General features: G+C 34.0%; 10 protein-coding genes, 5 non-coding genes and 2 pseudogenes across 20 annotated transcripts in view; 11 read left to right on the top strand and 6 right to left on the bottom strand.

Annotated features, from left to right (window-relative positions):
- LOC145563427 (zinc-finger homeodomain protein 2 pseudogene) overlaps positions 1-1147 on the top strand; it is a 1302-nt pseudogene extending 155 nt beyond the window's left edge.
- A 7504-nt stretch (positions 1148-8651) lies between these two features.
- On the bottom strand, positions 8652-12262 carry LOC145564726 (uncharacterized). The gene is made up of 11 exons (XM_081624944.1): positions 12178-12262; positions 11971-12047; positions 11666-11865; positions 10795-11093; positions 10394-10690; positions 9888-10126; positions 9535-9742; positions 9446-9453; positions 9244-9352; positions 8992-9111; positions 8652-8902 (listed from the first exon to the last, which is right to left on the bottom strand). The coding sequence occupies exons 1-11, from the start codon at positions 12260-12262 to the stop codon at positions 8652-8654; spliced, it is 1893 nt and encodes a 630-aa protein (XP_081481070.1).
- Positions 12263-26141: 13879 nt separating this feature from the next.
- Positions 26142-36826, top strand: LOC145562158 (ATP-dependent 6-phosphofructokinase 5, chloroplastic-like). Its single transcript, XM_081622349.1, has 13 exons — positions 26142-26596; positions 29518-29608; positions 29683-29756; positions 30331-30442; positions 31630-31725; positions 31888-31989; positions 32106-32180; positions 32869-33009; positions 33165-33281; positions 33374-33478; positions 33997-34077; positions 34923-35051; positions 36328-36826. Exons 1-13 carry the CDS (start codon positions 26271-26273, stop codon positions 36493-36495), a joined length of 1617 nt encoding a protein of 538 aa, XP_081478475.1. The 5' UTR covers positions 26142-26270; the 3' UTR covers positions 36496-36826.
- A 17407-nt stretch (positions 36827-54233) lies between these two features.
- Positions 54234-57395, bottom strand: LOC145563426 (cyclin-D4-1-like). Its single transcript, XM_081623876.1, has 6 exons — positions 56787-57395; positions 56521-56607; positions 56253-56351; positions 55935-56154; positions 55656-55777; positions 54234-55328 (listed from the first exon to the last, which is right to left on the bottom strand). Exons 1-6 carry the CDS (start codon positions 57111-57113, stop codon positions 55065-55067), a joined length of 1119 nt encoding a protein of 372 aa, XP_081480002.1. The 5' UTR covers positions 57114-57395; the 3' UTR covers positions 54234-55064.
- Positions 57396-74569: 17174 nt separating this feature from the next.
- On the bottom strand, positions 74570-83150 carry LOC145562157 (14-3-3-like protein D). The gene is made up of 4 exons (XM_081622348.1): positions 82546-83150; positions 80222-80344; positions 75604-75720; positions 74570-74888 (listed from the first exon to the last, which is right to left on the bottom strand). Exons 1-4 carry the CDS (start codon positions 83053-83055, stop codon positions 74868-74870), a joined length of 771 nt encoding a protein of 256 aa, XP_081478474.1. The 5' UTR covers positions 83056-83150; the 3' UTR covers positions 74570-74867.
- Positions 83151-85089: 1939 nt separating this feature from the next.
- Positions 85090-89851, top strand: LOC145563425 (protein CURVATURE THYLAKOID 1A, chloroplastic-like). 2 transcript variants are annotated; one of them, XM_081623874.1, is made up of 6 exons: positions 85090-85318; positions 85902-85970; positions 86115-86170; positions 89180-89284; positions 89379-89450; positions 89572-89851. In XM_081623874.1, the coding sequence occupies exons 1-6, from the start codon at positions 85198-85200 to the stop codon at positions 89641-89643; spliced, it is 495 nt and encodes a 164-aa protein (XP_081480000.1). In that variant the 5' UTR covers positions 85090-85197; the 3' UTR covers positions 89644-89851. The 2 variants fall into 2 exon arrangements, with proteins under 2 accessions (XP_081480000.1, XP_081479999.1); XM_081623873.1 differs by having other exon boundaries at positions 85902-86170.
- On the top strand, positions 87289-87379 carry LOC145565960 (small nucleolar RNA snoR128). The gene has a single exon (XR_014095309.1). It is a non-coding gene; the product is annotated as a small nucleolar RNA snoR128 (small nucleolar RNA).
- On the top strand, positions 87642-87734 carry LOC145565959 (small nucleolar RNA snoR128). Its single transcript, XR_014095308.1, has one exon. It is a non-coding gene; the product is annotated as a small nucleolar RNA snoR128 (small nucleolar RNA).
- Positions 88109-88200, top strand: LOC145565961 (small nucleolar RNA snoR128). Its single transcript, XR_014095310.1, has one exon. It is a non-coding gene; the product is annotated as a small nucleolar RNA snoR128 (small nucleolar RNA).
- Positions 88444-88535, top strand: LOC145565964 (small nucleolar RNA snoR128). Its single transcript, XR_014095312.1, has one exon. It is a non-coding gene; the product is annotated as a small nucleolar RNA snoR128 (small nucleolar RNA).
- A 3094-nt stretch (positions 89852-92945) lies between the features above and the next one.
- Positions 92946-104458, top strand: LOC145563424 (uncharacterized). Of its 4 annotated transcripts, none has more exons than XM_081623870.1 (23): positions 92946-93090; positions 93226-93325; positions 93443-93667; positions 93926-94056; positions 94145-94216; positions 94339-94473; positions 94993-95111; positions 95197-95490; positions 96800-96887; positions 96965-97070; positions 97141-97254; positions 98891-99054; positions 99137-99251; positions 99704-99928; positions 100012-100199; positions 100699-100866; positions 100949-101054; positions 101271-101408; positions 102017-102172; positions 102295-102495; positions 103278-103472; positions 103562-103633; positions 103745-104458. In XM_081623870.1, exons 2-23 carry the CDS (start codon positions 93284-93286, stop codon positions 103856-103858), a joined length of 3168 nt encoding a protein of 1055 aa, XP_081479996.1. In that variant the 5' UTR covers positions 92946-93090; positions 93226-93283; the 3' UTR covers positions 103859-104458. The 4 variants fall into 4 exon arrangements, with proteins under 4 accessions (XP_081479996.1, XP_081479995.1, XP_081479997.1 ...); XM_081623869.1 differs by having other exon boundaries at positions 101265-101408; XM_081623871.1 differs by lacking the exon at positions 93443-93667 and having other exon boundaries at positions 101265-101408.
- Positions 104459-110649: 6191 nt separating this feature from the next.
- On the bottom strand, positions 110650-112289 carry LOC145562156 (mitochondrial uncoupling protein 4-like). Its single transcript, XM_081622347.1, has one exon. It carries the CDS (start codon positions 112013-112015, stop codon positions 111050-111052), a length of 966 nt encoding a protein of 321 aa, XP_081478473.1. The 5' UTR covers positions 112016-112289; the 3' UTR covers positions 110650-111049.
- Positions 112290-114591: 2302 nt separating this feature from the next.
- TRNAS-GCU (transfer RNA serine (anticodon GCU)) lies at positions 114592-114673 on the bottom strand. The gene has a single exon. It is a non-coding gene; the product is annotated as a tRNA-Ser (tRNA).
- A 1934-nt stretch (positions 114674-116607) lies between these two features.
- Positions 116608-123368, top strand: LOC145563423 (ubiquitin carboxyl-terminal hydrolase 17-like). 2 transcript variants are annotated; one of them, XR_014094538.1, is made up of 11 exons: positions 116608-117169; positions 118937-119726; positions 119814-119902; positions 120347-120432; positions 120546-120696; positions 120780-120894; positions 121010-121167; positions 121283-121367; positions 121465-121677; positions 121842-121916; positions 122697-122715. XR_014094538.1 is itself a non-coding variant. In XM_081623868.1 (11 exons), the coding sequence occupies exons 1-11, from the start codon at positions 116895-116897 to the stop codon at positions 123061-123063; spliced, it is 2391 nt and encodes a 796-aa protein (XP_081479994.1). In that variant the 5' UTR covers positions 116608-116894; the 3' UTR covers positions 123064-123368. The 2 variants fall into 2 exon arrangements, 1 of the variants encoding a protein (XP_081479994.1); XM_081623868.1 differs by having other exon boundaries at positions 121855-121916; positions 122697-123368.
- Positions 123369-130620: 7252 nt separating this feature from the next.
- Positions 130621-132605, top strand: LOC145564725 (nicotinamide/nicotinic acid mononucleotide adenylyltransferase-like; annotated as a pseudogene).
- A 1711-nt stretch (positions 132606-134316) lies between these two features.
- LOC145563422 (S-adenosylmethionine carrier 1, chloroplastic/mitochondrial-like) lies at positions 134317-142350 on the bottom strand. Its single transcript, XM_081623867.1, has 13 exons — positions 142212-142350; positions 141861-141934; positions 140963-141070; positions 140453-140539; positions 140213-140285; positions 139663-139753; positions 138167-138220; positions 137992-138087; positions 137654-137743; positions 136481-136532; positions 135550-135611; positions 135355-135435; positions 134317-134599 (listed from the first exon to the last, which is right to left on the bottom strand). Exons 2-13 carry the CDS (start codon positions 141913-141915, stop codon positions 134468-134470), a joined length of 981 nt encoding a protein of 326 aa, XP_081479993.1. The 5' UTR covers positions 141916-141934; positions 142212-142350; the 3' UTR covers positions 134317-134467.
- Positions 142351-143414: 1064 nt separating this feature from the next.
- The window catches only part of LOC145563420 (glucan endo-1,3-beta-glucosidase 8-like), a 1845-nt gene continuing 1080 nt past the window's right edge, over positions 143415-144179 (top strand). The window contains exons 1-2 of the mRNA XM_081623864.1: positions 143415-143758; positions 143852-144179. The exon at positions 143852-144179 is cut by the window's right edge and continues 249 nt beyond it. Of these exons, the coding sequence (XP_081479990.1) occupies positions 143415-143758; positions 143852-144179 (672 nt within the window). The remainder of the gene's footprint in view (positions 143759-143851) is intronic.

Genomic DNA, 144179 nt, shown 5'->3' with positions numbered 1-144179 from the left:
GAAGAAGAGGAGGAGGAAGAGGAAGAATCAGAAATGGCGATAACTCCAACTTTCAAGAAACAACACCACCCAACAGCCGCCGTAAGATACAGAGAATGCTTGAAAAATCACGCAATTGGAATCGGCGGTCACGCCGTAGACGGTTGTGGTGAGTTTCTCCCTGCCGGCGCTGAGGGCAGCATCGATGCGTTCCGGTGCGCAGCCTGTAGCTGCCACCGGAACTTCCACCGTAAAGAATACAACAACTCAATCGTACCTCCGCAGCTTGCCATGTACGCTCCTCGGCCTCATCATCATCAGCATCCTCAACAACAGCATCCTCATCAGGTATACCAAATTTATCCTTATAGTCGTAACAACACAGCAGGTGGGTACCTCCACGTGTCGGGTGGACAACGGCCGTTGGCGTTGCCATCTCCGACATCGGGTGGTACCCACAACCACCACCACCAGGAGGAGAGTGGTGGTGGTGGTGGTGGAGATCAAGGGATGGGTGGTGGTGGGAATGGGAATGTAACAACACGTGTCGGCGGAGGGGGTACAATGATGGATATAAGTGGAGGTAGTACGATGTTGTCGGGAGGAAGTAATACTACTAGTTCGGGGAAGAAGAGGTTTAGGACTAAGTTTACACCTGAACAAAAGGATAAGATGTTGGAATTAGCTGAGCGACTTGGTTGGAGAATTCAAAAGCAAGATGAAGAATTAGTGCATCAATTTTGCAATGAAACTGGGATTAAACGTCATGTTCTTAAGGTTTGGATGCATAATAACAAACTTACTCTTGGTAAGAAAACCCTAATTACTACTCCCCCTCCCCCTTAAACTTAACAACTCTTATTATCTTTGCTATCTTCCTTGTTGCTGTTCTTCTTGTTAAATTACTCGAGCCAGGCGAGGCCGGGTTTTGTATGTGCCCGGCCTCGCTAACTTGCTCTTGTTCTAGTGGTTTATGATTTTATGATCACTCATTTCCTGAAAAAAAGGGATTGGAGTAGGAATTTAAGTAATTAGTTGTTCTAGGTGCTAGCTAGTTGGTAATGTAGCTAGGTTTGTATTGTGTAATATGTTGTTGTGTGTTTTTTTTTTTTTTTAATGAAGTAGTAGTGATCTAATCTTTGTTCTTAAACATTAAGGTTCGCAATTTAATTAGTGTATGTGATGGTTGATCATTATCTTGTACTTGAATTCTTCATGAATGTATGTAATTTGCATTAAACAAGCTTTACATTATTATTAATGTTATTATTCTATAATGACGTACTAATAATAATTGTTTGGTACTTATATAACATGGATGATGACCATGTAATTGCATTGTCGTTGTCCAAGTTTTTTTCCTTTGAAATCATGTTTGATTCCATGAATATAAATCTCTCTTCTTTCTATTCAACAATAGGTAGTGACTATATATAGTAGTACTACTATAACAAAGGTATTTATTGCCTTTATTTGTGAGTTCTTCTTATGGGTGTGTAGTGTTGTAGTGTACGTTCTCTCAGTTATTAAAATGGTACTCTTTTGCTGAATCCTTGGTTTTGGTTTCATAATTGAGCATTTTACATTTACTACTAGTCAAGTACTTGGAGAGGGGGGCTGGTTGTTTCATAATCCTGAGGATCCGCAATGTTTTGCTGATCCTAACCATCACAAGTCTCTAAAGTATCCGTTGAAATGTTGGTGTATGACCATAAGACTACAACATAGCGTTACAAGTGTCAAAATAATTAGTTACTATTTCAAACACATTCAGAAACATTGAAAAATGAGATTCGACTGTTTTATTGATCCTCCAGATCAACCAGGATTTACTCTCTCATTAAGTTTCCGTTGAATCATTTGAATTACCACCTCAAGAACGCACCACATTATTACAAGTGTTTGAATAATTACACCCCCCCCCCCCCCCCACCAACACACACAATGTACCATCAAAAATGTGAAATTGAATTGTTTTGTTGATCATCGAGATCAACTAGGATTTACTCTCTGGTTAAGTTTCCTATGAGTCGTTTGACTTAACACTACAAGAATTAATTAGCACACACCAATATTGTTACAAGTATTGTTGGAATCAGCTAGACAACTACCATGTATACATAAAATGCACCACCCGAAATATGTGATTGAATTGTTTTAAGATCAACTAATATTTACCCTTAACTAGAGTGTTGGGTGAAATGTCTAAATTACAATTAATGCTGCTGTCACTAAAACTGAAACTTTTTGTTTTTTTAGCTTGCTATGTCATGGTTTTCACTTGTTATTTTATTTTATTAATTTTGGTAACTACTCGTGGCAGTTATTTCTTCATTTTTATTATGTATATACACTAAGGGCCCGTTCTCTTTGGTTTAAGTTCAGTTCAGTTTAGTTCCTAATTTGATAATTTCCTTCTCTCATAAACAATTCAATTCAGTTCAGCTCAATAAATCAAAATAAACCCTAAGATTATTATGGATAAAAATAATAAAAATGTTCCAACACCAAATAATGCAAGATTTTAGTGGTGCTATGATTGAGCCAGCAGCTCTCTTCTGAGAGTACCTGGGGAATGCAAGTTAAGTGCTTCAATGGCCTTATTGACATTGTCAGCAACTATACTGTTTTCCTTTTTTTTTTTTTAATAAAATATAATACTATTCATACAATATTATTTATATTATACTAGGTAATTATATATTACCATTAGTTTATTCATATGTTTCTGTTACATTTCTCTTGGGAAAGAGGAGCTGTTTTAAGCTGCAACCAACAAGCAACATTTTTATATATTCACCACTAATCCAAATGTACGTACTGTTTTTTTGTTCATCTTCGAGAAGGTCGATAGATCCGAAGCTTTAATTTTTTAACATAATGCTTCTATTCGAAATCTCGTGTTTAAACAATACATGTCGGCAATTAATAAGCGTAATCCCCAAATAAGGGTAGAAGAAGTAGAACTAAAGACTTGAGATCGAATCCTGTCTATAAACTCAGTTGGCGCATTGCTGTAATAAACGGAGGAAAAACGTACGAGTGCTACGGAACAAGAGGTGTGTCACCCAGACACCAACATTTATAAAAATCCAAACAGCAATCCATCAACTTGAAAAAAGATTCACTTTTCTTTCATACATAAATTCCCAGCAATAAAAACATCTATCTATATCATTGATAATAATTCTGGCAGCTTTACCTATCTTTGCCGTTGCCTTGTTAAATTCGACAATTTATGTTTCACATATTTCAAATAATAGATACTTCAATTCTATTTTTGTTTTTTCTCTTTTGTTGCTAATATGGATTTTTATATTTAAATTTTTAATTTTTTTTGAAATTTTTTGGCTGTTTCACAAATTTCAATTAAAGCTGCATATTGCATGTTATTGAACAAGTGGTCCTGACAATTGTTGTCATGATTTTTGCTTAAGACTTTGGAAGGGTCATTTATTAAAGGATGGTCCTTTTTTGTGCAATTTTTTTCCAGTCCAAGGTATACAAATGAGGCTAATTCTCAGTGAGTTATTTACTTCGTATGTTATTAATTTAATAGTGTCATGCCCTACCTAAATCAAACTAAAATGACTTCCGACTAGAAAAAAGAAAAAATAAAAACCCGTCATCCCATCCTTGAACGAGCTCTCCATCTAAGCAACTAATAGGGTTGGATATACGTAACCTTATCATTGTAAGTTAGCTAATCGCGGTGCCTAAATCAAATACACTAACACGTTATTTGACCCTGTACATTTTGCCTTTTGGTAAGGATTATTATAGCAGTTCATTCAAGAGTTCGGGCTAAATTGGTGGACAAAAATGAAACTATGGTAAAATCTGATGAAAACGGAATGAAGTTCATCACATGACATGGTATCTTATCTTAATATCTACTAGCAAGCTACTAAACTAGTAATCTAATTGAATGTCTGGCCATTAAATAGATCACATGTAACTTATATAATCTCTAGTAGTACTTTAATTTCATGACGTTTTCTCTGTGACTTCTATTAGCAATTATTGTACTCAAAACATTGTAAGCCATTTCAATGTGTTTCAATTTGCGGTTTATGTTGTTCGTTTGACTTTAGAGGGTTGATACACAATACACACATCTCATTATCTTCGCAAGTGTATCACGGACATTTTTAGTTAATCTATGGTCGATGTAGGCTATAGCCATATAAGGGTATTTTTCGAATGGCCTAAATAAATACTCCGTACTTCGTACAACAATGATCTTGAGATAAACCTCGCAAATGGATAAGAGTAGATCCTTGAAAGGTTATTATCAATGAATGAAAGAACCATTTTTCGGTACATCTTGGATGATTTTTAACTTAAGTAGCTAGTTAGCTTAAATTGTCCATAGTTTCACGGTTTTAACATATATATATGTACGAATTATATGATTGCTGTTTATTATATTTTATGTGTAAATTGTACCTATACATGAATTATTGGCCTCTCAGAAATTTAGATAGCCAAGATAGGGGGTATTCTTGATAGTTAAGGCATCTATTTCATTCTCAAATGCTATATTTAGACTAATGTCCTTATCATTTTTAATTAATATGGATCCATCTACAAGATGAAAGGCTAAAAAAAATATTTGTAACACAATTTTGAAAGTACTACTTTGCCACTTACCAACATTTGCATAATTGCAAGTGTAACTGTGTAAGTGTAATTATATATATATATATATATATATATATATATATATATATATATATATATATATATATATATATATATATATATATATATATATATATATATATATATATATGTTTTACATCTCATAAGTACTAACATTATTAATTAAGCAAAAACTTTTAACACTTTTCTCAAGTAACCGGTAATCCGAATTGAAAAAAGAAAACACGGAAGAAAGTTGGAATTATTGCAAAATAATCAAAAGTTGGGATTATTTAAAATATATCGGGCAAAGTTGAGATTATTAAACTGTATTTTTCCAATATAGTATTGTTACTACCAATTCATAGGTTATTGAAAGAAGAATAGTAACTGATTGTGTTAGGCAATGCTTAATGTTTCCAACCAACAACCACCTTATATTGTAAGAACATGTTAAAGCTTTGATAATCCGAAGTCATTAAAGCTTGCTAACCATAGACAGTATTATTGTAATTGCTGGATTTGGAGTAATTCTACTGGTAATACTCCTCCCTCCCTTATTAAGTTAACCACTACTTTTCACTTTTTAAGATTGAACTTGATGAAAATTAATATTGCAAATTTAAAGTTGTATTTAACACGCAATACATAGCTATCAATTAAGTACATACTCCGTGTATTACTTTGTACGAAGTATGTATTATATTCTAATGATATTTCATAATACTATTGGCTAATGTGGTATACGTAAATAATGTAAAAGTCAAATTTGGGCACTAAAATAAAAACAGGGGAAGTTTCTACTTTTGTCTCTATCAATCAAACACCTCACAGATCCATATTATGAGTAACAACTAGCTTTGGGTTTATATAAAAAATTTTATGTATACACCCGGATATAAGATGCACCCAGGCATGAGAATTCTTTAAATGAGTAATAATCACCCTTTAATCATCAAAATGAATAAAAAATATTCTTCGTCGTGTGTCTGGACATGTGTAACAAATTTTGTGATTTGTGTATCCGTGTAACCAAGCCAGCTCCCAAGCACAGTACAATTGGCCTGGTTATCATACTCCGTGTGATCAAATTAAATCAAGTTATAGGACATTTAACATGTTCAACCAATGACCCTAGCCTTTTCTCAACCCATACTTGTTAAGACAATTCTGCTGCGTGCTTACGTTGTATTCACAGCTAAGCAATTGTCTTTTAGTATAAATCACTTCACATTTTTGGACAATGCACCAAGCAATGAGCTAAATGCAACTTATAATTATAGCAATGGTAGTGTATATATCCCATTACTAAGAGTAAACACAAAGGTTGCCCACAATCATTGTGGTTATCACTTATTTAATTAATTTCTCTATTTTCCACATCATTTATAATCATTTTTATACCCACTTTATAACCAATATAGCCTAATGGTTGACCATGGTTACATATCTTATCTCTCTTACTTTTACCTAACCCCACCACACAATCTCCCTCTTTCACTCAATGACCAAGCAAATTGGCCCTACTATTTCACTCAATAACTAAGCTTTATAACCTGGTTATTTCCACAACCAGGTTATTGCTTTTTATTCCCAAAAATCTCTCTCTCTTCATTTTTTAATTATTTTTTCACATTCTCTCTCCCAATAACCATCCTAAATGGTTAACGGTTGGCTATGCTCTAATGTTTTGTTTTTATTACTTATTTCCTTTCCTTTTATTTTTCTTACTCCGTATTTGAAATACTCAGAGATTCTACATACAAGTACTATATACGGAGTATAAAACAAATACAATACTCTACTGATTTAAAAAATATATTGTACAAGATAAAAAAAATAGGTAGTATAAATATGGTTGAGTTGTTTTAAAGGATGTTCACATTTACTGAACTAAACTGATTGGAGCTGAACTGAACTGAACTGATTAGAGCTGAACTGAACTGAACTGAGCTGAAATGAATATTTTATGAGAGAAGGAAATTGGAAGCTGACCTGAACTGAAATAAACAGAACTGAACTAATTTGAGCTGAATTGAACTGAACTGAACTGAAATGAAATTAAGCTAAAGTGAACATGCCCTTAGTGTGTACTCATATATAGTTTGTTGAATATCAATTTTGTCTTAGGTTTTTACAATATGTATATATGGATATTTAATCTTAGTTAATACGTATGTGTATTGAAAATGTGCAATAGATTAGACAAGAACAACATATATATACAGATAAAGAAATTTTTTTTTTCATTCAATTCAACTATGAGTATGGAATTCAAACTTATTATCCTATCTATTATTTCAACTCAAAAGAAAAACAACAGCTATATATATAAAAAAAAAAAAAAAATAATAATAATAATAATAATAATAATAATAATAAAAAAAAAAAAAAAGTAAACTTATTTAAAGCATGAGATTTAATAAATTAAATTAAAGATACGGAGAATTTCTTTTTGCAATGGTCACACTAGAGTTTGACGGCCTTTGGCAAAATGTTAACCCCTAAAAGAGGAAATATTTGGCGTACAAATAAAAGTAAAGATTTTCACCAATTTAGCCAAACAATAATAAAAGTGAACCATATTGTATGAGTAATTAAAGCAAATGCATTAATATGAATTATGAACCCTCCAACTATCACACACCCCCATCATCCACGGGTAAAAAATAGAGGGAAAAAGGGCTGAAATTAGGTGAAAGAATACAAATTAAGAGTCAAAGATAGAAATTACATTACATGTGATAATTATACGGAGTGACAAAAAACCAGGACTTACTGCAAGTTTTTCTGTTACCAAGTTTGTTCATCAATACTAATTCATATCAGATTCTGTAAAATCAGTGCATTGTAATGTTATAAATTAAATAAGGGATCTTAGAATTTGGTCAAGAAAAGTTGTTAAGCTTGGGTTTGATTCAAAGATTGGGATCGACCAACATTACTACATAGTCTACATTTACGGCTTTTATTACGTGTGTCGTTTAAGGTTATGCATACGGTTTCGTTTTGTTTTGAGATTGAAGAACATTACTACTATATTCACGGCTTTTATTCCATGTGTCCTTTAAGGTTATGCATATGGATTCGTTTCATTTTGACTTTCTTTTGTGTCGAGACTTTGAACACTTTTTAACAATGTCTTTATCAAATGTTATGAGCTTATGATGCATGTAATTGTACATGACATGATTTAATTGATCTTCAAGTAAACGGATGCATGTAATGTTGTAATGTACATGTCATGAATTAATTTTCCTTTAACAAAGGTTTTAGAGATTTGTAAAATACGGAGTAATAAATAGTCAATTACCTTATGTACTATATTACCTTTTTTTTTCTTTTTCTTTTTTTTTTTTTTTTTTTTGTGAAATAATGTACTAAATTACTAACGATAAGGCTTTGTTTGGTTATTCTCATTATGTCAAAATTATATTATGCTCATACAAACTTATACTCCTACTTTGCCTAAAATTATTTCAACTAATATTATTTTTTGTTTGAACTTAATTTTTACTTGTATGTATTTATTTAATCTAAAGTTAGATAATAAGTTGAAAATGAGATGAAACAAAAAAAATCCTAAGCGTAGGTCACAAGTACGTTTAAATCCCTTCACCCCATTTATAATTTGTATTGCCATTATATTGTGCCTCATTCAACACAAAAAAATAAAAAATAAAAAATAAATAAATAAAATAAAAATAAATAAATAAATAAATACACACACAAAAAAAAAAGGTATCATCGTATTCCAAACTTAATTGATCGTGTTTGGAAAAAAGCTAAAAGTTGAAGTCCTGAAAATGATTGTGCCAGCTGATGTTAACTAGCTGATTGTATTAACTGATTTGGCGAACTTATTTTATTAGCTGATTGTATAAAAGTATTTGGTAAATAGGTGATTGATTATGTAAAATGACCTATAAGCTAATTGTGGGGTTGGTAGTTGCTAAACTTTGTGAATACTCGGCCTACTTCTCATTAATTATGGAACCTCAATATATAGAGTACAAGCAAACCTAGAATTACCTTATCTTTGGTGACCTAGAACTTAGGAAACAATAACAAAGATAAACATAATCACCATAAACAAACTCTACCAAATATACTCTAATATCTTGGAAAATATATCCGCAATACCTCCCCTCAAGTTGGAGCACGGGAGTTAAAAGTGTCCAACTTGGATAAAGATGATCAATAAGTGACTTCCTAAGAGCCTTCGTGAAGATTTCAGCTAATTGAGAAGAAGTAGAAACATACGATGGAGAAATAAGACCTTCATTAATAGCATCACGAATGATGTGACAATCAATCTCAATGTGCTTTATCCGTTCATGAAAACAGGGTTATTTGCAATATGCAAACCAGACTGGTTATCACAAAACAACGGAATTGCCTTGGGATGAGTAATACCCATGCTCAACAACAAAGCTTTGAGCCATTTTAACTCACAAGTAGCCCCGGACATAGACCTATACCCTGCTTCTGCAGAGGACGTTGAAACAATAGGTTATTTCTTGGTCTTCCAAGAGATGGGAGAATGACCAAGAAACACAAGCCAACCTGTTAGTGAACGACGAGTCAATGGACACGCCGCCCAATCGGCATCACACTAACCTTGCAGAGACAACTCACTATCTGCACTTAACAAAATTCCTTGACCTGGGATACCTTTCAAGTACCGAACCACTCGCAGAGCTGCCTCCCAATGCTCGGTGCGAGGAGCCTATATAAATTGAGAAAGAATGTGAATAGAATATGCCAAGTTGGGTCGAGTGACCCCAAGATAAACCAATCATCCCACAAGCTTTCGACAAACCTTGGGATCTGAAAGTAAGTCGCCAGTAGCAAGACCCAATTTATGATTTTGTTCAATGGGTTAGCCACTTGGCTTTGCCCCTAACAAACCAGACTCGAAAATGATATCCAAAGTATACTTTCTTTGGCACAGAAACAAACCTCTCAAACTATGGGCAAATTCAATACCCAAAAAATACTTCAAAGAACCGAGATCCTTCATCTTGAAACAATCACTAAGATAAGCTTTGAAACCAACTAGTGCAACGGAATTGTTACCAGAAATAATAAGATCATCAACATACACCAAGACATTAATCTGAATTTTTCCTTTAGTATATGTAAACAGAATAATCAGAGTAAGATTGTAAAAAGCCGTACTTTTTCAGAGCTGTAGTCAATTTTGCAAACCAACATCGCGGAGCTTGTTTCAAGCCATACAACGACTTTCTCAAACGACACACCAGAGAAGGATCAGAACTCTCAAAACCAGGAGGCAATTTCATGTATACTTCCTCCTGATTGTCACCATGCAGAAAGGCATTATGGACATCCATCTGATGGAGTTCCCAATTTTTACAAGCTGCAATTGCAAGGAATGTCCGAACTGTGGTCATTCTCGCAACTAGAGCAAACGTTTCACCATAATCGATACCTTCCTGTTGATGATTCCCAAAAACAACCAAACGAGAATTGAGGCGTTCTATATCACCATTAGACAAAAACTTCGTCTTGTACACCCATTGACTCCCGAGAGCCTTTTTACCCGGTGAAAGATGCTCAAGAGTCTAAGTTCTATTGTCTTCTAGAGCTTGTATTTCCTTCTTTATAAAACAATGCCATCCCTCAGATTTCATGGCTTCCCATAACGACTTTGGATCATTACCACTTACAATTGCTGCAAGCAACTTACAATAATTCACAGAAAAATTGTCACAATTTATATAATATGCTAGAGGATAAGGAGTACCTGAAGGAGGAGTGGAAGACAGAGGAGAAGGCGACGAATTTTTAGCAAACACGAAATGAGTCACATAATCTCGAAATTTAACTGACGAAAACTTCTCACGATGACCACGGCCTAACAATGACGTGGTTTGCTGCTGGGCAGCCTCGGTGATGCTGCTATCTTGCGGCAAATGAAGCTGTTGCTCGCTGTCCGGGCTTGTTGCCACACCAGCGTGAGTGGCCTCCCCAATGCCCACTGGATTTCCAGCGGGTTGAACAGTCGCTGGGGGCTGCTGATGTATGGCCTCCCTAGCGCCCACTGGAATTCCAGCGAGGTTAACAGTGGTTGGGGGCTGCTGTTCTTCTTGGCGAGCTCTGCTGGGGAATTGGCAGCCTCGTCCCCTACCTGCTGCCCCTCATTACCACCCAAAAAATCTGCATACTCATCCCACGGTTCATACTCAATGAAATCATTATGAACCTCCCACTGTGACTCATAATCTTGGGAAACAACATTAACATCTTCCGGGAAACTAAACGGAAACATATTCTCAACGAACTTAACATCACGAGAAACAAAAAACACATTTGACTCAAGATCATATAATCTCCAACCCTTCTTCCCAAAAGGATACCCAACAAAAATACATTTTCGACTCCTACTTGCAAATTTATCACCAGCAGTTTTTTTTATTATGAGCAAAGCACAAACACCAAACGTCCTAATTGCATCAAACATAGAAGGTTTATTGAAAAGAATCTCAAATGGAGTTTTGTTTTGGAGTAAAGGAGTAGGAGTTCGATTGATTAAGTGAACCGCGGCAAGAATGCACTCACCCCAAAAATAAATGGGCAATTTGGCTTGAAATCTCAAAGCTCTACCACACTCAAAATGTGTATATGTTTTCTCTCAACCATTCCGTTTAGTTGAGGAGTGCCCACACGCGAGGTTTGTAAAATAATATCTGTTGTAGAGAAAAAATCATGTAAGCAATTAAATTCGGTACCATTGTCACTTTGCACAATCTTAATATTTTGAGAAAATTGTCTTTCTACCATAGTAACAAATGATAAAAACATACGAAACACCTCAGTTTTATCAATCAACAAATAAACCCAAACAAATCTATAATAATCATCAATAATTGTCAAAAAATAACGAGTCCCACATGACAAAACATGACGATGTGGACCCCATAAATGACAATGAACTTTCTCAAATATTCTAGATGTTTTATTATCACTCAAAGGAAAGCTATCTCTAGTATGTTTAGCACGCATACATACTTCACACCCCTTATCAAGACTCTCTTTACTACTAACAGTAGGAAGCAACTTAACTACTTTATCAGAAGGATGACCCATACGACGATGCCAAAGCTCCAAATTAGACCTTGCGTCAATAGCACCCACGTGATGCACGAAATCCGATTTGCTAAAATAGTACAATCCGTCCCTCCTAGCTCCCATTCCAATCAACTCCTTCGTTTGATCCTGTATAGCACACATATAAGAGTTAAATTGGACAATACAATTAAGTTAATCATTAAGCTGTGAAACAGAAAGTAAATTACAACTTAAATTAGGAACATAGAGCACCCCATTTAAAGTAATTTTGTCCGACAAACGAAGAGAACCGATGAGAGAAGTCAACACTGTTTCACCATTTGGTAACCCTACGAGACATTCAAAACTCTTTTTGTCAAAAAGCTAAAATTTTTCTCCTGTAACATGATGTGTGGCTCCTGTATCAATAATCTAAGAGGTATCAATTATTGAAACGATTTTCAAATATTTTGGTATTACCCATCAAACTTGTGATTGTCTGCCATTGTAAACTTGGAGACGAGTGCTCATTGTCTTGTGACAGTGGATTACTGCCGTCCAACATGGTTGACCGAAACATTTTTTTTTTTTGAAAAGATTAAAAAATTAACCTAGGCTCCGATACCATGCTAAACTTTGTGAATACTCGGCCTACTTCTCATTAATTATGGAACCTCAATATATAGAGTACAAGCAAACCTAGAATTACCTTGTCTTTGGTAACCTAGAAATTAGGAAACGGTAACAAAGATAAACATAATTACCATAAACAAACTCTATCAAATATACTCTAATATCTCGGAAAATATATCCGCAATAGTAGTTCATATAAGATTTTAAATTAAATGGGGGTATTAGTGTCATTTCACCATAAGAATTGAATAAGCTAATTGAAAAAGCTCCTACAAGGAACTTTTTAAAAAAGAGCTTATTTAGCGGATAAACTCTTTAAAAGCTTTCCACCAAACACTCTAAATTAGTTTATTTAATAATCAATAAGCTAATGTTGGTAAAATAAGCTAGTAAGCCAGTTCTCAAACACAGTCGATGTTTTTTTTTTTTTGGACAAAAAATGTTTTATTTTCCTCAAAAGTTTATCACCAACAAATACCACCCTTAATCCTTTAAAATTCATTTCCATAACCCTATTTATTGTTAATTACCAAACAAGCTAAGGCATCAATTTTTTGTGGTGATTTTTTTGGATATACTTAGGTGGATTAAGTTCTTGTTAACTTAATCTACTACTCCCTCCGTTTCATAATGTTAGTCCCATATGGAATCAATCACATAAAATAAGAAAAGAAATATATTTGGAATCTAACATTAAAATACAACATAATTCATGATTAGTTTACCTTATTTAACTTTTTTGATTTTTTATTAGGAAAGCACAAGTCATAATTGCATAAATTAAGGTAAATATTTCCTTACTTAGAGTTATGCCATCAATCCACAACCAATTAATTCCAAAAAAAACCAAGTTATAAATGAAATATATTCAATATGGATAGATCTTTTTGAAACGCCCAAAATAATATATGGGACTAATATTATGAAACAGAGGGAGTAGTATTTAGAAATCCTTAATAGGTCCAAACTCATTTATTTGGATTATATAGAAGTAATTGAACCTAGCCCACGAAACAAATTTTGAGCTACTGGAACAACTTTTTTTTTTTTTTTTTGAAAGCCCGGCACAACTTAATACAATTATTTGTTATTTTCACTTAATATCATGTAATTACTTCGTATAACATTCTTGTCGAAGTCTTCTAATTGAAAGGTGATAAACGGGCCTCAGCCACACCCGTCACAAACTGTCCACTTTATACGATCGAGGAGGTTCCACCTCAAAACCATATGACAACGAGGGGAGTAGCCCTTAGCCTTATAAAGTGGACACAACTTTCTTATTTCTTTAATGTGGGACACACATCCCATTACAAACTCTCACTTATAAACTCAATTAATGTGGGACAACACACCACTCACATGTGGGTTTTCTCATGGCCTCAACAAAAGGAACTAATACAATAACCCTTTTTTTAAAAAAAAATAAATTTATTTTTAGTTTATCACACAAAATAAGCTAAGCATTTCATGGCTTAATTTTAAAATTACATTTATCCATTAGTAGACACAAGTTGACTTCTAATTCAACATGAAATATTTACTTGTGAAATACTTGAAAGATTCAAATTCTAAATCACTAGAATGAATTTAAGAGTCTTCTTGAGCCAAGTTATTATACCATGCTAACTTAAGACTCTGGTTGGTAATTAGTTAATAGCTTATTGATATAACTAGTTGTATTAACCGATTTGACTATCTAGTTTAACTAGTTGATTGTAAATAACTAGTTTGTGAAAAAAGTGTTTGACAATGGTTATTAATTGTTACTTGTTTCAATGTATGTATTAACTAAAAAGCTAAATAATACTATCTCCGTTTTTTATTAGTTGACACGTTTTGACTTTAGCACTATTCACACACCTCCTTTTGACCATGTTTTGTGATTTATATGTGAAGAAAAATATAGTCAAGTGAGATCTTGTTAGATTCATCACAATGTATATGTTCAAAATATCAACTTTTTATAATTTTTGTTTATCGATAATTAAATATATTAATGATTGAATTTGTGCATTGACAAATGTGACTAAAGAAACGTGTCAACTAAAAAGAAACGGGGGAAGTAATATTTAATAAGCTAGTTTTAAAAAGCTCATATTTTTTTTCATAAAGATTTTTTAAACCTACTCCATCCGTTTGTTTTTAAATGCATCACTTTTCTTTTCTTTTATGAGTTTATTTTTTTTAAATGCATCACTTCTATATTTGGTAATTTCATTCTATATTTTATCATTTCTCTCTCTTGCTTTAAACCCCACTTAAATTATTTTATAATTTTTCTCTCTCATGTGATCCCTACTTAAATAATAATAATATCTATTCTCTCACATACTTTCTCTTTTATGATCCATATCTTACTTTTATTATAATAAATTATTCACCCATTCTCAATATTATATTTTTTTCTCCTAAAATTTTGTATATTACCAAGTGATGCATTTTTTAAGAAACACCGAGGGAGTAAAAAACTCTTTCAATGAACTAATTACATAATAGAGTTTTAATAAGCTAAAAGCTCTAAAAAAACATTTTATTAAACAAGACCTAATACGAAGTATTATGATAAACGAGTTTGGACCACACCCATTACAACTGTCCACTTTATACGATCAAGGAAGTTCCACCTCAAAACCATATGGCAATGAGGGGAGTAGCCCTTTAGCCTTATATTGTGGTGGTAACTCTTGAATTCTTTCAATGTGGGATTCCATTACCACTACATTCCTCCTTTTTAGTCTTTTAGTGTGGGACAAGAGAATGCTCACATGTGGGTTGTTCCTGGACGCAACATATTATTTAATATTTACTCCCTCTGTTTCCTTTTGATAGTCCCTGATGGACATTTTTCATGGGAATTAATAAACACAAATAAGAATAGTAAAAGTACTTTGAAAAAGTAAATTGACATTGGATATGCAAAAAAGTAGAGAGAGAAAGTAATAAAAGTACATGGAAAAACAAAATTTACATGGAAAAGTTAAATTTGCACAAATATTGTTGTAAATTGAAGGAAATTTTGGTAAAATATTAATATTAATGATTGTTGGAAAAAACAAATGGGGTGAACATTTTGAGACTAAAATTTGCCTACAAAGAACTTTTATTTAGGATGATGGAAGTATCATTTTTAAAGGTAAGAGCCTTATCAAGTGGTGGAGCGAGCCAATGCTCATAATAGTATAATCGGTTGTCGTACATTTAAATTACTACCATGCCCTAATAGCCTTAAAAAAGCAAAATCTACAGCAAGACAATTTGCGTGTAAGTTTGGTGAATGAAAAAGAAAGATAGAAACAGTAAAATAGCAGAAGATCAAGAGCCAAAAATTTGTCCATACTTAAGATTCGTCCTTCAACTTATGTCACTTTTTCGAAAGCAAAATTCATTCTGCAGAATTTAGCCAATAGAATAAAGAATCGAGTCAAGAAGCTAACTACACAACCAAAAAAAAAAAAAAAAGCAAGGGATTGAAGCTAAAATAGCTTTTGCAGTGCCATGCATAGTTGCATACCATTATATACAAGTACTTTATACTCTTACGAAAGAAGTGCCTTTTTTTTTTTACAATGGGTGGACTAAAATTTATATGATCCCAAGAAAGGTATACTTGTTAGCTGATCGAGTAATAATAATGCCTTGTTCAGACATTCCTTTTGTCTTTACAACTTGGTCCCTTCTTACTTCTTAGCTTCGAGACTCGAGATTCTTATGTGTGACCCTAGTCCCTTACTACATAACATTTCACTTTTTTTATAAGCTCATTTTATGCTTCTAATGTAAACAAACTTGATAACTTGGCCATTATTTGTACTTGGCCCTCTTGTCATAAGGATGTTGATTGCGAGATTTTGTTCTTTTAAACTTATTTTCAGGTCGATTTAGCTCGTGTTCAACTCATTTTTAAAGGACATGGCTAGAATACAGAGTATACCTCCTTAAGTACCCCTTACTACACACCATTTCAAATTAGCTTAGTCGCTTTTTGATGAATTGATTTGGCACCATAGTGCCCGTGCTCCTCATGTGGCTATGTGCAAATGTTATTAAAGAATCCAAAGAGAGTTCAATATTGTATTATATATGAGAATTTAACACAAGATGTAAACAACTTTCTACATTTTAATATGATGATTAAATCAAAATAGAACGAAAGGAGTATTCAGGACACGACTGTGCTACGAGCCTATAATAATTACTCAATGTCATTAATAAAGTGGATGAGTATGGGGGACTTGGGTAGGGCCTAGGGTAAAGCTTGACTATTGTTGAGCTCCCGAGGAGGGGGAAATCATTAGCTGCTACAAGCTAGTAATTCACAGTACATGGGCCCAGGGCCCATCAACACGTTTTATGTGGGCTTTAATTGGGTCATTCTAGTGTTTGTTCCCTTTCTAGCTTTGGACCTACCTTACACTCTTCCCGGCCCACGTTGGATATGTCGTAACCTTTACCCGCAAACTTTTTCTGTGACAATGACTAATCATCCAAACCCTCCTTTATTCAATTTTTACAACCACGTACTCTAAACAGTGTTAACTCACTTGCAACTACAATTATTTAAGAATTTTTATAAATGGTATAAAGTGAAAATGTAAAGTAAATAAAATTGGATGAAAATGAAAAGGTGGGAAGGATTTAAACTTTATGTATGTGGTTCAATAATAATTTAATTACGAAATGAATACAAGCTTACAAATCACAATATAGTGTAAGTATAATTAAATAACAATTGATATAAAATGTTTCAGTAAATTTTAATTATATAAGCTTACAACAGTTACAAGTCACAAACTTAGTCTTTTTAACAACTAAGAATCACAAAGGAAATAAACAAAAGTAATAAAACTATGTTAGTTACAAATCTGTAAACCATCTCTTGACGTGAAGCCACTCCCCTTAAATCAGCCGATATAACTGAAAACATTGCTCCATCTTCGTATTTTTTAGAACTTGTATACCAACATGTGTTTCGTTAACACACCAAATAAAAAATATTTATCAAAACAAATAAATACGAATTATATAATTACTTTTTAGAATAATTAAATCAAATTCTAAATTTCAATAGCTATGATCAAGCCCCAACTCCAATTACCAAACGCCCCTTAATGGGCTCACTAGCTTGCTTTTTAGCAACAATCATATTCTCCTTTAAAGCCTTCCTTGGATGTTCTTTTCCAATCTGAATCTTTTTACGGCCCATATTATGACAAGCTTTTAATGGGCCCGATCTTAGACTATTGGCCCAATCAAACCTTTTATGATCCAACTTAGAAGATTTATTATTCTTACCAAGTTGAACCCTGCCAATATTGTTGTTATCCCAAGGTTTCTTCTTAATTTCTTTTATTTCAACTTTGGTCCCTCCTTCCATCTTAATACTAATGTGGACCTCAGATAATGCCTTGATTTTGTTACTCTGTACTTGTTCATGAGAAGCATGCTTGTCCCTTTGGTGTTGGTATAGCCGATGAAGGCGGAGCGCGAGGCGATATATCTCTTCTTTGATTTCTCCCTCTAAATCTTTTTCTATGTCCATCTCTAGTTCTTTCTTGATAATTTCTTCTTGGGATATTTGGATGTTGTTGCCTTTGTGACTTTGCATTTTGTCTTTGCTTTGATTTTTTTGATGATCTCCTTATTGTTTCTTGGCTTTTATTTACTCTTCTTAAGCTGCATCAGTTACAAAAAAGGGAGTTAAATTTTACTGGGGTGCATAATTTTTAATTTCATAACACCTACTTTAACCCTTTGCATTCATATAGTTTTATCAAATGTGTTTAGTATGCCTTTATTTTAACATGGGAGTTGTGGGACCATTTAAATAAAGGCCCATAATTACAAAATATTTGACTATCTAGCTATGTGGATTCTCCACTAAATAGGAGTCTAGGTGTATATAATTCAGAAGTATACAATGCAATGTAATCACATATAGGTTTCACATATTACATGGAGTTACACAATGATGGGCCTTATACAAAATGATTCTCCATTAAATAGGAGTCTATAGAGCTCACATGCAAAATTTAAGAACGTGATGTTTACACAATTGCATCCGAATGTAAAATGAAAATTACATCGATTATTTTTATATTAGTGAATATCTCCCTTTTAATTGTTAAAAATAAGATCGGATAAAAGGTTATGTTGTAATCTTTAGAGATACCTAATTACAAAGTAAACATGTAATAATATAATGAAAGTTAAAAGGTACTCTATATAGCTTTTATTTCCTTAGTAACTACTGTATATACTTATTTCTTTCAAGCTCATGATTAGGCTAGTTCTTGTTAAAATTAATGTTTAAGCTAATGCTCTATTACTTATGACTTGACTATCTAGTTCTCTTTAGTCAAAATTTAAAAAGAGCTAAAATGGTACTCTTGTGTCGGCGCATGCACAAGACATGTCTTATGGTTCTCCTAACATGATCTCTAGAGAACCATTTGTGGTCGTCTCAGCCTTTGTGTAAAACATGCGTCACACACAAACACATAAAAACCAACAAATAAATTAAAGAAACAAAAAAACAAGGGTAGAAAGTTGAAAAGATGAGGAAAGCTATCATAGTATTATACCAGGAGAATGATCAACACAACATGAGCACCTTGGTGAACTCCATCTTGTTGCTATTATATTTGTTTAGCAAATATGATGAGTATTTTTGTAGGATAACTTTTAGTTAGTTGGACCACAACTTAAATACACCAATTGAATCAAAGAATTGATGTGACTTAAGAGCATGGAAGAAGCATGAAAATAATCAAATGAAAATGACTTAAAGTTTGGCTTACTTGAACTATATCATCATTTAAATTTGATTTATTCAAATTTAGGCGCCAAATATCTCTAGCTAAAATCATAGCTAGGAAGAAAATTACGAGACTAAGAACTAATAATGTTATAGTTGAGGAAGCAAATTGATAGAGTACTTAACTTTGAAGGAAAATACAACTGTACAAAGGGATTTTTATGGGTTTGGCCAGCCTTTGAAGCATAATATATCTTGCGTTACATGCATTTACATGCACATGGTTTCTGTATTTTGACAAATACATACTTGTATATCAATGTCATGTAATATAATAATGTAATGTTTTTTGTTTGAAGCTTTTAATTGTGAATGGCCTATGTATTTGAGCCAATGTTGAAACAGATTTGCTCATGTCGTCTATGTTTTGGGCCATGGACCCACTGATGGGCTTAATTTATTGGAGTACCTTGCTTTCAATTTCTTTCTCCTCAAATATTTTTATCTTTTCTTGAAGTAAAAGAATTAAGATAATTTAGAATTGTCACTATCTTTTTTACATAATTACAATCACAACATTTTATTTCTTGAATAAACATTTATTCACTGCATTATATATTAAATAAGATGTGATTTAGAGGAAAATTGGGTTTTAATTTTAACCGTTCTTACTTTATTTGAAATCTCATGCAATAAATTTAAACCTTATGTGTGATTATTTGATAATGATATATAATTTATACATGCTTCACATTTTATTGTTGGGGGGACATTTTATATAAGGGAGTGTTCTGTTCACCTTAAGAAATAAGTTTTAGGGTTAATCAAGTCTAATTAGAGCTAATCAAGTTCAATCATGTGTGCCTAAAAGTCAATAATATGACATGAAAATTAGGAATAGCTAGGTCTAATGTCTAATCAAGCTCAAGCACAATGGTTTTAATTCCTAATGTGATATGTGCAGTTGTTTGTGTATTTGTGGTAGGTGCAGTGCTTTCAACTTGGTATCATAGGTTTTCATGTTGGTTGTGCAATGATTTTAATTTCCGATATAAACGTGTTTTAACTTTCAATTAATCATGAGAATGATTTGACCTCCCCTTACATGTGACAACTTTTTATGTAGACATGTAGAGAAAGATATAAGTAAGTTAGATTTTGCCAAACTTACTATTTATTCTATTTCAAAGTGTGTGTCTTTCTCAATGATTAATTTGGATTCTACTAACTTATGTTCGAAGGAAATATAAATTTACAACTAGTTTGGATAATGAATAGGGGAGGAAAGAAGGGGAGGGAGGGGAAGAGGAGAGAAGGGAAAGAGAGGGAAGGGAAGAAATTGTGTTTTTCTTCCAAATCTCTTAAGAGCATATCCAATGGATGACCAAAAAATCTTGGTCATAGACTATTATATAATTTCTCTCTCTTTTCACTCATCCATGACCAAGTCACATGACCAACAATGACAAAAGACTCCCAATGGTTGCCCAAAATAACTTTGGTCATAATAGGAAATAATAAATAACAATTTCTCTCTCTTTTACACTTCCTTCCAATAGTATTTTGCCACCTGTCAACTATTATACTCATGACCAAAGCTTTGTCTTGGTCATTCCAATGATCAGGTCATCACCATCTCTCATCCTTTATTTTCTTTCATCCAAATTTTTAATACCAAAAGTTATTTCTCTCTCCTCATGACCAAATCATTGGTCATCCAATGGCCTCCCTCTTATAATAATTGTTGAAGACATTAATTTCTTACATTTTAATGTCAAGAAGCAAGGTTTTTTTTTTTCCTTCACATAAATAAGCAAGAACACAACTACACAAGAAGCAACAACATTGTGAGCATAGAAGAAAACTAAACTCAACTGCTATTTGTCGCTCCCAAATTACCAGGTAACGCTCCCTTTTTGACTTGAATGGACCACTATGCCCTTTATGCAATTTGGGTTATACAAAGGACCTTGTTCCCCATTTGGACACAATACATGAAACGGTCCCCTTACTTCACGACATTGTTGTCCCGAGCTTCCCAAAATTGGTCCCCACGACCTTGCAACCAAATCGGTCCCCACGACCACCTAAATTTTCTATTTTCAAAAATCGTTAAATTTTCCGACGGGTCTTGGGTCATGGACGGCGAGTGGAACATACGTACGCCGGAGAATGCGTCGGATCATTCTGTAAGTTTTTTTTTATTTTCGGTAATTAGGACATCCGCCTAAAATTTCCGGATGTCCTAGGTACATCCGCCTAAAATTTCCGGATGTACCATGGAACATCCGGAAATTTCAAGCGGAAGATGGGATCCGCCTAAAAAATCCGGATGTTCCATGGTACATCCGGAAATTTCAGGCGGATGTACCTAGGGACATCCGGAAATTTCAGGCGGATGTACCTAGGGACATCCGGAAATTTTAGGCGGATGTCCCTATTAATTTTTTTTTTTAAATGTTAAGTACGTTTATTAAGTTTTTTTTTATGTATTTTTTTTTCGTGGTCTTGTGATTATTGTTGTGATTTAGTATTTGATAATTAATGTAATTTTGTTGTATTAATATGATTATTAGTAATATGTTTATTTTTTGTTTCATTATTATTATTATTATTTATATTATTATTATTATTATTATTATTATTATTAGTAATATGTTGATATTATTGTTGTTGTTGTAGTTGATATTATTATTATTGTTGTTGCTGTTATTTTTATTGTTGTTGTTGTTGATATTGTTATTATTAATTAGTAGAAATATAATTTTAATATTAATATTAATAATATTATTATTATTATTATTATTGTTATTATTATTATTATTTATTAATTAATGTTATGGTCTTATAAATTGTTTTGTAGTTGTTGTTATAATTTTTTATTATCATTAATATTGTTATTGTTTTGTATTTGTTGTTATTATTATTAGTATTGTTATTAGTATTGTTATTATTATTATAATTATTATTATTATTATTATTATTATTAGTATTGTTTTTATTATTTTTATTATTTTAATTATAATTATTATTATTATTATTGTTTTTATTATTATTATTTTGACATAAAGCATGTTTTGTTTAATTTGTATAGGATATGGAATCTGAGGAAGGCGGTGACGGTGTGAATTATAGTGGGAATTTTGTCACCGATACGTTTTTTCCTACATTTGACGATGCTGTTACATGGGCTGATGGTGTTCCATAAAATTGGGATTTATATTGGTGAAATCGTCTTATAACAAAACCAGATATGGTCGGCCATATCGGTATTTGCGATGTGATCGGTCACGAAGGAGCAAGCCGAGAGATTTGGAGAACGTGATACGGAAGGACACCAAAACCAAAGCTAACGGTTGTCCATTCTACATCAAGATATATTATGATGTCAGCACCGAAAGTTGGAAGATCATTGCGAAAAATGATCACACCGGGACACATAACCACCCAATGATTGTGTACCCAGAGGGTCACCGTAAAGTGAGCGGATTAAGTCCGGGTGCAAAACAGGTTGTGCGGGACATGACAAAGTCCAAGGTTGCTCCCCGTAGCATCATGTCCACTATTGCCGAGCAATTTCCTGATGATCATCCAAACATCCGACACATTTACAATTCCCGAAATGACTTCAGGATGGAGATGTCCGAAGGAAGAGGAGTTGTTCAGCAATTTCTTCATCTGGCGAGAGAGAGTAAATACATTTACTGGTTCACGAACGATGATCACAACGTTTTGCAACATGCATTTATGGTGCACCCGATCATGGTCAACATACTCCGCACATACCCACGTGTCATAGGTATGGATTCTACTTACAAGACCAATCGATATAACATGCCTTTCTTTGAGATAGTAGGCGTGACACCGACAAACCAGAATTTTCTAGTTGGATATGTTTTCATGCGCGACGAGTGTTAGTCCGCTCAGGCAGGTTGCTTGTGACTCCTGGACCTGGAGATACCCGCGGGTGAGAAAACCTGTACAGCCACTGCATGTAACCGGGCGCAACCGAAGGAGCTGCAGCACTAAGCCTGGGTAGGGCACCTAAAACAACACTCTGAGATACCCCAGGGACAAACCTGTTCCACATCACAGCTGTCATCTCAGTCGGGAAGTCTACCCGATACATCTTCAAGTTAGTCGACCTCTTGGCCTTCTCTGGCCTGATGATCTCGCGGGGAATGCCTTGCACGAAACCAAGCTGGCGCACCACTCTATCAGGCATGTACGGCTCAATGATGTTACGGTACTGGATGCAGCCAATGAATAAAGTGGGGGGCACTCGTAATGCAGGATCAGCTCCGTACGGTAGCCAGTTCACCTCACGGTCAGTAAGCGCATCAATCCTAGTACGAAAAGCTAACAGGCGCTCCAGGTTCTTGCTAGGACATCCCGCTCCTACATCCCAAGCAGACGCACGAGGCATTTGAAGGTCCCGGGTCAAGGTACCCTGCTGTGGCCGAAAGCACGGAAAGTACTCGTAAATCCACGCTTGCAGAAGCGTGAGACAACCAGCAATCGAATCAGCACCTTTTCGTGATGCCGTGCACAGTTGCCGATACAAGTAGGTCAGTGCAGCTGTTCCCCAAGCATACTCGTTAATAGGGACATCCGTGTGACATAGCTCGTGGAGGAAGGAAGGATGCGTACGGTTACCACTCTTGTCTACAAACAGTGTACCTCCAAGCACTAACCACAAGTATGCATCAAGATGCTCACTAAAATCCCGGTCGACCGCCAATGTCGACTCAAAAATCTTATCAGTCAACACCCCACTACCCTGCCAAATGGTCTTTGTGCCGCAAACCTCAGACAGATCATCTGGAGTCATATCCATGGTGACCGAGCACTCGTCCCGTAACACGTCCGTGCTAGGAGTAGTGGACACCATATTGCCTGCAACCCGTAACCCAAGTATGTTGTACACGTCGTGCAGCAAGATCGTAATCTCCCCAAATGGCATGTGAAAGGTGTTCGTATCTGGCTGCCACCTCTCAACAAAAGCAGAAATCAACGGCCAATCAAGTCTCTTAAACATCAGGTCGGGCAAGTGAGACAACCAACTAGCATCAATCGCCGCAATGTCCTCCACAGATTGACGGCCTCGCCAAGTGAACATGTCAGAACATAACTTTGTCCTACTCAAACAGCGTAAAACACTACGCTCCTGCTCCATCCAGATATACCGTGCCACGTGACCGCCAAAACTAGGGATAACTGACCCATCCTCAGGCCCACCCGGCATCGGTTCCTGCACTAACCATGCCTCTGCATAGCTGAAAGTAGGCTGACTCGACCCACTACCAACAAATCTCCCAAACTGACCCCTATATACCATATGGAAATCCTGAGGGTCCTGTTCTTCATCCCGGTCACCAGCATGACTAGCCGAACATTCGTCTTCCTCGTCAGATATGGGTGCTCCACTTGCAGAGTACAAGGGCCGACTACTACCAGACTGTTGGTCTCTCGACCAACCACTAGTAGACCCGTATTGCTGCTGCTCGGGCTGAACCGGTGAAGATCGAGATGTCTGTCTCCTAACAGACGCATTCAGACGTCGTGATATTGCATGTCGAGCACCAGAACCCTCGATCTACATAAAATTAAAAAATAATCCGATTTTAGTAATAACAATAACAATAATCATAATAACCATAATAACAATAACAACAATAATAATAACAACAACAACAACAACAACAAATACAAATTAACAACAACAAATATAACCTTAACAACAACAATAACTAACAACAACAACAACAACAACAACAACAACAACAAATACAAATTAACAACAATAACAATAATAATAACACTAATATCAACAACTATAATACTAATCATAATTAAAAATATTAATAATAGTACTACTAATAACACTAATAATAATATTATTATAACAACAACAACAACAAAAAAAAAAAAAAAATTAAACAACAACAATAACCATAAAAACCCTAATATCAAATTAGTTTAATAATAATACTAATCATATTTTTAAAAATAATAACACTAATAATAATAATAATAATAATAATAACAATAATAATAATAATAATAATAATAATAATAATAATAATAATAATAATAATAATATCAACAATAATAATAACAATAATAATAATAATACTAACCATAACACTTCAAAATAACAACAAAAATAACAAAATCCAAAAAAAAAAAAAAACAAATTAACAACAACAACAATACCCTTAACATTAATAATAAAAACCTAATATCAACAAAATAATAAAAATTATCATATTTTTTAAAATAATTACATTACAAAATATAATAAGCACAATAATAACAACAACAATAATAATAATATCAACAATAATCACCATAACACTTCAAAATAACAAAAAAAAAACAAAATCCGAAAAAAAAATAAAATTAACAATTTTATTAACGGGCCAAAAAAAAAAAAAAAAAAATTGGAACATCCGGAAATTTTGGGCGGAAGTTCCTGGGATCCGAAATTAAAAAAAAAAAAAAATACCTCGTCTCCACCATAGCCGCCGCCGCCTCCGCCGCTGCCACCAGCGCCGCCGAAGGTCCTCCCTCCGAATCTCAGCCTAATCCGCCTCGAATCACCTATTTTCTTTTGTGTTTATGATGATTGTTGTTTTTTTAAAAAATGAAGAACAATTTTTGAATTTTTATTTTTAAAAAAAAAAAATGTTTTAGAGAGTTAGAGAGTAAGAGAGTTTGAGAGTAAGAGAGTTAGAGAGAGAAGTAAAGAAGTGAGAAATGTTGGTCGGGAAGGAAAAAACCGTATTTATATATTAGGGGTAAAATTGGAATTTCAAGAAAAAAAGGGAGCGTTACCCGGTAAAATGGGAGCGACAAATAACAACACCCAAACTAAAGTCTCACACTCAAAAAAAAAAAAAAAAAAAAAAAAAAGTGTCACAAACATAAACCGAACTCGAACTAAAACAAAGCCGTTTGTCAAGTACAGTACTCCGTAACAAAAACAATAGTCAGTCAAACACGTTGACTTTATAAAATCCAACCACTTTCCCTTTTCCCTTTTACACTCACCTCCGTATAATTGACGGCGCATCTCCTTTCTCCCATGACGACTCCGTCCACCGCTAATTCACGAAACTCTTCACTTTCTCTCTCCTACTCCACTCCTTAACCCCTAAATTTCTCGATCCTTCTACTTTCTATGGCGACGTTATCGCCGGCGATCGCTTCCAATTTCACCCCACCGCCGTCAACGGCGGCGAAATCGAGTAATTTCTTTTCCGGCGTCGGAAACCGAGGGTTTCGGTTGAGTTTTCAGACGAAACCGACACGTGTTAGGAGAAACGGGATATTGTCGGTGTTAGGTTGTGCGGAGAGCAGGAATCCACCGGAGGAGATTGATCTGAGTGATCCGGAGTGGAAGATTAAGTATGAGCGTGATTTTGAGCAGCGGTTTAATTTGCCGCATCTTACTGATGTTTTCAAGGATCTTAAACCTAGGCCTTCTACATTTTGCCTTAAAATGCGGTATTTCTTTTTTTTTTTTTTTTTGAATTGTTTTGATTATTTGATTTATCAATTATTTTTTTTTAATGGTTTTGATATGGTTGAAATTGATTATTTTGTGAATTTGAGATGCAGTAGACTGAATTATGTGTGTCAGTAGTTTGTTGTTGTTTGGTTAGTACTTAGGCCCTGTTCTGTTCCAGTTAATTTCAGTTCAGGCAGCTCCGCTCCAATCACTTCAGTTCAGTTCCTGATTTTCTTCTCTCATAAAGAATTCATTTCAGTTCAATTTAGTCCCAATCACTTCAGTTGAGTTGTTTTCGGTAAATCGGAACATGCTCTTAGTAGTAAGAATTATGAAAGAAAATAAGTAGCTTAATGTGGCTATTAGTAAGGCGGAATTAATGGTTGCATATGCTATTTTGTAAGATAGAAAAGATTTGGGATTAAATTGACCTAAGGTGAGTGGTATTTGGACGGATTTAGAACACAATTGGCAGTTGGATTTGTTAGACTGTTAGGATGAGTGATTGCATATTTGCATGTTACAACACCTAGGGTGTTCTTGGAAGGATTTTGTATTAGTAAGTGCAGTTGAAGTTGCGGACATTGGGGATATAATAAGAGATCACTAATTGCATTTGTTTGGGCATGTGAGGCGGTGATCAGGAGATATTTAGATAATCAGCAAGGAAAGTAGAGGATTGGGATGAGGGGATCTAAGAATTCGGGGTAGGCCAACTTGTATGGAAATAGTTAAGAAGGATATGAAGAAGTTGGGTTTGGATAAAAGAGAATGAAAGGTGAGGTTTATTGCTGAGTGCTGTCAGCTATACTGTGATTTTCCTTTAAGAGCAAGCTATTCAGCTGCATGAATTTTACACTCTGTTTGGATAATTAAAGGGGAAGGAAAAGAAGGGTAGGGAGGAGAAGAGGAGGGGAGGGAAAGGAAGGGGAAGGAAGAATTGTGAGTTTTCCTTCCAAATCTCTCCTTTGTTGGAGGGATTATTTCTTGCAATCCCTCCATTTCTCTCCCTTCCACTTCCCTTCCTTCCTCATTTGTTATCCATATAAATGATAAATGATACCTCATCTCTCCATTTCCTTTCCTTTCCCTCCATTTCTTTCAATCCAAAAACACCGTTAATATTTGTTGTCATGTAGGATTAAGGATAGTTTTCAAATGGGTACAAACCTTTTATTTGGATGACTTTGTGATTTACAAAATAATTTGACAAAAAAGAAAAAGAAAAAACTACAATACACATTCATTCAGTTTCTATCCTTCAATGTTCTCAAAGAAAAAAAAAGTTTCTATCCTTCAATTACTGTACTCCGTACTTTAATTTGCTTTGCTCCATTATTTCATTCATTTGCGATTACTATATTATGAAAATAAATTTATAAATCACAAATCCTTGCACATGGGATGACCGGATGATGGAAGTTGGGTGATTTATTTTAAAGTATGATGATGAATGTTTAATTTGGGTGGGGAAAAATCCAATTACCCTTTGTTAATTCTTAATTACATAATCAGATCACCTTGTTTACGACATACTTTTATGGCTGTATGCATATTTGATGGAGATGTAGAAACCATAAATGGCGACAACATTTTTTCAAGTAAGAAATACAGTTTTTTTATTTTTTATTTTTTTATTATAAATGTCAAAAAACTACACGGATTGACTAGATTGATCCATAAAATTTAATGGGTCAAGATTGAAAACAGTTTCAATGGCTACAATTTTATTGTAGCCATTGAAAAGTCTTCATAGTTCAATTATACGTTTTCAATTGGCTTATTAAAATGAGGTATGACATGTTTAGTATCTATAAATAAAGTAGAGTGGTTAACTAGAATAATTACTACTCTCTCCGATATTTTTTGTTCTTTACATTTAGAATCGAGTGTAAATTAAGAAAAGAAAATTTTAATGAGCTAGAAACCATTGAAGTAATAGATATTCTAATTTTACATTAAATAATCCCACTTTTCAAAAAAAAAAAAAAAAAAAAAAGAAAAAAAAAGTAATTAATATGGAGTTTCGTTAAAGAGAATGATAATTAAAATGAATAATCATGTATAGGGAAATTCAATTAGTGGAAAATTGTTTAAAAGTTTGTATCGAAAAGAGAAAAAAGGTTATAAAATATTGGCACATTCACCGAATAAATAAAAGAAAATTGAAGGAACTTTTTACCATATATGGAAAGAAATGAGAAATTTTTTGTAAACTATTCTAATTTTGGAAATGAAAGAACAAAAAGAGTCGGAGAGAGTATAAACTATTGCTTTATACTTTGTGGAAGATACGGAATGGATTTATGGATGATAATGACTAATGAAATTTAAAAAACTTCTGACGCTTCTTTGTTCTTTTTTATTTACTATAACACTATTCACAAACTTTAATTTGACTACCTTTTGTAAATCTATGATTATGATAAAACATAGTCAGGATCTCCGTCCTTTTATAATCATCTCAATGTATAATTTCTACATATTGATGATTAGAGATATCAATAGTTGCAATTGTTGCACTTGTGCATCAGCTGATTTGATTAAAGAAACGTGCCAAATAAAAAGAATGTAGTATTAATATGCTTCACTCTTACATTTGCACTATTATATATATAGAAAAAGTCAAATGGGGTTTGTTAAATTTGGTTTTTTTATGTATCTTCAAAATATCTATAAAAAAAAAAAATTATACTTCTAGATTATTGATAATTAAAAATAACAATGATTGTAGTTACATATTGACATGCGTGAAAGTGAAATGTTGTTTTTTTTTTTTTTTTTTTTTTTAAATAAAGAAAGGGACTAATATATTGCATTATTACAATCGATGTATAGTTGTATGGATAGTGTTATTGATCATTTTGTTCATTCTTTTTCATTATTAATTATTTTTTATTTGAATATTTATTTTAAGGTCTCCGGTGAGTGAAGATTTTGCGGGTGGGTATCCATCAGATGAGAAATGGAATGGGTACATTAACAACGATGATAGAGTTTTGTTGAAGGTGCATTATATTTCTTGAATTTAAGAAAAATCTAATTATATATGAATCTAATTATTTCATATTAACAATTTCAGGTCATCCGCTATTCCTCACAAGCGTCAGCTGGTGCAGAATGCATTGATCCGGATTGTACGTGGGTGGAGCAATGGTAATTTTAATGTTTCCTAGTTTTTGGCCAATACAATGTCCTAAGTCATTATAGTACAGGATTATAATTGTTGTTAAGTATAGAATTGTTGTTAAGTATTTAATATTTGAAGAGGGTTAGAAATCAAAATTGTTGTTATTATAAAATCATGAGATAGATATATGGTTAGATACTATAATAACAATAACTACAAAATCAAACGATATAATGAATCAAACTTTAGAGAGATGTTTAATAGAATAGAATAACAAATGGGAAAACTCAAAGTTGATTATTAGCGGCTAATAGTTGTATGGTGAATTAATTGATACAAAAAATAGATGCTAAGGTATTTATGAATTTAGTGAAATGGTTTAGGTTCAACTCTTGATAAACATTTTGCACCAATTTTTAGCAACAATTCTTGAGGTAAGGATGACATATGACAATATTACGTTATTCTTTAGAGTTTTAATAATATTATATATTTTGTTTAATTACTTTTTTATATAATAATTAGTTTTTAGTATTCAAATTATGAATTCCATTAATATTAGTAAAATACTGATTATATCTTTCATTCAATTTGTTTTAGGGTACATCGTGCTGGACCAAGAGAAGAAATATATTTCAGACCCGAAGAAGTTAATGCAGCAATAGTTACTTGTGGAGGTTTGTGTCCCGGTCTTAACGATGTCATTAGACAGGTTCGTTTAAATTCTAGATTTTTATGGAAAAATACCTGAGATTAGTATTATGGTAATTTGATTGTATTATAGTGAATAATTGTATTTATAGATTATAAGAAATTTTTGGATTTTAGATTCGGGGATTTAGAGTATATGAATATAACACGAATTTGTCACTTAACGGGATGTATTAGGATAGTTTAGTATGAATTTGAATCAAGCAAATAACATTATGTTTGTTTTTAATTTTATTTCCTTATTATTTCATTTTTGTTTTGTTGCATTTTATTCGCAAATTTACCCTTAAGTGTTTTTTTGGATGCAATCTATCCACCTAATGGTTTTGATATGTTATATAGCTATGTTTTTTTGGACTGCTTTGTATTGCTATGGATGCGAGTACAAGTGTTTGTTGGAATGGATGTGTATATGAGATGTGCCTATTTATAAACCTACTGGCTACAAAGCCTAGAAAACTCTAGTTATTTTGTAAAAGGCTCTATTCCTACAAAAGTGATCTGGAGGACTCTAGAACCCTTTAAATAGCACCAACCTTTATGTCATGCATTAAATCATGTTTCTAAGCTGTCATGCATTAAATCATGTTTCTAAGCTTCATCTTAGAAAATTAGCTCTACGATTGTCTTCATTAGCCCAACACATATGACAGATTCAAGTTTCAGCCCATTTAGATCCCGTTTAGGCTCTGAACCAGCCCATTTTTATGTTGCCCGGTTGCCCTCATTTAGGTTTGTACTAGGAATATATGCTTATTCTTAAATAAAGCTCTAGAGTGCATGGTTGTTGATTAGTGCCCCTATGTTGCCATTACACCCATACCCCAATGACGCTAGGGCGGGGACAATGAGTCGGAGCATGATAATGCGCCCTGGGTGCTCTTCATTGAAATCACCTTTGCCTAGACATAATAAAAGAGAGGGGGGGGGGGGGAACGTTGGACTAAAATTGCCTTGCACGTCCTTAAGCCCACATTTCAGTGCACTTCTTAGTATACATCTCATAAACTTCCTTGTTAAGTTTACAATTAGTTTTTTTTAAAGTAATTTGATAGCGAATTTTGAAGACATCATTGTTAATCCATGGAAGAAACAAATAATTTGAGAAGTTTTTGTGAATGTTATGCAGTAAATAAGTTTCTCAGCTTTTCTAGTTTCCATATCTCCTGATTTTTCTTTTTGGTGCAGATTGTAATCACACTTGACATATATGGTGTAAAAAACATTGTAGGCATTCCATTTGGGTATCGTGGTTTTACAGACAAGGGCATAAAAGAAATGCCAGTAAGTCTTCTTTTTCAGCCTCTTTTATCTATTGGACAGACTTTGATGTTATTGCTAAATATACAATTTGTTCTTCCTTGCATCTGAATTGAATATTAATTTTTTTTTTTTTTTTTTTGTCTATGTATCTTGACGTAAGATGCATTTCTCTGTTATATTCAGCTTTCACGGAAAGTTGTTCAGAACATTCACCTCTCTGGGGGCAGTTTATTAGGAGTTTCACGAGGTGGGCCAACTGTCAGAGAAATTGTGGACAGTATGGAGGTAGGTTAAGGTTTGTTTTTGTTGCTCACTCCTGCATCTCATCATTTGAAAATAGTAAAAAGGCTACTTGAAACCATGATTGATATAGGATGCCTCTGATTTCTTATTGATTACAGGAAAGAGGTACCAATATGCTTTTTGTTCTGGGTGGAAATGGAACACATGCTGGTGCAGTAGCAATTCATAACGAGGTTTAAGATACTTCATATTGTAACAAACACTTTACTTTTTCCTTTTCCTTTACTATTGTTAGGAAAAATTGTCAACTACCTATTTATTATGTACCACTTCAATTTCTTTTTTTATGCAACTGTTACATTTTTTTGAGGCTTATATCATAAAAAATTGCCTTTAAGCTAATTAATGACCTAATTTGAGACTACATTAGACTTCGCCCAACTCTAATTGACAATTGAGAGTAATTACTCGCACCATTCAACCTTGATTGTTTAATAATGGTTTATTAAAGGCTAAATTTGTTCAAAAAAAAAAAAAAAGGCTAAATTAGGTCCTATAAAAGTTGTCCTCGGAAGGGATTTATCATTTTCAATTTTTTTGAATGTTAATAACTTTTGGGAATTGTTCTATAATATATAGTAGTTGACAAATATTCCTTACTGTCTATTGAAACTTTAATTCCATTATTTGTGCTTGCGATAACAAGCAAGCTTCATGAGGTTATTTGAAAGTACTTCAGGCCTTCGATTTTCCTCTCATGTCCACATTCATAACTCGAGCACCTTATTTGTATTCATATGATGACTAAGACATATAAACCTGTGACATTTAACTTTATTTGTAGGCTGTCACCTGTGTGGGTCTGTAATGTGTAGGGAGGTAGGGAGGAACTCACTCTGTTCTTTGCTTCTTTTGCTATAGTGCCGAAAAAGACGAATGAAGGTTTCTGTTGTTGGTGTGCCAAAGACTATAGATAACGACATTTTGCTTATGGACAAGACCTTTGGTTTTGATACAGCTGTTGAGGAAGCACAAAGAGCCATTAACTCTGCATACATTGAGGTTGGACCTCTTATAATGAATCAGCCTCTTGCTGGTTTATCTCTTTCTCAAGTTGCTTATTTGTGGTAGAAGTTGGATACAGTTAACAATTTGGCTTCTAAACCCATACATAGTTTATACTTCTTAATCTTACTTTTGACTGCTCCATTTAATAGGCACATAGTGCTTATCGTGGTGTTGGCCTTGTAAAATTGATGGGTCGAAGCAGTGGTTTCATAGCAATGCATGCTTCCCTTGCTAGTGGCCAAGTTGATATTTGCTTGATACCAGAGGTACCTTGTTGAACTACAAATTAAGCATTACACACTAACTTCCTGAGATTTGACCTATCACTAAAGTGTGTTTTACTTTTTATTCATCCAAGGTACCATTTCATATACATGGGCCTCATGGTATTTTGAGGCATCTCGAGTACCTACTTGATACAAAGGGATCAGCTGTCATCTGTGTAGCTGAGGGAGCTGCGCTGGTGAGTTTTTGTACCATCCTTACATTTTGAAATTGTTGGAGTGTTTGCAGCCTAATTGATAGTTTGCTTTAGCAAGATATATATCAAGGACTGACCTTGATGTTAAAAGGGATCCAATTGTTAGCTACTAAAGTTGCTGAATTTCTCAAGCCCCTTATTGTGGTTTTTCTTTTGATGGTTTTCAACCTAACGAGACAGTCTTTGTAGTTTATATTTATTGTGTACCAATGAAACTGACCATAAACAGTTTTGCTGGAAGAATCTTAATATTCTGTCCATTAATGACTGTAAGTCTGTAACAATATGAACAAGAGGTTGTAAGGAAGGATTTATCTGAGAATAATATGTTGGTAGAAAATAAATAGATTATGAATATTGCTGGCAGATTGTTCCCTTTTTTCCCCCTTTTATATGTTAATGCAAGTTGAATATTTTATTTAGCGATGGGGGGAAATCTGCCACTCCCAGAAATGTAAAGTTCAGCACATCTAATTGTTTGTTCCTCTTTTTAAATGCAGAATCTTCTTGAGAAAAGTAATGCCACTGATGCATCCGGTAACGCTGTCTTTGGTGATATTGGTGTGCATATTCAACAAGAGGTTAGTGTTGGTTTCTTCTCCTTTGACTTCTTTCTTTCCACAAAGATAACTTGAGGTTCAAAGCCTTGCTGATAAACACTTGTATCTAGTGGCAAAATTGAAGTCTGTTTGAGCTTCTTTGGAATTTGAAATCATTGATATGCTGCTTGGGTTTGTTGGGTATTCTGGAGGGTTGATGAATAGAATGTTTATTGGCTTTCACTTACAGTACAAAATATTGAGGGGCTATAGAATCTTGGTTGCATTTTCCTGATGTAATAACATGTGCTATACTGATGATGTAAGAGGTTGCAAGGAGAAAGGTAAGTATTGCAAGTCTGTCCTACCACAAAGTCTTGTGGCAAGTTCCCAAACCTTACTTCCTCAAAATGAGGGTGTTTAACCGACTTTCTCAAAATGAGGGTGTTTAACCGACTTCCCCTCTCCCTCTTGGTATCCATTTTAGTGCTTCACTATGAGAAACGAGTATCAATTGCTTACTTGCAATTATAATTTACAACGAACATTAGGGCATATTTCTATACTTTATAGTTGAAAATATGTTGATCAGACCCTTGCTTAGGCAGTATCTTATGCACAACTGTTGGTGTCCTTATTTATTTTGTATGATATCTTTGTTGAAGTTCTGGTGCTTTATTAGTGATATAGTTACCAATGAGTGCTCTGTTTGGGCTAGATCCTAATGGTAATACATTACAATTATGAATTCCCAAAACATTAGAAAGGATTCCACTGTTTTAATTTTCTTATACAATATGTAGCCTGTTGCTTTGAACAAAAACTTTCATTGATCCTCTTTCCGTATCATACTATGGCTTAACTGCATGTTATTTGCTTTACCTCAGATAAAGAAATATTTTAAGGAGCTTGGAACATCAGCTGATGTCAAGTACATTGATCCTACTTACATGCTTCGTGCAATTCGTGCAAATGCCTCAGATGGAATCCTCTGCACTATTTTAGGGCAAAATGCTGTAAGTCTTCATTTTCCTCTACAATTATGATTCCAAATTTTTCATTTTTGGTTTTGTTGGAGGGGGTGGGATTCTGGGATGGAATATAACTAGCTATAACTTGCTAATATAAATACAGATTTTACAAAATGCTTGCTAGGATTTTAAACTATTAGCAAAAAGTCAAAAGGAATGCTTGTAAACTGAAGCAGCATGTGTTTTATTAAGTTTAGCTTGACTGCTTGAGTCCTTATCCTATGTTGTTGGTTCATGGCATCAGAAATATATATATATGACGTGGACAAAGTCGTATTATCATAGTACGCTGAAAGTGTCTTGAGCTATAAAGCTAAATTACCACAATATAGCATTAAGATCCTTACATGGCATTTAAGTATTGTTTGAAGAGGTCTTTTTGGGCATTCTATTCATTGCCATTAAAAAGTTCGCGAAAAAGACTGTGCCCCTCCCCTCTTTCCTTTTCATTTCACCCATGTTCCATATCGTCCTCCAATTGCTTTTCCAGACATTTAATTTTAATGTTACCTCTGACATGTACCCTTAATTTTCATTCTCAAGTCCAGATTTACAATAAGGAGGAAACAATATGGAAAAGAGGGTTGATTTGAATGAAAGTTGATCTATAAATCCATTAAAAGGTGTTCGTTTGAATGAAAAATGGACTTAGAGATTGGTTTTGTGTAATTTCTACACCCAAGGATTATTTTCTAATATAAGGCTCAACCTAGGGTGGTATGTAATTAGATTCCTTCTAATCTATGACTTAGTACCAAATGACCTGTTCATGTCCATAAGAACACCCTAGTAGTTGGGATACTGAGGACCCATCGAGCAGGAATAATCATTCTGGTCCTGGTAGAGGTAGCAACCACAATGGAGTTGTTTTGAGCTTTTAAGGCCTTTTGTTTTCTCCTGTGCTCTTTAAATTCAATAGGATATTCATGTTAACTTATATACTTGTCATTTGTTTCTATAAACTAGTTGAAGATATTTGAATTTAGTAGCATATAGCTATATTTTATAATTAAGGTTACTAGGTCATGGCTAAAAGTTAAGTGCAGAGAAAGATGGTATTTTTTTGGTTTGTATAGATACTAGAGAGCTACAAATAACTGTTGGTGTATGTAGGATTCAATCCCAGATTTCCGCCTCCCCCCCCCCCCCCCCCCTCTTTTCCACAGAGAGACTTTTACCACCATCTTACTGGTTAATATTGGTCTGCAATTTAGATATGCTACCAAATATTGAAGTTGAAAAGAGCGAATGGTTTTTGCAGGTTCACGGAGCATTTGCTGGCTTCAGTGGAATCACAGTGGGTTTGTGTAACACTCATTATGCCTACTTCCCTATACCTGAAGTCATAAAATACCCACGGCTTGTGGATCCTAACAGCCGTATGTGGCACCGTTGCTTGACCTCAACTGGCCAGCCTGATTTTATTTAAACAATTGATTTCATATTTTTTTACGTACAGAACTTCCACGTCTCAGGACTCAGGAGAAACACTAACTTATTGAGGAAACAATTTAAAGTGGATATTCATTTAGTGTAATAAGATTGATTGATTTAAACACTCTTATATGTAATTTTTCTGCAGTATAGCTTTTCACGCCAATTTTTTCAAGGCGATGAAATAAATTTTACTAGTTGTTTTGACCAATTTGGTGTTGGTCCAGGTCATGGATTGTACGGAATGTGTACATTGTACGTTACATTTGTAATCTTGAATTATTTTTTATCGTAATGAAGAGGAGTGGTAACCTCAGTTTATAGCAGTTGTGCTATCAATCTAATGCTTTGATTACTGTCAAATTTGCGATGTCCGAGTCAGCATATATTGGTGAACATTGCCAATTGTGTGTGTGAGGTTAGCTACTAGCATATTGCCTATTTAAGCTTTTATGCAATGTAAATTGTGGTAGAATAGTCCAAAAGAAAGTATCATACAAAGTCTTGTTTATTACTACCAATAATTTATAATACTACGTACTTGAAATCAATTTCAAATATTATGTAATTGGTGATGTAGGATTAAGAAAACAATATGTATTTGGTGATTTATAGAACCTATGTATATCAGTTGGTTATATTTGTAAGTTTGTATTCGCTTGGAGTATGCAAACTTTCCGTGAATACGATTTATTTTTTTTAGCTTAATTTGTAATCTTCTACATGGTTAAAAGATCGAGGCTCTATTTAACTGGTTAACTTTTAGGTGTTAGCTAGCTGTATTAGGAGAAATTAAATAATTTTGTCACACAAGTTCCCTCTAGGTTTTCCTTGTAGGGTTGGTTATCTAGCTTTTTTGGCTAGGGTTTCCTTGTTTTCGAGGCTTTTCTCGATCATTGATCAAGTTTTTTTCTCTTAATTTTCTTTGCTCTTATACTTTTCACTCTCTGTTTTGATTACTCTATTACGATGGGGGAAACTGGACAAATAACCCTAGCGGTGAAGGAGACTGATTGCGATAAAGAAATTAGAAAGGATCCTTTGATTAAGGAGGACCCTAACGAAGCGATTGACTGGGATGACACAGGAGAAGAAGATGATGTTGCTCGTGTTGAACTCGCTTTAGTAGGTAAACTCTGGACAAACCGCAATGTTAATGTGAATGCTTTTATTTCAACCATGAAAGCAGTATGGCAACCCACATGGTGTTGATATTTCGAATATTGGAAAGAACCATTTTATGTTCCAATTTTATCACTGGAAAGACAAATTTCGTGTATTGGAAGACATACCTTGGCATTTTGATAGGCACGCTCTGATTCTTGGAGAGATTAATGACTCTGTGAAACCCTCGGACATTGAACTTTTTCATCTCCCTATGTGGGTTAGGGTTTACAATCTTCCACTTAAAGGAAGATTTAACATTTCGAATGTGGAGAAAATCGGAAATAAACTAAGTGTGTTTGTCAAAACGGATGCAGCAGCAAAGATTGGAATCGATAAATCTATCAGACTTAGAGTACTGGTGGATGTGCGCAAACCTTTGTTCAAGCATGTGCGACTGAAACTAAGGGGAGGGTTGGAAGAATCTTTTGAAGTAAAGTATGAACGACCCCCTCTATTTTGTTTCTTCTGTGGACTGATGGGGCATGGCTTTAAAGATTGCGAAAAGCATAAGGATGATGATGATCCAACACTCTCACATGGGGCTTGGTTGAAAGCCTTTCCTTGGAAGTACAATGTGGGGGATAGGGAGGATGGGCAAGTGAGTAGAGGGAGTTGTGCTAAGAACCTTTTTGTCACTAAACCGAAAAAAAATAAGGAGCTGAAAGCTGCTAGTTCTACTGTGTTGACAGAGGTAGTGGAAAAACTAGTGGAAGTGGGCTTGAATGTCAATGAAGGAGGAGGGGGGATACCATCTGCTTGATGGAGAAGGGTGTGTTTACTTTTAGTAGTGGGGAGGGGCTGGAAAAAGGGAGTAAGAAGTCAGGGGACAGGGATGAGGGGAGTAAGAAAGGGATCCATAGAAATAAAAGTTGGAAGAGAAGTGGGAAGGATAATGATCATAGCAAGAGTTCTGTTGTGCCTATTGTTGGAGAAAAAAGAAAAGCTACGGGGAAAGAGGAGACAGTAAGTATGCGCCTAGATGAAGCAGAACAAAAGCGAAGAAGATTTTGCTAAATTCTGATGAAAGTGTGGCGAGCCCCACCACTTGGGCTCTTAGTGGTCAATGAGTTACATCATCTCATGGAATTGTAGGGGGTTAGGGGGCAACCCTGCAATTAACGCTTTAAAGCGTATTGTGTTTCTTGAATGCCCTCAAATAGTGTTCCTTTCAGAAATGAAGTTGAAAGCTTTTGAGTTTGAAAAAATTAAAAAAAAAAAAAAAAAAAAAACAAAATTCGAGTGTGCATGGGTGGTTGATTCTGTAGGGGAGGGCAGGAAAAGGAAGGGAGGTTTGGCGTTGATGTGGAAGAGCCAAATGAATGTTACTGTTAATTCTTATTCTCAAAATCACATCGATGTTAGAGTTAAATCCACCCCTCATGGTGAATGGAGATTCTCGGGTCTTTATGGCTTTCCGGAGGAGGAGCTTAAATTCAAAACTGGTCAGTTGATAACTAGCTTGAATGGGAGCTGTAATGAACCGTGGCTGTGCGAGGAGACCTAAGTCTCATGCTTCAATCGAATGAAAAGTACGGGGGGCGCGCTTTTAATATGAAGAGGCTAAAATTCTTAGAGATGCTATTTCCTTCTGCCAATTGGAAGACCTTGGCTATATTGGCCATGACTTCACTTGGTCGAACAATAGAGGAGGAGAAGAGAACATACAGGAACGTCTAGATAGGTTCCTTGCAAACCGTGAATGGAGAGATCGTTTCCCGGGATCGATTGTCACTCATCTCACTAAGAATCTGATCACCTCCCAATATTGTTGTGTATCAAGGAAGCTCTGCCTTCACAGAAGAAAAAAAAAAAGCAATACCGGTTTGAAGAAATATGGCTCCGAGATGAGAACTGTTCTGCGATTGAAACTGAAGCATGGGAAAGAGGCGGTGACTTGTGCTCGAAAATTGCTTCCACTGCTTCTAGTATGAGGTCGTGGAGTAAGGAAAGGTTTGGTGACTTTGTGAAGGAGTTACAAGCATGTAAAGCGCAAATGGAATTGCTCATGGGGGAAGTTCAATCTGATGAAGTTATAACCCAAATGAGAGCAATTGATGATAGAATGGATGAGCTTGAAAAGAGAGAAGAGATGTATTGGAAGCAGAGAAGTAGACAAGATTGGCTCAAACATGGTGACAAAAATACCACTTTCTTCCATACGAAGGCGAAACAAAGGATCGAGAGAAATAACATAAAAAAAATTAAAGATGAGGCTGGCAACATTTTTTATGAGGAGGAGCAGATATCTGAAATATTTGTTGAATATTTCAAGGACCTCTTTGCTGGGAATAGTCTCATTGAGCCTGATCCTGTAATAAAGAAGGTTACGCCCATGGTTAATGATAGCCAACGCAGCAGCTTGAGTGCCCTTTTCACAGCCGAGGAAGTAAGAATTGCATTGTTTCAAATGCATCCAACTAAGGCCCCCGGGCCCGATGGTATGTCTGCTATTTTTTTCCATAAATTTTGGGATATTGTGCGATTGGATGTAGTTGATAAGGTCTTGGACATTTTGAATAATTTTGGTGATGTAGGTTCTATTAATCAGACTCATATAGTTTTAATTCCGAAAAAAAAGAGTGTGAGTCTCCTGTTGATTTTAGACCTATTAGTGGTGTAATGTGATGTATAAAATTGTTACCAAAGTATTAGCTAATAGATTAAAGCTAGTACTTCCTTTCATTATTCACGTGTCGCAGAGTGGATTTGTCTCGGGAAGATTGATTACAGATAATGTGTTAGTTGCGTATGAATGTTTTCATTATTTGAGGAAAAAAAAGACAGGAAAAAATGGATTTTTGGGACTCAAACTTGATATGAGCAAAGCCTATGATAGAGTGGAATGGTTGTTTCTGGAACAAATGATGTTAAAATTAGGCTTGCCGGACACTTTTGTGACATTGATTATGAAATGTGTTAGCTCTGCGGAGTTTGATGTTCTAGTGAATGGGCAACCGTCAAGATGTTTTAAGCCTAACCGGGGGCTTAGAGAGGGAGATCCTCTCTCCCCTTTCCTGTTCATTATGTGTGCGGAAGAATTATCGACTCTGATTCGTGATGCAGAGAGCAAGAAACTGATCCATGGGGTCAAAGTTGGAAGACATGTCAATCCTATTTCTCATCTTTTCTTTGCGGATGACAGTCTTTTATTTGTGAGGGCGACAAAGGAGGAGGTGGAAAATGTGCTTAACATTCTTTCTACATATGAGGTGGCTTCGAGACGGAAACTGAATATGGACAAGTCGGAAGTGTCTTTCAGCCGAAACATTGAGCAAGAACAGAAAAATGTGCTTTAGATGAAGTTATCCTTTAAGGATGTCGATGGACATGACAAGTATCTTGCGCTACCGACCTACATTGGGAGCTCGAAGAAACAAGTGTTCCAAATTATTCAGGATCGTGTCTGGAAAAAACTAAAGGGGTGGAAAGGACATTTTTTGTCTCAAACAGGAAGGGAAGTGTTGTAACACCCCCAAATCTCCCTCTATGGAAATATTAGTATAATACGTATAATTATACCGTAGAGATAGACTTGGGCGTATTACCGCCGCGTGATTACGCAAGGCTACTCAAAATACTTAACTCAATAACAAAACTTGTTGCGGAAACTCAATTTTCTTTTATTAATACTTATAAAAATAGTAACATTACTATGAGTACTCAAAGTAAAGACACAAGACCAATACTTCCTAATCTAGGTGAAACCATTCCCGGGACTCCATATGCTCAATTATTGACTCCACCTGAAAATAGTCAACACTGCTTACCATTACGGTAAACAGGATGAACCAAAACAAATAAGAAATATGAATTAGCAAAATATGCTAAGTACGATAAGTGCAAGATAATGTAAACTCAATTTATTTGCAAACATGCTTTTAAAAATCAATTCCAATAATTAATCCAATAATTTCAAACTCATTATTCCAAAACCGATTCCAATGATTCAATATTCAAAGTAATAGTTAATAAAACCAATTCCTTTATTAAGAACCAATTTCTTTTAATCTAATTCCTCACCCAAGTGTGCACACCCCCCAAGCTAGTCTTCTTATATTACAAGGCTATTCTTGAGGAAAGACCCGGTCATACAAAGTCCAAGGCCTTATCAATAAACCAAATCCGCATAGTGGGATTACCAACATGCTTATAAAGCATTAATAATAATAATTCAATGGTTCAATAAATCCTTTTAATATCCAATAAATTTCAATATAATTCAAACTCCTTTTTAATAATTCCACATAATTTCAAAATCAAAACCTTTTAAATAGATACTTGAGAATAAAAACTCATATTAATAACTTTTCAAAATCAATAACTCTTTCTTGAAAAACCTTTTATTTAATTCAACAAACCTTTTAAAATCAAATCCTTTATTTAAACATGATAAGTAATTCAAACCATTCAAAACATGATTTAAAAATCAATCATTCAAAATACTTTTATTAAAACAAATATTAAATCAATACCTCCAAACATAATTTATTTCATAAATCATAATTCAAATCAATTTAATTCAATTATCATAAAATCATTCAAAACATGTTATTCAAAACAATCACTTTCAAAGGTATCTAGCCACCTAAACGTACCTTGATCCTTGCTAGAAAAACCACACAAAAAGAACCTCAAGAACCTTGATTCCGAATATCAATCAATACTTCGTACTTTCAAAGTTCAATCACGAATACACCTTGCAAATAACATAACCATAAGGTTATCACAACATAAACTCAAATCTAATGTGCATGGGCTATAAAACTCTTTTAAAATAATACTTTAATATAAAATTATAGCTTTGAAATAGGTATTTGTACTTTAGAAAACTAACCATGAAGAAGATAAAGGAATTGGATTAAAGAGAATTGGATTAAAGAGAATTGGATTTTCGTAGGAAAGAATAGGCAGAACTTGCAGAGGTCATAACTCCTTCAATATAACTCCGAATTGGGTGATTCTTGAGCCTAACCTCAATGATTTTTCAAGAGGAACAATCTTCTGTGAAACATCAATACCCCAAAAACTGACCAGAAGTGCCCGAAAACTGGCTTCAAAAGTATACGGGATAATATTTGTATGAAAAGAGGAGAAGAAAAGTATTAAAAGGTTTAGGGAAAAGAAGAATAAGAGAGAAGAAGAGAATTGGGTTTTTGGTGTGAAGAATATGAGAGGTATGAAGGGGTATTTATAGGCTAACTCGTGCAAGAATTATAGCAGGTGAATGTGGGAAGAATTATGGTAAAAAGTATTAAGGAATTACTTGGAGAAGTGAATAAAAGAATTAAGGAAAGTTTGGATATTAAGGTGATTGTGTATAATTGAATATGGAATATATGTATGTCATGAAAAATAATAAGGACATTGGAATTACTTGGGGAATAATTAAGAAGAATGAATGGCAAGAAAATATGATGATTAGATATTAAAAAGATGGAGAAATAGAATTAAGGAAAATAAGAGATTTTAAGGAGATAATTAAAAATATAATTTACCAAAATAAGTCATCCAAAAATCCATCATGGTGGCTTAAGATATTTAGGGAATTAATTTGATATTTTTAAGGAATTAAAAATAATTGTGTAAATAATATTTATTGTATAAAATAATTAATTAATAAAATTCCAATTATTCACTAAATAAAATAACTAAGAAAATCAGATTTTCTATACATAGAAAATCCGAAAATCATAGTTAATAATTTAGGAATTTTCGGCCCTTTTAAATAAATAATAAAATATAATTTTGTTTAATTAAAATATTCGAAATATATATAAATAATCCGGTTTTTAAAATAAAATAAATGGATAATAAATCTTATCCAAAATCCAAAAATAATAATTGAGTTTTAAAATACTTTTGGCGCCAAAATTCAAATATCATTTTGACTCCAAAATTCAAATAGAAAAATAAATTACTTAAAATACCCTTTTTAGAAAATACTAATTAATTAATTAATTAGAAAATACGTTTCAAAAATACCGGGTATTACAAGTGTTGATAAAATCAATAGCGCAAGCAATACCAACATATGCAATGCAATGCTTTCAGGTTCCGACGAGTATCCTTGATGTGATTGAGAAGCTTTACCGTCAGTTTTTTTAGGGCCAAAAGGGTGAGGAAAGAAAGATGAGTTGGGTAGCTAGGGAGAAAATGTATACTCCAAAGAATGAAGGGGGTCTTGGTTTTCGGAACATGAAGAATTTCAATAAGGCTCTTCTTGCTAAGCAAGCATAGAGGATTTTGTCAAATGGTGATTCCCTTGTGGCTCGGGTTCTCAAAGGCAAGTATTTCCCTCATTCGACTTTACTTGAAGCTAAAAATTGCCCAAATGCGAGTTACACTTGGAAGTCGACCTTGGGGGCTCGTGATTTACTTGTGAAGGGTGTTAGTAAATCTGTTGGGAATGACTCTTCTATTCATATATGGCAGGACCCCTGGGTGCCAAACTTACCTACCTTTAAAGTGCTCTCGAATCAAGTGGTGCATGATGGTGCTCCAACCTATGTTAAGGACCTTTGGGCGAACAATTCTTGGGATGCTCAGGTCCTTAATGAACTGTTTTCTCCGACTGAAGCCAATGCGATTTGCTCCCTTCCTATTCCTCTTTATGAAAGAAATGATGCGTGAGTGTGGCATTATATCAAGGATGGGAAATATTCTGTTAGAAGTGCATATAATCTGTTAACGATGGAGAAACATCATAACAAACCTGCTACCTCTAAACAGGTTTGTAATTTTGAATGGAAGGTGGTCTGGAATGTGACAGGCTAAAGTCGTATCATCCAATCAAAAGTAATTCCTAAATCCTCTAACTAATGCAGATAGGGAAGTAGGGTCGAATCCACAGGGAAACGAGTCTTTCTATTCCTAATTAATCTAAGCAATCTAAATTATTAAGTAACAAAATAATATAATCAAAGGGAAACTAAACTACTAAGATTAAGGGATAGAGAAAATCAAGAATTAAAAGCCTAGGGCATAGGTTCACCAATAAATAACATTCCAGGGTAAAACATAATAATCAACCATCAATGCATCAATTAATCAGATCATAAAGGGCTTTCGCTACGTATTACAATCACAGAATTAATCTACCGGCATTAAATCTCATCTCTCGAATCTCGACTTAACCATTTATAAATTAACCTGTCTATTGAAACTAAGCCTAAATATCAATTCTCATCTCTCGAATCTCGAATTAATATTTCTAAACTCATACATAAAAGATCTGCGCAAATCTAGTTGCATAGCATTAAATCAATCAATAGGAAATTAATCAAGCATTGATAATCAACAACAATAAATTACCCCTTCATATTATTTATGGATCCCCATAAACCCTAGAAAGAAAACTACTCACGCATAATTAAATCTACACTAATCAAGGTAATTAAATAAGACATGATGAAAAAAGAAATAAAATCATTGAAATTAATAGAGAAGAAATCGTTACCAAAGTTAACAGAAATAATGAGTTGAATCAAGAACAAGGTATAAAGTTGTAGAGAGAGAAAATAAGAGAGGAAAACTAAGTAGAGAGAGAAAGCCTAATAGAAGAGGTAAAAGAGGTTAAGCGAGAATAATAGAGAGTAATCGTATAAAAACAACCCAAAACGTATTTATACTAAGCTCCTAAAATCCTAATTAGAAACTAAGTAAAAATCGCCGATAACGTCTTACAGAAACACGCGCCCGATCGAGCAAAGGGACGCCCTATTGGGCCTGCCTTTTTCCTCGCCTTCTGATTCTGGGCAGCCGCCCGATCGAGCCAAAGGTTGCCCGATCAGGCCCGGCTTTGCTTGGACTTCGATTGGGCTTCCCTTCTTAGCCCAATCCGAATTTCCTCTTTGGGGCTTTTAATACTTAGTGTCCAATGCCTCGGTATCTCATATGTCGAGCCCTTAATCACCAGTTTGATGACTCCAACCGACCTTGGGCTACGGAAAGTGGTCGTGCTCCTCCAACGCTCGTAGTTGCTCCATAAAATTCCGGGGAAAATGCTCCAAATGTGCATTTTCCTTTAAAACTCAACCAAAACTACGAAAGCACTAGAATACACAAATTAATAATAAAAGTGGCTCTAAAGAGCCAAAAAAAACTACCAATTCTGACCAAGGGACGGGGGTAAAATACTATATAAAATAGACATATCCAAATGCTGATGTGCCTCCCAAAGTTAAACACTTTGCTTGACGTGCTTTAAAAGGAGCAGTGGCTGCTAGACAATCCCGGCCTGATGCAGAGAGGAATGAATGCTGACCCTACTTGCCCTATGTGTGGAAATGAGCCAGAGACAGTGTTACATATGCTTGTTAAATGCCAGGATACAAAGCTCCTTTGGTATCTCTTCCCGCTCCGAATTGAGGTGGAAAGATACGAGGGTAACACGTTTGGGGAGTGGTGCACTGCTGTCAGAAAGAATCATAAAGAATCATAAAGATCCTCTTTGGTGGAATGTGTTCTGGTGTCTTATGTGGGGAGTTTGGCTTCGAAGGAATGCGTGGGTCTTTGAAAGATGGAAAAAGCAGGTGATAGAGGTGATTCATAAGGTTGTTGGGATGGCAGGGGACTTTGTAGATGCTCAAGAAGACCTCCCCTTACCTACTACTCAACCTATAGTGAATTGTAAATGGAAGTACCCTGAAAGGGGTGTGATAAAGATTAATTCGGATGCTGCCATCCTTAATTCTAGTTAGGTGGGCTTAGGGGGAGTAATGCGTGATGAGGTAGGAGAGGTGGTTGCTTCAACTTGTCTGAAGTTAATGGGAAAAATGGAAGTTGATGTTGCTGAAGTGCTTGCGATGAGGCATGCTCTTCTCATTGCGATGGAGTCAGGTTTTAGAAGAATTTTTGTGGAGACGGAGTGTCTCAAGATCCACAATCATGTCTCGAAAGGGATGGCTCCTTCTACTGCTTTCGGCATGATCGTGAATGATATTCTTCAGCTCGCAAAAGGCTGCCAGTTGTGCTCTTTCTCCTTTGTCAAAAGAGCAGGAAACCGAGTTGCACATGAATTAGCTAAGTTATCTTTTTTCTTTGTTAGTCTTAGGGTGTGGATGGAGGAAGTTCCTCCGAATATTTCTGGTTTTGTTCTGGCTGATTTAAGCCCTTTGAGTAATTAATAAAATGTGCTCGGTTTTTGTCAAAAAAAAAAAAAAAAAAAAGCTAGCTGTATTACGAGCAATTCTAGCTAGTTGTTCTCGGCTAATTTAATTAGTTGTTTGTATTTTGTGTATATTATCTGTGTATAAGTGTTTGGTAAATACGGAGTTACATAAAGCAGTCATTTATCAAGTTTTTCAAAAATCAAAATTAGCAATTTGTTTTTAAAAGTTCGGAGTATCTTACAATTCATCCATATTCAAACACTCTCATTAAAGGTTTATTTGTTCTAGTTTTTCTTTTTCTCTCAAACGTCTCACAGCCAAACATCCTAAGGGTTAATTAAGATTATTGAATAATCATATACTTCGTACTTGACTCTGTTATAAGAATCTGTTAAGTACCCTACACCATATTTCCAATAAAGAGTACCATCACTACTCTTACATCCATTAAAATATGCCTGAGCGAAAACTTTAAAAAAACGACCGAAAAACTGGCAAATTTACCAATCAAAACTTCAATCATGTGTCATAAGAATGCAGTTATACAATATAGTATCAGTAACTTAATTTTCCCAAGGAGCTGACTAGTCAAAGCCTTTACATCTCAAGTAGTATTAATTTTTTTAACCGCATGCAGTTCTTAATACTTTGTTTCTGATACAAGTTTTATCTTATCCTTCGTAGTAAATTGTAAATACTGTATTAAAATACTCTTAATTTGACAAGAATCTCTAAAAATTGGTTGCCTTGGACCAAGCATGTGGATGCCATGATTAGACTTAAGTACAAGGTTACAATATCAAAGACATGCTACTAAATTTTTAGCATATGTTTACACAATTTTGGCTTAAATACCTAATATGCCAGATAAAAGGGAAAAAACTGAATACTAATTAGTGGCGGATCCAAGATTTTCATGTAGGGGTGAGCACAATAAATTGTTCATAGATACTTTAATCGTGGTATGAACAAAAAAAGGGGATCAAAAAGGAATTTCAACACTAATCTTATGATTATTTAGTTGAAAGAATTACTAGCACTATTGTTTCAAAAAAAATTCCTAGTATTGAAATTAGGTTACTATCACAATTTGCCACTAAACTAGAAATTCTCATAATAATATACTCTATGGAGTATAAGATATACTTGTAACACTACTTTCATTTTATATTATTTGCAACGAATTGTCATAAAATGTGAGTAGATTATGTTAGATCATTCCAAGTAATTTAAAACGAAGATACTCCGTAGTAATTTAGTTGATCATGTTTTATGCTGATGTACGAGTAAAAAAAAGACATGAGATCATATCTAGTTAGAATCTTGCGCTCGTGACTCCTTAACCAAAAATAGACAAGTTATGAGCATTGTGGAATTCCATTGAATTGAAACATTTGTAAGACATCAATAGTAAAACTAACTAACTACAATCCAAAGGAATCGACACATTACATTGAATCTTATGGTTTCCAGCAGAAGAAGATAATAATGGGGTAAGACTTCTGAACTCTGACCAAATAACCCATCTACTACGTATTTTGAACTTTCGCTTGTCACATTCATCATTTTGTTTGAATTCTTAAATTATTTTCAAATAAAAATGGAATACTCCTAAAATTTCTCTTATTTCTGTTTTTATCTAATTATTTTATTCAATGCCTAATTCTTTAGGCAGTATGTAGTTTCTTGGAGGCTGGAAATACTCTTGAGATCCACCACCTAGACTTGCAGCAACTTCTTTACTTTGGGTCTCGTGTTGTTTAATTTCTCGATAATCTTTCACTCCTTGTAAGATCTTGATAATTATAACAAGCATCGTAATTAATCACTGATGCTTAATTAATTAATCAATCTATCTTTGATTTGTCGATTAAATATTAAACAAATATATACAACGCATGATTTTGTTATAAATTTTCAGATAGATATAATTTGAATTTATGTTTACTTAAACCCTTAATCTAATTGAATTTTCTTATATTAGCAATTAGTCATATAATAGAATTAAACTCATTCTTGGGATTTAATAAATCTAGGACATGTTCTGATTTAGTAAATTGAGTTGAAGTAAACTGAACTGAACTGATTGAAGCTGAACTAAATTGAATATTTTATGAGAGAATGAAATTAGGAACTGAATTGAACTGAACCGAACTAAACTGATTGAAGCTGAACTGAACTGAAAATAAACTGAAGAGAACAGGCCCTATTGGTATGCTAGTTATGATCAAGTCAACTTTTATAACAATTAACCCACTATATTCACTAAATAAAAGAAATATATATCGTCAATTTCAATCTTCATATTAGTTTCATTATTATTCTATGTAGATTTTGAGTTACTCCGTAATTTGTTCAGCATATAGGTTTGATCGTAAATTGACAATATATACTTCATTCGATCATTTAGTTATTATATTGCTAGTTTACATTATTACAATATTCGTGACAGAGTGGTCGATGTATTTAAAATGACTTATTCCTATGCTTCAAATACCTCGACATGACATACATGATAAATTAAGAAGGGCAAGATATGCAATTGGTAGTTTACCTCAAAAATAGTAAAAAAAAAAAAAAAAAAAAAAAAAAAAAAAAAAAAAAGTAGAATTAAAAAATCATGTTTAGCTATATACGTAGTACTCCCTTCGTCCCCAAATAATAGTCCCTTATGGGCATATTTTAGTCCCAAAATGTTCACCCCATTTGCTTTTTTCAACAATCATTAATATTAATGTTTTGCCAAAAATTCCCTCCAACTTACAACAATATTTGTGCAAATTTAAATTTTTCATGTAAATGTTGTTTTCCCATGTACTTTTATTACTTTCTCTCTCTACTTTTTTGCATACCCAATGTCAATTTACTTTTTTAATGTACTTTTACTATTCTTATTTGTGTTTATTAATTCCCGTGAAAAATGCCCATAAGAGATTATCAAAAGGGGACGGAGGGAGTATTAACTTTGCAGAAAATATAATGTGGGGAGCCTATGGGGGGATGTACAATTGTAAGACTTACCTTAATACCTTATGGTTTGGTTTCTGATTATTCGTCTCATTCTCATTTACCTAAGTTTTATTCATTTTTGCATGTTCTTCATTGCATTGGGATCTCGAATTCTCAGGAACTCCTTTGTATTTTACTTACCTTAATTCAATTTTATACTCTTAATTAATTACCATCTTTAGTTGTTTGTCTCCTCAGTCAAAATTACACAATTGAAGTTAATTTTTTTTATTCTATTCTTTACTGCTACTTGGAGTAATTATAATGTATTGTTACGAGGATGTTACTTCTGTAATAATGTAATTGTAAGATTAATTTAAATACTCTGGCTTATCTCCTGTTATGTGTCAGTGGAGTAATGTTGTACTTTATTCTTCTTAACTTATACGAGTGAATGAAGGGAAGGGCTTCCATTAATTAAGAAGACCATACGCTCATGATTGTTTATTGCTCCGTATTTATATAAAGAAAGTCACAAAGGTTAATGATTGATATAAACCGATATATGATTTTGAACTTTTAGATGTTTTAAGAGAGATTTTTTTTTCTTTTTTTTTTTATTTTACAATAAGGAGAAAGACTGAAATAGGTAGGATAAGGGATTCCCTACCCTCAAAGTGTCACTAGTGATGAACCCCCAACTTAAGGTTGAAAGGTATATGATTATATTGGTGTAAGAATTGAGTATTAATAATGTCATTGTCTCCTTATAAGTGGATGTAGCTTGAACTCTTTTCCAAAATAGAAATGTGAGATAATATTTTGGGACAAATAAAAAAGTATTGTGATAGCCAATGTGGGGCAAATAAATGATAACTCAAGTCAATCATCAAAGGAACACACTGATAAGGCGAGGGACGATTAGAGAATGAAAAATTGCTAAGGAAAATATATCATACAAAGATTTGTTTATAATGAATGATAAATCGAGCATTCAAGTTAAGTCATTTCGGACTAGATCAACCTTACTAGTTCTACTAGGTATACAAACCCTAATCATTTGTGTTTAAACTTAAATTGACCACTTTAACAAAGGTCCTGTTCTCATCAGATTATTTTCAGTTTAGTTTAGTTTTGTTCAGCTCTAATAAATTCAGTTCAGTTTAATTCAGCTCCTAATTTCCTTCTCTCATAAAATATTCATTTTATTTCAGTTTAGTTCAGCTCTAATAAGTTCATTTCAGTCAATGAGAACAGAAAAGGCCCACTTTCAACTCTATATACAACTTTATTGAACTTTATTACTGCTGTAAAATTCGACTGATGCTTACTTTGAAGATAAAGTATGACCTAAAATAATCATACAAAGACGAACAGAATTTTAGATGTAACATGTAAATCCCCATATACGACTAAAACGACTTGTAGTCTAGTACAGGTAAAAAAAATGGTGAAATGGTCAGAAAATTACTGCCGCGTGGGTTTCCAATGCTAATTGCCAAAGGCTGCCCCTAAAAATTTAAGTTAACCTCTGCATTCTCAGCATAAATAAGCCTTTTTTACAGTGTAAAGTCTAGATTTTGACCAGTCTTACTAGCCTCCAGCCCCCATCCAAAACCAAAACCAACCTAGATTATCAAAAGTTTAGGGTCCCCCTTACTCCCTCACACTCCCAACCCTTACTGCCTTCAGGCTCTCTATAATTTTGAACCTGTGACGTATCATACATTCATACACAAGCCTTCGATGTTTGCTGGTAGATCAAGACTTCATCCGTCATAGAAATATGATGTCAATGATGAGTATTATAATTTATAAAAGTATATATGTTGTTACTAAATAACAACATATTAGTATATGATGAGTATTATAAATGATGTATATATGTTGTTACTAATTAACAGCAATTTAGACCTTAAATAAATTACTCAGAATATAACATCCTATTTTAATTTAAGTTTAAGAAAACATAGATTAAGTCACTGTCCTTGACATATGCGATTGACGTGACATATCAGCTTCAATAGCCTTCAATTAGGCAAAAGAAATTTCAATGAAGAAAGAAAAGACATAGCATGATAAGTGTGATTCTAGTCAAAAGGTGATAAAAATTCTTTTTGCTTAAATAACGCGTAATGCCCTGAGCTATTATAATTGTGTTTTTCTTCCATTATTTTAGCTTCACTTTCCTTAGCCTAATATTTGTCTCATAATATTGTACTCGTAATACAGATTATTTACTTACTTTTATCAAAATATTTATGTATTTCCAAAGCAAATATTCTTATTTACTAATATATTTACCCAGTCCAAAAACAAAATAGAAAATTTCTGATTGATCTACTCTGAAAACATTTTTTCTTACCCGCGAATTTTTTAAGCATAACTATAGATCACAAACAGAGGGAGTAAATAAGAGATACTGAATGATCTCAACATATACAGATATGTATATGTAATGGCTTTATAAGATGTCATGCTCAAAGTCTTTAAAGTGTAAGTAAGGTTCATGACAATTTTAACAAATCATTTACTTTAATAAAAGTTCTTAGGGTGTTATTAGGATTATAGCACGTGTATCCATTTGTATGTACTACCTAAATTGGGAAAAAGGTTGAAGAAAAATATCACTCCGTATTTTGAAACTGGAAAGATATTTTCAATAACGTTAAAATTATAAGTAAATTTTTATTCGTATAATAAATCACTAATTGTATGAAACACAAAAACCAAAAAAAAAAAAAAAAAAAAAAAAAAAAAAAAAAAAAAAAAACATTTTTTATACGACTGGCCAGATCATGTAGCCGCTTGTAAAAGAACAAAATACGGAGTAACTCAAGAACACAAACAAAATAGGGAAATTCCCATTGGTACACCCGTGGTTTTGACTTTTCCCATTGATACACTCCAAAATTTTTGCCTTCCCATCGGTACACCCATGGTTTGGTCTTTTTCCCAATCGTGACTAACACCGTTAAAAAGTATTTCATTAAGTTAAAATAATTAAAGAAAAGACTATAATACCCCTTTTAAACATCTAATGTCTCGATTTGCGTGTCGAAAATTGTTCAGTTACAGTTTTGGGAGTCCTAGTCGTTAAGGATCCAAATTAACCTCGAAATTAGCAAAAAAAAAACGCAAATGTCTCATATGCGTGTCAAAAAAGTCTCGATTTGCATGCCATTACTTTTTTGTGATAATAATTGTTCGGGTTTTAGGAGTCATTTTGACCCTTTACGGGTCTAAATCGAACTCGAAATTGTCAAAAAACTAACAAAAATATCTCATTTTGCACGTCATGGTAATTTTGTTTTGTTTTGTCATGACTTGCAAAACGATACATTTTCATTAATTTTTTGACAATTTCGAGTTCGATTTAGATCCTTAAAGGATCAAAATGACCCCTAAAACATTAATCGAACAATTACTATCACAAAAAAAATAATAGCACGCAAACCGAGACTTTTTTGACACGCACATGAGACATTTGCGTTATTTTTTTTTTTGCTAATTTCGAGGTTTGGATCCTTAAGGACTAACATGACTTCCAAAACTTTAACTGAACAATTTTCGACACGCAAATCGAGACATTAGATATTTAAAAGGGGTATTATAGTCTTTTCCTTAATTATTTTAACTTAATGAAATACTTTTTAACGGTGTTAGTCACGGTTGGGAAAAAGACTAAACCATGGGTGTACCGATGAAAAGGCAAAAATTTTTGAGTGTATCAATGGGAAAAGTCAAAACCACGGGTGTACCAATGGAAATTTCCCAACAAAATAAATAATACTGTATGTTTCGATCTACATTAATAAATCCACTAAAAAAAGTATAAGGTCTTTAAACGGGTCTTGACCCACCCCAGCCCATTATTAGGTTACATAATCCCAGCCCAGTATGGACCCGTTTTGCATTGACAAGGGCCCAGCCCACTACATTAATAACAAACCATGAAACCAGTACAAGTACTTGATTCAAACTTTCGACCAGTGACAGGTGTCATGCGTTTACAGCCGTTACAGCAAATGAAACTTCTAACAAAGGTCAATAATACTCCATGGTGGCAAGTTAGTTTGAACTTTTGTTCGGAGTTAAATAAAATATTATCTCCTTTAAATGTTATGTGCAACTTTGAAATATTTTATATCTTATAAATAATACCACAAAATTGCAAATAATATTTAACGGAGGTAGTAGATTGGGTTAAAACATACCATTAGTACAAACTCCATAACATTTACCATTGATAATTATAATCATTAAACAATGTGATAACAGATTTACAGAGTAAATTAATATATTCTTTATATTTCAGATTCGATTCAACATTGGTAAATAGTTACTCCGTAATCTTGAAAAAGTAATGACAACTCTTCTATCGGGGCATAGCTCACAAGGCGAGTAGGTAAAATACATTGACTAATGATTAAGTGCAATTTTTTTATTTCATATCGATAGATTAGCACTAAAATACAATAACAAAATGCAATAAAAGAGTTAAAACTCAATACAAAAACGACTCCACCCCATTTATTGAAAGGGAAAAAAAATGGAGTCTTGATTATATTTCATTACTTTTGATCAAAGTTCACCATACATTGTTAAAATATAGAAAGGGTGAATTAACAAAAGGAAAGGGAAGATATTCAAGGGAATATGAATAATTTAGAATTTTGACTACAATAACTACAATTTTTTTTGGGAGGGAAAAATATTGACTATAATTATATATACCAATAAAAAGGCACTTCCTCTTGTGATTCACTGTTTTTGTCTTTCTTTCTAATTTCTTTCCAAAAGAGAATTGATTGATATCTACTACTCTATGCCCCCAATTAATAAATAAAAGAAAAAAAAAAGTAAAAAAAAAAAAAAGAATTTCCCTCTTGATCATAATCTTTTTCCACCTCCCTCATTTTTTTTTACCTCATTGAGGTACTCCACAACAAAAAATAACATAACATCTGTATTTCCAAGCAGTAACCTTTTTTTTACCATGTTCATCATCATCAGTTCATCACCATGTCTCTTGCATGAATCCACTTCAATTTCTGAGTTTCAAAACTTTGATTAGCAAATTGCATCAGTCTTTCTCTCTCTAAAAAGTACACTCTTTCTCTCTCTAACTTTGTTTGTGTCTCATTTGGTATGTGGGCTTTGTAGATGGGCCTTTGTATCTATGTTTTATTTTAGGGGGGGGGGGGCACCTCTAAAGGACCACACCAAAGCTCTCATTCAACCAAAAACTGATGCACAAACCAAAAATTGTCATAAATTTCTAAAAAATAATTTTAAAATATAAAAAATTATCCCCAAAATCAGATTATGATGATGATTAAGAGTCCAACTTAGGTGATGATGATGATGTGTCTAATTTTTTCCTTTTAATTCCAGTAATTTGAGAAGAATTTGCACATGACCCAACAGCAACAACCGTAGTTGTAGTTGTTGATGTTGTTAATTCATCACTTTTATAGCTAAAACATCCTGCTTCCAACACCCCAATTGGACTTTGAGGCACCACCACCACCCCTACATTCCCATTCCGGTTATTCACCGCGTTTTCCTTGATCATATCCACACACCGTTTCACCCTTCCCTGCACATCATCAAACACGACACCATCTCAATTAGTTGTCACATTGTCCTACCAATACACGAATTCAATTTTCCATCACATAGGGTTACATCCGATGATACACCAAGTTTATTTTTAGACCACATTGGTGACCACAAAGTTTATTTTAGACACATAGGTGGCCGAATGACGGATTAAGTTCAATTTTCGACACCTAGTGTCCGAATGATAGACGGAGTAAATTATCCGTCACCTAGGCAAACCAATGATCAACGAGGTTAATTTACGGGCATTAATTACAAGGATTTGCAACGTATGGTTGAATGTATAAACTTGAATTATTTTTACCTTGTCCAAATGAATGAAACAAGAACAAGCCTTGTCAATATCCAAAGATTGGATTTCAGCAGTAACAGAAATGGCAACAGCTGCTGCAATCTCTGAAGGCTTGAATTCCAAGAAGTCAATACCTGTATTTAATTTTCACAACCATTTATCATACATAAATACATTGGATACAACAGTATAAATTCTTAAAATTGAACCAATTCATATATAAAAATACAAACTTTATGTTATAGAAAATATCATCAATAAACCAATGTATTAGTAGTATTGGATTAATACCTCTAATAATGCTAGAAATGAGCTGCATTGATCTATTCACCACATTACTAGAAGAAGACAGATAAAAATTATCATTATGATAATCACATAATTTCTTGAGTGAATAATCTATGAAAGAACATGGTGTCACAGCATTCATTTTCCAGTTTAATGTATCCAACACCATTAGCTCCATTCTTTTTATTGTTTTTGCTTCAAACACAAATTTTGGATCTTCAACCTGCCCCAAAAAATTTTAAATAAAAATTAATTTTTTTTATTTATCTGTAAAAATTGGCATAATAAGAAATAAATTAAGGTTAACTAAGGATTAATTACCTGAAATTCTACAGATTGAGGAACACTAGTTTCTTCTAATTTGGCTGCAATTGATAAACAGGCCACAGCTAGTAATTGCACTGCCCATGCTTTACCACTCTAGTAATAATTATAAGACATGATCATATGTTATTAATTATTTACATAATCATTACAATAATAAAACATGAATTAAAGATCATCACTTTATAATCCAACAAATTAAAATTAAAAAGAAATAAATGTGTAATCTTTTTCATTTATTTGGATTGAGTAAGAGTAAACTCACAGGTAATTCTCTTGTTGATAAGAATCTGTCCAAATAATTCACAGCTAAGCAAAAACTCAATGGTCCAAAACTGTAGTAAGAATGCGCCTGCACAAAATTAGAAATTAAAAATCAAAACTTTTACAATTTTAATTAATTTATATATAAAAAAATTAATAAAACCCAGAAAAACCCATCTTTAGAAAAATCAATATCCAATCAAATATATCCCAATTTTTATCAAAAAATCTGAAAAAATTAGAAAAAAAATCTGGAAAAAATGAAACCTTAAAAATCCAGTCAAAAGCGTCGGTTCGAGCAGCAAAGTTCAAATCCCCAAATCGGAATCTGAAGAGATAATCTTCTCTGGGAAAGTAGCAACTTTCTCTTTCCACCATGGAAGCAAAAGCTTCATCATCATCGATACTCTGTTCTTCAGGGGAAACAATCAACGGCTGAGATTTACTGAGTTGACGATGATGATGATGATGATGATGGTTGATGAAGATTTCTGAGGATTGATGATCGAAATCAATGGGCCCACAAGAAGAATCATCAAGATCATCATCAAAGAAGAAATCTTTACTCTCATCACACAGAAAAATGTCGGCCATTTTTAGATGATGATGATGATAAAAACTCTAAAAACAGAGAGTTTTGGTGATAACCCAGATTGAGTTTTGATCAAGTTAGAGTTATTCATGGGAAGAAAGCAACAATGGCGGCCATTGATTTGGGGAAAGATCGAAGCTTTTGTAGGGAGAGAAAGAAAGGGTATGGTGGGGTTTTAGAGAGAGAAAGAAGGGAGCGAAGAGAAGAAGAGGAAGAGTGAAGGAAGAGAGAGAAAGTGAGGAGGTTTATGTAGGAAATGAACATGAGTGAGGGGGTAAGGGGGGTGGGTATTTTTAGGGTAAAATCAGAGAGAGAAAATCAGAGAGAGATTGGGGGAGAGAAAGAAAAGCTGTGGACTCTTCGGATTTAGCAACCAAAAATTAAAAAAGGGCAAGAAAATTAGGAAGAAATGAAATGAAAAAGATAAGTAGTGGAATTTTATATGATCATGAAATTTAAAAAAAAAATTTAAAAAAACTTGGTTTTTTGTAAGAAAAAGAAAAAACCCAATTGTTGAATTTAGAGTGTGTTTGGCATTATTTTTTGTTTTCAATTTTCTGTTTTTTTGAAAACAAAAAACCAAAAACGGGAAACAAGAAAAAGGAGTTTTCACTTTTTTGTTGTCAGTTTTCAAAATTATCATGACTTTAACAAGTTTAACTAATTTTTTATTCATTATATGACATATATCACATTATTTTGAAAAACAAAAAGCCAAAATACAGAAAACCACAGCGATGCCAAATGAACCCTTAGTTTTTTTATTTTTATTTTTTTTATTTTTTGTAAGAATGAATTCTAAAATTTGTTGGAAATGAAAAAAAAAATATACATCAAGAATTTAGAGTATTTTCGACCATTATTGTTTGCAGTATTCAATATACAAAGTGCTCCGTATTGTATAGTGATATATAGTGGTTATTGCTTGTCAATCGTTAAATTAAGTTGTCGTGATTTAGCTTTAATGGGAAGTAGGGTGACATTTTGTGGGCTTGAAATGATTTACGAGTAGCTTTTATTGTTGTATATAAATATACACCAACTCTCTAGTGTTTATTGTTCTACTTCTCCATGTGTAATTAGGAAGGTTAAATTATGAAGTCGCCACAAATCCAATAACTCAATATGAGATGTCGTTTATGGATTATTAAATATATTTATGACTGTTAAAATTATTATTTATATGAGATGTTATTAATTACTCAATATTAAACATATGAGTATATGACATCTCATATTGAGTATACACCAACATTATTTGGTCCGTTACTCCAAATTATTAACCGGTAGATTTTGAAAAGGTGAAGCTCTTCAGATCTTTCAAGATTTGTTGACTCGATATTCCCTTAATACACGGCTTTGGAAGAAAGAGAAAGGGTTAAGTAAGATTATGAAATTCAACTCTGTAACATAAAATTAACTATGGTTTTGGCATAATAAAAAAAAAAAAAAAAAACCTTAGCTTAAATTTCATTACTCTCTGCACTTGATATTTACTAAATTCAAATTATTCTAAACAAAAATTAATTTTAATAAATTTAAATTATTTTTGCTGAACTTAAATTAATTTTATTAATTTTAATTATTTACATTGAATAAACTAATTTTTTAATTAATTGATTCTTTGACCCATTACATTTTATTATTTGAATTTAGCAATTCTTATTTACAATTATAAACATAAGTTTTTTTAATTAAAATAATTATTTTTACTTGAACTCAATTTATTTTTATATAATATTTATTAAGGTGAATATAACATGTAAAAATTAAACCAAGTCTTCATTAATTATTGTTGTAATTATATAAAAATGAAATAATTAAAGCAAAATAATTGCTTCATTTTCGCTTTTGCAGTATTCACATATGCCACTTTGACATCCGTTTTTACTTTATACTTAAAAACTGTTAAAAATAAGAAAAATGATATACATAGCCCTTATGGCTATATTGCCTACATATAAGAGGCAAAAAACGAAGAAAAAAAATTGGTAAAGTAACACTAGTTACACTAATTTGCTCGTGATTTTATCATTTATTCCTAAATTAATACCGAATTATGAAAGATATTAAATGTTTATTCTTAGCCCTAAGGACAACATATAACATCATCCTTAAAAAAAAAGTGGTATTTGTTAGAATGTCTCAATGTATAGTTTTGGAATATCATCAACTTTTTATAATTAAATAAATTATAAGTCAAAGTAGGGTATTTATTTTACCTAGAGGGAATACAAGATTTGCACATTAGTTTCACAAAAAATAAAAAATAAATAAAAAATGAAAAACTAAACTCTAATCGCTTTTTCTCTCTTTTATCGCTAGTGTTCATAAAATCTTTCGAGGGTAGTGAGTTCCTTATGGTGGGATTGGTTGAGTGAATTCAGTCTAGTATTAGTAGAGTGATGTGAATTTAAATTAATTCGTTGGCAAGAATTATATTGAATCACAATATAATTATCAATATTTTCAATTTCAATAACATAAATTCAACGAAAAATCATTTTTTGGCAACAACAAATCGCTTGATCTCTCTCAAAAAAGGTTGTGTATTTCGGGCTTGTTCACATTTACTGAATTGAGCTGAACTAAATTGATTGGAGCTGAACTGAACTGAATTTAATATAGCTGAAATAAATATTATGAGAGAAGGAAATTAGAAGTTGAAGTGAACTGAACTAATTGGAGCTGAACTGAACTAAAATTAAGGTGAAGTGAACATGCCCTTCATCGATACTGAGGAGGATATCTCACAAGTGTGAAGTCTCACCAATGTTTATACTACATGATTTGATAAAGGAATACCCTTCATTTGATCCAATTTGTTATGTGTAGTAAATTTGTTTATTTTTATTGTACATGTTGTATGACTTTCTTTTAATAATTTATTATTTAGAGAGAGAGTAGATTAAATATTTGATTTTAAAAAAAACCTAATGTAAATCAAACTTCTTAATTTCTTTTATTTCTACAAATCAAATCAACTTTCTTAATTTTTTTTTTCCTTCAAGTGGTATATTATTATCTAGTTATTTCTTGCCAAATGAGTTGAGATCTTTACCTGTGAACAGCACAATCACATTAGCATATTACAGAAAATCAAAGTATAATTGGTGTCTTAAATTAGCTGATTGACACCTAGCCTTTATTATACCACAAATTCTTAAATGAACCTGGTTCACACTAATTTATTGTGGACCACTAATATTAGAGAAACTATGATTGTTTTATTAGTAAAAAAAAAAAAAAAGGTCACTATTATAAAAATAAGGTCACTATGTTGAAATAAAAGTCATTTTGGTAATATATAGGCTATAAGAGGTTAAATTTTTTAATGAAATATTTTATATACTGGTCAATATGAAAAATAAAGGTCACTATGTTAAAATTAGGGTTATAACTTTGTATTTAAGTTCACAATAATATTAAATGTTATACAAGTTTTAATAAAGGTTATTATGTTAAAAATAAGGTTACTATGTTAAAAATAAGGGTCACTATGTTCAATATAATGTCAGTTGCGTGTGTATAAATATCGAATCCACAATAATATAATTGTGGACCAGGTCCACGTAAGTCTTTCTGTTATTATACATCTTTAAATTGTGTTCCCATTCTAATATGTATACAAGTGGTTATATGCATAGCCATACTTTTTTTTTTTAAGGGAGAAAAACAAAAAAGATATGTATTGTGACTTTCAATTATCTTAAATAAAATACAATTGACCTGCCAATAAAAACCTTTTACAAAAAACTATGCTACATTTTAGTATATGGAGTACTCCGTGACAATTTAAAATTGGTGTAGACAAAAACACTGTATAAAAAACAATGTTAGTAATCAGCAATATCCTCATTTGATCAATAATAATCATTTGAATTGAGTGAAACATAAACAAGAAAAATATGATCATATTTAATATTAATAATTATATAAATTCGAAAACATAACAACCATAAATAGAAATTGCCTAGCTTAGGTGTTAAAGAATAAAGACGTTGTAGCATATAGTAGTACTTAATATTAATGTACAATAGTCAATATACAATGCATATACAATTCGTGATGTGCATTGTCTCTAATACTATTATTTACTCTTCTCTTTCTAATCTTAGGAGATGTCAAATCCAAATCACATAAACAAAGTAAGAATCATGATATTTAACAAGCATATTTAAGAAGGCCAGCATGTCAATTTCAAATTAACGGTGCAATTATTTGTGGTGCAGAAAATTAAATTGGTTGGATTAATCTGAAATGTTCATTTCATTTTCTCTTTTCAATTTAAGGATTTTCTTAATGTTTAGGAAAAAGAATTTCAATTTAATGTATGTACAATAAACGTAACGCTGCAAGATTTGTCACAACATTTTGTTGTGTGTAATAAAAGGGACTGTTCAATGAGGATGGGTCAATGATGCAAGCATAAGCGTACTAAGTGATGCAATTGTGAATTATGAAGAGTGGATTGCTATTTCCCGCACAAAATTACTTAAATCGCTTGGATTATTAACGCTTTCACCTCTTTTCAGTTTTTTTTTTCCTCCTCAATCCACCACATAATCACCCGATCTGAACGCTGCCTCCGCCTCCACCCCCCAACAACAACCGCCATCCTAGACCGACCTGACTAATCGCCACTATCACCCCCACGACCCTGCTTAAAGAACATCCACCCTCTATGTTATCCCACGGCCCCACTTGAGTGACCCGACTAGGGTTGTCCATTGATCCAAGACCACATCGAACTAGATTGAATTGAACCATCGCATAAGATAAGATCGAAGATTGAAATTTAAAATTAAAGACCTGAAGACTAGCTTGGATGTGCTACGATCGAACTAGAGGCTTATATTCATAAACTTAAACGTACTCGTGTATGCACCTACCCTTGGTTTAAATTATGCAATAATTATTAAATTCGAACAAATATTTTTAACAAAGCTTTGTTTTTTTTTTTTCTTTTTTTTGGGTGTTAATAGAGTCACAAGAGCAGGGGTGAGAATCGGTCCCAGGATTTCTTGGAACTGAGAGGAAAGATTTAACCACTTGAGCTATCCTTCACTCTCAACAAAGCTCTGAATTTTGTTGTATACTTTGTATATATTTTTAAACTTTCTCACGGATTATAATTTTATTTTATAACAACCTTGATCTTTAAAACACCATAGAATTTTCAACCTTTATAACTCGATGAAGAACTAATTAGAATTTTGTTGTACTTCAGTGAGGACACATTTTAGAACACTAAAAACAGATAACTAGAAACTACCATAACTAATTAAAATAGTGATGTAAAGGACACAACATTTATACTTGTAACTGAAAACCAACGAGGTACTCGGTAATTTATATTGCATTCAAACCAGTAAAAATGTACCAGGTATGGTGATTCAATGTAAAAGTATTCTGTTATAAATAATTGTTGTAAATGCTGGTTCGTTTCTAAATTATTCTGTTCAACAATTTGTACTGTATTTTGATTTAACTAGTTGGTCTTGTTCTTCGATTAATTAGCAATAACTATGTACGTGTAATATATTGAATTGAAAGATTTTTAATCTGTTCATTCATGAACATATTTTTATTAGTTTGTGCCAACGGTTTGGAAACATTATAATTAATAATTCATCATTTAATATGTGTAAAATATACGAATATTTCGTAAATTCTAATAGATGTAGGAGAAATTCCCTCATCAGAAAATTAGGAAACAACATCGGCAATTAATTTATAATACATGAATTTATATTTATTTCATTTGATAACATACACCTTGGCTATGTTCAATTTAACTTATTTATGTTGATATTTGCTTATTTAAAAAATATTAATCAAATCAGACCATAGCTTATCCTTGTGTTTACAAGTATAGATTAATATACATACGAATCTAAGGACATCCATTTGACAATATTTTATTCTACGATATAGTGTATAAACAAGGTTGAAGTTTAGTCAACTATGAAAATCAAGTTAGAACGAATTAAATCAGGTAAACTGAACATAACCCTAATTATAAGACTTATAACCCATCAATTGTTAATCAATCAGTTAGTGGCCCAGCCACAATTTTAACAATCCTAAATCCGCCTTTACCTTGCATGGTAGCTTGCTTTGAATTGTTAATTAGTGTCCCCAATTAACTCCCAAATGTAACTATCATAGTTCCACCACTAAAATACCTCTAGTAAGACGAACTAGACTCTATTGACTGGATCAAGACTAGCTTATAATAACGTTGTTCGATTCCTACAATATATCATTTAAAATTTTGAAAAAATTGAAATTCTCCACATATCCCTGAATGTAAGAAGAAAATTCTAAGCATATTTTTATGCAATCTCAATATATTGTTCCCTAGTTTTATGCTGCGCTTGCATAATCAATTAATCACACAAGCCGAGCAATACAACTATACAAGCGTTTAGAAGTCCAACAATCATGTGTAGGGCAATCCTGAATCCTGATCCACATGTCTCGTGGTGGCATGGTGCGATATTTAGTCCTTTTTTATTTTCCTTACAACGGTGAGATGCTACATTAGTCTTTGAGTGGTTGTTTGTGGAATAAAATTCCAACTTTGTTTGCCCTATTTGGTAATTAGCGGTTAGCTGATGGTTATATTAGTTGTTTTGAGTAATTGGTTGCATTAGCTGTTTTGATTAGCTGATTTATAAAAGCTTTTTATGTAGAGTTGTTTGGTAAAATTAGCTTATTATTTGTAATTGTTTGTTGGTTGAACATATGAAATGACAATTTAGGACATTGATAATTTATTTTTTTTTACTTGACTAGTGTAAGAAATTGGGAGGGCAAGAATGTGAATTAGAGTAACTTTTAGGATAAAATTGTCTTTTGACATCCATTACTCAATAAGCTAATCTAAAAAGCTCTATTTTTTTAGCTTTTTACAAATTAGCTTATTTGCCTCAATAAGCTCATTTAAAAAGCTCTTTTTACCAAACAACCAAATTAGATGATTTGTGTAGTCAAAACTCTAACTTGGTCAAATAAGCTCATTTTTTGTCAAAACTCTAATTACCAAATATGGCCTATACCTCCTTAAGTCCTTTGTTGGTTGTCATTAAGAAATGGCAATCTAGTTTAGATCCGACCCTGATTCGATCTAATCCCACGAAAAAAAATCTAAGCCAAATTCGAGAAATAATAATTTGAATCCGGCTCCATTTAAAAAATCCGGCTCTGAGCCGACAGAGGGCCGGTGTTGCCATATTGGATTCTACACTTAAAATCCGACCTATCTGATCCAATTCTGACTTTTATATGTACTTGTATATTTTATTATTCAATTTATGGATCTATAGGTCTTTGACATTGATTATTATTTGGTTGCTATTGATAATTGAGTCAAACTAAAATTGAAAGTTGATGTTGAAGTCGGATTGGGTCGAGTTCGGATAGGATTTTCAGTTGGATCGGAGTCGGATTCTCAGATAAGTCATATTGAACCGGCGGCAATCTAATAAGTCAATATGACGTATCTATTTTTAATATAGACATAAGATATGATTGTTCTTATGAGATGATCGTTCTTATGAAAGTATATAACAAAGTACACACCTATATGTAAATATAAGGAATCAACAATAAAAAGCGAATGATTGGAGGGTAAAACTATTTATATTCTTAGGGCCTGTTCACATTTATTGAAGTGAACTGAGTTGAAATGAATATTTTATGAGAGAGGAAAATTAAGAGCTGAACTGAGCTGAACTGATTAGAGCTAAAATTAAGTAAATGTGAACAGACCCTTAATATAAAGATAAAACTCTATTTTGCAATTAATATTCTCCAATATATGTACTCGTATATAACATTCTCATAATAAGACAAATTTATTGAGAAATTAATAGTCATACATAATCTATAATAGACAACAAACTTAATTGAGTAATTATATGTCAAACTAGGAATGTTAATAGAGCGGAGGGATCGGTTGTGCGAATTCTCCATGACTTCCATCCCTATCTCCATCCAAATTTTCATCCCATCCATCTCGCCATCCACCTAGGGCGAGTACAAAGTTCATTTCCATCACGGTCTCATTAGATAGAAAAGTTGTAAATTCACCTTGCCCCAACACATACTCCATCCACTGTAAAATCCACTTCATATGTCAAATTAAGTTTATTTTATTTTTTTCTCAAACAACAAAGTTTATTTTATTTCAATTTGCAAAACACTACTACTTACAAGAGAATTTATTACAAATACATTAATATTGTTAAATACTTTTATTGTTTGTATTTCTTAATCTTATACGGAGTATCATCATATCATTATACCTTACGTAGTTTTAAATATTTTTAAAAAGAAATATGATAAAAAAAAAAAAAAAAAAAAAGGGTTACATTTCTAAAGCTAGTAGAGTTCGGAGTATGAATGTATGGATGGGGGTGAGGAGAAGCGGGTATGGGGAAAGTATCATTAGAGATGTTAAAAGATGTCATATATTTCCTGCTATGTTTGATTGTTACGATGATATCATATATTATTGCTATTGCTGTGTGAATACCTTTAAAATTTTTCTCTAGAATCATTGATGTGTATCTTAGTGATTTTCTGGTATATCTTAGTGATTATGTTAGCTTTTAATATCCTTTTGTAACACTAGTTGCATCGATTCATTATAAAGTTTCAGCTCGTCTTGTGTGTGGTCGGTCACACCGAGTGACCACTTATAGAAGAATAAAGTAACCCCAATAACACTGACCAAGTAACCTCTATAATACTGACTGAGTAACCTCGATAACACTGACTGAGTAACCCTATAATACTGACGAAGTAACCCCTTTAACATTGACCAAATAACAACCCATATTACGCTAACGAAGTAACCCCTTTAACATTGACCAAATAACAACCCCTATTACGCTAACGAAGTAACCCTTATACTAGCGATGTGGCCAGCCACGTATAAGAAATTATGATAAAGTTTTCAAACATTCTCATAACTCTATTAGCAGGTATAACCTAAAATTCAAGTTGCTTTATCACAAGTATTAATTCAGACGAAAATCAATTTAACACACTCGGTGATCAACATCATGTGGAATTAATTTTAAGTTATGTTGTTCAACTTGACTTTTTTTAATTAGGTCATATCAGATAAAACAAATATAAAATTTTAGGATGGAAACAACTTCACTAGAATAACAATCATCCCTCCGCTTTCGTCATATCTTGCTCCACCTCCACCCCTACCCCCAACCGGCCACCCTGAACGAAAAAAGGAAAAAGACAAGAAGCCAATAAAAAAGACTCCTCTTTTTTTAATTCTTCTTATTTAAAAATAGCATGACACTCTTCAAAAATGTGCACATACGGCTTTGCACTAAAAAGATACGGAGACACTGCCAAATTCAGATTTTTTTAAAGTTAGTTTAGGGTCACTTTGCTCACATACCCACATTTACTAATTACAATTTTGTCGTATAAGTATCAATTTAATTTAATTTGATTTAAATAAACGTATATTCTATTTAATTATAAGAACATGATCGATCATATTATAAAAATTAGATGTGTTACTGGATGCCAAGTTACTTAAGAAAAGCAGTTAATTTAAAAGTTAATCTCTGAAGTTAGTTATGGATTTATATTGTTGTTGGCAATTGTCATGTTATTACTTATTATATATAATTGCACGCTAATAGAGAGTAGAAGTTGAATGTAAAAATGACAAAGTAGACCACCCAAAAACAAAAGTTTGCTAATAACAAATATGATTCTCTTTTGAGTTAAGACATTAGACTACTAATGGTATCAGAATATGCAACAATACATGTGTTTAGCTTTTGATAGCCCCATCAAACCTTCCAAATTAACCATGACTTCATTAGTCATGACACAATTAATTTAAACAACTTATACTTATAAGATATTACCTCCAAATAAAAAAAAATAAGGGCAACTTGATTTATTAATCTTTAATTGCTTACATTATACACCAATTTTTACGTTTATTTGTTTTAACTTATTATTAGTTTACTTACATAAAAGTTATGTTGTATCGAGAATAATCAAGTTCATTAGACTAAATGTATTATACGAAGTACTTCGTAGTTAACTGTTTTCTTATTATTGTGAACATTACTGTTGAGTGTTGCATTAGAAATCAATGATTTAGGTAACAACTCACCCCCTTGCTTCTTTGTAAAAACAAAAAAACATCTCTTTAGATACCTAAGAATAATAGAGAGTATTGAATTGATGTTCTATAGCTATCGACCCATGCCTAGCTTTAACTAACTTTAAGTAGACTTTCACAAAAGAGTTTCCTATATAATTACTTTTATGAAACCAATTGGATTTATTTCTTCTTTCAGGGGTAATTTCTTTTCACAAAATCATATATAGACTATAGTTTGGCGTTACATTTTATTCCAACTTTTAACATCTACATAAGCCTAACTACTATGGGTGAGCAAAATATCAAGGAACCTGAAATTGAAACTGAAACCTGTTAGGAATTAGTAGTTTTATTATTGGAACTAGAATCACAAGTTTCAATTTTAGGTGCCATTTCGGAATCTATTGCTAAAAGTTTCTATTCTACCTCTCAAAATTTTGAAACAGAACATATTGGATACCTAATCATCACCCTTTTCAATATCGAGTACCAAAACCTAAAACCAAAACTATATATAAGCGTTATTTAACATATATCATACGGAGTACTCCCTCCGTTTTTTAAATGCATCAGTTTGATTTCTGCACCATTCAGATACCATGGTTGATTGGATTTTTTCACTTCTATAAAATAAATAAATATAATTATACAATATATCATTAAATTAGATTCGTCATAATGTCTAGTTTCATAATTATTTTTTTTGTTATAATTTTTACTAATTAACAATTAAAAATATTAATGGTCAAATTTGCGTCTCGAAAAATGTGCCGGCAAACTGATTCAAATAAAAGAAAACAGAGGGAGTATATCAATCCCAAAACATTTTTGGAAAAAGAAAAAAAAAACAATTTAAGCCCAAATTATAGACAATCAAAGCCCAAATCATATAATAGATTTATTTATTCATGTATGGAGCATATAATTTGAAATTGACCACACCTATATCTAATTCTCCTTTTCAAGTTGACGTTGCAACAAGTTACAATTTCAATTCTCATTTTCAATTCAAGCATCTATTGCAACAAATTTCGGTTAGAGAATTATTGACATGATACTTTGAGTTAATGACCTTTACTCATAATATACCTACAAGTTAAATTCAAAATTTTCTCTTCAATATTAATTTGAAAAACCTTCAATTGGAAATATATTTAATTTTCAATCAAAGGAACCAAACAATCTTACAAGTTTCTCATGTGTTTTGTTTCTTGTTAGCATAGTCATTACTTGTATACCCTAAAAGGGTATAGAAAAAAATGTTGGGAAGATAAAAACGAAACATATGCATCCAACTTAGGATACTTATGTTTGCTTTGGTGAAAGTTGATTATTTGATTATTTATGTTGATAAACCAAAAGACTTCTCATGCCATTATCACCCCTCTTTTCAAGACTTTAAGAACACAAACTTCAAGCCATGCATCTTTTCTTTTTCCTTTTTCCTCTTTCCTCTTTAGAGATGCTCTCAGTACCATTTTTTTTTAGAGTAAGATTGTTCAGATTGCCTTTCTAGTTTGTACCACAATCTCCAACTTTTTTTGCAATATATATTCTGTCTTTTTTTATTGGCTATATTTTACTTAATTTACGCAATATATATATATATATATATATATATATATATATATATATATATATATATATATATATATATATATATATATATATATATATATATAGGGAGGATTCATGTTCGATCCCCCACAACAACAATTGGAAGGAGACTGGAACCTAACCACCCAAAACTGATCTCCAAATTCGGATTAGCCAAAGGGTGAACTAAATGGAACACCAAAAAAAAAACGGAATATATATATAAACATTGAAACAAACTTAACAATATATATTACATGAATTTTTCATTTTTTATACTACCTCCGTTTCTTTTTAGTTGCAACAAAGGAATTTTTTATGTCTCACTTATAATTGTTGCAATGAAAAAGAAACGGAGATTATATATAGTACAAAATATATAAATATTAAAACTATTAAACATACCATATTTATACTAATATATTAAAAGGCGTTTCTAAGAACGTCTATGCGCCACGTAGACCCTTTCATTTTGCCACGTTCCTTACTCAGATGAGAAAGTTCGAACACTTGACCTCTTAGAAGAAAAGTTATTATATAACGATCTAGACTAATTGTTAATTATGCTTTAACATTGCACAATAAATAATATTATACTATAAAGTATTGAAGACACATACTACATACAAACTATTAGATGCTCTTATAAATTAGCAGTTGCACTGTTGCACAACTATAAAATTAGTAATCCGGAGCAACGCCCAAACTAGTCAATAATGTTAACTTAAAAGGAGGCCGGGTGTAAACTCCCAAAAATTCTATATTAAGAGACCATATGGTATATATAGTAGCTTTATGAGTTAATTATCTTAAATGTATCCACTAGTGTCACGTGTACTTAATTAGGGTTTAGTCAAAATCCATTAACAGTCCATCTTAATTCTACAGTACTAATTATTATTCCTTACATTAAGTACTTATTCACAATAAATAGAAATCCCCTTGGATTGGACCCAACTTGGGGGGGTGGTCCTCTTAATATTAAGGGCTTTTTAGTGCTTGAGACTCGAGCTCTGATCTTACGAGTGCCCCTCCACCACCTACACATACTCTCGCTCTACCAGAAGCCAACACACTTCTTGACTGATTTATTTGCTTGCAACAAGACAACAAGTTATTAGTTTACTAAAGTTTTGGGTGAAAAAAATAGTAGTATGTATTTTGATTCATGCACTATTCATATACTTTCGATATACTAATCAATAAGAAAAGAATGTTAAAACTGTTTCAAAATATTTTATATGAAGTTAAACTGTAATTGTATATATGACTGTCAAGACTCCCTAATTAGGTAGACCCTTCATTATTTATTACTTATAATCCGAGATTTTGTTATGTATACATTAATATAATGCACTAGAAATACTCTATAGTTTGAACTCTTTTGTTTAGAACTCTAGTTATACAAATTATATAAGTTCAATTTTTAGTAGATAAGAAGGATCTTATCAACTCAAATTAACAAGCTAGACTGTTTGAAAATTTTAGAGTTAATCGAAGTCTATATTTTGAAAATGATTAGTTTGTATTAAGATGGATGATTAGGCACTTGTATAATAATAAAAGAAAGTGAGATAAATTACTACTCTCTCCGTCACTTAATACAAAGCTTCTTTGTAGCATTTATTAATAACATAATAAAGAGAAAGAGACTTTTACTTTAGGGACGAAGGGAGTAAAATGTACTCCCTCCGTCCCTAAATTACATTCCTCCTTTCTATTTTGGGTATTCCAAAATTATATTCCACCTTTCTATTTTTAGTAAGTTTTTTTTTTCTAAATATCCCAAATACACTCTCTTTTTCAGTTGTACTTTTAATGTATAATTAATGTATTTACATTCCACTTTTAATGTTTGGTTGGATAATGTACTTTTTCAGCCTTTAATTTTTCAGAATCCTTGTGCCAAATTACAATGAATATGATTGGTTAAAAATTTTCAATTAGGAACATGTGATTGGTCCTTTTTTTTTGCAAAGGATTGATGACATGTCATGAGTAATCACTAATCTATCTTTGTTTTATTCAAAAATATTATTTAATGTTTTGTACTTCCCATTGCATTATCTAATTATTGTTATTTGTCTTATTCTTTCCTCTTTAATTCCCGTGTAAATTTCCAAACAAGAATGTAATTTAGGGACGGAGGGAGTAACAAATATTCAAAATTACCCGAAATAGAAAGTACTCGTATAGGTTTTTATTTATTTTTTGTTTTTTTATTTTAAGGTAAGGAGAAAGATCTTGACCGTACCTTAACCCTCATGGTTTTTTTGGTCCGGGATTTACGGGTCAAACACTTTGAGAGTGAGGGGAAAAGGTAAGATATCCCCATTCTCAAAGTGTCTATAGTCATATATTCGTATGTATTTACAACGCGCCAGGAATACTTTATGATGATGAGGAGGTTCTTTAATTAGATTCTGTAGCAAATATAGTACGGAGAAATAGTTAAATAGTGATAAATCCCAAAGCTAGCTAGTGTGGGTAGAAGAGGGAGAATAGATAGAGCATTAAAAGTGAGAAGAGGAGATGTGGATCTCAGGCTGTATAATGACAGTCGTCCACATTGAATGTCAATGATCCACGACTGGCTAAACTATACTCCATTTCTTGGAACTTAAAACATCCAAAGGATAACTAGATTATTTCACGTTCACCAAACCATTGTCATTAAACTTTATTTCTACATCCCGGCTTAACGGATACAACTTGAGTTATATCCCATCGTTTCTTATATTTTATCTCATTTTTCTTTTTAGGTCGTCCTTAAAAAATCATCTCATATCTAAAATATCTCTAAAAAAGACAACATATTTATTATTATAAAAATTTTAACTAAAAATTTATAAAATAAAATATGGTTAGAAGACAAACAATTAGAAATAGAGGTAGTATTTGTACTCATCTATTAGTCAATCTCCATCTTTAATTTCTCTCTACATGCATTTTTACAATAGAATTTTTTTTATAAGTATTTAAGGCTTCTCAGGCAAAATCTTGCATGAGACAATGATTACATATTAACTCTTCGGAGTATCATTTGTTAATGTCTGTTAATTAATTACTCCATATTATTTGATAAAACTCCAAAAGTAACCCTAACTTTTACCTCTATAGAGACATGATAAGTAACAATTTATACTCATCAGAGTCATCACCAAATAGCGGACTAATTCAATTAGGATAGCAAGAACATGGTTTTGCAACACGCAAAAGACATAATGCAGTATAATCACAATTTTAAGGCAAAAGTTTTATTTTTATTTTTATTTATTTTTTATTTTATTATTATTTTTTTTCCTTTCTGAATTACCATAAATTTACGTTATCTTTTACCTAAATGGCTAATTTGACAAAAGTATTTACCAAAATGGCTAATTATAAAATTTAATTTCCAAACTAGCTAATTTATTTTGAAGGAATTAATTAATTATTTTTCTTTGAACCCGGTTTGGTTCACTTTATTAATTTGTTTTTTTTTTAATTTTCTTAAAGGTTTTATTTGAATAAAACCAAAAAAAAAAAAAAAATTATTAGCTATATATTTAGCTTATTACTACTTATTTTAGAGGTATATGCATAATTCTAAATACACTATTAGCTTGTATTTGCAGCTTGATTTGGGTGCCTTATCTTCAATCTTTTAGAAGAAGCTTTGATATTCGTTGTTTTCGGAGCAAATAAAATGATTCTATGTTTAATAGTTGTATAACTCTAGTTATTTATATTCAAGACTTGATTGTTCTTACTTGCTTTCTAAATTTTAGGCTTTTATCTTATTCTAATGCACCTTTTTCTCCCTGTAAGTGCATTAGAAACTTTGGGCCTTTAGACATTAATATATTTCTATCTTTATGTGTTAAATTTATTTATTTATTTATTTATTTTTTACCGGAAGTTTGGATCAATTTTTGAGTGATTGTTTATTTTGTGTAACTTTTTTAAAAAAAAAATTGAGAATTGTTGCAAATATAGTATGTTGAATGTTACTGTTCAAATTAATGGGATATTTTAACTATGGCAACTATTTTTTTTTTAAACCCAAAAAAAAAAAATAAAAAAAAAAAATAGTGAAGCAAACCAGTTCAAAGGAATATAAGAAATAGATAAATTCCTTCCAAGTTAATAAATTAACTAGTTTGGGAATTAAAATTTATAATGAGTCGTTTTGATAAATACTTTTGTAAAATTAGTCAGTTTGGTAAAAGATCCCACTTTCATGAAATAAATTTTGTCTTGATCATTCACACCTTGGTTTTTATACCACCTTACACTAATCGAATTAAGAGAGCCAAACTTAGATTTCTATAGCCATTTCATATTTTCATATTGGATGTACCTTGTCTGATTAATTGGTTTATGCAGTGAGCATACACAGTTTTTATACAACTATCTTGAATATTATCAGCAACTCATGAATACAACAATCAAATTGACAAAATTAATCAATAAAATCATATACTATAAGATACAAAGTATGTCTTTTATATCCAAAATAGAAGCCTTTTTTTTTCCTTTAGAAACTTTAGGTTGATTCATTTTCCACATATCATTGCTTTAATGATAAAACTTTTATAAGGTTATCATCTACTTTCGACCATACCCAAACACCTATCATCAACCACGTTCAATTTCTATTTCCCAAAGCATAAAATCTAATTGATTCTTCGCAACAAGGTAACTCAAAGCAAAAGTATGGACCAATATTAGTAATCAAAAATGCATTTTTTTTTTCATATAGAGGGAAAATAAAAATATTTATCTTGTTTTTTATGAACAAAATATACGGAGTATTATCTTATGTAGGAATGTATGATAATAAATGGTTGAAAATAATTACTCGTAAAAATAATGAAAAGAAAAAGATGAGGAAAAAGTTTATGAGACTGAGTTGTGAGTAGCTGCACAAAAGAAATCTGACACGATTATTATACGTGCATGAACCATGGTTTTCATCGTAAAAACCAGAAGTTCATTTGATGCAACTTCACTTTCTTAATATTTACTCCATCTTTCATAATTTTTCAGTTTTTGGGACATTTATTACGTTCACAACACTGACCAAAAATAATGAGAATTTTTTTTAATACTTGTATAGTAGTTAACATAATGTACTCCGTAATAAAATTAGACAAAATATTTATACTTATGTACAATTTAAGCATTTGACCAACTAATTTGGTCAATCAAAACTTGGGATTAGAGTAGAAACTAGAATTTCATTTCTTAAATTGAAGCTTCTTGTCAGTTTAATGGAGAATGTTAGGGCAGATGAAGTTTTAATGCGTGATATTAACTTCATCCTTCTGCAACATTTGGCTTGGGACTTGGGAGAGGAAAGAGGTGTGGCCTTATTATGAAATAGTACAGTTTGTGACTAGGGATGTTAATTCGGATGATCGGATCATGTCTGATATAGTCGGATCGGGACAATTTTTAAAGTTAAGTCCTACTAAATTGTTATGTTCACACGAGTCCAAATCTGAATCGGATATTTTTCGAATCGATTTCGGATCGGGTGTGCTTTTGACACCTCTATTTGTGACCACTGAACATTGCACTAAGGAATTATCTCCATACACGATCTGGTTCGATATGCCATACACTTAAGATGTGAGGCTAGTGAGGCCAACTATGTTTCTTCGACATATTTCTGTAGCAATAGGGGACCCTAAAACATTATTCATACCGGAAGGGAAATGGTGAGAACGAAAAGGGTACATTCCAAGTCTTATAAAGATTATGCTTTAAGATTACAATTAGAAGACAATTATCATGCGGTATTGGAGCTTAATACAACAGTTGTCTCTAAAATTATTTACCCATGAAAACTGCCATCAAAACTAACAAAAAAAGAAAAAGAAGAAAAAAAGTTGACTGGATAATCATACAATTTCCATTTACAAAGGTTCTGTGCATAAATATCTGTCCAGATAACAGGAAATTAATGACATTCAAGCCCACCTCCTTCAAGGAGCAGAGTTGTGAGTTTACTCATCTATGCCTCGTCCATTTGGTCCTGCATGTTCAGACACAGTGGTGAGATGGTCAGTTCATAGAGGACCGGAATTTCTATAACATATGTAAAAATAAACAAATACAAGGCGTTTTATGCGACAGCATACAGTTACAGTGACACTCAAAGAAGTTAATGTGGATCCTAAAGTATAATCAACTATTTCCATTCCAAAAATATGACAAGACAGACTAATGTTAACATAGTTAGCTATTATCCTAATGTAAACACAGTTAGTTATTGGCCAATATGTTTCTTAAAAAGCCAATGGTACAGGGTAATCAAGTAAACAATTGATATTAACAAGACCAGGGCCAATATGCTTATTAGAAAAGGTTATGGTACAGGGTAATCAAGTAAACAAACCGGGGCATGTTTCTTAGAAAAGGCTATGGTATAGGGTAGTGATTAAGTAAGCTATTAACAAGATCTGGATCAAGCGGTAAGGCAACATGAAGTGTAACTATGATCAAAGTTTATAGTAGTATGTATCTAAAAACCTGCAGGGATAACAAGATAATCCCATCATCATTGCCTAGAGTGTAATTACAGGTTACTTGTATGTTTGAAAGGTAATTTTCTGTGCATCGATTGTATCCCCTGCTTCTCCAACAAATTAATTGGGCTAGCAAGTTACAACTCTATCTTGGCAGAACAAAAGCAGCAACATGAAAACTACCATCAGAGTTAAGCTTGACATAAAAGCACTGTCACGTACCTGCATATCTGATGTCCAAAGAGTGAGATTATCCCGCAATAGTTGCATTATGAGTGTACTGTCTTTGTAGGATTCTTCACCCAAAGTATCAAGCTCAGCTATGGCTTCCTCAAAGGCCTTCGCATACAACAAACAATGATTAATCTAAAGATTTAATAGTAAACTTTAGACCTAATCTGCCACAAAGGATTAGTCATATAGCATGCCTTCAAATATTAAAGCATCCACCACTCCATACGGATCCAATTTAAGTGACATGCATATCTGAAATAATGCAACCATCTAAAAGACAATCCGTGGTTAGCATAAAACAAACTTGAAGTCTCTGTCATCAAGAATGTGGTGAATACAAATACTATAACAATCTAAGACACAGTCCTTGTGTAGTGTACTGACAAATTGACTCCAAATACAATATGAATTTAGTGATTCTAAACACAAATTGAAAGCTCTACTAAAATATCAAAATTCTAACATTTCTCTAATTAATTTATGATTAAATTTTTAAAAATTGTTGAAACTAAAGAATTAATCAAGAAATTTCATTTATCAACAAAATGCAGAAGTTATAAGAGTAATAAACACTACTTGTTCCCAAAATGATTACACAGGCAACTGATGATAAAAACACATTAACATCTAGGATCAACATTTTAAATTCTTGAGATCAAGATACTCTTAGGAATATTCTTAGCGCATATTTGCTTCAAAGTCTATACAGGGAAATGATATGGAATTGGACAAGGTGGGGGAAATGATTTTATTTTTTTGCTCGTCCCTTCCGTTGTAAATGTGTTTGATCGACGACCCTTTTTTTCCTTTGTTAAGCCCAAAAACCAATAGTGATAAGGCCATCAACCTTCTCTTCTCATTACACACTTTACTTGAAATGGTTCAAGTGCCTCACCTCACCCTTCCCTATTTCTCTCCTTTTCACTACTTGGATATCACAGAGATTACAGCAGATTCAAGCTGCAAAAATGGAGCAAATTTCATTCAAGTCAACTAGCTGCACAGCCTGCACATCACCCTTCTGATGAAGAACAGGTTCAATTTCATCACTGTTGACTTCGCTGGCAAACAAAGTATTGTAAGACTTCGTCATCCGCCCATCCTAGTTTATAACCTCCCTCCTATGGTCATGATGTATGAGCCACATTTGGCACCACCAGTCCACCACCATCACATTGGACCAGGTAAACATCAAATCGGATAAAAGTTTTGGTTGGTCACTGCTTGGTGACTCATCTTCAATTTAAGTTTGGAAGCTGGTAATGGTGTTGGCTATCTCTATCCCCCACCCCCTCTCTTCCTCTTGCTGGACACTAATGGTTGGTGATATATGGAGTAAAAGGCTGAGCTACAGCAAGGAGGTGATGATGGGGCAGTAGATAGTGGATTGTAGAGTTGTTTTTCAATACCTCTAATAAACAGAATGTGTTTCTAAGTGGACAAGACGGTAACATTTTTTTTTTTTAATGGTAAGGACTCTAAGGTTAGGGTCCCTAACTAGACCTCAACCCTCACGATTTTTTTGGTCTAGTATTTGCGGGCTAGGCACTTGAGAGTTAGGCAGGAGGTAAAGAAATACCTACTGCTAAGGGCCCAAGAACCCCTTAAAAAGATTCAAACCCCAAACCTCAAGGATTTGAGGTAAGAACCTTACCAAGTAAGCCAAGCCTTTCTTGGTAGATTTGATCTAATAGCCACTAACAACCTTTATTCCTAAGTGTCCCGCAATTAATGGACCAAAAAAACCTTGAGGGTTGAGGTCTAGTCAAAGTCCTCCTTACCAATTAAAAAAAAAAATATATATATAGCCACTAACAACAGTAACAGAAAAGTATTCATCAAAACCAAACAAAAACAAATAGAAATCGCCACTAAAAACTTCTACTCCTTAGTGCCATGACTAAAACAAACTATGAGGGTTAGAACCAATTGAGTTGATCTAATAGCCACTAACAACCTCTATTATAAAGTGTCATGCCCGCAAATACTAGAAATTGGACCAAAAAAAACTGTGAGAGTTCAAGCCTGGTCATAGTCCTCCTTACCATTAAAAAAAAATATTCACTAACAATAGTAATAGAAATAAATTCCTCCCCAACCTACACCTTCTCTAGTTCCTCCTCCGAAGTCCTAACTTCATTTTCCAATCCTCTCTCTCTCTTCTTTCTCGCTCCACCTTTATCTATCTTTTCCCTGTATCAACTACCTCAACTCAAATCCTCCTTCCTTCTCTTTAAAACACGGAGTAGTTAATTACTTGATTTATGGTATTTGCTTTGAAAAGAAAAGTTCTTTGAAACCACATTGGCATGATTAAAATCAACAACGTCAAAATCACGAAAAAAAGATCTACAGTAAGAAACTATGTTTGTTCTTTGGTGGTCCTCATAATTATTACGTTCATCATGGCATTATTTCAGGAAAAAGAGGGGGGGGGGGGGGGGAACCAATAAGATAGAAAAAAAAGGGGATGCTCTAGAACTTAGTACCAAATGTAGGAAATTGAAAGCCTCCCTAGTCACCATGACTCCACAGTCCTAGGGAATTTCAAATAACAAATGTGCCAAGTACACCTGATTTTAGCCAATCGATATCCCATTTCTTATTCATCTAATTCTTGATTAGACAACTTCTTCCCTACACTTGCAGTATCCAAATTTGATATCTCTTTTGCTACCTCTAAGGAAAAGAAAGAGGAGAGGCAACAAGGCATAAACCTGCCCTAAAGACTGTAAAAAGAACATCGGAGCCCCACAATGTTCATATTCTTCATCTAGAATTAACACGCTGGTTTTAGAGAGGGGGAAAATCCATAACCCCACCGTAACACCTAGGCCTGGACTCCGGAGAGAAGTTCATATAACGAATTAACTAAGAAACTACTATTGCACTCCCAATTTCAGCATATATTTTCTATGTTCCTTTTAACTCTGAAACACTCATCTTCATGCACTTCCTCTAATAAAGAAGTACCACTATGGCTACCTTTACAAGCACATATATCTACTACGCCAAAACTTTGTTCATTGTAAAGCAAGGGCATATCTATAGGAAAGAGAGGCATCCAGCCATACCCCAAGTGTGCAAAAATGAACACGGAAAGCTATAGATATGTTTCCTCAATCATCAAATAAAGGAGAACTTCTGATTTTGAAGGGTTTGCGATAAATACAACAAAGCTTATTTGGTAACCCCACCCCACCCACACAAAAAAAGCTTGTGGTTCTCTCTCTCCTCATCACAAGGACACTTTCTCCCTTCCCTCTCCCCAGGTCATGGGTCTTTTATATATTCATGCCATACCTCTATCTTGCCTTAATTTGAGAACGAGAGAAATATTTGATATAGAAAAACGATAGTAGCATATATGGTGTGTATTAGCATAAGTTAATATGAAACACTAAAATTGCAACTTTTGCACCTCGCAAAAAGAATGATAGGGAATTAAAATACAAGTGACATGAGAAACTCTAAAATTCAAGCCACACGAAGCAAGATTGGCAACTCACAGCTAAGAAGAACTCTTTTTCTAAACAAAATTCTGATAATTATTGTCAGTTTATCAGTCTTCTTCAAGAAACCCAAATTTAAATAATCTAATTCTAAATACCATGATTAATAAAGAAATTAACACAATCTTAATCTTAAGATTCACATAAAGCTATTTCATGAAAGGAGCATTCTCTACTTTACACTATCATTTATTCTTGCCCTACTTCCTTCAGCCCCTTGGTTCTAACCACATAAGTGAAGGACAAGTGAACAACCCAAGGAAAAGATAATCTATTGATCTGATTCACAGGATGCAAATGAGAATTTGATAAAGGTTAACACTTAACAGTGTAAAATATTAGACTACAAAACAATATGATTTACACAGAAAGGCTTTTTTGATCACAAAACTGCAGCATACTGATCAAACTGGGCTTATGTATTGCTACGACTACCAGCAACACAAATGGAATATTTGAGCTTGATTTATAGAGAATATCCCCATTTTACTGGCTTAACTTAAGAGCCACTTACACTTAGAAAACATACTCAAGTCAGAAAGATGTAATACTGAGTAACACTAACCCTCTTCCCTCAAGGCCTCAAATACACAAGTGAGAAAAAAAGCTCAGAGTTTCATTTTAAAACTCCAAATAGTCCTTTCATATTAGACTGCTAGGACCATTGCTATCAAGAACCAGACCAAAACAGCAACAAATTCATAGAAGCCTTTTAACAAAACACACATATGCAAGAAATAATACATTGGTTTTCCAAATAATAATAAAAAAAAAAAAGAAGAAAAAAATTACTCCGTATATAAAATGAAGAAAGAAAAAAAGAAAAAAAAATAAAAAAAACTTAGTAATGGACCAAAAACACATTATTACAGCAATGCTGCAAGGGAAGCTCCCTATGAAGATTTAGATACAGAATTTGAAGGAGAGACTGATGGTAAACACCCAAACACCTTTTAAGCACTGTCTAATAATGATTCTTGCAAAGACTTTTCATTTGTTTAATTTGCAAGAAGAAAAGGAAATACTTCATCTCAGACACAGGTCCCTCTACATAGACTTTGACATTTATCATAGAAATCGATTAACAAACATACCTGTTTTGCCAAACTACAAGCCTTTTCTGCTGAATTAAGTATCTCAAAGTAGAACACAGAGAAATTCAGTGCCAACCCCAATCTGATCGGATGTGTTGGAGCAAGATCAGCCAGTGCAATATCCTATACATAAATGACAAAAAAGCATACAAAGAACAATGAGAGTCAGATACATAAAATGATGATTGGTAAAATCATAACAAGTTACTTTAAATCATAAACAACTTTTTTTTTCAGAACTCGGAAGACTTTGGACATAACAGCTGCAAAAAAAAATTTAAAAAAAAATAATTAAAAACCATAATATCTCTTGGCTATTTTGTTTCACCTCAAGTACCAATTGTGGCACTGCCTAAATTTTCAACACATTATTTGGACCAAAACCAAGCAAATTTTTTTATCAAACATATCCATATATCCGTGCCCAATGTTAGTAGTCAGTTGTGTGTGTGTGACTGTGACTATTAGTAACACAGAAAACCATCCAAGATTCTCAATTTGTTTATATAAAGGGCTGCAAATAACCTATTGAATAATAAATATTCCAACCTTCCCTAAATATATCACACTCGAATTTAGTGGCCACATTATGTCAGCTTTGACTTTTTTTTTTCAAAAACACAATGGTAAAATTACTGTATAAAATTATAACAAAATGAAACTCTGTCTAAAGGTAATAATGGACTACCTTATATCCATATCACAACTCAAAAATACATTTCTTGACAACTGTGTGGCCAAACTGCCAAAGTTAGAGCTCTGACTAGCAGAGTCGAATGTGGCATATCTTTTCAAAAAGCACAGTATTTTGTGCTCAAAAAGCACAGTATTTTGTGCTCAAAAAGCACAGTATTTTGTGCCCAAAAAAGGGGTTCCTTGACTCCATTATCATTGAAACATTGGTTTACAGGTAAAACATAGAGATATACTCTGTAATAATTTACACCACTCAGATATTTTTTAAAAATATTATTCTCATGCTTTCTCCTAATATTACAAATTCCACTAACTGATCAAAGTTGTACTAAGGGGTAAGGAGGGAGCATTTGTTATAGTTGAAGGAAATGGAAAGGAATGAAATGAGTGAGGTATAGATAAAAGGCCAGTACTTATATGCTACATGAGTAGTTGGGTATTAGAATAAGAGATGAGGGAAAATGATGTAACATAATGTGTTACCCAATATTGGGGAGGGTAACAGATGAGTGGAATCAATTACACTCAAGTAAAGGAAATTGTAACTTATAATGTAAACACTTTAGTGGTCCCATTTCCAGCCATAAACTCCATCACACCAAACATGCTCTAAGAATATAACATATGTAATGCAAAGGCCACACCAATGGGAGACAAATTACAGCCAAAAGCAACTCGATATCACGTGGGGGTAGATAAAGGGGCTAAACTTCGTAATTTTATATAACATATACAGGTCTCGGTTGGTGCCAGGCGGAAAAGGTAGTAATGAGTCTGATGACCATTATTTATATGAATAGTTGGGTATTGCAAATTAACAATGGAATGGAATAGGAGTAGGGAGGAAAACTGAAGTGAATAACATAATGTTATCTAATATTGGAAACGGGAACAGATGAGTGGAATCAATCACCCCCAAGTAAAGGAAGTTGTGACTATACCCTCAAATCAAATAACCTATAATGCAGATACTTTGGTGGTCCCATTTCCAACCATGAAATCCATCATACCAAACAGGCTTCAAGAATATAACATAAGTGATGCAGATGCCACACAAATGAGAGACAAACTATAGCCAAAAGCAACTCGATATTTTGTGGGGGAAGATTGAGGGGCTAAAGTTCGTAACTTTGTATGACATATACAGGTCTAGTTTGGCATCAGACCAAAAAGAACATGATATAATGACCTATGACGGCGATATACACTTGTGCATATTACTATGGTAGTGGAAACCTGGAAAAGACTAGCAATCAGTTCTCCAAACTAAACATGGTGATCCTATCAACAAACTGAACAAGAGGACTTTCGATCCAATCTCGTAAATGAATCTAATAAAACACAAAACCATATCAGTAAATCAACTCACTAAATTTACTCAATTCACTCCAATTAATTACCCTAACATCAACAAGAACAACACTCCCATTAACCGCGATTTAATAATTATCCACCAAATTTTACATAATTAACATTAACAAAACTTAATTAAATATAATTTAATAACACTTCAAAAATAATTCTCAAAAACCCCCAATTTTTTACTCAAATACCTAAAATACACAAATGCAATTAAAACTAACAAAATCCAACAATTAACAAATCAAATTCAAAATTAAGAAGTAAACCTGAGCAGCCTTATAAGCAACCATAGTTTCTTCAGCAGCTTTCTTCCTCTCATCACCAGACAAAAACTCAGCCAAATAGCGATGATAATCACCCTTCATCTTCAAATAAAACACCTTAGATTCCGTCGCAGTAGCCGACGGAATCAGATAATTATCCAACAACTTAAATATCGAAGCGCAAACATCGGACAACTCCGATTCAACTTTACAGCGATAAGATTTAACGAGAGGAACATGATCATCATTCCGACGACTCTCCTCTTTCTGCTCAATCGACGACACGATTCTCCACGCAGCACGAAGAGATCCGATGACGTTTTTGTAAGCGACGGAGAGAAGGTTACGTTCTTCGACGGTGAGTTCGACATCGGCGGAGGAGGTGACGAGATTATCCATGAAAGTGACCATTTCTTCGTAACGTTCGGCTTGTTCGGCGAGTTTGGCGAGGTAGAGGGATTGATCGCGGGTTAGAGATTGGGGAGGAGGAGGAGGAGTAGGTGTGGCCGCCATTGATGAGAGCTTGAGTGAGTGTGAAGGAGGAGAGAGAAAGTGGAGTGATGATGTGAGAAAAGTTGGGGGGTTTTTTTGTCAAGTGAAGGGAGGAGGTAGTTTTATAGGATAAGAATGAAATGAATGAAATGGGAGTGTGAGTATGATGACCAGAGTGGATGGGTTGGGTGTGGGACCGGTGTTTGTTTGCCTTTTACGTGGATAATTGGTGAGGAATTTTTTAAGTGTTTTGACTTACTCTCCTTTGATTTTGCGTCGACTTACTCTCTAATATATGGACATGACGTTGACTTACTCTTTTAGTTTTTGCGCGGAAATTAAGAAATTTGTAAATTCTTTAAAATTAATGATTAAAAGTACATGTGTGTATATGGGGTTAGAGAGAGATAGAGAGAAAGAAAAAGTAGTTGGGAATAATTGAAGAGACAGAGAGAGAAAGTGTTTGGAATTGATGTTAAAAGTACAAAAAAGTAAAGGAAAAAAGATGACAACTCATCAAAAATGGAGTAATTATGTCAAAAATACAACCTTTAAATAGAAAGAGGTACTATATTTTGGTTTATCCAAAAAGAAAATGAGGCTTTGTATTAAGGGACGGAGGGAGTACTATAGAGCATCATACATCCTGAATTATACTATGTAGCTTAATGCACTCACCATCACACATCCTGAACTTTGATTTGGAGTACACCATGTACTGGATATATCTGACACTCAAATTGACACTTTTTTTAAAAAAAAATTTTACAGTAAAAGGTAATTAATGTCACGCGTTACGCCTTAATTGATACTTGATGACTTGATGCAATTGAACATGTTTTCCTAAACTAATTTCAATACACCCTTTTATTTCCAATAATGTAAATACAAGATTCCCTTTTATTTCCAATAACGTAAAACAAAATTCCCTTTTATTTTCAATAATGTAAATACAATATTCTCTTATATTTAAAAAAAAAAAAAAAACAGAAAAAAGTATATAACCTATGTGGGCAACATGAGAGGGGCCTCTACAAACTATTTCAACTGCTAGTTTTAAAAAATGGTTTTGATACATCAATTACCTAAGGATTTTTTAAGCACAAAAGGAAGCCTAAAGAAATCATGAATTACTTGGACAAAACCCTAAATATAATATATCCTAACGTCCAAAGATTTGTTTTAACGCAAAATGCAAACTTTGAACAAAGTTCAACAAAAGATAAAAGCAGTAGCAAAGTTCATAGTACATACTTGTATATATCAGGATGAAAGTCAACAATTGAACAACTAAGGGCATGTTCACATTTACTGGACCGAGCTGAACTGAACTAACTAATTGGAGCTGAACTAAATAGAACTGAACTAAACTGAGCTGAAATGAATTTATAAGAGAAGAAAATTAGGAGTTAAACTGAACTGAACTAAACTGAAATTAAGCTTAACTGAACAGGTCCTAAGTCTGATAAAAGAAGGAGCACTTAGAGCTCTAAGATCTGCTTTATACAATACAACACATTATTAGAGAGTGGAGACCATGTAATGTGGTTTGTGACCCAAATTACCCAAGATTAAACACTTAACAAATTTCATTATTCTTATTGATTTTATGAGGACACTTCTCAATTTCTCATGTTGGTTGTGATCATTTGATCAATGACGGATCTTGGAGCAACATGTAACGGGGGCTAGTAAGTTGGTGTGAATTTATGCCCCTAAAAAAGCGAGCAACAGATTGAAAGCATGAGAGATTACACTGCCCGAAGAGCGCGTGAAACGGCAAAGAAAAGAGTGAGGTGGGCAAAGATAAGTATAAAATGAGCTGGCAAAAAGAAACTCAGGAGATTCTTTCACCATATACTGATTCCATCAGTCGGCTACCTAAACTACACTTTTCTATTTCCACTGCGCCGCCCACTCTTTTGGGCCTTACCGATTAGCCCAAACTATTACTGGGCTTTTTAGACCTAATTAACCTAAGCCCAATTCAACACCCACTTAATCAGCCCTATAAATTAGCAGCTCCTCAAGTATCAGTCCATCACTTCACTCAACTTCTTCCCAACAAAATTCATTCAATCGAAATTGAAAAACCCCAAAAATTAAACCCTAATTTTCAAATTTGTGCTTAATTTTCTGGAGTTTTGAACAAGGAAGAAGAAAATGGCGCTCTGTACTAGCGGCACTCTTTCAACTTCACCGCTTCCACTTTCATCTTCTCGTCGCTTCTTACCTAACACTTCTCATTTACGCTTTTCTCTCCAGAAGCTTTCCGAATTCTCAGGTTTCTCATTTGATATTTTTTTTCACGCTTGCTTTTGTTTGATGTTGATTTTTCATTTCTAAATTTGTTGCCGAATTCTGAGCTAATTCTACGGTTTTTCCGATAATCTTTTTTTCGGCGTGTTTGGTTTTGATTATCATGCAGTTTCTAAAAGTGTCATTTTTCATTAATAATCATGCTTCTAAGATAAGATTACTGGACGATATCTAATTAAAAATAATGTTTGTGGGTGGTGTTGTTAGATTCGTCTCCGTGTGTAGTTTCAAAATATTAATAAATGATACTGTCGGTCGAAGATCAGCATTGTTAACTGTAAAAAATCATATGCTGCGATGGTGAAGAGACTCAGAGCGTAGTAATCTGAAGGTTTCAAATGTTTGACATGCATGAGGTGCTTCTTAATATTTGATAAGATACGCTTGTGTTATATTGTTCGATTCGTTTCGATGTGTAGTTGCAAAATATTAATTAGAGATATTGTTGCTTAAAATTGTGCATTGTAATTATTTGTAAATGCAAATGTGACAATGTTTTAAAATTTGAGGGAGTATTAAATTGATGATTTTGAATGTTTCACATGTAGGAGGTGTTTCGTTTTATCATGATACAAGAAGTAGCAGATTGTTGTTAAGAGCAAGCTCAGATGAAACAGGTAGTAAATTTACAGAAAAGAAAAGTGATGGAGCATTTGCAACGATTGAAGATGACTCTCCACCATCAACATTTGTTGACAATGATGTAACACTTGGTAATGCTTCGCCCGTGAGTGTCAATGACAAGGTTGAATTTTTTTCAGATGACGATGATACTTTGCAGCCGGTTAAGGAGCTTTTTAATAAGCTCGACATTGATGTATGTCTTCTTTCTTTCTATCTATCACGTTTTAAGTATATTGGTTGCCTTTTGTTTGAATTGGTGTCATTCTATGCAAACCAACTGGCTCTATTGTGATAGTATCGGAAAATACATGTAATGGAAAAGATTGGATAAACGAGTGAATGCCCCCTAGCTATACTCCGTGTTATTACATTTTGTAATTAATGAAGATAATTGATGTAATATTTAATTACATGTAATTTAAAAAAATTTAAAAGTCAGATAAAGATGGAATCTAAGTATTTGTTTGGTTTAACCAAAAAAAATAATTGGGGAAGTTGATAATCATGAGAAATACAATTGTGGGTGGTCATTTGATTAGCATTAAAAAGAAGACGGGAGAAAATAGAAATTCTTAAGAAATTTGAGTTTCCATAAAACATGGGAATTTAGTTATCTAATCCCCTTTGTCAATTGAATTCATGGGTATTGGAATTTTTTGTGTGAATCGAAGTCATGGCCATTTTGTAGGACATGCATAAGGGAAATTTTTCCCCTTGTTTTTCTTAGGAAATGGCCATGACTTGGTTAGTTGGCACCAAAGGAATTTTCAATTCCCATGAATTTCTATTGACCAAGGGGGCTAGATAACTAAATTCCCATATTTTGTGGGAAGTTGAATTTCTTAGGAATTTTTAATTCTTCTGTTTCTTAATTTTAGTGCTAACCAAACAATGACCCAAAATTGTAATTCCCATGAATTTTAGCTTCTCCGTTTTTTTTGGTTGACCAAACTAGCACATAGACTCAAATGTTGATTTGTTCTGAAAGTTATTCTTTGGGTCAATCTACTGATTTTCTCTGGAAAGCCTTGAATTATTGCGCCTTTATTGGATATTTTATCATGCTTCTTCATTAGAATTGAGCAGTTCTAATGTACTATAAAATTTATAGGCCTAAGAAGAATGGATGACCACTTGGAATATTTGTTAAAAATGTCAGTACATTTATGACTTGAAGTCTTGAATTAGTGAATGTAATTTGTTCTTTGCTTGCATTTCCATTAAACTCTAATTTCCTATAAGTTTTCTAGGGTATTAACACTTGGGTCTAGTAAGTTTTAGTACTGTTTTACAGTCCATATTATTTACATGCTGTCATGATGAGATTCATTATATTAATGAAAGCAGCAATGCTTGATGTTCGGTTGACAATCATGTCAATCCTGAGCGGTTACCTGAGCAGCTTCAACTTAATACTCCCCCCCCCCCCCCCCTCTCTCTCTCTCTCTATGCAGTTTGAGCCTTTGTACTTTAATCTTCCTGAAAATGTCCCTTTTTTCAAGTCCATACTCTGAGAATAATGTATCAGTATACACTTATAATTTGGGTAAATAAAATCTGTTAGCTCTTTGAGTGAATTTCAATGAATTAGATTTTAGTGTAAAAGTACTTTTTGGTAAAAAAAAATAAAAATATGTTTAATTTGGAATTTTTTATTTTACATGCTGCAATGATGAGAATTCATTGAAATTAATGAAAGCAGCAATGCTTAATGTCCGGTTGACAATAATGTCAAACCTGAGCGGTTACCTGAGCAGTATAAAGACACTTTATTCTTAACGTTATGCTTTTTTTTTGCCAAAATCGTAAATCGTAACGTAATTCTTTTAGTCTTCACTTACGAGATTAATGCATGAGCAATTAGTGTCACTTGCATATTTGGGTCATTTTAGGATTTTTAACTTTGTGGTCCAGCTTCAAGTAAAAGCATTGCTTAAAACCATAGCAAGATCACAACATATGTTTCATGGCATATGCGGTGAATAATATGCTTCTTGGAGCCAATGGTGTTTCACAAGTCACAAGGCAGAGCAAGACTTGTTTGGGTTGTTTATGAAAATCACTAAAATGAAGCTATTTTGCTTACTGTTGAGTCAAAATAGAATTCATGTGAGTTTATATGTTTTAAATGCTGCCATGATGAGAATCATTGATATTTAAGAAAGCAGCAATGCTTAATGTTCGGTTGACAACCATGTCAAACCTGAGCGGTTACCTGAGCAGCGTAAACTTTGATACTTTGTTGTTTTTTTTTTGTTATTTAGTAAGCTTCCCCCCCCCCCCCCCCCTCTCCTTTCTTTTTTCCTTTTAAGTGTTTCCTGAAAACGTAAAGTATTCTTCAATTCCCTTTTACCGAGACTAAGCATAATTTGGACAAGTGAAATCAGTTGGCCCTCCACACTTTATGTTTTTGGTGTGAAAACTATCTTGATGAGAAGTTAATTTTGATTTTACATGGTTTACATGCTGCCATGATGAGATTTATTGAAATCTAAGAAAGCAGCAATGCTTAATGTTCGGTTGACATGCATGTCAATCCTGAGCGGTTACCTGAGCAGCGACATGATAAATTAAATTAACATATTTCTGTCTGCAATTATTTCTGAAAATGTATTCCCTAATTCTGGTAATAATGCATGAACTTGCCTTTTGCATTAATTATTAACTACTGGTTAAATATGGCCAATAATTTAAGATACCCTATATGCCCAATTCATTAGTAATGATACATGCAGTAGTCAACAAAGGTCTTGTTAGAAGCGTTTCAATAGTGTCAAACTAATACATTGGAGATTGTGAATGATTGATGCAACTATTTTGAAACGGAGGAGGTAACACTGATCAATCTGTGATATGTCATACAAGTATCTTCCTACGATAATATGTTCAATACCCCTTAGTAATTTTTTTAATAACATAACCACGAAAACAACACTGAAATGATTATTTTGATTGATGCATGATTTTGTCACGCATTCCTAAATTTTAGAACTTAGTACCATTTAGTGATAATATGACCATAAAAACAGTAGCAAAAAAGTGTAGCAAGAACACTCAATATGTTTTACTGAATCATAATGATGTCCCTGGACCTTGTAATAAACTTTGTGAGCAAATCCGTAAAGTTTTAGTTTTAGCATGCTTTTTTGTCTTGTTTGAGTTATTTCTGATAACCACTAAATTGATGCTATTCTGCTTGCAGTTGGATGTTGAAGACTCGCCGACAATTCTCCTGTATGGTGGTGGTGCCGTTGTTGCTTTGTGGTTGCTTTCAGCCATTGTTGGTGCTATTGATTCCATTCCAGTGGTATGTTCCTTCAGCTAGAGGAAAAATTGAATTAGTATTTAACATATACTTCTTATTAATTATCTTTTAACAAGTTGTATAATTACTTGAACAGCTCCCGAAATTGCTGGAAGTTGTGGGTCTAGGCTACTCAGTTTGGTTCACCACACGTTATTTGCTATTTAAGGTAGTGCTTTACTAGATCTTCATTTCATAGTTAGCCAATAAACTTGGCAATAGTTCCAAATTCGTTTTATTTTGTTATGAAGAACTTGGCTGACACTTTTGTTGTTCATTCTGTTTTCCAGAAAAATAGAGAAGAACTTGGATCCAAGATTGAAGAGCTGAAACAAGAAATATTGGGCACGAGCGATAAATAATGATATTTGGACTTTTGCTTATGCAAAGTTACTGTAGAGTGAGAGCTTGTTCTTCATACGAGAAGTTTTTTGCATAGACCATATACTGTGAATAAGTAGGGTAAATTAGAGTTATGCATGTATCGTTTGATCATATGTGAAATGAAGGTTTGCTTAGCTGTATAACTGTATTAGTATTCTGCTCTGTTTATTTGGCCGTGTTTTTTTCTGTTCCTGTTAAAGTTATTTTCCTTAAATAGACTAAGTAAGAATGGTGCTCCGATTTTGGTGTATCCAGAGACCATGACTATATTGTTATTGCGCCAAAGCTGGTGGCTCTTGCAACTGCCAGGAATGTACTGCTGATATAGATCTCATGTCTTACGAGTAAAATACAGCAAGTTGCCACAGTAAATGTCAATTTGTCAGGCTGGGACAGACGTACATAAGCCTCAAATATGAAATGATTTCCTTGCCTGTGCATTTCCAATTTTCCAGAATCCATCCTCTTCAGCTTCAGGTATTTGGAGAGAGATGTAGAGGAAACCCCTTTTACCTCCATTTTATGCTACCCTGAGAATATGGCGAAATCATTTTAGAATAGCCCAATCTCCATTGATGCTACCGCCAGAATATTTGTCACGAAATGATGCTGAGTCTAATATCCCTGGCCTTAAATATATATGTTGATGACTAATAAATGAGTGATTAAGCTTGAACCAGCTCGAAATTGAACATATTCAGGAGTACCGAGTACGTATAAGATGTAGATTAGTATTCTCAGCATTACGAATCCCATATTCTCAGCATTACGAATGATGTAGATTAGTATTCGCAGCATTACGGATCCCATATTCTCAGCATTACGAATGATTACTCCGTAACAAGTAGACGAGAATTAATCTGATAAGTAGACGAGAATTAATCTTATGTCTTAAACAAGCTGTCCACAAGCACTGAGTAGTTATGTGTACATAATGCCGCTTAAAACACAGCAAGAAATGGAAGCAAGAAATGAGTGAAGTTGGATAAAGAAATGGAGACAAGAAAGAACAAACGACAAGTGAAGAATGAACCTAAATTCAGTCAAAAGGCATAAACTTTTTTCTTTATTGTTTTGTTGGAAAAAAAATTAAGAAAAGGACCCACCTCTCAAATAATTGTGACGACCCCACAACTGACTTGAATTCCGCCAAACGGTCTCCCCGCAAATCCGCTCCTCAGAAGAACCGTTAAAAGTTGCGCGGTTTTTACCTTTTCATGTCATCATCTACTCATCCCACTTTTTCTCATTTTCCCACTTTTTTTTTTTCTTTTTTTTTTTTTTTTTGCGCTTTTTCCTTTTTTCTGTTTTTTGGTAGCATGAAGGATTATTCCGCATTATAAGTATGATCAAACGATACATGCATAACTCTAATTTGCTAATGCTTAATGCATGTTCATAGTTTCGTTATGTAGTTTTTTTTTTGGTGATCTCGTTTTGTAATTTGCTAATGTTCAATGCATGTTCATAGTTCTTTGTGTCTGAATGACATTTGCCCATCCGTATGAAGTTAATGAACACATTGTTTATGTGCTTTTAATTTTTTCGGTTTTTATAAAGGTGTATTAAAACTTAATGACTTATTAAAAAAAAAAATAATTTAACTGCATATAATCTTGACCTTCATAGTTTTTTAACGGAAAATTCTCAATGGTAACCCCCAACTTGTGTAACATTGAAATGGTGACCCTTTTTAAAAAAAAATTATACAAAATGACTTTCATTAAGAATTTATTCTCCCTTATAACCTTATTTTACTAAATGATTAATTTAAATTAAACTATGGTTAGAATTTTTTTTTTAATAAAAAAAAAAACTTTTAAAAAAATAACCCACCAATCAGCCACCCAAACGCACACCACCACCTCCAAATTTAACCTGCTAGCCACCGTCACCATCCTTCATTCACCGCTGGCGACCCTAACCTAGGACCCAAGAACACTCCCCGACCACCGCCTCTCCCTCTATCTACTCTGACAACACTGAAACCCACCACCACACACCATTTCGAACACCAACACGATTTAGATTGTAGGTGGTGGTTTTGATTTCGGGTTAGGAGGGATTCGGCTTCGGATTAAGAGGGATTCGGTTTCGGGTCTGGGTGTGAGGGAGGGTGTTCGTCTTGATCGAATCCAGGTGGTCAACGACTAAACAAAGAGGGATGGAGGTGCGGCGAGTGAACTGTGGGTCGTGGGTCGAAGGAGAGAGGGAGTGTCGTGGGTCTGGTGGGGGTATCGGGTTGGGGTGAGGGGCTGGTGGCGTCAAAGCAGCGACTGAGTGAGGCTGAGGTGGAGGCGTAGGTGGCGGTGGTGGCTAGGAGAAATGACGGTGAAGGTTGCTGAGGGGTTGGGCATTTTTTTTTTGTTTTTTTTTTAAAAAAAAAAAAAATCTAACCATGGTTTAATTTTTTAACCAAATAAGACTCATTAATGTCATAAGTAGGATAAATTTTTTAATGAAGGTCATCATGTATAATTAAATAAAAAGAAGGTCACCATTTTAGTGTTACACAAATTGGGGGTTACCGTTGAGAATTTCCCTTTTTTAATCTAATTTTTGAATATACTAGGAAGAATGTAAGAGATCCTCACTCACACAAATAAGGAGTTGAAAAATTAGAATTAGTTACCTCAAGGTTGCAAATTTAAAGCCAAAACAACCATGTTGATAGTAAAAAAAATTAAATAAATAACCACAGTAAATATTACCAATAAAAAATTTAATCCAAGTAAGAGACATCAAATCACAAAAATGTGTGATTTTTTTAGTTACTACAACATTTATGTTAAATGACTATAATACTCATAATACTAGTACATCTTTTTGTTGCCTGTTTTAGCAAGTGGAAAAACACAAATAAATCAAGAATCAACCCTCAAAATAAATCCAAAAGGAGTATATTAATTTACTCTTATAGCTGATGACAGCACATGATCAATGTCTTGTTTCTGTAATCCACCACTTTTTTTCTTCTTTTTTCCTTTTCTTTTTCATTTTGGGTTAGAAAAAGTGACCCTTTTCCACCTCTCTACCCTTCCTTTTTCATGTATTTTTTTGTTTCTTTTTCTTATCAATTCCTTTAACTTTTATTTTTTACATGTGCAAAGTCTAATTAATTAACTCCATATCTCATAAAATTGGAATAAAATTAATATAGAAATAAATTAAATCAATTTTGATTATTGAAATCTTAATTAAAGTATATCATTAACGTGTGTAATATTCCTTTATGTACTAAGACCACTCTCTCTTTTTTTCCTACCAAAAAATAATAAAAATCACTATTTTAAAGCAACTTCCTTGACTCCTAGGTAAGCCGTTTCAGTGACTTCATTCACACAATCACTCCCATTTTCTCCCTCATTTTTCTCGAATTCTTTTTGGGATTCTTGCTTACAATTGCATTGAACGATAATTTTGAGGTAAGCATTTTTATTTATACTTAGTATTTTTATACTAAGTATTTTTTATTTATTTTTTCTATTATTGGATTATTAGAGATTGTTAAATTTGCAATCTTGGGGTTTTTGATGAAATTTTGACATGGGTTTTGTTAGAATTGTGTGAATTTCATGATATAGGTGTTTGATTTCAAGGCCATTGATACAATTTTACATGGGGGGATTTAAGAATGATGGTCTAAAATGGGTTACTAAGGTAAAAGATCATGCATCCCAAGCTTTATGATTTAAAATGATTAATTTTATTATAAAGTATGAAATGATGATGGGGTTATGGTGTGATTTTTATGAAATTATGTGAATTTTGAATCAGGAAAGTGAATTCAGAAAAATGAATTTTAGGCCTGTAGGGTCAGTATCGAATGCTAAACCAGTGACTGTGAGTAGCAGAAATGGGTATGGATCAGATATGGATTTGGAAAGTGATTCAGATGAGGAGATTAATGGTGGAAATTACTCGGTCGAGTCGTCGTCGCCTGTAGATGACATTTTCAGTAATGGGGTTGAGCAGAAGCGTACTGGTTTTGTAGGTGATAAGGTCTGTTTAAGCTTGTTGCTAAATATGACTAATTGACTGCTAAATTCTGTGAGGTTTGATTCCACATTGGAATGCAGTATGCTGTGACTTTAGCAGTTTCGAGTTCACGGGGTTTGGGGCCGGGGGGGTTGGGAAACTTGAAATTTGATACCTGTTATCAAGTCTATCACCCCTTTCATATTTCACTGTTGATTTTTACTTCAGAGGATTGCATATTGATGAGATGCTGAAACTATTTATTTCATTATCTATGAGCAGAAAACTGATCGATTTGCTCAAGAATATTCATCAAGACCTGATACTGCAAGTAATTCAGACATTGTTAGAAATATCCACTCTGATGCATCAGCAATGCTTCCTAATAGAGAACCTTCGCACTCAACCTTAAAGTATGTGTTATGCCCTGAAGACTATGGTATTCTTTAAATGGGAGGATATGAACGCTGACTTATACATTGTTCTCCTCTTACTTTTCAGGACTTCTGTTGATATGGATGAAGGAAGATCATCTGATTCTTCATCAGCCCGTGTACCTAACTTTCATGCTAGGTATGTTAGTGAATGGATAGTAGCAGTTGTATTTCATTGAGTGGAATATCTGCTTAGCTTCTTAAACATGACTGGATACATTATCCAATGAGTAATAGTATCAATGCTTTCAACTGGTACAGTGGTCTCAGCCCTTGGAATGGCGTGGTTTCCTATGATGCGTGTGTACGACTATGTCTCAGCTCATGGGCCAAGGGTAGTAAAGAAGCCAAATATTTCCTGAATAATGAATGTGCAACACTACGAGATGCATTCAGGTGTGTTCATCTTTGTACATGGCTTGTATTATCTTAGAGTTAGTTTTTTGAAGTGGTAAGGGCCTCAGAGGGTATTTTTCAACTAGGACTAGTGTTCATATCCCCATAAAGTGCAGTGTTGTGTAGGGTACAGGGGACCACAGGGTGGAGGATTTTCCATGCTTATGATTTTGATGTTTACATCCCCTATATGAGCTTTCTAGTGTTTCTCTTTGTTTTCAAAGATGGTTGTCTTCAACCCTTATCAATAAGCTAAATTATGAAAGCATGCTCTTCATGATGAGATATGTTATGAAAATTAAACATTATTGTTTTACAATGTGTCTACAATATGCTCCTGTAATCCTATATGTCATTGATTGGTTTGGCTTTATAATGTGCTAAATTTAGCCCTTTCTGGCTTTCTTTGTCTTCTTTGATGTGATATGAAATGCATTGTATTCATTCTTAAAGCTATAAACTGATAGCATAAAGTCGTCCTCTCTTCCCCCGCTGACATACCAACTTTTATCTGGCTAGTTTGCGGCATGTACTTCTTCAGTCAGAGGAGGAGATAATGTCAAAAAGATCTTCTGAGCTAGTTAGTGGATCAGCTGCTACTAAACCAAAGAAAACAATAGGAAAAATCAAAGTTCAAGGTATATATGGATTATTGGTAGTGTAGTACTTAATGATTTTATCTCTTTGTCTTATTGGTAGCATGAAGCTATTTACCTTGTGCAGTGAGAAAGGTGAAGATGGGTTTAAATCCACCTACCGGCTGTGCTTTTCCACAGATGCAAAAGATGGACCTTGAGAAAATTCAATGTCATGTCTCAAATGTAAAGTCAAAACTAGCGTTGAAATGGGAAGCTGTACAAAGAGTACAAGCAGCACGTCATATACCAAAAAATGGTTCTCTTTCAAGCAAGAGTTTGGCATATGTGAATGTTGGCGCTCAATATATGAAGGAGATTGGCGTTCTTTTAAAGAGTAGCTTGACTTCTTCCCAGACCCCAGAATCCCAAGTTGTGCAAGGTATTTTTGTTTCAATTTTGAAATTTTTGCATGCAATAGCTGAATGTATGGTCTTCCTCCTAGCAATTGGTCAACTGCTAAAAGATAATTGTCTTATTAATTGTGAATTTTATCTCAATAATTTGGTGTGTTTTCTCAAGCATCAAGTCTTCATATGTTTTTGCCAGTAGCTCTTCTGGCATTGACTTCTCAGAGCTATGGATATAATAGTAAATGGCCAAAATGGATTTCTTCTTTTACTTATTTTTTTCAGATTTTCTCCTAGGCTCCTAGCCAAGAAAATTTAAATTTGCTTATCCTCTTTGATCTTTCATGTATACGAAAAACTTGAAGTGTTGAACAAGCAAATGATTATATACGAATTGTATATTTTTTTAATGCTCTTACGACTCTAAATAGTAAAAAAAAACAAGGATAGGTAAGAGGATCACAGGTCAGAACTCAGAAAGAAAGTGTTGGGGGGTGGGGGGATGAAAGTGATGAAGACTCTAATGCTCACCATTTTTACCTGTTGTTATTTTTGATTTTTTTTTTTTTTAATCTAGTCTTTCCATTGATACGTGTAGTTATTATTCTGTTTTCCAAGGACTTATGGACTGTCATTGAAATTCAATTTTTTTTAATGTGCACACATATCTAGTACATTCGTAGTTTTTATTCTCCAGATAACGTGGAATGAGAAATTTGGTTATGTCAGGACCTCAAAATTCAATATTTTGTGTTTTTTATTTACATTTTCTCAATCTATGCCGTATTACTCTTAGGATTAATTTTAATAATTAGAGTATGGCCTCCAACATATTTTGGACAGCCTTGGTCATGTGAATAACTTACTACAATTTTGGAATATTGGGATTTATTGGTTAATACTTAATACGGCATTATTGTGTTTATTTTCACCAAATTTAATTTGACAATCTAATCTTTATATAATTTGATGGTCAATAAAAAAAAAATGTAGTTGAACTATCCAGAATCTATGAGACTTGTCAGCTTTCTGTAACAGGATTTGGCCAATGACAAGAACTTGTATTTTTAGTCTTGTTATTAAATTCCTCTGCATCAGTGCAACTATCTAGATGTAAGGATACTTCTGTGCAGTTAGCATGAACTTCAGGCAACATCCTCAAAATTTATCATCTTACGTGCGTGGTATAAATTTGAAGTGTGAATGTGTTTACAATTTCTTATATTTATGAAATTTATCTTACTATCAAATTCTAGGTTTCTTTCTCTGCTGTGCTTAATCATTGTGTTTATTCCTGAGATGTTTTAGAAGTATAAACTTAATTCATTTGGTGATTGGCAGAAACCTACTATTGTTTAGTACGACTGAAAAGCTCTTCTGAAAAAGATGCAGTGCGGATGCAGCCGAGCTCTGGTGAAACGCATATTTTGTATGTATATTTATTTGCTACCTCAACTCTTCTTTGCATGCAAAAATATTCTGATTCTATTGGTACTGTTGACACAGCTTTCCAGATAGTCTTAGTGATGATCTGAATATCATGGTTCTGGACTCAAGAGGCAATCATTGTGGGTGTGTTTTGGCTCAAGTCGCATCAGTCGTGGATGCCAATGTAAGCCTCTCTCTCTCTCTCTCTCTCTTAAATATTTATTGGCACATATCTTATGAAATGGCTGTTGCAGAATGACAAGAGCCGCTGGTGGCCAATATATCATGAGCCTGATCATGAACCTATTGGCAAAGTACAGTTATACATCAATTACTCAACAAGTCAGGATGATAATAGCCATCTGAAGGTATTCTGGTTCTTTTTCTATCAATTTAAGCCCCTCTGTCTCTTTCCAGAATTCATTTTTGTTTTGCTCTCGAATATTTTCAACCCTTTGATTTCATTATAGTAGTGAGGGAGTCTAGTATATGTTTTTGCTTAGATATTTGTCTGTTAATCCTTGAGCATAGTAGGTATGTCAGTACTTATTGCTCTTTAAATCTAAACTCTGAATGGCAAATAATAACTTGTTTTAGCTGAATATAATGCAGATGGTGAATTTAATGGCGTTTGTTTTAGAATTCTGAGGAGACCAGCTTTGCTAAAAGCTGTGGCTAGTAATAATTATTGTCTCATAGTAATTATATAATGCGAGCACAAGTAATTTTAATTACATTTTCAACCATCTACCCCTTTTCTAAATTTTCGGTATTGAATCAAATGAACCACTATTCAAGACTTGTGTCACTTAATGAAGATCATTATAGGCTATAGCCACGCTGTTGGCCTATGTTATTCAAGAAGGGAAATTCTATCTAGTGGTTTTAGCCAATTGTCCTGTATGGAGCCAAATATTGGCCAATAAAGCGACCGTAAGCTTTTAAGATTATGGTGCAGAGCTGATTATACATTTTTAGATGTGCAAGAGATAAGATGAGGAATGAGGTGATAGGAGATAAGTTGGGGGTCAAGTCTAGTGATAATAAGAATGTAAGATGGAATAAAGTGCAAACAAGACTGACTGGGTTTTGGCATTATAGTAGAAGGCACTTGCAGTGTTTAAAATATCTAGGCGAACTGGGGTGATCGGTGTCCAGACCCTAGGGTGATGAGCGTCCCAGCGCCTAATTATGAGGCTCTGTTATTTAAAAAAAAAAACTTTAAGAAAAAAGATTTATGTGCACCTCCTTGTGCCTTGATGTAGTCTCTTGACCCCTAACGACTTGGGCTTTAGCACCTCAGGCACAGTACTTTGTTTATCAGGCACATGAAAGCCTCGTTAAGAAAACATATGAAGATCTTCTTAATGGATTGTAAGGAAATGCAAGGTAGATTAGATAGACTGTATCGTATTTACCTCTTAATCCAAGGGAAAAATCAGCCATAGTCTTGTATTTTCCTCTTAATTGATGGACTTTATTGTATTTTAAAGTTATTGATGGATTAATAGACTTGGGAGACAAGGGAGGGTCCTCTTAATGGATGGAATGATGGATAGTGTTGTCTTGTAAAATTTAAAGTTATTATGTAGTACCTAGTCTTGCTGGGTCTTATGGAAGGCATGTGTATAAATTTGAATCAGCGGCCGATCAGAATTTAAGATGTTGCTCAAAATTAGGATGTCCTTTCACCTAGAGTTGTAAGGGATGGGCATTTCTCTCTCTGTTTCTTCTTCCCTAGCCTCTTTTACTTTGCCTCTTATGGTTGTCTTATTACGTTGGATGTTCATTTATACCCTTCTCATAAGCACCTATTTCTGCTGTAATATAGTGTGGCTATCATTTTTGTAGTTTAAGGGTAAGTCTGCATTACATGCATACATCTGGAGCAATTTAGATCTCGTGTTGGCAGGATTTAATTTGGAGTGTTGTTGTAATATAGTTATGTTATTAGACTTGTTTAATTGCATCAATTATTTCATAGAAAATTTTGGTTGTTCCTAGTGTGGTATTGTTGCAGAAACTGTTGCATACGATCTTGTGCTGGAGACTGCAATGAAAGCTCAAAATTTTCAGCAAAGGAACTTGTTACTGCATAATCAGTGGAAGTGGCTTGTGACTGAATTTGCGCGTTTCTATGGTGTGTCAGATGCCTATACTAAGTTGAGGTATGAGTTCTCATTCATTGTATGTTTCCATGCCTTTGTCTTGGATATTCTACAGATCATCACAAAATTTTTTGTTATGCAGATATCTTTCATACGTTATGGATGTTGCTACACCAACTGCAGATTGTTTGCTTTTGATTTATGATTTGCTGTCTCCTGTGATTGTGAAAGACCACAATTCTTTGAGTTCACAAGAGGTTAGTATTTTTTTTTTTTTTTTCTTGATAGAATCATCCTAAAATAGGTGATTATTTATGTCAATGTTGATGCCCATGCTTGCTAAATACATGCCCTCTCAGATTAGGAGAATTGCTTGTTGGGGGATTACTTTAGTTTTATAAAATGGAAACTTTGTGAATCCAGTTAATTCCACATTTGTTTTCAAAAATCTTGAAGGTACTCTAAACTTTTGGCTTGTGTATTTGAATGGACTATGACTAGTTTTTGTTGCTCGAAAAATAGAGGTTCTGTGGAGGTCAGCTTTTGACTCTTTGTTTAGAATTTAGAAAGCTGTAAAAATGTGAAGGATTTTTCACCAATAGGGGTTGTTTGGCTCGCATGCTGCATCATGCTTCTGTTGCTGTTTTAATATGCTAATGGTTACAAAAGACATTTGCAACTGATCCCTAATGTTTCAATTAATGATCAGAAACGAATCCTTGGAGTAATGTCTGATAAAGTTGAGGACCTTCTTGCTCTGGTTTTTCAAAACTACAAGTCGTTGGATGAAACATCACTCTCGGGGTTGGCTGCTGTTTTTCTGTCAGCAACTGGAAATGTCGCTCCTGCTATTGCTCCGGCTATTAAGCTTTATGGCCTTCAACATGATATGCTATCTCCTGAAACAAGATTAAAACTATGCAAATACTTTCAGGTGCTATAAATGCAATAATTTGTGTTGGTTTATGTAATTCTACTTTATTCTTTTTCAACAAAATTAATTGTCGAACATCGTAGGTTGCTGCAAAGAAAAGGTCAAGAAGACATTTAGGAGAAATGGATGAATTTATCTTCAGCAATGAGGGCGCCACAATGGACAATATGGCATCTACAACTGCGTATCAAAAGATGAAATCTCTTTGTGTGATTGTGAAAAATGAAATTCATACAGACATAGAGATCAATAATCAAAACATTCTTCCCAGGTATCACTACTTTCTTAATGAAGGACCACCCAGTTGTCCTAGTTCATGATTTCCTGAATACTTTTGATTTTTCATAAATTTATGCATCAATTGTGTTGTATCCCATCAGAACTTCGCAGTTAAGCGTGCTTGGGTGAGAGTAGTACTAGGATGGGTGACCTCCTGGAAGTCCTCGTGTTGCACCCCTTTTAAAAAATCTTGTTTCGTCCTTTTATCTTCATCCGACAGTTCCTTATGACGATGATTCATGTTAGCCAGCCCCAAATCATTTTGGGACTAAAGCTTTGTTGTTGTTGTTGTATGCATCAATTGTGCTGTATACCTCTATACCCAAATGAATTTCTATTCAAAATCGTTTACTGGTTATTTTAGCTGTTAGCTTGGTGCAACTCCATTGATGTAAACTAATAATCATTCTAGGAAGTGATAATTCAGTTTGCTTAATTTGCCTTCGTTTTATGTCTTTCTTCTTTCTCTCACTGTCTCCTCATTGTGGCAGTTTCTTGGACCTTCCAAACCTCACTTCATCAATATACAGTGCTGAGCTGTCTGCCAGACTGCGCACCTTTCTTAAGGCATGCCCTCCTGCTGGGCCCTCGCCTCATGTTACAGATCTTGTTATAACAGTATCTGACTTTGAAAGAGATCTTGCTCTGTGGAACATTAAGTAAGCCAGTCCTTTCTAGCTTCTGATGATATGGACGAAACTTGCTTTGTTCCAAATCTGTTGTTAACACGCTTTTTTTCAGCTCTGTCAAAGGTGGAGTTAATGCAAAGGAGTTATTGGGCTCCTATATAAGCAACTGGATTAAGGAGAAGCATGTAACTTTACTTGATTTCTGCAAGACTAGCATGGTATGAACTTATCACCTTTACCTCCTAGTTCATTTTCTATTATACTGGATGTAGGTCTACTTACTAACATTTTTGTCAACATTCATGAATATCTCTGATTATTTACTGCTAGACACATTGACATTCTTTTGTCAATACTTGAGTTTCTGAAACATTTACACTGCAGATTTAACATTGCGAAAGTCTCCGTATTGGCTGATTTTGGTGTAGTTGCAGGTGAAATGTTCTGATCACAAGGCTCAACAGCTGACATGTCCTTCCATTGATGAAATCTATGATCAGTTGAGGCAGACGTTGAATGAATATGAAATTATTGTTCGTCGTTGGCCAGAATATGCTGTTGTCTTGGAGAGTGTAAGTCCACCTCTGTAATCTTCTTCTCTTGGTGTGGAATTGACTGCACATGCAGCTCTGGAAATATGGAATTTTTCTTAAGTATAACAACAGCAAGAATCATAAAATATTAACGCTATTTTCATTTTTGTAGTGATTAATAGGTTACTTCCCCAACACACACACACACAAGGTTTCACCGTATTGGTGAGGCTGGTTTGGTAATTGGTACAATACTCGATAATGAATAGCCTCAGGAACCTATGTGACCATCTCCACCCAATTTACGCTCCTGTTGGCTGCTTAATGAATAGCCTCTGGAATCTATGGGAAAATCCTTACCTAAGTCACGCTTCTATTGGCTGCCTAAAGAATAGCGCAATAGCCTAAGGAATCTGTGGGAAAATCTATACCTAGTTCATGCTTCTATTGGCTGCCTAATGCAGCCTCCCCTCCCCCTAGATTGGTTCAAGTAATAGAAATCCCTTTTTACTTCTTTAATATTACCAAGCATGTAGTATGTAGTGTAATTGCTAACACTTCGAGCAATATCACATCAAAAGTTTACTTGTGTCTTTTTTGAAAAAAAATTCTTCGTCCATTTATATTGTTTTGGGTTTTGCATGCAGGTGATGGCAGATGTTCAAAATGCAGTAGTGGAGGCCCTGGAGAAACAATATGCTGATGTTTTGTCACCATTGAAGGACAATCTTACAAACCTGGGCCTTAAATATGTTCAGAAATTCGCTAAAAGGTCTGACAGCTTTTATACAGCACCTGCAGAGGTGAGTGCTGTGAGGAAGAATGTTTTGTTTGTTGGTTAGATTATTAGCATATATAATTGTTTCTTCAGATGTATAATTGTTTGAAAGCAAATAGTGACATATTTCTCCCTACAATTTGTCAGCTGGGAGTTGTTTTGAATTCCATGAGAAGAATGCTTGATGTGCTGCTTCCAAAGGTTGAGGCCCAGCTGAAGACCTGGACTGCTTGCATCAATGATGCTGGAAGTGCTGTTCCTGGAGAGCGTCTTACTGAAGTTACAATAATGCTTAGAAGCAAATTCAGGAACTACATCCAAGCAATTCTTGAAAAGCTAGTGGAAAATGTAAGTGGCGCTAACGTAATTTATTACATAACCATTCGCATTCTATTTCACAATTTATATTGAACAATTATTTCTGGTATTGACTGGCAAGCCCTCTTATGCGATTTTATATTAACAGTAGATCTCTATTAGGAGGATAATTACGTATATTAAGAGGTAAGCAGGTAACATACTCGAGAAAAAGGGTAGATAATATACAGGGAGCAAAGTTGAAGATATTCCTTTTGACAAATTAAATGAGATGGAAGCATCTTCCCGAAGAAGTCTCCTAAAATTTTTCTTATTTTGTCACTTAAGCATGCAAGTACGAGTCCTGAGCTATATCCAATTAACTCATATCTCTATAATATAGTTTTTTTTTTTTTTTTTTTTTTCCTTCTTGACATATTGTAAAATCACAGTAATTAATATAAAATCTTTTTGACGTTATACAAGCATCATCAATGCCGTCATTTTTCATAATAGAATTGCAGGAACACTGAAGCAGCTTTAATTTTTGACAAAACTCCCTTCATCTTATCACTCCATTTTTTAAAGAAAATGAGGACCATGAAAATAGTGAAGATGGGAACAGAAGCCCTCTCTGAAACTCGATTTTGGCACTCCTTTTAAGTGGTGCACAGAAAGTTGTGTTCTGTGTACTCCTTGGGCTTGGATACAAAGACATTTGCTTAGATCATTGAAAACAAGACAGAGATGCTTCTGTTATTTCTTTCAGTATACATTCTACGATTCTACACATGAAAATTGGTTCACCTTCTGAAGTTTCTCTTGTTTTGCAGACGAGATTGCAAAACTCAACTAAGTGGAAGAAAATAATTCACGATTTTAAAGAAACTTCTGCCGAGTCAGATGTACAGAGCAGAATGCAGCCTCTTCAAGATTTGTTGATAAAAACTATAGAGCATCTCCACTCAATACTCGAAAACCCTGTATTTCTAACAGTTTGCCGAGGCTTCTGGGATAAGATGGGACAGGTTAGACGGCACCCCCCTGGATAAGGTTTCAAACTCCATCTAATTATATTGTATGCTTTAGCTAATATATCTTCCTTTTTGCATCGTAGGAGGTTCTGAATTGTTTGGAGAACAACAAAGAAAACAGGTCCTGGTACAAGGGACTGCGAATTGCTCTACAAGTAAGTCCACCATATTTAGAGCTTAATATGTTTTGTTCTTTACATATCTGAGTAAATGTTTTGTCCTTAACAAGAAAAACTGTCATATTCATAACAAAAACTAAAATGCAGGTCTTAGATGAAACATTTACGTCAAGAATGCAGCAGTTGCTTAATTATCGTGTTCCAGACTCAGATCTTGAGCCACCTAGGTGTATAATAGAAGCACATTCCATGCTTCAGTAGGATTGTGTACGCAGCATAGAGGGTATATTTCACTACAAATGAGACCATATACATATTCGTTAAGGCTTTTCTTATTCAATTTGGGGGGTCTGATCCTGATATGCGTTGAAATCGAAGGGGGTCTGACCGTGTCTACTGCTATCCTAGCCACCTTTTTTTTTTTGTCTAAGAAGCAGTGCTAGCTCTATAGGTAAATCTAGTATATACGATATTCCAAAAAAAAAAAAAAAAAAAAAAAAAAGATTTAGTTCGGTCAGGTGTGTATAGAAAACAGCTACTGATTTTTTGTCATTTTTTCGGGTGGGGAGTTTTGTCATTCATCTGAATCTTCCCCATTATTATCGAAAATACTATAATTCATTGTTGACTCTATAGCTATGGAGTTGAGAAAATTCTTGTGTATCAGTGTATGGAATATGTTTAGCAGGTGGGCAAGAAAGCTGTAGATCTGAGAGTACGTAGCTTAGAAGACTAGGATAATAGTATATTACTTACTGCTCCTTTACATATTCTGATATATTAGGAAGAAGCTATGCAATTGAGTATTTGTGAAATATGCTTAACTCTGTTCCAAAATAATACAAGTGCAAAGTATTCTTGTTTAATAGATTCGTCTCTTACTGTCTTTTATATATTCTGTTCTTGTTTACTCGTGTGTATTTGGGTTTTGTTAGGTTATATACAGTTAGTATTTTAGTATTCTCCCTAATTATTTCTTATTCTTTTTTCGTATTTTGATATTTCTCTTGCATTATTCTACGGAGTAATATTTCCCTTACCACGTTGATTTGGGGAGAAAGAAGTATGTAATACGTATAGCAATATTTTTGGCAAGTTTTTGGTCATTCCAACTGAACACATTTCTACTTTATTTTTGGCGATTTTATCAACTAAAAAGTCAAGGTGATAAAAAAAACGGGCCGGGCCAGGGCTAACCATAATTTCTCGTTTCCAAACCCGTGAAAAGTAGCGGGCTTTTTCGGGTCGAGTTCAGGCTTTTTAACTAAAAATGCGTTTTTAGGCTTGCCCAAATCCGCCCTGTTTTCGAGCCGGATTAGTGGGCTTGGCCGATGTTGATCACCTCTATTAAAAAGTATTTTTCTTTGAATCACTCAACTTACAGACTCCTCTTCAAACAAGAGTACCAAGTAATAATAATCAGATATATACATTTAGAAAAAGAAAAAAAGAAAGAAAGAACAGCGACATTAGCAAATACATATCCCAAAATGTTCCAAGTTTACAATCATGGGACATACTTTAATGGGTGGGCTGTGGGTCTTGTGATTTTGTCCTTCATTGTCAGCTTCTGTCAATCTTTGATTACTCGACTATTTGGCACATTCTGTGATCTCATTTTTTGGCACCTTCTGTAATTTGTATTACTGTTTTCTTTTTACTTTTTCATTTTTGACATAAGCGTAAAGTTATTACGACTACATTTATTTTGTTACATACCTTGTAACGAGTATATAGAGATCTTAACATATTAATGATCAAAATTGTACAATAGAATAAATGAAAAATTATCAAGTTGAGTATAGCAAACCCCGAATTTTAAATTCGGGGAAGTCTCTAAGAATTGTCAATGCCCAATAGTGTTAAAACACAAGGCAGATAGAGATATGATTAAATTATTGATTATAGAACATTAGCACATTAACCAAATCTATATAGCTGCAATTTTGTTACTGGCCGACCCAACAATAAAATAGCGTATCATTGATAAGGTTGGCTGTTAGCAAGAATTTATGCCATGATATACTCTCATTGATTCACAATAATGGAGCAACTGCTTATTATGGATTATTATATAATAAAGTGGTGTACCAATATTATGGACCTAAAAGTGTGAATAACAACGTCATTTCTTTCCTAGGCATCAAAATTCAGTGCACTGCATTATGCTCTAGAATGCCAAGTTGGTAACATGCAAGAAAGATCATGGACCAACCACGTGTACGGTCGCGATCGAGGATTAAAATCAGAAAATTCAAGTTACATGGCTTGTAACTAAGGCATATATTCACATAGGTACAAACTGGGGAAGGGGTGTATAATGAAGGTTCCTGTCAACTTTTGGAACTTTAGGTTATTTACTAGTTAGGGTGTTTGTGTTTGTTTAGGAATTAGGTATATGCTAATTTGACTAATACACTAGGAGAACAGAGTACTTGTGGAATCCACACCCCACTTTTAATTTCATATGTTTGTACTTTACACACTCCCTGTCTCCCTCTAGTCTTAAAATGGCGCCGAGCCATGTCGTACGTCGGTCTAGAGATGACCAATTGAGTACATGGCGTCCCTAATGGACAATTAGGGCTTGTTATATGTATTAGCGGATCACTTATCGACCTGTCATGTGTCATGTTGATTATTATAAACGAATCTAAGGGTGGTGTAGTGTAGGGCTGAAGTCGGGAGGACACTACATCATTACCAATTTTTCACTTTATATTTTCACTCTTGGACATGGTCTTGTTGCTCGTTTCAAATACGAAAATGTATCTATAACCTATTTGATAAAACTGGTGATAAATTCGAACTTGTTTGGATCAAGTTTTGTTCAAGCCAGTTTTAGGCAATCATTCATTCAGTTTAACTTTGAATAATCAATTCAAGTTGGTGTAAGTGAATTAGTCACTTCATTCTAACCTTGTATCAATTTCCTAATTGTACAACAAAATTAATCAAATTTAAATACTTCGTAATAGTTTACTTGATAGTGGCAGAGCCACATTGCTCTAAGTGTGGGGTCCCTTGACCCCACTTGAATTTACCAAATAAGGAGTAGAAAATTTCAATTGTAAAATTTGGGAATTTCTCATATTTTCTAAGGAGTACAAAGTTGATCATTATATGATCATAATAGAATTTAAGCAAATGTATTTTATTCCAACTTGATTATATGTCTAGATTCGCCACTGTTGATGGATTGGAATTTGGAAGAAGTCCAAAGTATACCCCATTCTACATCAAATAACTTCGAGTAAAGACAAATAATCCAAATAAGATAATCAAGTACACGAGATAACTTTTCATGATTATTGATTAATAATCAATTGAAAGTGGAATGGACGATGTATATCATCTTTACGTGCTAGAACAAGCATAGTAGTTAATCTAATTAACTGGTACTAATTATATATTGTTGAAGTAGTATAACCTTGTCTTTCCAGCTTTGCAGGAGCAAGTTTGTATGTAAACGGCACTTGACGCAATACACTCTTGAATTTTATACTCCGTAATTCCTCAAATTAGCCAAGTAAGGTCGTAACTAGGGAAGAATAAGTCTAAATTAAAGCTAATATCTTTGAATTGCCGACCGTTAATAAAGTCTATTACAATGCTAAAGTTAATTAAAGTACTTAATAATACATCACTATCATAGAAATTGCCTCTAGATAGATACCAAATATAATCAATTAGGCTGACTAAATATTATATGATGATATTCTAGTTTGAAGAATTAGTTCATAGTCCTATATTATTAGTAGTAGATTAGCATAGCAAGTGGTGATTGTAACTTGTAATTACTCTCAAATCATAAGTCTAACACACGTTATGAAGAGACAATGAGGCTAAATCCAAGCATAAAAGGCCAATTATACATTTTGACTTTGTTTCGGATAAAATTGTCATGTTACACTTATGCCATATGGTTTTGAGGTTGAACCTCCTTGGTCGTGTAAAGTGGACAGTTGTAACGGGTGTGGATCGGACCCGTTTATCATGGTATCAGAGCCAAGTTGAGATATGTTGTGATATTGACCAATGTTATGGACAACTCACATGTGAGAGGAAGTGTTAAGCCTATGAGAAAATCCACATGTGAGTGGTGTGTTGTCCCATATTAAAGAGTGTAGAAAATATTGAAAAGTGTATCCCACGTTGAAGAAATAAGAAAGTTGTGTCCACTTTATTATAAGGTTAAGGGGCTACTTCCCTTATTGTCATATGGTTTTGAGGTGGAACCTCCTTGGTCGTGTAAAGTGGATAGTTATGACGGGTGTGGCCCAGGCCCGTTTATCAAAATTCTACTCGATAAATTATGTTAATGTTTTCTACAAGTAATTATCTTTGTTAACTTATATTAGAAATTATTTTTGTATAAGATTTTATATTATAATTAAATTTTTTTCAAAAAAAAAAAAAAAAAAAAAAAAAAAAAAACAAACTAAAAACACACCAGGAGATGACACGTGTCATTACTGGTGTATCTTTTAGTTGAATATATAGTTATTGATTTAACAATATTATCCATCATTACTTAGTGTTGATAAGGATATATTAGAAATATAGTACTAGTACATATTATAGAAAATGTAACAGTAATTTTGTCATTTCAAGATAATATGAATAACAGTAAGAAACAAACTTGTAAGAAGAACGATAAGACTTATGGGTATTTATCAATTTGTTAACTATGTGTCATGAACTCATGATTATGTATCATTAAAAACAAGAATTGATTTGAAGGTCTTTTGATATCTTGAACAATTTATATTATTGTCCAAACATCAGTTGAGAGCGTTGATCCATTCTTATTTCCTACATTTATACAGTACAACTTGGTTATTTTGTTAATTTTATCATCTATCTAGAATTCTAAATGTTGTTGTACGGGGTATCCCCTCCTTTGCATCAAAAAAAAAAAAAAAAAAAAAAAAAAAAAAAATTCTAAATGTTGTGCAAAAATGTTCACATTTTGCTCAACTGATTCACACGTACCTATTACGAAGTATAAAATTCCTACTATTAGTTTAACAATGCAACGCAATTAAAAATTACAAGGTATTCTCATTTTTGTTTATTTTGACATGGATTCTCGGTTGTCATATTAAACTAATTGACTTTTCTCCTTGCATTGAACTTTTCGTTGATATTTAAACCAGTATTAAAATACCCTATGCACACTTTTCTCTAAATAAAATTGAAGTTGGAACTCATAGAACATTTTCAATTCTTTTCTCCCTAGTTTTATTTTGTGGCTACTTTTTGTGTCACAAGTTCACAACGATGCCCCCAAGTTGTTTGTATTTACATTGATTAAAATTAAACGCCATAATATTTATAATTGATTTATTTTTAATCATTTTTTCTTTATGTTTAATACGACTTAGCGCCTGTTCACTTCAATTTAATTTCAGTTCAATTCCAATCAGTTTAGTTCAGTTCAACTCCTAATTTTCTTCTCTCACAAAATATTCATTTTAGCTCAGCTCAGCTCAATTCAGCTCCAATCAATTCTGTTCAGCTCACTTCAGTAAATGTGAACATGCTTTTAATTATTTGGATAAGTTTTCCTATTGTATTATATGTTATAAATCTTATAATCTCGTTTTTAGTTTTTACTTAGTCATGAATGAAATTAAATGAGACTCATTATATAAACGAGTGTTACATACTTTATCAATAAGTGCTACGGAGTACTAATTACTATGCTAACGGTCGAATATAATATCTTCTCATCCCCTAATAACTAATACCTCCCAATTGAATAAGTGCTAAAGTTTTAACGAGAAAATACAAGTTAATGTTCATGATAAATATACAATTGTTTATCTAATGACAATATTGTAAATAAATACACAACTTTTTTTTATTGTTTATGAGTAGAACCGGTTTTACACTAAAATCGATACCGTTCATACTAAAACCGCCTCTTTAAATAAACGTAAATCGTTTATCATGAAGATTAATGGGGACTCCCTCGAGTTCTTACGAGTCAAAATAAATATCTCTCAAAAATAAAAAGTCAATTAAAATCTTTACAGTCGGACTTTTTTTATTTGTCATCTAGGTTAATTCAAGAGATGCACATGAACTTTTGACTTTCTCCCAAAGTTTGTAATTGACTTTCCTCCCATTAAGACTATACTCCAAAAAAAAATTTAAAACTCATAAGTATATATTCCTCTACCGAAACAATGAAACGGAGAGAGTATCACTCTGTAACCTCTAGTTTGTGATCTCTAACACCAAAAGAAACCTACTCTATATTGTTTTAAACTTAAACTAGTGAGTAATTTGGGCGTTGTTCCGGGTTGCTACTGTTGTAGACGTACAATCGATAAATTTGTATAAAGGTTTTTCAAAACTGCAATTGTCATTGTCAAACCAAAATTGAGTTATTCTTTGAGTATCTTATTGTTTTTTTTTAATTGAATATTGTGATTTACAATTATATAATTATTTTTATATATTAATAACATAGTTGATCATTGGCTTGGATGGCTACATAGTCATCTTTGATAAGAGAGGTTGGGGTTCGAACCTCTTTATCCTTATGTCTTTATATTGAGCGATGTTGGTTGCTTGTGTGATGTGACATTGTTTGAGTGATGACATGGCATCATGAAATGTTGAGAAGATGACGTGGCGGGATTATGTAGCAAATTGACATTTTTAAGAACGTCTTTTAATATATTAGTATAAATAGATTATTGTATATTGTGTCATGTTATATAAAATGATTTGCAATAAGAATTGATTGAATACATCATTTGATTTAAATAAACATCTATCTTTTGTCGATCAAACATCCTACCCATCAAATTTTCACGCAATCACCAAATTAACCAACAAACAAAATCTTTCAAACTATTAAACTAAACACTCCGTATAATAGATCAACACCTAACAAAAACACAATACTCCCTCCGTTTCAGAATGATATTCCTGTTTTGTAAACCAATTTAATTTTTACCCATCTTTAACCGTAAATATCTTTAATATCACACTAGCAAAAATTATAAAAGTTAGACATTAATAATCTTACTCACGAATCAAACTGGATCTCACATGACTATATTTGTTTTTATAGATTAAAAGAAATTTAGAAGATTCTCTTTTTTTAAAAACGGAGTGAGTAACAAAAAAACATACTCCATTCAAAAAACACAATCACAAACTCCAATTTTTAAGCAATTTTTAAGCATACTCGTTGAAACATCTCGAGGACATACGCAACGAATATTACAATTTCAACACGCTGAATACGAAATTACCAACTTACCCCCCAAACAGCTGTTAAACACTGTACCAAATCACACTCCTATAACCCCCAAGTTCAAGGAACCCCCAACAAAAACATTAAATGTACCATTACCTTTCCTAATTATCTTCGTCATCATCATTAATTAAATTACCATTATACCCTTGTATTACTTTCTAATTATGAATTAATTAGAAATCTTTGAGGAGTTTACGGACTTGTTCCAAAGTAACGAAAAGCACAACAGTAAATGGGCCCTGCCTAGAAATGGTAGGAATAAACCCTTTGTAAAGAGCCATGATCCCCTCAGATCGGACGGTCTTTAACGCACAATCAAGAGCACCATTATACGGCGCCGTTTCACCACTGGCAACCTTCATGTTCATAACCCTTGTTTTAATCACATCCACCGGATTTGACACGACCGCCGCCACAAACCCCGCCGCAAAACTAGCCGTTACGTGGGTCCCAAGCCCGTCCTTCATCACCCCACGATCAATTATCGACTCCTTGATCTGATCGTACGACGCTAATTGCGACGCTGTTACGAGCATGGCGCGGTTCACCGTAAGACTGGAGCCGCGCCATAGAGAGGTGATTCCTTCGTCTTTCACCATTCGTTGGATTGCTTCGATGACGGATTTGTAGTTCCGGCGTTGCGACGGTGGGAGACGGCCGTCGGCTTGCATGCGGACCATTGCGACGTCGGCGGGGTTACCGACGGCTGCGCCGATTCCGCCTGCGACGAGGCCAGCGGCGATTTTGCGACCGAGGGTGAGGGAGCCGGTTTGTGGGTCGGTCCATTTGGTTTTGAGGATTTCGTAGAGGCCCATTCGGGTGGTGGAGTAGAGGGTTTGTCGGAGTACGGTGGCGGAGACGCCGGAAAACATGGCGGCGACGCCTTCTTGTTGGACGATACGGACGCCGACGCCGATGGGGCCGACGCGTGGGGGTGGGGTTTGGGTGGGGAGGGTGATTGTGTGGGGGACGGAAGACGGGTGGAAGGCGAGGGCAGGACGGAGGGTGGTTGTTGTGGTGGTGGCCATGCCGGGTTCGCCTTGGAGTTGCATTCGGACTTTGATAAGGTCGAGAGGGTGGGTTGAGCATCCAGCGATAATGGATGCGATTCCACCCTCTACGAATCCCTTCACTCCCATGATTTTATCGTAGTTGTTTGGTTAGCACAAAAAAGAATTAAATTGGTTGGTTGGTTTATAATGAAAGAATCGGCTAAAATTAGAGAAGACTAATTAAGGGTTGATGAATATTATTAATTGGACCAATTGGAATTGGAGATCATCTCACTGGAGACGAGGAGATGAGAATGGAGGCCGAAAGCTATAGAAGAGTAATGAGGAACGTGAGACCTGTGAGACATATGAATTCAGGGTTTACGTTTGAAAACACTTGTAAAAAATGATGTGAGATATTTGGTGATTTTAAAGGGACTATTTATAGGTGATTTTGGGAAAGAAGGAAGGGAGGTGGGAAATAGGAAAGGTTGGCTTTAACGCGATGAAACGGGTGGGGCTAGGGTAAGATTATTCTAATATGGTTGCCTCCAATATACGCGGGATATTGCCAATGAATTGGCACCTCGACTTTTCTTTTCCCTTTATGACTTTGTTACCCTTGTGCTGTTTACCCTAAACTTTTATACGCTATAGAAACAAAATTTCAACCTTGTGGTTTCGGAAATACTATGTAAGAATATAATTGGAATGGCATATATACGCCTTTGGTTGGCTGTTATTAACTTATGACAATCTTTTTGGTTGATACGATTACATAACTTTAGCTAGCCTTAACTTGGTGAATTAGGTGTTACGGACTTACGGGTACTTTGTCCAAATGAGTTACAAGCTAACAAAATTTCGAGTAACAAAGAGTAGATTAATTAAAGATGAATGTTATACACAACATAAAGCTACATGTAACATCAAGTTGAAGGTATAGGTTTTGGGTTTTTCTTATTTTGGGGGGAATTATTGAAATATTGCCAATTTCATTTTAGAATTATTGGTTACCATATTCGAGCTAAGTGATATAAAGAAAGCAATTGAAGTATGAAGAGGATTTTCATATACTTATGGAATTGATAATATAAATTAAATAGGCATATTTTCATACTTATCTATTGTAGAATAATGCATTGAATACCTTCCTCTATGAGCTTTGCATACTTTAGTCATTTTATTAGGTACAAGTACATAATTTACAAATTTTATATTGATGAAATATAAACATAATCTTTGAGTTTTTTTTTTATTTTTTATTTTTTATTTTCATCTTTTATTATTATTATTATTTTTTATTTCGTAGTTGGCATTTTGGCAACTATGCCATTGATGATAGCTTTTTTGGGCTTTTTAATATGCTCGAAATGGGTCGATTTTTTAGACAAAGCCCGACCCAATGTGATCAACTCTAGTGAAAACCCATTATAACTTGTATGTTAAAAATTGTCCAATTTTCCTTTTACTTTATTCATTTACATTTGTTTTATATCATACTACTTCACAAATGGTAACTCCGTATGGATGGTATTTCACATATACATCGCATTTAAAAGTATTCATATATTTAGAGGACAAAACTAACAAAGTGTTGTTTAGCTTGGTATGTTGTTTACCTCACGTTATAGTGGTTTGAGATTGATTAGAGGTGGAGATCTCTTTATCCTCCCCTCAACTCTCAAATATTTGGTCCACATGTACTAAATAAATTAAAAAAAAATTATAAGGATTGATGTTTGATCACACTAGTATTTACAAATAAGAATAAAAAAATAAAAACAAATTTATAGGACAAATATTAGTTATAAGTATGATATTTGAAGTTGGAGGGGCAATTTAGAACCAAAAGAAAAAGTGTACAAGTGAGGTGCCTTATTTAAATAATACGGAGTACGTGAAATGTAAACAATGAACCAGTTGGCAAATGAAGTGTGAGGCCCAAAGCCCAAAGATGACATCAGACAATAAATAAACATTGATACTCTACTGAACTAGTGTCAATTAAGATCTGTGATAATGCAATAGCTAATTAAATAGTTGATTACGATATAAGAATGCTCTGTAGTAGCGACAAACACAAAACTAGGATTAATTGTTTAACTACAGCAACGAACAATGGGTTGACAATTATAGAGGAAAGCAGAATACTAGAACAGCAACTATCAAAACTGATTCAACTCAAAAATAATCCGATCATACGAAGTAGTATAATATTGGCTTATTTTAACTCTAGACCTGTTTTCTTCAGCTTAATTTCAATTCAGTTTAATTTCTAATTTTTTTTTTCTCATAAACAATCCAGTTCAGCTTAGCTTAATTTAGTTCAATTCAATTTAACTTTAACTCAGTAAATTAGAACAAACAACCTCTTTATAACTTTCATCCAATTCGCATGAACATAATAAACCCATATGATGATCTGGGTGAAATTCATAACCAAATATGACTCGAACCAATTAGACATGATTGGTGTGTGGATTAGTGATATTTTGTCAGCTATAATAATAAGCAGCTGATTGGATAAATAAAAGCAGGTCCCATTGAGCACCTGGCACGTGGAGGGAATTATTAGAAAGGAAAATGGTTAGGTGGGGTAAGATTAGACAAGCAGGTTGGATATAGGGAGGGTGCTGACTGGCCTGCTTCCATGCATGTGTGTTCTACGCAACTTACGTCGACCACCGAAACTCATTCCCAAAGAAAAAGAAAAAGAAAATCGTCGCCTGAGAGATTCGAACTCTCGCGGGGAAACCCCATGTACTTAGCAGGCACACGCCTTAACCACTCGGCCAAAGCGACTATTGTTGATTCCTTTTTCAATGAATATTATTTATACGTTATATTATTACAGTATTATATTTACCATATACTGTTATCCTTCTTCCCAAAGTTATATTACGTCTTAATACTTTATATATGTGAGTATGTGACCATTGCTTTCACTATTTTATTTTTCTTAATAATTGTGTAAAATTACCAAATGTAAAATGACCCATAAACGATTATCCAACCCAAATATTCGACCCCCAAACCGGTTAAACACATTTTAGCTTGATCCAAACCAATTTGGCCTAAACAAAATACCTAATAAACCCAAAAACAATCCAAATGAGTCTTATTCATTTTTTTTTTTTATTAAAGGCAAAAATTGGAGTCATTTATTAACTCAAATCAAGCAAAGCCAAAGTCACGACTCACGAGACTTTGGGGAAATTCACACAAATTCATTCCGTATCAATCGGAGTTTCCCACCTAGAAATTCTATGAGCAACTACATTACCATACCGCTTCACATGCCTACAAATAAAAGAAGTAAAAGTTGGCTTAGAATATTGAAATGAGTCTTATTCATAAATAAATGAAATGACATGATTCGAACAACTCGGTTGCCATAACTGATTTTACTATAATTATTGTACTGGTCAACAACTGTATGAACCTCCATGTACACCTTCAATTCTCATGTTAGTATTGCAATATACGTAATCATTATACACAAACAGAGTATATATTTACAAGTTTACCTATAAAGTAAAATAAACCACAAGTAAGATTTGGCTCATCCTACAAAGTTAGAACTCGAATGTTAACAAATGAGGGCAATTTTCTCTTTACCTCATCCTCTAATCTCACTTATTTGGAACTAGCTACATAAGTAATAAAGTAATACTCGTAGTAGAGATTGCAAAAACCAATTATTATATAGTTCATAGTTGGACCAAAGTTTCATTCACTCGTATTCTTGTAAGATCCGAGCAAGAGGCGTAGGCCAACATTAGAGCCTTTGGAGCTTTATAGTAGAATCTTATTTGGGCTGCTATAAAAATTATCTCCTAATATAAACCATCAAGTCTCCTTGTTAGGCCCAAAAGGTGTTTCTTAAATCTTAAGTATAAAAACGGCTCTTAAAACGTAGTTAAGCCTCATATGCTTATATCATTATCTTAAATTAAGCCTTATGTTATGACCTATTATGTTTATCGTTAGATGCTTATATCATACAAAGTATCTTAAATCTTCTAAATTATTTTAGGGAATCCTTGTCTTTCTTTAATATAGAAAACTAGGTGATTTAATTTTCCTATTTTTTTTTTTGGTAAGGAAAAGACATTTTACAAATTAAAACTCTCTCAATTGTCTTAAAACAATCTTGACCCAATCAGCACCTAGTGGGTAACAATCTTTTGGAGTGCGGGAAGCAGGAGTGAAGGAATATCATTACCAAATTTACTGCTAAACTAAGGGCTTGTTTTGTTCAGTTTAATTTCAGTTCATCTACAATCATTTCAATTTAATTTAGTTCACTTTCTAATTTCTCGCTCTCATAAACAATTCATTTCAGCTTTATTCACTCCAGTTCAGCAGTTCAGTTCAGTTTCAATCAGTTTAGTTTCTAATTTTATTCTCCCATAAATAATTTATTTCATTTCAGTTCAGCCCCAATCAGTTCAGTTTAGTTGTTTTCATTAAATCGGAACATACTCTAAGTACTACAAGTACTATATATCTCGTGCATTAACACCAACATGTAATTAAAAAACCCTTCCTAAATAAATAAGAAACCGCCAAAACACACATAATACGCCATATCGCCTAATGAGGTTGGTTGGTTTGGTAAAACATCGGTCATAAACACGCAATTAGACGACTAATTAATCCATCAAATTCACTACTATTTTCTCTCTCCTCAATATTCTTCCCAAACCAAAACAAAAACCACACTCATTATTATTAGCTCAATACAGTAATTATTCACCTAATTTAACTAATTTATTTTCTTCATCTTTCATTCCTCCATTTTTTCTCCACCCTAAAACTCTCCAATCTCTCTCATCAGATGCGTAAACCTAAATCCCCAAATCACCTCTCAAATCCCTCGTTTTCGCCTGCATCTCACCGCCGCCGCCGTCGTCGCCGCCGCAATCGACGGCTCACTTCGCCGGATTTATGTGTGAGAGTCAGAATTTTGGATTTCTGATAAGGTTGTTGCTCCTCCTTGGTGTGGGGTGATTTCCGGTAAATGCTGCAGATTCCGGTGTTGTTATCGGTTGCGTTGTTGATTTTTACGGTGGTTTTGCGGTGGTCGTTGAAGAATGATGAGACGAAGAAGGAGGAGGTTCAGGTTTTGCTTTCTCGTCAAGCTCCTGCAATGGCGGATTTCGATGTGTTTAAGGAGGAGAGAGAATTTAGTGGATTTAGTACTAAAATGGTGATGAAATCGCCGCGGTATGAGTGTGCTGTTTGTTCTTCTTTTACCTCTACTAGGTGCTCCCGTTGCAAGACTGTTCGTTACTGGTAATTTTTTTTTTTTGTTTATTGCTTGATTTGATTGGTTTGAATATTTAAATCATTTGTTAATTTCATTTTGAATAATCTGAGTATTGTGATATTAAATCTTTGCTGTAATTATATTATTGGACCAATTAGATGAGGATAATGTTTAATTTTTTATGGAATAATCTGAGAATTGTGATTCCTTATTTATTAAATCTCTGCTATAACTATATAATTGGACTAATTAGAGAATAATGTATAGTAATGTCGAATTTGCTTCATGTAAATGTATAGAGATAACAATATTGAAGTAGGAATCATAGAAATGGTATGAGCTGGATTTGTGATTTGCGAATCATCTTGGAATGATTGATAAACATATGCAAAATGAATAGAGTAGAAGATTTTCAATCATATTGCTTGATACTGAGAGATAAGGAAAATGTGATCGATTTTTGATGTGGGCATGTGGCTGTTAGGTCATGTAAGTTGGTGCTTAAATTTTGTGATCGGAGGTTTTGAGTTTTAAGCTTGTGCTCAGGAATGTATTTTTTAGGAATGAAATCATAATGAAAAATGTAAAAAAAAATCATATAAAGAATAATGAGATATTAGACAATTGGAATTTCATTTTGCCAAATGTGCCCGGTAAAGGCTGTAAATGTTTTGGTGTCCGGCTCCTAAGAGTGTGTTTGGATAGAGAAAGGGGAAGGGAACGAAGGGGAGGGAGGGAAAGAGGTGGGGAGGGAAGAGTGATGAGTTTTCCTTCCAAATTTCTCTATTGTTAGAGGGATCAATTTCTTACAATATAATTCCTCCATTTCTCTCCCCTCCAATTTCCTTCCTTTCTCACTTGTTATCCAAATGAAAGATATTCCATAACTCCACTTCCCTTCCCTTCTTTTCCCTCTATTTCTTTCAATCCAAACAAAGTGTGAAAATCTCTCACCAAATTCAACCTCATGAAAACATGAAGATATACACACACTTTAGTCAAGTCAAATTTAATTTTTACTATTCGCTAGCTTAAAGTCTTGAACTATCTCAATATTCTACTAGTCAAGCCATAAACTGTGCTGTCTTCAAGATCAATAATCAATTACCAACTACCAAGTATCAAAATTTTTCACTTTAATCAAAATTTCCAACCTTGGTCAGTTAATGCTATATCTGTATAAATTTCCCACCTTGTAATTTCTATAGTGGGGGCTGGGTTTCCAAGGATAACCAATGAATACCTAGGAGAATTTGTATTTGTTAGTGATGTGCAATTGCATGGGGGTGTAGGTGGGAACTAAAGCTTTTGCTGTATTACTCCAATGGAAACCACACATATTTAGTTGGCTTGGCCTAAAGGTTAGTTGAAAATAAATTGGAAAGAATGATTTGTTAAGAATTTAAGGTAGTGTTTTGGACATTTAATGTAGCAAAGTTGGTTGACAACTTGACATTGATATGAGAGTTGTGTCAGGATGCTAAAGCCCTATTTGAGAGTTTATTGGCAGGTTCTCTGTGCTTTTATACTGGTTAAACATAAATATTGTTTCAACTGTGTGTCAAGGCTTGTGGATACTATCTGGCTTACATGATTCATTGATCTTACTTTTATTTTAGCACAATTGGTTTTGAACTAATGCAATGTGGGTTATTTGCTCCTCAATGTTTCCCACTTACCCACTTACCCTGTACATGGGTATTGCTTAGCATTTGGAAATTTTACTTGTTTAACTGTTCTGGTGGTTTGTGTTAGTCTTTCTTACTTTTGTTTTATTACTGGGGATACTGTAGCTCTAGTAAGTGCCAAATAATTCACTGGAGACAAGGTCATAAGTATGACTGCCACCCTCAGATCCCTGGAGCATTTGAGAGAGATGATTTAAATGAAAAGGAAGAAATGATGGAGCAATGTGCGACAAATGATACCTGTTCTGCTGAAGATTTATCAAGGGTGGACGAGAAATACACAAGTGGTCAGCAGAATCACGATGTTTTGGATTCTCCCATGCCCCGTCTATCTGCTGTGACAATTGACTCTTCAGACATTTACTCTGAAAGGAGGGAAATTGGGACACCTTTCTCAGACATTAGTGTACTTAATATGGACCAAAGAGAAGATAAGAATAAAACACTGGATATGAATATTTCAATGGGACTGGCATCCACTAGACTGATGAGTCCTGTGAAAAAATTGAACAGAGAGAAATCAAGGCAAAATGACAGAAGGAAATCTAGGTCTTCCAATCCAGGGCTGTCACCAAAATGTACTACAGATAATTCTTGTGATAAAGCTGTCTCAAGTAACATACATTTTTCCAAGTCCAAAGAAATTCCGTTTGTGGATAACGAGGTATTGAAGCATTCACAGACAGTCAAGAATGACAAAGTCAAACCCTTGGCCAGTAAGAATTCTGGTAATAGTTTATTGCAATCAAGAAGCAGTAGTAGTTCAAGCCAGTTGCCACATAATGGTATTAAATCGTCTCTCCAGAAAGTTGTGCATCATTTTAAAGCCTCTCATCAGAAGAAGCCCCCTCTTTGTAACAGCTCGCTTGGAATTTCAAGAAACCCTAATAGCAAGGTCTCTTTCTAGGATCACTTCATTTCCTTCATTCCGATTTTTCTTGTCTTTTTACGCGTTGTAATGTGGTTTACTTTAATCCTGCAGACAGTGTTTCAGTATGATGCATTTGTGAGTTTGTACACCTCAAATGCAGTTGAGTTGAAACCATTTGGCCTTACGAATTGTGGAAACAGGTTTTTTCTTATAATCTCCCTTACGTAGTTTGCACTCTGCACTTTGGAAAAAGTTTTGGTGTAAGAATGAAAGTAATATAATTCTTATCTACTAGCTACTATATGAAGAGAAGGTCGGACTATGCCACCCCTTCTTTTCATATACACAACTCATCTTGGACAATAATATTACCCAAATGCTTCTAAGTGATCTGTCATTATTTCACAAGGGTAATATGCCTTTGATCTATGCAGCCCTGCCTCTGCCCTCACGAATAAACCCTTGAGTTGCAACAAGCTACTTCTTCATAGATACTAAAATACGATTACAGTTTAATGATCAATTTTGATTTATTCATCTAATTCGGAAACGAATATATTTAGCTCGCCCGCTAACTACAGGTTGTTCTCTTTGGTCTATCACTATTATCTGCTTATAGGATCTTGTGTCCAAATGTTTTGCAGCTGTTATGCAAATGCTGTGCTCCAATGCCTTGCTTACACTCGGCCTTTGACAATCTATCTCCTTCAAGGGACTCATTCAAAACAATGCAAGTACCTAATATTCTAATCTTTGAGCGTCTTGTGACTTGAAGTCTTGAACCTTTTTTAGTTGCTTGGGTTTTATGTTTAATCATTTTTACTATTGCATTGCTCCTTTCAGGTTGGAAGGATGAATGGTGTTTTATTTGTGAATTTGAACATCTTATGCTGAAAGGAAGGGAAGGTTACAGTCCTTTATCACCTATCCGGATCCTCTCTAATATTAGTCATCTTGGTCATGGAAGAGAAGAAGATGCTCATGAATTTCTAAGGTGACATAGTTTCTGAACTTTCAATCTCCTTGAGTTCTGCATAAGCGTAAATGGACTTATTGTTCCTGTTGCTGATATGACAGATATGCTGTTGATACTATGCAATCAGTTTGTGTTGAGCTGTCTGGATTTTCAGGTCCATTGGGAGAGGAAAGTACTCTTGTTGGCATGACATTTGGGGGCTATCTTTATTCTAAGGTTTGGGGCTTTTTGTTGATGGCAATAATTGATACTCTAAATTGTTTCATTTGTTGTACTCAACACACTTGGATGTTTGCTGTACATCACTAATGAGCTTTGATATGATTTTCAGATAAAATGCATGAAGTGCCATAATGTGTCAGAGAAATATGAAAAGATGATGGATCTCAGTGTAGAGATAGATGGGGATGTCAGAACTCTTCAACAAGCTCTCAAAAAATTTACAGCTTCTGAAATGTTACAAGGGAATAACAAGTACTACTGCAGCAGGTTCTCCCCTCTCTCTCCTGTCCCTTATTTTCAGCTTTTTATTTTTATTTTATTTTATTTTTGGTTAATTTCTTCTGCTTGTGCATGAATTGTTCATTATACTTTTATGCAATAGATGTAAATCTTATGAGAAAGCCAAGAAGAAGCTCACTGTCTCCCAAGCACCAAACATCCTTACAATTGTGTTGAAGCGATTTCAGGTTGTTATTTAATAGCCTCCCTTGTCTATTGTTCTTTCTCATAACCAAGAAGAATTATTGCAGATTTGGATGCTTATATTTTAACTCTCTCTTCCAGGCTGGCAATTTCACAAAGTTGAAAAAAGCGGTTCAGTTTCCAGAAATTCTGAACATGTCTCCTTATATGAGTGATTCAACTGATAAATATCCTCAATATAGTCTATATGCTGTGGTAGTTCATCTGGATGTCTCGAGGGCTGATTTTTCTGGCCATTATGTGTGCTATGTGAAGAATTATTGTGAAGAATGGTTCAAGATTGACGACAGTGCGGTATGTCTCCTTTGCCAACTCCTTGGAAAATTTTAGGAACTTTAGTTGATAGTCTGCTATATTATATCAAATTTACGGGAGCCTAATTTTCATTAGCTTACCTTTAATTCTGTACAGACTATAGTCTGTATCTTACAGTGCCTTACTGCCTATGGATTGATTAGTGGCCTGCTGCAGGTTAGTAGCGTGGATCTGAAGAGAGTCTTATCAGAGGAGGCATATATGCTACTCTATGCGAGGTATGGATTCTGTTAACAAGTTAGTATTACTGTTCATTGTTCAAGTTAATAAAAGTTAAAATACAATTTTGAAAAGCCTGATGCAATTACTTCTAGATTTTAGCTCTAGTGCAAGGTATATCGGCTACTCGTTTTTTTGTCTCAATTGCATGTGCTTATGGTATGATAATATATAGTATTAGAGTGGACCATTCTGGGGTAGCTCATTCAAATCATGGAGAAGTTGAGTGATCTATCTATGCTCAGTTTGGAAACGAATCAGTGTCAAATGACTATAGATGAGTTCTTTGAAGTGAGTACAATAATGTAGTACTGCTCCAAATTACAAGCATTACAGAATGAGGCATGATGTATGCTAGGAACTCCTTTTTCTTTTTGGGTGCATGGGGTCGGGGGGAGGGTGGGGGGAGATGATTGTACTTTAGGTGCGCCAAGGTGTTACTGAACTGAAAACATGTGTTATGTTTCGGCTTCTTTCTCCATCCTTCCATGTTAATACAAGATTTTACGAAAGAGCTTATATATGTAAGAGGAAAAGGACAAACCTCAAAGAAATATTTCTAGATAATGGTCACTTATAACTAGGATTTACCTCTGTAACATGCTTATGGTTCCCTACTTCCCTCTTGGAATACCGCTAATTGGTTGTATATGATGAAAGTATGGTGTTTCCTTAATGGAAGTTCAAGCGTCTACAGTTTTTGTAGTGAACTTTTTTTGGGAGAAAATATCTCAATGCTTTTTAGATCACTATTGATTATAAAACTTTTTTTACTGCAGGGATACTCCAAAATCCCCAGCATCAAGGAGGGAATTTTTTGATGGCATGATTTTTGAATCTGGTTACGGTGAAAAAGACGTATTGACCAAGGTCGGGCATAAAAGATCTGATGTTAGTGTTGATCCTTGGGTGATGCAGCATCAGTCAAGCAGAAACGGTTATGCAAAAGACCCTTCTTCATATGTAGAGGAGTGGGTTACTCACTCTGTTGAAAGCATTCCAAGGGTAGACTCATCAAGTGAGGTATCTTCCTTGTTCAGCTGTTCGGAAGAAGGCACATGTAGTACACCAAGCACCAAAGATTCTGCTAGTGCGGATGAATACTCTGATTATTTGTTTGGGAGAGGCAGTGTTTTTGGTCGTTAAGCTTAAACGGTTCTTGGAGAGACCTTATTCTGGACTTTTGGTCCATCATTTTTGAGTTTTAAATGCCTGGGAACAGATAGTAATCACAGGAAAGAAGGACGATGAAGTATTAGAGAAGTTCTGCTATAGCATATAGGTATATACTTTGTATATGTTAGATTGTTAGGTAACTCCCGTACATTCCATGGGAGTGTAGGACTAACAATAACTTAGTCAAGTGTTTAGCTTCATATGTTTTGTGAGTTTCACACTAGGTGCTTTGCTAGTTATGAGCACAGCCAAATTAAGCTCAAATGTTTTATTCAGATTTGAGCTTTTGTGACACAGTTAATTTCCTTTTCTTTTCTTTTTTTTTTTTTTTTTTTTTTTTTTTTTTTTTTTTTTTGAGTATATTATTTTATTTAAGGGAATGGTAAATGTGAATTTTTGTCAATTTCACTGTATAGTAGTAGAACCTTAACTTTTGTACTAGCTCCTTTTATTTACAGCATAGTTATCGATGCCTTTATGTGCCATATCATAAGTCATTATGTATACTACGTACACTTCGTAAGTTCGTAGAGGGTGGAGTAGAGGGTTTGTCAGAGTATGATGGTAGAGACACTGGAAAACATGGCGGCGATGCCTTGTTGGATTATACGGACACTGACGTCGATGGGACCGACGCGAGGGGGTGGGGGTTGGGTGGGGAGGGTGATTGTGTGGGGCACGAAAGACGGGTGGAAGGCGAGAGCGGGACGGAGGGTGGTGGTTGTGGTGGGGGCGAGACTAGGTTTGCCTTGAAGTTACATTCGGACTTCGATAAGGTCAAGAGGGTGGGTTGAGCATCCAACGATAATGGATGCGGTTCCACCCTCTATAAATCCTTTCACTCCCATGTTTTTGTCGTAGTTGTTTGGTTAGCACATAGAAGAATTAGGTTGGTTTATAATGAAAGTATCGGCTAAAATTAGAGAAGTCTAATTGAGGATTATTATTAATTGGACCAATTGGAATTGGAGATCATCTCACTGGAGACAAGGAGATGAGAATGGAGGCCGAAAGCTATAGAAGAGTAATGAGGAACGTAAGACATGTGAGACGTGAATTTAGGGTTTCTGTTTGAAAACACTTGTAAAAAATGATGTACATAATATACATATTCTAAGATGAAATATACAAATTATTTTATTTGGCCTTCTTAATATGCCCAAAATGGATGGACTTTTTTGGGCAAAGCCTAACCCGATGTGATCACCACCCGATGTTAAAAATAGTTTTGTATCAAACTCCACAAATGGTATCCTATATGGATGGTATTTCACACATACATCACATTTAAAAGTAATCATATATTTAGTGGACAAACCCAACAAAGTGTTGTCTAACTTGGTATGTTGATTGCTTATCTCATATCATAGAGGTTTGAGACTGATTAGGAATGGAGATTTTCTTATAATCCTCTTAACTCTTAAGTGTTTGATCTGGAAATACTAAATAAAGTTAAAAAAGGGTAAAGATTGATGTTTAATCAGACTCGTACTTACCAATAAGATAAAATAAAAAAGAATTTGTTTAGAAGACAATATTTGGAGTTGGAGGAGCAATTTAGAACCAAAAAAGAAAAAAGAAAAAAAGAACAAGTGAGGTGCCCTAATTTAACAGGTAAAAAGTAAACAATGAAACAGTTGGCAAATGAAGTGTGAGGCCCAAAGCCCAAAGATGACATCAGACTAAACAATGATACTCTATTGTATTAGTGTCAAGATATGTGATACAATACCTAATTAAACAGTTGATTTAAGATGCAAGAATACTGTAATAACAAAAAAAAAAGGATTAATTGCTTAACTACGGTCAACGTGACGAACGGTGGGTTGACAATTATAGATTAAGGCAGAACACTAGAACATTAACTATCAAAACTAATTCAACTCGAAAATAACCCATTAGTATAATATTAGATTATTTTAACTCTGCAACTTTCATTCAATTCGCACGGCCAGGTTGGTATTCATCAGGATAAAATACCTTAACTCGGAGCAACATTTCAACCGCATATGCAAAATCAAACAGCAATTGACATATTCTTTGTACGTAATTGGCAACGGTGAATCCTGACTCAAATTCACACATCCAATGGAGAGTTTGAAGATGAGGATTATTTGATTGCATTACTAAGTCATCAACTAAGCCAGTGACTCATATAAAATCATCATAATCTAAGCACGAAATTCAAGGCAGATTTGCAACATGTATAAACTCTGTTGGATCATTAGACCATTTGTAACGGATTGGTACCATTGCTCCTGCATTACCCCCATTTCTCTATCCTCCTCTCCCATTTCTTCATTCTTATCTCCTTTCTCTTCCTTACTATTTTGATCACCTCCCCCATCAACATCTTTTTCAATCAAGCTAGGAAAACGAGCATCACTTGTTAACGAACCTAAATTTAACAAAAGTTTAATGTCAAAGAAAAATTGCAATCATGGGGCTAATAAAAACCGAATAAAGCATGAAAAATACTTTGTAAAAGTTTAGGCGAAAATATAAAAGTAGATAGTAGTACTTGAGCCTTACACATAGATTACTACACAATTCTGAGTATGAATACCACAATCCTAAATGAAAAAAGTAACTTGTAATAACAACTTAACAACATTATCAAAATCAAGCTGTAACCGGTATAACCCTTGTACACGATTAACGACACACATCCAAGTCAGTGACTTGAAGATGGTGATTATGTAAATGAATAACTCAGCCAATGGCGAATCTAGCAGTTTTTATAAATGAGTTCAAATAACATAAACAAATTACATTGAAATTATTCATAAATTAACAAATTACATGAAATTATATATAATAATTGATACAGAATAGATATTAGATTACTCTTAATTTTTATATCATCTTTCATATATAAAATCAATCATCCACTCCTATTTAGCTGGATCATCACTCCACTTATACAAAATTGAGATAATTTGGGGTATCTTAGGTTCAACCAATCTAGAGAAATGAAGTTTACCTTTTCTCTCTCCAAACTCTCCACATTCTCTCTAAAACCAAAACCCCAAAATTTCATCCTTCACTGCCGCCGGTGGCCTGAGCAACTTCGCTTGTCTCAAGTCGCCGGGGCGCAGTTTCTAGGCCTCTTAGTTTTGTTTATCGTTCTTTCTGTTTTCTGGGTTTTAGTTTAGTTTGTTGGCTTAACCGCGCTTTGAAAGGAGGGAATTACTTCAGGGCCAGTTCGCGGAGTCTTTGGCGATCTAATTCTAACGGGCTACTCCCAACACCACCGGTTGTGGGTATTGTGAATAAAGTTAACCTCGTCGGTAAAGGTGAAGTTGGGGGTTAGGGTTTCGTGTTTGGAAAAGTTAGGTCGGTTTTCTGTATCTAAGGTTTGGGGATTTCGACTTCTACGTCTCAAGGTTCCCCTATCGCCGTCGTCTACAGTTCTCATTGTCGTGTGTTGCTGATCAATTAGTTGCTCCCCTCTTTGTTCCTTTCCTTGTTTTAGTTGGTTCAACCATACTTTCTTTGATTTATTTCTTTATTTTTCCCTGTTCTTGTTGTCTTTCAGTCTTATGTTGAACTTTGTTAGGTTTTTGTCCTTAATAAGCTTGGTAATTAGCTTTCTATTTGGCGGAGTCCTGTTGTTTGTGATTGTGGTTGGCTTTCCGGGGCTTTCTAGTTGTCTCGGTTTTGGAGGATTGTTTGTTCTTGCTCCTTGGTCTGCTGTTCATGGGCTAATGGAGGTGTTTTCGGGTTTAGTTGTTAGGTCTAGGGAGATGCTTGTTCTTTGGTTTAATTCACAGGAAGTATTTGTTTTTTTATTCTTTCTGTGGTTTTGAGGTTGGGTTGTGTTATCCTCTTTAGTGCTAGATTTTTAGGTTTTCTTCTTTTCCTATTTCACTCTGCAGAGTTTGAGCGTTTAGATAGCAAGGTGTCTATAGGTAGGGGTCTAATAGTTGTTTGTGGAAGAACGAAGGACTGTGTTTCTTGGTTTATGATTGAGTATTGGAGGGTCATGAGGGAATTATCAAGGAAAGGTAATTCTCTTTGTTGGGTAGCAATGATGTTCAAAATCATTGCTTTCAAAATTTTTTATCTAAAAGAGGCTCCCCATACAAATGGTTTGGGGGTTCATAGCGCTCTAATGAAGTTGTGTCTTATCCTATTTGAGAAGGATAAACCAACTGTACCCCTTTGTATGGGTACCGAGTCACAAGGAAATGTGACTCCAGTTGTGGTAAAGAGCCAAGAATCCCACTTGACAAATCTTACTTTGGTTCATTGGGATTGCTCTTACTGTGAGCATCAAGCTTTGCTCATGAGTATGTCTCAATCAGACCGTAGATTTTCGTTCCTTTCACTACTCCCTTCCTTCATCGGGTTCTATTGGTGGTTAATGGTTCATTTCCAAGTTTTCTACCCTAGCTTCTACACTTTCTCCTACAACAGTGCAACCAACAAATGTTTTGGGTTCTTGTTATCGCATAGCACGGGTACAGTTTGTGTTGACAGGCTTCACAGCTATCTGTTGTGGATTCAGTCTACTAATCAGGGCTCCAGCAAAGCACAAGTTACCAACTTCTAATGCTTTGGGTCATTTTGGTCTGTATGAGCTAGTTTATATAGTGTGTGTGCTTTGTATTTTACTTTCTTTTACAGTTTTAGTTCTCTTAGGTTGTAATTTGCCTTTATTTATATAGTTCTCATTGTCAAAAAAAAAATAAAAAAAAATGTAGAGAAATGAGCATCAACTAATCAGTGAACCTAAAATTCACAAAAGTTCGATGTTAAATTAATCACAAGATCTCAACTTCCCTCATTCACAATAACGTATATTTATACAACCTATTCTAGTTTGGGGAATAGTTCATCTATATTATACAAAATAATATTTCCCAAGGAATTCTCAATGGTACTCTCAAGCTTTTTATTTTTCTCAATGGTAAGCATAAAAAAATCAAATTCTATTTGATAATCACCTATTTGTGTTACTAATTCAATGGTGACATTTATGAGATTAATCTACAATAATAAGCTTAACCATAGTTAACTAAACAAAATGACTATTATATCCTTAAAAATCATTTTTTTAACAATTTAATTATTAAAAAAAACCACCAACCACTCTTTCCCCACCACGGCCAGCCAACCACCGGCCACCACACGCCTAGTCGCGCCCATACTCCTCAGCGCCGGCCGCGCCCATACCCCCAGCTCTGGCGCCCACGAACCACCAGCCCCCATATCCCCACGAAACCCTAAACTCATTAAAAACCACCCTAACCCTCGAAAACCATCTCAACCCACAAAAAATCCCAACCGAAACCCTAGCGATGGCGAGGGAGGGCTGGTTAAGGTTTTTCAAAGATGGGTTGATGGTTATTGGGGGTTTCGTGGGGGATATAGAAGGGTTTATGGAAAGGGGTTGGGTGGTTCACCCTGCGGAAGGGAGGGATAAAGAGCGGGGGTGGTTGTTGGGTCGTTCGGGGTTGGGTGGTTTAGGGGTCGCGGCGACAAGGGGGAGGGGGTACCGGCTGGCGTCGGCGTCGGGGAGAGGGTCTTGGTGGGCGCGGTCGGCCAGGGCCGGGAGCAAGGGAATTGGCAGGGGTGGCAAGGGGAAGAAGTGGGTGGTGGGTTTTTGTTAAAAAGGAGTATTTTAGGCATTTTACTTTTCTCTCCCTTTTAAAACATTAACCATAGTTAAGATTTTTCCAAATTCCTTAACTAATGTTACCACTGAATTACTTTTACAAATTATAGATTACCAAAGAAAATTTAATTTTTTAATGTTTACCATTGAGAAAAATATAAAGTTTAAGAGTACCATTGAGAATTTCCCAAGATAATATCACATAACAATAATATATATCAATAATATATCACCATATATCGTAACATTTGATCCAGAGTTTTATCAAGCGTCAGAAAGTATAACATGCATAAAAATTAAAAATGAAATGAGCAATTAAATACTTCAATAATTCATTTTACCCCAAAAACAAAATTACATAAAATTTTACAAAACTAGATGAAATAAGCATTAAACAACATTTAAACCAAAACAGAGTATGAGTTTGTCATTCTACTAGAAATAAACACTCGAATACTTCAGCATTTTCTTATAATTTGGCGTCAAAAACATCTAAATTACTAGATATTCAAGGGAGAAGATCATACATTTATCAATCGGATTTTTCACCAAATACCCTTGAGTTATTTTTTATTCACCATATAGCCATAAATTTTTTTAAATTCACCATATGCCCATGAGTTTAACAAAAATGTCACTAAATGCTCAAATGACTAATGGACGTTGCCATGTGGCAACATCTTCGGATCTAGAAATGATATTGATTATGAGTATTACATTATTAGTTACTGAACTTTGATTACGAGTATTACATTATTAGTTATTTCAATTGATTACGAGTATTACATTATTTAAAATTTTAATACTTGTACTAGACTATATTTGAATTCGATATTTAAAGTGGATAGAGTTTGTCATACTGGATTGACATAATTTCAATCTTGTTCATTAGTTTTATTTGAAGTATTATTCAATGACATAAAGACTAGCAATGCAAAATTGCAAGCAAGTTTTCGTGGGAACTAATTGTTATAGAAATTGTAATTTCTTTTAATATTGCTGTTGCAAATGAAGAAATTAATTTGACTAAAGATCAATCTGTATCTACAAAATGAAGTGAGGTAGTTCTTGTTTTTTCAGTTTTATCTTCTGAAAATCGTATACAAATGTGTCAACTAGCTTGCAATATGAAGTGAGATTGTTAAAAGGACCAACTCAACCAAAAGCTTAAGGTGATGGTTGAGATTCAGGAATATGTTTTATACTCTATCACTCCCCTTTACATAAAAGGCCCTTTGGGCTTGAAATGTGGATACAATACAGGCCCATCCATACCTGACGCGAATTAATTCCACTTTAAAGGAAGGGTGGATGAGATTTGAACCCGTGACCTCTATGTCACGTTGGCTCTGATACCATGTTAGAGGACCAACTCAACCAAAAGCTTAGCACAAACCACAAGCTAGTCTCAATAGAACAAAAGTCACGCATGATCAATTGATCAACATTCATGCACTTAACAAGATCCTTTAATATTTTGGGAAAAAAAAAATAAAAAATTATAGTTAGATAATGGTTCATCCCATCGGTGGGTTTAATATTCTAACCCACCGGCGGGGGGGAATTTGTGAACACTTTCAAGATCTAATCTGCTCTTGATACCATGCTAAATTAGAGAGGAAATAGAATAGCTTGTATTGCTGGATTATTATTCATCACTAGGTTGAGTATTTATACAAAACCTAAGCTCATAAGATAGAAAACAATCTTTCCTAAAATATATACTAGTATAACCATAAACCCTAAAGATATATTATCAAAATAATATCTTGACATTAATATCCTAAATATATTATTCTCTTAATGATATCTACGGAAAATATATCACACATATATTTTCCGATATCCCAACAGAGATAGTGCTTGTTTTTCTATAGGGCCTTTTATCTGCTGAACATCGTATACAAATGTGTCAACTAGCCTGCAAAAGTTCAGACTTTATTATGGTAGATGCGTGGGAGGTAATATGCTGCTAGCTATTTTTGTAATGCTTAAATATCCGGCCTTTGAGCATTTTCTTTTCATGCATCCTCTGATGGAGATGTGTGATGTTGAGATATCCTTTTATATGTTTGAATAGTTAGGACATAAAAGTACAACATGTCCGTTAAGTCAATAGAGATAGAACAAATGAGCTAACTGGTAATAATGGCCTTCTCTGTAACATTGCAAATTGTAACTTATTTAAAGTGGTTGAAACCTGTAATTAACTTACGATGACAAAGTCCATGTGCAAAGTAGGTTACTAGAGGGTAATGTTGGTCAAATCAACTATTGTGATTATATTCCCTCCAAACCACTTTAATTTCCTTTAAATTACTCCTATACCATGATTCCATGAATATTACTAAATTTAATCATATTCTTCTTACTTATGCTTCATCTGATTCTTCCTCTTGGCAAAAGTACTCCACCCTGTTGTCCCTTATTTTGTGCTGAATGTTTAACAAATTGAGAAGTGAGGGAATTCTTTGCTGATGTTAACTAAGTTGTGCTTACATTATTTCCATTCTGCCCCCCTATGACCCCCAGCTTTGCAAAAAAATAAAATAAAAGGTATTGTGTTTGCTTTTGTTTTGAGATCGAGTTCTGTTTACATCATCCATTTTGGCTCCGTATGACCAACCCTGAAAAATATAATAGCTATGGTTAAGTAGCACTAGAAAACCCATGGGACTCCTGTAATTCTCTTGACAAACATTGGCAAATGATATTGAGGTTTTATTTTTGTTTTGCAGACTAGCAGTAACATGAAAGTGTCATTGCCTTAGACAGTTAGACCCCAATAATTTTCTATGGCTGTAGAAGTTACAATGGGGGATATGAGGGAGAAGGATGACCTCTCAACTGCAACGGGCAATTAATTGATTCTGATGACATAAACCCTGCTGCAGGCAAAACAATCTTCCTATCAACGAACACTGACTGTTTCAATCTTCCTATGCAAGAATGGTCTGTTTCACCAGGTATAATTTCAATTTTTTTGCTTTCATGCATTATACATTTAGCTGGGCACATCTTTAGATATGGATGACTTTTCTGTCTTAAGCGTTGAATTAAAGGCAAATTAACATCTTAGCCTGTTTTACCCAGGGTCCCTTCGGGTTATGCTTGTTTGCGGTTCTGATTTATTGGAGTCATTGCCACTCCTGATGTTTGGATACCAGAGCAGGTATCTTCTAGTCAAATCACAGTTAACTGAAATAGAGTGCAAGGCTACATTCTTGAATCTGGTGTATTAGGATCAGTGTGTTTCAGACAAGCACCTTTTCTGTGTAACCTTTTAGCCTTCAGCCATTGTGAGTTTGTGACAAGAGTTAATGACAATGTATAATAGATTTGGCTATGCTAACTACCTAACTTGATCCTTGATTTGCAGGTCCAAGCCCTATGTAGAGACTTTGGCGTGACTTGTATTCGCAGAGAAGGGCAAGATGTTGAAAAAATCATTCTAAGCAATGACATACTAAATGAGAACAAGGTATGTAGAACTTCTATAGACTTGTAGGTTGAACTATCAGATTTTGCTGAAAGCCTTAGATAGGAATCATAATTCCTTATCTCTATGCCATTAGCTTTAGTCTAATTGTCTTGTTAGATAAGCTTTTTGCACGCATAAGCTGTGATTTTTTTGTTCCTTTTATAAAATCTTTTTTCTGCAGAATAATATTAAGATCGTGGATGAACTCATCTCAAACCAAATTAGTTCAACTCGAATAAGGTGAGATAGTCACTGTCTCACTATTTCATGGAAGAAATTTATAGCTGAGGCTTCAATATCTATGTTTGTCGTGCTTTCAGGGATTGCATCGCAAGAGGGTTGTCAGTGAAGTACCTAACAGCTGATGAAGTAATAGATTATACACGAAAACATAACCTTTATCTACATTAATCAGATATTTTACTTCGGCTCTGCAATTGTAAATAGCTAAATGGAGGACTGGTTCTCCAACAAACCTGAAAGGAGGAAATGGAGGGGGCATGTGCAAATGGAATTGCGAACTTTCCCTCCCACTCACGGTTGTGAACCTGTTCAACATGTAGCGAAACTTCGATTATAAACCACTAAGCAATAATATTCTACCATCATATTTTTAGGTCACATTCCATAACATGAGTTGATGGTTTTCTGTTACTGCCAAGTTTTAATCTTGCATTATTGGTGATGCAGCAAAGGGAAAAACAGGTGAGAACAAATTTGAGAGGGTTTTTCCAAATTACATGGTAGCATATGTATGTATATACGTAGTAGATGCTCCGACCAAAACTCATATTTGAGATAACTTTTGCCTTAGTTTTTTGAATGTAAGTTCGCTCATCAAACTTGTGGTAGTGTCGAGGTTCCCCAACCCTTTATTATTCAAACACATAGCACCACACAACGCATTTAATATTTAACAAAAAAAATAATTACTCGTAGGAAAGATAGATATATAGCATTAAAATGTGGTAAATAAAAATAAATATTCCCCTAAACAAGTACAAAATAAAGAGGAATTACAATAAGCTATAATTTCAAGTATTAACCTTTGTCTCCCAGGAGACTAAGATATGATGTCCACCCAAGTGGGGAGTAAATGACGTAAATGCTATATAGAAAAGTAATCAATTCTTTTCATTACTGGGATGGAGATGGTGCCATGTTTGGGATTGTAGGTATGGTGGTTGGCATAGCCGGTAAAGGAGGTAACGCCCTTTTAGGTGCAGAAGGCATGGATGGCAATTGTGGCAAGGTTGCAGGCAATGGGGACACATTTGTTGGCTTTGGTAGAGTTGGTGCAGCAGGCATTGTTGGGAGAGGATTGGCAGCTGGAAGTGGTGGTAATGTAGTAGACTCTGGTAGAGTTGGTGTAGTTGGCATTGCTGGGAGAGGACTAGCAGCTGAGAGTGGTGGCAATGCTGTCGATTGTGGAAGAGTTTGCGCTGCAGGCATTGCTGGTAGAGGACTAGCAGCTGAAAGTGGTGGCAATGTTGCAGGTTGTGGGAGGTTAGCAGCAGTTGGGACTGCGGGAAAGGGGTTAGATGGCATCGGTGGAATGCTTGGATTTGGCAATGGTGGCAATCCTGTTTGGGGCACAATTGGGATATTAGGCATTGGAGGAATGCTCGGCTTTGGCAATGTTTGGATTGGTGGAAGTGTTTGTAATAGATGCCGAGCTGCAAAGCTCATCTGAAACAGAGCAAAGAGTAGAGAAAAAAGGAAGAACTGCTTGGCCATAGTGAAAAATAGGATAGAATGAAATCGCAACGAAAAGTTGTGCTGGTAATTGATGCTTATGGTGTAGTGAGATAGTAATTAGCTAAGATGGGTATTTATAGGGTAGTAGTATTGTTTGGATTGCTGATGAAAGTTGAAAGAGAAACAACTAATTTTAGTTATGGGTTTTGGTTGGTCACCTTCACTTATAATTGGAGACATTGTAAATATATTATACTATTGATGTTTAGAAACGAAATGTGTTGCATTTGGCTTAGTTGATTGCTAAAACGTATAGTTAGGTTAACAGGCTGATATGAATTGTCAACCTTTGAAAATTTATAACTGCTACAAGTATGTATCATAATGTCAATGAGTAATTGAACTAACGTATAATTAGCAACTATTATTGAAAAAGAGTAGATTTTCTAGTTTAGGCCTCAACAAACAACTCTGATCATTATGCATTTCACTACAGTACTATTTTTTGACAAAGATCTACAAAGCAATGATGAAAAATACAGATCACAATCCACCTCCAAGGCAAACAGAAGACATCAATCCTGCTTTTTCACTGGATTTTCAATTCGTTTGGTTCGTGATTCTGCTAGAAACCGCTTTGTGCTTTCAAGTACACCAAAGAATATAGAACCGCCAATACCAATCCACAAAACTCTCGGCCCAACCCCCTGCACAAAATTGTATCATATTAGCCATAGATGTATAAGAAGCACAAGATTGTTAATATGATCACATTGCAATACGATAAGGGTTGAACGTAGTAGTTACACTCCATCCACTTCAGCTAAAGCTTTCCAATTAAATTTTGGGGTCAAACTACAATCCAACTCATTATTTTTATTACGAAGCAGTAATATTATTTCCAACTAGCCTTTTTGGCCTGTCTGAATTACGGGCTATATACCGAAAAGAAAATTCATGTCAGAAGTAAATTAAGTGAATTTTGCAGATTAATAACTGATATTAGAGCCCATGTCATAAAAACTCTTGGTGACATGCTTTAGCCTCAGCAAACTAGCAGAAAGTTATTACCAGCACTACTAAAAATAAGTTCCACAATTCCTTATCAAAAACCAACTCCAAAGTGGTAAAGATGCTTGCCAAAGAAAACAAGTTTAAGGGAATAAGATCTTGGTCTAACAGTTCCAACTTTTTAATTTGCACTTCCTAGTTCCTACACGGCCACACGTTGAGGAAGATGGAGCAGAAATGGTGACTTGACATATTTAAGAATAAATATTTAAGTAACTCAATTAAATCTTCAAAAAAAACTGCATCTTTTAAATAGTGTTATTTGTAGTCTTGTATCTTCTATTTGGAATTTCAACAGATATGCGGTCACACAGTCACAGCATTATATAGTATAAACTAAAAAGTATAAAACCATCTTTGACCCACAAAATAGCATTTCTAATACTATCACCTTTAGAAGGGCAGGGGCTCCCTCTTCCCTAACAATAGTCTTGACACAATCGACTATGCCATTGTACTGATTTGCAGATCCCTGTGGAGCAAAATTATAATGCCAACAGTTACTATGAGAGACCATGCAACAAGCAAAGAAATGTGAAACAAAAATTGAAGTGCAATACAAATCAGATTAAGAACAATACGATACCTGGGTCATTAGCCTAGTCTTAATAACATCAAGAGGGGTAGTAATAGCACCAGTTAAAGCACCTGAAAATTTTGATAAAGACTGATATAAAACCCATAACAATACATGCCAATGATAGCTTTTAATATGCCAATTTCAAATCATGCTCATGCAAGAAGACTTCTAACTGTTATTACAAAAGGCCAAGGTAACCACCAAATTGTCTGAAATAAAATCAGATTGTCTTCAGTTGCATCTGTACAGAAATTACACCTCAAATTCTCTTAAAAGTTTTATAAGTTTACAGAATATCACATAGATGTTCCTCCGAATACTGGAACTCACAAGAAAAGGAAATTTATAACTGTTATCATAATACAGTAATAGAGGATATGTTAAATGTTATGCATGAATTTAATGGCAAAATTTGCAAGTCTTATTCCTATAAGCAAGTTTGCCCCTGTCGTAATTTTCTTCCCTAAAGAATCATACGAAATTAGAATGTTATGTTCAGGCATTCAACTAGACAATGTTGGATGAACAAGTATCATGGAAATTAGCATAGTCAAGCTTTAGCCAGCATCTGTAATAGCCAACTCAGGCCATGCAATTGATGTTCCAAGCGTTATCCTATTACAAAGGTTTCTCATCGGTTTATATAAAAATCAACAAGTTTGGTATAAATATCTCAGGCTTTATGAAAGTGAAAAATAATCATAATTAGCTCTTCTTCAGTTTCTAATCATTCATCTCAGTTAGCAAGCTCAAAGATGCAAACAGCACAAAAAGCATCTACAGAGACCTGCATTCTCCACATTACCACACAAACAGCAGGAACCATACTGCCTATTCTAATTACTAGAAAAGCCACGTTAACAAACGTATGATAAAGATAGGATTATGCATGCGCCTATATGTTACTCAATGAGCAAGCAAATTGTATTGTTATTACCAGCAAAAGCACCAATAACAGCATTCTCAGGATCATTCAGTTCTCTTTTGGCCTGAAATAAATGGAGGTTCAAGATAAGCATTTATTAGTATGAATTTACACATAAAGAAAAGCATACAAAATATTAGGATATAATGTCTCCTTTCTCCTTTTCATCAACTAAGGGACATGGGCATATAACAAAGACTCATGCGTGTATCATTGCTAAAGTAGTTGGGACAGGAAAATTATGAAGTAATGATAGGAAAAATGAGTTTTTCAGTACATATATGCACCCTACAGATAATTCCTTAAAGGTAGTATCCAGTGCACAAGGCTCTCGCTAGGGTAGGTCCAGATGTATGCAACCTTATCCTTATTTTCATAAAGAGGCTGTTTGTTTCCAGAGATCAAAATATTGACCTTTCAGATAGCAAGTAGACACTTGACCACTGCACCAAGGCACGATCTTCCCCATAGATGATTACTTCCAACATGAAAAGGCTTATATATATTACTGTAAGTTCTATAGGTTCATTACAGCAATAAGACATAGTACTCTGAATTTTATACTCCACATATAACACGTGACTAAACTAATTGGATCTTAGCATAAAAAATTTTATTTGAGGAAACTGAAAAGTAAGTACACATTAAACAATTAACCCGACCTTCAAGAAACGACGACTTATTAAAGGCCCAGCAATTCAGTTCTGTAATTGTGGCCAATCTATCTGCTTTAAATCTCAACTAGCTTTTGCGCCTGGGCGATGCATCAAGTCATCACATTAATGTCATGATTCAGATCTTTATTTATGTTTTATTTTGATCTGATAACATGTAATATGACAATAGCTTAGTGGCTAACACTTTACATTTTGAATTTGAGCTTGATGGTTCAAATCTTGTAAAATCCATGCTTTTTAAACATAAGAAATAAAACACTAAATTAAATGAGGAGAAATGCCACATGACACATAAAGTTGTTTAGGAACGCTTTTTAGTATATAGTAGCGACTTAGGGATTGTAAATGGCTTGGTTCCTGTTTTTGTTTTGTAGAGAAACATTGTTTCTGCTTCATAATCATCTGTGGGTGCAACTTAATTTGCACACTTGCAGCCTTTACAATAGATTACAGCAACTTTACAGAGATGGCCCAACATAAACAATTGAGCAAGAGCAAGAAGACTCACTGCCAGTTTGTAACCAATTCGAAGCTGTTCATAGAGGCAGAACTGTAAAGCATCGAAGGGCAAATCTCGAAGCAGAAATGATCGGTATCCCTGCAATGTGCACCCCAAAAAAGAAGTATTTCAAAGATGCTCGCCAGATTCCAAAGTATGATAAAGAATTTTTAACAAACTTTACAAATACAAGAAAGATAAACACTGGTAAGAACTGCTGAATTGGATAACTAAAAACATTAAGTACCGCATATAACCTTCAATGCATTTGCAAAGAGGGTAAAATCATTAAGTGCCGCATATAGACTTCGATGGATTTACAAAGAGGGTAAGTAAACATTAAGTACCGCATATAGACCTTTAAATCCTTCCTTAGCAACAATTAGACGCACAGCATCAGGAGCTGAAGCAAATTGACCTGTTTGCATCCTCTGCTTAACAACCTGCAACAGAGTAGCATTTAATATAGCACAGAACAATATTTCAGAACATTATACTTTTACAAAAAATGATGATAATTACTTCAGTGGGAACACGAATTAGAGAAGCAGCAACTCCACCAACAGCACCTGCAGTCTGCACAGAATTGACAAAACATAAAGACATAGATAAAGAGATGAGGGAGAAAACATAAGCTAAACATAGAACACTAATTAGGCAAGGAAATCTGCAATCAAGTGTTGAATGACCAGCTGAATATACAGCACAGACATGTTCATTCTCCCTTGGTGAAAAATAAATAAAAAATTTACAAAAAATGAAAACATAGCATTGGTGAAGAAAAAACTTCTGAACTTTACCATTACAGGAAACATATAAGACTATGGAGTCAAGGTCATACCCTGCCCAAAGAACACGGAGGTAAACCTCATGAAACTTTTGGATGAAAGAAACCAAGAAGCTTTCTTTCACTAAAAGCAGTACCACAGTCAAATTAAAATTCAATAATGCCACAAGCCAAAGCTAATGATGTAGCTTCTCACAACATTAATAAGCTAAAGATGCCCCACCTTCTCCTGCACACATAACATGTGTACTGAACAAACACAACTAGATTTTAAATTAAGCTGTAGGCCCTTAACTCTTAACACTATATAGTAAAAAAAAATTTCCACCTGCCATATCTCTCACAACCTAAATACATAGAGTTCTATGGAAAGATTAATACCCCCATTCACTTTATCTTTAATCACTAGATAGTAATAAACTTTTCCACTTTATCTAAATACACAGAGTTCTCTCCTCTCCTCTCCTCCTCTCTTCTAGGGTTTCTCCAAAATATTGGTTGTTTAGGCCGGAAATAGACTAATTCTTCGGAAATTAGACTATTTTCGACCCTTTTCCCTAATTTTTCTTTAGTTTTGCAATTTAGGTTTCAATAAATCTACACGAGTAAGTGTAGATACGTCCGTCTCCCTATGGTGGAGTCGTTAGTTTTTGTTAGTTTAGTTGTTTGTTTATGTTTAGGGTTTGTTTGTGGGTTAGGGTTTATTAAAAAGGTAATCATCTTTTACCCTATTGTCAGTTCTTTGGTAAAGATTTGTTCGGGATCGCAACGGTTGTCAAGTTTTCAAATGTGTTCAAGCGAATCACGTGAAAATCATCCTTACGGCTACAACAAATCATTAGACTGTCTCTCCGAAAAGGTTGTATATTCTAGCGATGTGTGCGAGAGATGTATCACAGTGCAAGATTTTTCCAACGATCGTAGCTTTGATGAAGGAAACTCTAATTTGATTCAATTTTATGTATTTGTTAATGTAGATTTCATTTGTAGATGCCGGATGGCTTTTTATTAATGAATTGATTTGTTTCAAAAAAAAAAAAAAAAAAAAAAAAAATAAAAAAAAATACACAGAGTTCTATGGAATAGGTGTAACTTGGATTTAAGTTGAGTAGCACTATATCACAGTTTAGTTCTACTTCAGTAGTACCAAAAACAAAATAATTACAGGCAAAATACAAATAATGACATCTTGAGAAGTACAAAAGAGTAAAACAAAAGGTATGATTCCTACCAAATGTGCAACTGCGCTTAGATTTTCAGGTAACAACCTCAACAACTTTTGCTTTGTTGGTTCATAAACACCCAGAAATGCGGCAGAAGCTCTGCAATGATAAAGGACAATAAATCACTTATAATTATAAAAGATTTAGGAGCATAATACATATAATATACAAACCATGACCACAGTGTGCTGAATCATGACAGTGTATTACCCCAGAACCATGATTTTCTATCTTCATAAAAGAGATTAAGAAATCAAGAAGGTGGAACCATAATCACAGACATAAGTAGGATTACATCATTAAGACAGTAGGCATAGATAAATCATGAAACTGCTTTCCGAGGTTGAGTGTGCATGCAACATGGGTTAGAAAACCAATAGTTATCACTTCAGAAGTAATAGTGTGGTGTGTCATTGCAAGGAATATCTTTTATTGTATATGTTTGTAAAAAGGATAGAATTTCATCTCAACTGCTATAGATATAAAAATAAACAAATAAGTGAAGCAGAAGTCATTCATTGTTACTGTTAACTTAATCAGGCATAAAAAGATTCGTACGGAAGGACTCCCGCAAGATTTCCAGCTAATCCAGAATAAAGGCCCTTCAAGACAATTTGCCCTCCGCCACGTGCTACCTATTATAAAGTCGAAGTCTTTGCTTCAGATTAAATTTTACTGGTATTGACCAAAAAAAATTAATGAAAAAAGAAACAAAATAGCATATGCAGATATGCTTATTGCGATGAACATGCTACAACCTAAGGTAAACACAAAAGGAAAAAAAAAATTATATTCGACCTGCCTGCAAGCGAGTCTTTATTGTATCAATTGGGTATAAAGCAGTCTCCACAACGACACCAGCAGTACCTCCTGCAATAATGCCATCTACCAGAACAGGCAAATCAGAGCAGAGGTAATTTAACTTTAGACAGTTCAACTTACTCAAAAGCAACTTGTCAACAAGCAAAGGCATAAGATATGAACACCTAAACTAGTATCTGCAACACTCAACATTTAGGGGGGTGGGGGAAGAGGGAAGCATGTCCAAGTAGACGCAAAGTTGATATAAGAACTATCTTGATTCTATTTCAGAGATAACACTAAAAAATCAGTTCGAAAAGTTCACAGTCATGGCTACTTTGAGTTCTTTTCTCCCATGAGATTTGGTACAGGAAGATGTGACCAACAACCTCCAGTGCATTTGGTGATACAAACATGTGATTCAGGCTCCTTAAACAGTTTCTGACAAGAACACAAGTTTTCACTTTTGTCAATCAAAGAAGAATATGTCAGAATCTTAGAAAATACCTATCAATGTCTGAATGAAATCAAAGGGCTTTTCTTCTCCGATGCTAACAGAAGCAAAAGACATCCTACTGCCTGTTGATAAATTTTGCACTTTTGGCACTGCCATATCTGCAAAATGCTTACATCAATTTAGAAGCGTTCACATATGTGGTAGATCAATCAGATCAACAAGTTATAGAGATGTCAAAAACAAGAAGGCCAAAGATCTTTAGCTTTCAATCGCAACATTAGGCGGTTAGCCCTCATTTTAATGACTGCGAAAATTAAGCTTTAAGCTCAATTTCATCAATGCATTTGCTACACCTGCATCAACTATCTGCTCTCCGTGGTAGTACAGTTATACAACATATTTGACATACAATCAGACAACAACACTTGATATTACAGTCCTTCACATATACTAGGAAACTTCAAAGAGTCTAATGTGCCTGCACACAAGGTACTATGGTCATTGTAATTGGAGGTGGTGCACGATCAATACGAGTTAACAAATTTTCATTAAACCCGGTAAGGGCGGTCCACATTACGCACAAGCTAAAGGATTGTGTAACAAAACCTACACTCCTGAAGCATATTGATACAGACACGAAAATAAATTCCTTCATCCATTATGAAATTATGTAACAAAACTATCCTCCCTTTTTATATTACTTAAACCCGGCAACAAAATCACACTACCTCTATTTCTTCTCACAAAAATCCAATAAAAATTTTGCCAGAATAATCTCGCTTCAAAATATATATTGAAAATGGGTTGTTTGATTGGTGGGTCATATTCGATTTTATTAAAATCAAACCTTTAACAATCATGATTATATTTTTTTTACTAACTAAATTAGCTTAAGAAAATTACAACATTATATCATATTGCAAATTTAAACCCCTGAAAAAACAATACCTGATTGTTCCATTGAAGAGTTCTTGTTACCAATGGCTAAGGTCAAAGGCCCCATCCCCAGTTGCAAAAACCTCCTTTATTACCCAAATAATACAGCAAAATATTCAGCAATTAAACAGCGAAAAAAGACTGATAAAAATCTTTAAGAAATAAAATTTTGAGGAGAATTAATACATAGAAATGCAATTAAAATGTGATAAATTACAATTACATGCATTTAAAGGGAAAAAAATTGCATAATTCCAATATTGTAAATGTTGAAAATTATACTAGTATATGAAGCAAAGGAACAAAATTATTAAGTTAAAGAAATTAACTTTTAGTCAAAGGAGAGAGAAAAATAGGGAGTACCAATGGAAGAAGTAGGAGTGTTGGGAATGAAACAGAGAGTTGCAGCGGTTTTGCAGGATTTTCCGGCAAAATGGAGAAGATAAAAGAGAGGAGAGAGAATTTGAATGTGGGCTTTATTGAGCTTTGAGTTTCTTAATTTGATGTGAAAATTTGGGCCATCAAGAAAGTAACAAGGGAGGGCCAACTCAAGTTTTATTTCGTTAGCTTTTGTGACGGAGCTAGCAAAACGGACACGACTTAAAATTATTCGGGATACAAATTGAATTCAACATTACATCGTCACATGGAAGTTGTTTGAAGTCGAACTAAATGATCAATTGGCATCTCTATTCTCTACCTCTCACATAGTGTAAGTAGATTACAAGGGTGGGTATGTTCGTGTGGTTAATTACTTTAAAAAGTTATCAATTTATCAAGTTGGGAAGTTTGTCTACATGTATTACTTTAGAGAAGTAAATCGAGTGGTAAATTGGCTAGCTAATCACGGAGTTAATCAAATTACCAAACTTACCATCATCCATGTTCTATCGAAGATCTTGAAATTGTTTTAATTGGTGATGTTAGAGGAGTGAATATGTCACGTTTAAATTCTTTGTAATTCATTAGATTTTCAATTTCTATGCACCGTACTTAATCTCCTTTGAGAGTTGTAAATCCAAAATTGGTAAATGGAAACGGCCTGCTATAACATAAACCTTTAGCAACATAGTAGTAGTTAAAAAAAAGAATTGTTCTTAGATAGAGAATACGAGTATTTATTGAGAATTTTTTTGTTCTTTCTTCGAGGTTTTACTCTACTACAATATTATACAACAAAATAAAGCTTAAGTAACTATACATAATTTGAATTGTTTACAAAAATGCGTTAATAAAAAAAATGTATTATATACAATTCTAAAAACACCAAAATTAGAAATTGAGAGAATTTTAGTAAACTATGTAATCATTACTTGAAATTGAGGAAAAACAACTTTAAATAATAAGTTAAAACAAACTATGTTTATCTTAAAAACTCGTACAAAGGACATTCAATAAAAGAAAACTACCTTTGTTTTCTCCCAACCTCCCATACCATCTATCTAAACCTAATTCAAAACTTTTGCTTCTTCTATATTCTCTTTGCCAACTAGATTCTCCTCTTTTAGCAAATCCAAATTTCATTTTTGACAGACTTCCATCCTTGTCTCGGACCATCAACTAACCATGGCTCGAGCCATGGTCCTATGGCTATGGACCTTCATTATGTTAGTGGCTATGGTTAATGGTGCAGATCAAAAAGACAATATAGGAGTAAACTGGGGAAACATTGCATCACATCCACTACCACCATCCAATGTGGTAGGCATGTTGAAAGACAATGGCCTAAACAAGGTGAAGCTTTTCGACGCTGATTCCTCAACGCTTAATGCCTTGGCTGGGACGGGGATTGAAGTCATGGTTGCCATCCCTAATGACATGCTGAGCCGAATGAACAAGTATAAACATGCTAAAGAATGGGTTAAGAAAAATGTTACCAAACATCTTTATGATGGAGGAGTTAACATAAGGTAAATTTATGATCATTAAAATGTATAATTTTGTTCAAAATTTAAGTGCTCCCCCTATAAGATATAGTTTGATTCATAATAATTATATTACAGGTATGTAGCAGTAGGAAATGAACCACTTTTGGCAAGTTACAATGATAGTTTCAAGCAAACAACATTCCCATCTCTACAAAACATTATGAAGGCTCTTGAAGAATCTGGCCATGGAGATATTAAGGCCTCTGTTCCCCTCAATGCAGACGTGTACGAGTCATCCTCAACCATGCCCTCGAGTGGTGATTTTCGAGGAGATGTAAAGGATCTCATGCTAGACATCGTAGGCTTCCTCAAAGAAAAGGGTGCACCTTTCATTGTCAACATCTACCCTTTTCTTAGTCTTTACCAAAACCCGAATTTCCCAGAGGATTTTGCTTTCTTTGAT

The sequence above is a fragment of the Chenopodium album genome, chromosome 10 (assembly GCF_948465745.1).
Source record: "Chenopodium album chromosome 10, dcCheAlbu1.1, whole genome shotgun sequence".
NCBI classification, from domain to species: Eukaryota; Viridiplantae; Streptophyta; class Magnoliopsida; order Caryophyllales; family Amaranthaceae; genus Chenopodium; species Chenopodium album.
Note: the sequence above shows the minus strand (reverse complement) of the source record. Positions and strands in the feature narration are given on the sequence as shown.

Bases quoted from the DNA above. Each gene is read 5' to 3' on its own strand.
- LOC145563425 (XM_081623873.1), top strand. From the start codon at position 85,198: ATGGCGCTCTGTACTAGCGGCACTCTTTCAACTTCACCGCTTCCACTT. The intron at 86,171-89,179 runs GTATGTCTTCTT...TTCTGCTTGCAG, and splicing joins TTAATAAGCTCGACATTGAT to TTGGATGTTGAAGACTCGCC. The intron at 89,285-89,378 runs GTATGTTCCTTC...TTACTTGAACAG, and splicing joins CTATTGATTCCATTCCAGTG to CTCCCGAAATTGCTGGAAGT.
- LOC145564726 (XM_081624944.1), bottom strand. From the start codon at position 12,262: ATGTTGGACGGCAGTAATCCACTGTCACAAGACAATGAGCACTCGTCT. The intron at 10,127-10,393 runs GTACTCCTTATC...ATGGTGATATAG, and splicing joins GTCTTCCACTCCTCCTTCAG to AACGCCTCAATTCTCGTTTG. The intron at 9,743-9,887 runs GTGTGTCGTTTG...GGAAAAATTCAG, and splicing joins AGAGTTCTGATCCTTCTCTG to ATTAATGTCTTGGTGTATGT.
- LOC145562156 (XM_081622347.1), bottom strand. From the start codon at position 112,015: ATGGGAGTGAAGGGATTCGTAGAGGGTGGAATCGCATCCATTATCGCT.
- LOC145563422 (XM_081623867.1), bottom strand. From the start codon at position 141,915: ATGGGGCCTTTGACCTTAGCCATTGGTAACAAGAACTCTTCAATGGAA. The intron at 138,221-139,662 runs GTAGGAATCATA...AATTCTGTGCAG, and splicing joins TAAGCGCAGTTGCACATTTG to ACTGCAGGTGCTGTTGGTGG. The intron at 135,436-135,549 runs GTATCGTATTGT...TTTGCTCCACAG, and splicing joins AGACTAGGCTAATGACCCAG to GGATCTGCAAATCAGTACAA.
- LOC145563424 (XM_081623869.1), top strand. From the start codon at position 93,284: ATGGGGGGATTTAAGAATGATGGTCTAAAATGGGTTACTAAG. The intron at 94,217-94,338 runs GTATGTTAGTGA...CAACTGGTACAG, and splicing joins GTACCTAACTTTCATGCTAG to TGGTCTCAGCCCTTGGAATG. The intron at 103,634-103,744 runs GTAAGTCCACCA...ACTAAAATGCAG, and splicing joins GACTGCGAATTGCTCTACAA to GTCTTAGATGAAACATTTAC.
- LOC145562157 (XM_081622348.1), bottom strand. From the start codon at position 83,055: ATGGCGGCCACACCTACTCCTCCTCCTCCTCCCCAATCTCTAACCCGC. The intron at 80,345-82,545 runs GTTTACTTCTTA...ATTTATGTATAG, and splicing joins TTGCTTATAAGGCTGCTCAG to GATATTGCACTGGCTGATCT. The intron at 74,889-75,603 runs GTACGTGACAGT...CTGAACATGCAG, and splicing joins TTTGGACATCAGATATGCAG to GACCAAATGGACGAGGCATA.
- LOC145563423 (XM_081623868.1), top strand. From the start codon at position 116,895: ATGCTGCAGATTCCGGTGTTGTTATCGGTTGCGTTGTTGATTTTTACG. The intron at 117,170-118,936 runs GTAATTTTTTTT...GGGATACTGTAG, and splicing joins TGCAAGACTGTTCGTTACTG to CTCTAGTAAGTGCCAAATAA. The intron at 119,903-120,346 runs GTTTTTTCTTAT...AATGTTTTGCAG, and splicing joins CTTACGAATTGTGGAAACAG to CTGTTATGCAAATGCTGTGC.
- LOC145562158 (XM_081622349.1), top strand. From the start codon at position 26,271: ATGGCGACGTTATCGCCGGCGATCGCTTCCAATTTCACCCCACCGCCG. The intron at 26,597-29,517 runs GTATTTCTTTTT...ATTTATTTTAAG, and splicing joins ACATTTTGCCTTAAAATGCG to GTCTCCGGTGAGTGAAGATT. The intron at 33,010-33,164 runs GTTGGACCTCTT...TCCATTTAATAG, and splicing joins TTAACTCTGCATACATTGAG to GCACATAGTGCTTATCGTGG.
- LOC145563426 (XM_081623876.1), bottom strand. From the start codon at position 57,113: ATGGCCGACATTTTTCTGTGTGATGAGAGTAAAGATTTCTTCTTTGAT. The intron at 56,608-56,786 runs GTTTCATTTTTT...AATTTTGTGCAG, and splicing joins CTTTTGACTGGATTTTTAAG to GCGCATTCTTACTACAGTTT. The intron at 56,352-56,520 runs GTGAGTTTACTC...AATTATTACTAG, and splicing joins TATCAACAAGAGAATTACCT to AGTGGTAAAGCATGGGCAGT.